Source organism: Hemicordylus capensis, chromosome 3, assembly GCF_027244095.1.
Source record: "Hemicordylus capensis ecotype Gifberg chromosome 3, rHemCap1.1.pri, whole genome shotgun sequence".
In the NCBI taxonomy this organism is placed as follows: domain Eukaryota; kingdom Metazoa; phylum Chordata; class Lepidosauria; order Squamata; family Cordylidae; genus Hemicordylus; species Hemicordylus capensis.
Window position 1 is genome coordinate 98,261,161 of NC_069659.1, and position 144,179 is coordinate 98,405,339.

Below are 144,179 nucleotides of genomic sequence, written 5' to 3' on the forward strand. Positions count from 1 at the left end.
CTGGTCAAAATACACTCCAGTGCTCAGGAAACAATGGAAGGTTGATCCCGATGGCGTAGTCCATCAGGTCTCTAAGGTCAGTATGCTGATATCTGTCCTGTGCCAGCAACCCCGGTGTTCTCGGTGTAGAAGGAGACTGGTTTGGGGTCCGTGCTGGAGACAGTAAGCGAATTAGCCTTCCCGATGTCGATGGAGCAACTTGTCTCACTTCCAACGTCAACATCGATGTTGAGGTCTGTATCGCCGTACTAGGCAGCGAATCAACATGTGACCTAGCATTTACAGTAGTAGACTCATCCAAGTCGCCCTCAAATCCTTGCACCACCGTCAGGGAAGGGGTATGATGCTTCTTCGCCTCAGAATCCCTGGATGTCATTTTTTCTTGGTGCCCACGTTCTTTAGGCTTGTGATGTCTCTTGGAAACATCCTTAGACTTTTTGAAGTCGCTGTCTCCCAATTTCGCCATGTCCTTCAACGCGGTTTTAGATTGCTGATGGGCAGTTCCACGGATCACTAGCTGTGTCTCCTTGGCAACCTTTGACGTCGAAGAGCTCGATGCCAACTTTGATGCTGACTTCGCTGTCGAAACAGATGCCGAGGTTGTTGAGGTATCAGGGTATGGCGTTGGCGGACAGAGCGCTTCGTCATACAGTGCCGCCCAAAGTCTAAGAGCCCTGTTTTGTTTTGTTTGTTTGGAGAAAGAGCAACAAACTTTACACGCTGCAGTGTTGTGCTCTTCTCCCAGGCACATTAGACAAGATTCGTGATAGTCTGTTGAGGGAAGTTTTGCGCGGCATTTTACACACCGCTTAAATGTCTTTTTAACTTCCATTATCGGAAACACAACGATCTCCTCAAGGCCAGTCCGTTAGCCTTTCCGAGGGTCAACTGCCAGACAAACAAACTATCTTTCGTCAGAACTTGTCCATTATTCAAATACTATCCGTATGCCGATCCATGTCAAGTCCATAAATATCCGTCAATACAAGGCCAAATCCGTAGTCAAATTACAAGTCAAAAATCCGTTTTATCAAATTCCGAGGAGCTTCAGCAACAAGGTTTGAATGCTAAGGCTGTCAAAGAGAAAGTGGGAAATGGACACTCCAACCGCCTCTTTTAACAACTCAGCACAGCACGTGCAGGCAGGAGGGAGCGTCACGAGGAGCTAATCAATCAGCCCGTGAGGTCACTGCACAGGTGCAGAACCCATTTCTTATGACCACAACGGATCACGATCCAGATCAATGAAATCTCAAGACTATCAAGACATTCTGGAGCGAAACTTACTGCCCAGTGTCAGAAAGCTCTGTCTCAGTCGCAGGTCATGGATCCTAGGATAATGGCCCAAAACACACAGCTAAAAGCACCCAAGAATGGCTAAGAACAAAACATTGGACTATTCTGAAATGGCCTTCTATGAGCCCCGATTTGAATCCTATCAAACATATATGTAAAGAACTGAACATGCATTCTGGAGAAGGTAACCTTCAAACCTGACACAGCTGGAGCAGTTTGCTCAGGAAGAGTGGGCCAAATTACTTGTTGACAGGTGCAGAAACCTCATTGAGAGCTACAGGAATCGCTTGTTTGCAGTGACTGCCACTAAAGGTTGTGCAACAAAATATTAGGTTAAGGGTCCCATCATTTTTGTCCATGCCATTTTCATTTGTGTTATTATTTGAAATATTCTGTTGCATCAAAACTCTAAAGTAAAGTCTGATTTTTGTTAAATGTGGAATAAACAATGATGGGTGCCAATTACTTTTGTCAGTTTCAAGTTATTTCAGAGACAATTGTGGGTTCTTTTTTCATGGAGGGGTACCAACACATTTGTCCACATGTGTATGTGGTTCTGCTCTGTCCCCTTCTGTTTTATCTGAATCCTTTGCACCCTCACACTTTAAAGGATGGCATTTGCCGAACCGGATACTATCCAGCTCCCATTGGATGGGAGGCGTCATTTTAGTAGCCGAACCGGATACTATCCAGCTCCCATTGGCCCCAGGCGTCATTTTAAAATCTGTTCTGCAACTTTTTTTTATTTTAAGCACCAGCAGTCTGGTTCCATCTTGGTTCAAGTGCAGGCCATCCCTTTTGTACACACCTTGCTTCCCCCAAAATGTACCCCAGTGCCTAACAAATCTAAACCCCAACTTCCGGCACCAATATCTCATCCACACATTGAAACCCCTCAGCTCTTCCTGTCTCAATGTACCTGCACGTGGAACAGGTAGCATTTCTGAGAATGCTGCCTTGGGGGTCCTGGACTTCAATATGCTACCTATCAGCCTAAATTTCGCTTCCACGACTTCCCGACTACATTTCCCCACATTGTTGGTGCCAACGTACACCATGACAGCTGTCTCCTCCCCAGCACTGCCTAAGAGCCTATCTAGACGCTATGTGATGTCTGCAACCTTTGCACCAGGCAGGCAAGTCTCCATGCGGTCAATACGCGGGTCGCAAACCCAGCTCCCTATACCTCTAACGATCAAAATCACCCACTACAAGGAGGCCCCCACTGCCAGAGGACTATCCCCTGTGCGAGATGATATGGGCTCATCTTCCACGGAAGGGGTCCCTTCTAAAGGAGCATTTCCCTCTTCCTCAGACTGATGTCCTCCTTCCCCAAGACCTTCATTCTCCTTGTCAGCAGAGAAACTATCAGCCCTGGAGATGGGTGCCTCTACCACATCCCTGAAGGTCACATTGGCATGCCTCTCTGAGCTTCTCCAGATCTGCCACCTTGGTCTCCAGGAAACGAACTTGTTCCCTGAGAGCCTTGAGCTCCTTGCACCGAGCATACACCCATGACTTCTGCCCATGGGGCAAATAGCCATACATGTGGCACTTTGTGCAATACAATGGGCAGTGCCCCCTCCCCTGCTGACTGTCTATCTTCATACTGGTTTTGTTGGCTGTTTACAGTATTTAGAGATAGTTTATTAGAAGGATAGGTCTCTACTGTAGTGGCCAGCTATTTAACTGTCCAAATAGCCTTTCTCAAGAATATGACGGAGGAATTTGTACTTGCCTTCTCTTCTCCACCGGGCTCCTTGTGATCACAGGGGCTTGTTCCAGGCTCCCCCGCACACTTCTCACTAAACTCCTGTAAAACTCCAACGTCCTGTTTGCTATCCCTGTTCACTATGTTCTGTTCACTATGCTCTCAGGCCTTCACCTCTTATGTAGAGAGTAGGCTTCCAACTGAGACACAGGATGTGCGTCAAAAGAATGTCAAAGGAATGTGGGGCCTCCCACAGCCCTAGCTGACTCCAGCCCCTCCAGGCAGAGACTAACAAAAACACTCGAGTTTTATAGCCCTGGCAAATAACACCCACCCACACACAGACTAGGACTTGTCCCTTACAGAGAAACCAGCCCCTCAAAATCTCCCCTCCTCCTGTTAGTTTGTTTGAAGGGGGGAAAGGCTAGGTGGTGTTCTGTTTAGAAAAGCTTGCTCACCTCCTCAGGCTGCTTCTGTTCTCCCAGAGTAGGCTTCAAACTCTCTCTCCCTTCCATTCCCCTCCTCCCTTCTGGGACACATCCCTCTTCAGTCTCACCATGATCTCTCCCCATCTAATTGCCCTTCCTCCATCAGTTATTCCATTTAGTGAGAGAATATGAGGTTCCGCATGGGTTAAAATGCTTTTACTGAACATTTACACACATGTACTGCATTTGCTCAGGTACAAGAGGCTTAACTTAGGCTAATGCAAGGTAGGGAGCTTTACATAGTAGCCAATCTTTTGAAACATACAGATGGGAAAAATGAGTATCATATTATACAAAGGATCTTGGACAAAAAACTTATCAATAGAGATGTGCGACACCTCCTTAGGGAAGCACCAAACTGGTTTGGGCACCCGCATCCAAACTGGTTCAGCGGAGCAGATAAGCAGGCCCTTACCTGCTGCTCTGCAACCCCACTGCTTTTCCAGGCACAGCACTCACTTTACAAAAGGTCATGTGTGGCTGCAGCGCTGCTCCCAGAAGCCTGCGCATGGTGTTAGCATACACAGGCTGTTTGGAGGGCTGTTTGGAGCAGTGCTGCAGCCACAAGGCCTTTTGTAAAGCAAGTGTTGTGCCAGGGAAAGCGGTGGGGTGGCAGAACAGTAGATAAGGACTTGATTATCTGGTTTTTTAAAGGAACTGATCCCTGACCCGCCCTCAGCTGCCCAAGCCAGTTCAGGCACATCTCTACTTATCAAACTCCTTCCTAAACTTTGTTAATTTTACCAACATTTTCATGGAAAATACAAGGGTAAAAATTAAGGCTCTTTATAGATTACAGCTGAATATGTTAATTATCTTAATTCTAAGTGGCACCTCCAAACTATGTAATTTTTAAGCTGGACAGTTTTACCGTTTTCTTACACAATAGAGTGTAAGACAGCTCCAACTTGTTATCAGTCAAAATTGAATTCACTATTTATCTCCATAACTGCACATATTAATTGTTTAAGCGGAGCTACTGTCCACAAGAGATATACAAGTATACAGACAAGAGATATACAAGTATACAGGCTTGACTATGAAATGCAAGTAGTCCGAGAAAGCATTTTCTGGGACTGAACAACAGAAAGGATTATGCTCCAATATTTGTGTTAAAGTTAAAGGTCATTTTCTTAGAAGCAATTTCAATTATAGTCAAGGTTTCAAGAGGGGAGGGGAAGGGACAGAACAGGAGGGATTTCAGCAACAAATTCAAGAAAGATGGGTTACTGTAGCTTGGCAATTGCTACACGAAGAGTTATGTATAGTTACAGCAAGATACTTCATATAAATCTTTAAAATTTTTGTAAGTTCAAACTCACTGAGGATTCCATTGCCCTGCCCCATTTTTGCCTAAGAGTGGTAATTACCACTCTTACCACTAGTCATGAGATCACCACTAGTCATGAGAGAGGGCTGGCTCAGACTGCTTAAACCACAGTATATAACAGCATGTTTGGAGCTTGAATTGGATGTTCCAATCATTGCATCACATGATTACGCAGAGTTAGAGACGGCATGCCAGGGCCAGAGTGGCATGCTCTTATCATACACATGTGCTGGACTGCTGTTTGGACAATTAATCTGAACCAGCCTGTAGTCTTATTCAAAGGGAATTTCTTGGGGGAGGGGAGGGAGATGGTGGTTGCTGGAGGTTGAGAAAGTCAGAATTTCTTGCCCCAGCTCTTAACCCAAGAAGAGATTGCACAAACTCTGTCCCCGTGTTCTCCACCTTAGAAAATAGGAAGGGAATTTTGTATTAGCTCAAATTAAAATCCTTGAAGAACACCTTGTTGACCTTCAGGACACATGCAAAACCATTTTTGTTTCAGAATGCCTTTAACCCCACGCACAGCTGTATAATACTTAAACTAATTGTATTTGGGGTTTGTATTAATGTTATTGTTTTATATTTGGCAATATTTAAATATAGTGTTGTGATTATTGTTTTGCAAATTTAGAATGTTTTATAGAAAAAACAGTAAATAAATTATGAAGCCCCTTAGGAGGTTAAGTCACCACAGGTTGCTTTCCATGCCCTAGCAAGTACTACCATTAAAAAGCATGTGCAAATGCTATTCAAAGAAGATCCCAGCATTAGGCTTACCAAACACTGCCACCTCAAGAGAACTGCAGTAGGCTCAAGCCAGAAGCTCATTAGAGCTGGAGAGGGGTTATGTGTGATGGAGTAAGCCAGTCTTATCAACTGCAGATGCAGTAGTGTACTCTTGTCCCACCCTTCTGAAAGCTCAGCCAAGCCTAGCTGTAACTTCCATGTGAACTATGCTCTGTTTCCAAGACTTATTGCAAGTTCTTAAAGACCAACTGCTTTCAACAGCTCTCATGCTCCACCTGCCTCGCAGGGTTGGGGTAATCTCAGACTTGGCTAATGAAGTTCTGTTTATCATACCCTCTGAATGGGTTATACTGAATAAAACAAAACATTGTAACAAATGAAGTAAAACAATCTATGGATTGGATCTTAAGCAGCGCATGTGCAAGCTCCCACAAGCAAGCTTCTGCCACTTACTCCCCACAGCAGCCCCTGAAGAGGCCAGGGAGACCATCAACAGCAGTGTTCACCAACAGACATCACCACAGAATGAATTTATGCTCAACTTGGGTGCTGCTGCAAACAAACTGTTGCATACATCCCACAGGCTAGTAAAATGATAGGACAGTATATATATATGAAACACACCACTCTTTCAAATACATACAATTAAGATTTCCAAGTAATCCCAAGCTTCCCCATACAATCAAGTCAAATAAAAGTGCCTTACTCCCATTTTTTCCATTCATCCACCATAACAATTATTCCATTACCATCCCACTAAAATGCTCCATAACTTATTCTCAATGAAGATTTACAGCAGACATGAAATTCTGAAGAAAAAATGAAATGTATATAAGCAATTAACATTTCATAAACTCATTAATAAAAGTATACACAAAAATTAAGTCCACTAAATTAGCTATTTAAAACCAACCTGAACCCTATACTGAGGACATGTATGTAAACGTGTCCCCGTAGACTATTCCCAACACTAACACAGAGCAACTTTGACAGCTGGTTATTAGAGTTCCAAGGAAAAACATTCACAACACTTCAATTCTACACACTCACTCTCCCTTATTTTTCAGCTGGCAATTTTTATTTATTTATTTATTTATCTAACTTCTATACCGCCCAAACTTTTGTCTCTGGGCAGTTAATATAAAAACTATTAAAACACATAAAAGTTAAAAATGCAACAATTTAAAAACAGCCATAAAATTAAAGACAGACAGTAGTTCCTACAACTACAATTATATTTAAGTATCAGTCTACCAAGCCCCTTTACACACATACAAGAGTTTTCACAATAGCAATAGCACTTACATTTATATACCGCTCTATAGCCGGAGCTCTCTAAGCGGTTTACAATGATGTAGCATATTGCCCCCAACATTCTGGGTACTCATTTTACCGACCTCGGAAGGATGGAAGGCTGAGCAACCTTGAGCACAAGGCTTTTGTATCCCATTGCACACAATCCTAGCAAAGACAAATACATAAGCTTGCAGCCATAGCTTGAGATACAGTGTGAGGGACAGTGCCATTTGAAGGAGAAAGGGCAAACCTGACCACAGACTTCTCTGAAGCACACTAATACATTCAATTTAATCTTGCCAAATGTCACCTTTCCCCACTCTATGCGCGCACACACACACACACACACATATACACACTCACACTCAAACAGGGAAAAGCAATATGCAATCAAAGTTGAATCCATTTTACCGACTTAAGGGTGAAAGTTACCAACAAATTGTAATTAAAACCACCATCTCCTGACTCCCTTCCCATATGATTATGATTATTTTAGCCTTGTAATTATACAGTTGCCTAGGGCAAGTAAAAGTTATTCTGAGGGTAACCAAACATAGCCCCTCCACCTAGACAAAGTACACAAATCCAGCAGCCATCGTGCTGTGCTGTCCCCACAACTAGGGAAATCTAGTATTGCCACAGCAGCTGCATTTTGCCTTTTCCTCTTTCACCTGACACAGAAGCCACACTCATGTTCTGTTCAACACTCATACAATCTGGATACAGTGTCCACAGGTACAGATCTGTACGTGGATATAGTTATTCACATGTTATGTTGAAGCACATTTCTTATCTGTACCATGCATTTGAGAAACCTGACAAGTGCAATCATTCATGCAAAAACATGTGTGTGCATGCATACAGACATCTGTATGTAAGAGCAACATAATGTCTGAATAGGGTTAGAGTACAGACAGACTAGAAGCAGCCGTGCTGGAGGAACACAGGCAGTGGCCACAGCACCCTGCTATGTAATCCCTGCTTCTGCTGTTTCCTGCTGTATGTGAGTTCTGTACTGGTTTTATAGCTTGAAGACCAAAAGGCAGGGAAGGAGTTGAAAGAGCTGCCACCTTAGCACTGTTCCATTTTTTATATTTCCACCATGAAATTGATAAGTATTCCTAGAACATCTAACAATTTCACACCTGTCAATTCTTCCCAAACACCTCATGTTATGGTCTAAAAGCCACAGCTGAGTGGCTTACAGGACCAAGTAAAATATCACAAAATAGTGAGTAAGCTTCCAGTTATTTTCTTCAGACTTAAGCAGGTTATTAAGCAGGGGAGTGAAATTGGGCATTATGGAAAACTCAAAAGGCAGAGATGTGGGTTTTCCAGAAAAATTACAAGTTGTTCTAGTAATAACTGATCAGTCTACTTTCATTTCACTGTCTCTACAAGTGGACTAAATTTAGTTCAAATAGAGGTCCACAAGTTATATCTCTTGCACCTCTAATGTTCATGCATCCACCATCTTGGATCAGAGTGGATGACATCATCACAAACTACGCTCTTGAGGAGTCCCTACCACTGTACCTGGTTTGGTTCATATTGGTTCAGGCGTTGCGAAGTTGATGTGGGGCAGGACACACAGACACAGACACAGACACAGACACAGACACAGACACAGACACAGACACAGACACAGACACAGACACAGACACAATGCCGGGCGATCTCACAAGCCTACTGGAAAGTAGGCTAAAAATGGGGAAACTTTCTGGGGAAATCTACCATTTTCTCATTTTTAAAAAGAAAATTTTAATATGCAAATTTTCCTGAAGCACTAAATAGATTGTGATCTGATCTGGCATATTATTTGACCTATATATTTAATTTTTAAAAACCCACCAGATTTATTTATCTGTACCACAACAATCTCAAAGTTTCTAAAGTAGCCAAGCAATTAACTGAAATATTTAATTGGGAGTGCAGGATCAATCAACACAATATTGTTTAAATGTTAAACTGAAACAAATTCAAAGCTGTATAGGGAAAGAAATTATTTTTATTGAAGTAATAAATCAATTAAACATTTATGTATTCTCTCACACACTTCTGAGGGATAAACACCTGAAAAATATTAATTACAGCTTTGAAATTGCCAGGCTTAATACTGCACTGGCATTCATTTATAGTTATTTATGAAACAATTTCCACACAAAAAAAGTATGGAAAAATCATCCAGAAAATTTCCCATTTTTGAAAATTTTTAACTCAAATTCTGCTGTTTGTAACAGACATAAGATGGAGTGCAGGTGATATGATGCAGACTAAATTCAATTAAACCATGCTAGATCCAAAACAGATTTCAGATTGTACCAAGGACAGAAGTGGAGGAACAACAATTATGGTTTCTTTGATCCAGGAGCAAAGAAAACCAAACAAGCACACTTTTCATTCTATATAATAGAGAGAAAGACATACTACTGCCTAGCTTTGCTTTGATGCTCACACATATACCCTTTAATATGCTTTACAGTAGCAGAGGTATGCAGAGCTGCCACATCCCAAAGCAGTAATGCTGTTTCTTATCCCTCAAAATGTATTGAATATTTTGCTTGAGGAGTTCTAAGTCCACTTCAAATTTCATTTTAGAAAAATTTTATAGCAAACTAATTCAGACTAAGCACACACTGTCTCTAATCTCTGGAGATTCCAAAAAGACATCATGACAACCACTGACAGACCTATAATCTGAATTTATCTAATTCCCCTTATCTAAGCTAATGGTCATCACTACATTTTATAGCACTGAATTCCATAAATTAGGAATGTGTTGTGTGAATAATTTTTTTAGTCTGTTCTCATTCTACTGCCCATCAACAAACCTATAAAGTTAGTAATTCTTAGGGCAGCAAAGCACTACAATACTTAAATATAAAGGCTGAAACATTCTCCTTACCCACTGAGATCAGCAAAGGCTCTCTTTCTCAATACCCCTCCATTTGCAGAGGTTAAGGTCAAGTAGGGAGCATTGCAGAGCTTACTGCAGAGTGGCTTCTACTCACTAGAGCTCCCTAAAAGGGAGATAACCTGCCTACACAGCTTGCAATGGAAGATGAAAAATATTTTATCATCCATTGAAGTCTTCTGTCCAATGACTCAATTTGTTCAAATCTGACTTGTCACATTGTTTCAACTGCTGTCTTATTCCATTTCACATATATTTTAATTTTTAAAAAATATTATACAAATTTATTAATATGGCAATTTCATTACCTAGATTTGCTGGTTCATAAAGAAATAAACTTATTTCTCATGCAATTAATACTTTTATTCATACAAGCAAACACAGAAGTCCCTAAAGAATGCCACATCAAGAAAACGATTTAGCAAAAAGCAATTACACTTCAGTATGAAGTAAAACTGTGACAAAGATTTCACACACATTAATTTTAAAAGGTCTACTTTAAGGGTTCCCTGATTTATTTATTAAAAAGGGAAGGTTTTCATAGCATATCATCCTTTTTAATTACAGAAAATATTTTCAAAACTGAACCACAAAGAATCCTATAGTGATATTTGCACTAGAAATGGGAAAATTAAAGCATAAGGCTTAAAGATGACCATGGAACACTAACATGCTATTTCCATACAGTATCTACAAACATTATGAGAGCACACATCCTACACCTTTCTAAAGATTCCATAACATATTAGTTGAATATATTAGTACACCACAGCATTCAAGAGGTATCACTTCAGATACATATAGCAATCTATTTAGCATTTTTACCCTGTCCCTTGAAAACACGTGTCAAAACAATGATTATTAGCCCTACAATCAATCAACAGTGTGTGCCCAGCACAAGTAATGTGGAATTTCTGGAAATATTTGAATGCGTCCTAATCAAAAGGGATTTGATTTAGTACAATTCAATTATGTGTAGCTTTGATTTTAATATATCCCTGTTTACAATCCAGCCACCATTAATAACAAATAAACTGACTGTGTGTCTGTGATGTATTTTGATAGACAGATAAGTGCAGCAAACTAGGGATAGTCACCCCAAAAAAGGTAATTACAACTTTAAAATTGTCTGATTTGGCTGCACCAATATCCATTAATGTTACTAGTTAATTTCATGAAACAATACATTTGTACATTTCTACAATTGTCTGCAACAACAAAAAAGTCTAGTAGAGGAAAATTATCTACCTCACCGCTATAAATATTTTTATCCAAAGATTCACAGTCATGACTTGTGGAAGAAATTATGTGATTCAGTGTTGCAAGTATTAGAAAAAGTTATCTTTAGATACAGAGAGATATCTCAAATGGTTCTACTCCTTTAAAATTCTGAAATATCCAACAGATATAAGTATATTTGACAGGTTCAAGTAAACCATGGTTTATTTAGTCATGAACACGATATGAGCCCAGACACATCCTTCTTCCTTTACCTCCTTGGCATGCAACCCAGGATAATTTTGGTTTATTAAACCATAGTTCCACAGCTCATCTGAATCCAGATGAGCTTTAACTGTGGTTTACAAACCATGATCAAACCAGCATTTGAAGCTAAGCCACAATGATGTGGTTTAACCAAGCCATACTGTCAACATTAGCAATTGAAATGAGAAAGAAAGGGTAGTAGGAAAGAGGGAGTATGCAGGCTCAGACCACATTCACAACCAAATAAACCTTGGTTTATCAGGTCACCTGAACCCAGCCACTGTGTTTTAGATGAAATTTAATTTTAACATTTATGTAACTTAAGCTACTGGCTTTAACAAAAATGATCATTCCAAGACATTAAATATACTTGCTATTTCTTTTACAAAGAATGCATGAGTACAAAAGCTAAAAACTGATTCACCTTTTAAGGTGACTAGCCAAACAGCTTTCCAAAATGTTTCCAAGAGGGGGGAAAGGCAGAAGAAATAAGTGCAAAAAAGAATTCTCTCTTTCATATACTTTCCCTCCCTCCTCTTCTCTTTCCTCAGCTATTTTCCTAAAGAAAAAAGTAGGCAAGAAGCAGAATTCTTGTTTGAGCTTGTGCATCTATCCATTCCCCACTACCACTTTTTGTTTTTCTGAGACTTTCCCAGATCAAAGAGAGAGCAAGCAAACAGCCTGAAGAGGGAAGATGGAGTGCGGATAACATGACTTGTGCTGGAGTTAACTTTTAAACAACTTGGGTCCAGGGTACTTTAAGGTCTACCTTACTCCAGATGAATCTGCCTACCTGTTAAGCAAATCTGAGGTCATCCTTCAAGTCCCATTACCAGCAGAGGCAAGGCTGCTGCAGATCGAGGACAGGGCCTTTTTAGAACTATGCCCAGGATTTTCAAATTCTTCCCCACACTTGGCCCCTAAAATTGCTGCCTTAAGTAAACCACCCAGAGATGCAAATTTTGGGCAGTATAGAAATATTTCAAATAAATAAAATTGAGGACTATTAAAAACACTCTTTCAGATGAGCCTATGCCAGGACTTAACAATTCCCAGGCACCAACTTGCTGTGGCCCTGAACCAGGCAAAAAGATCAGGCGAAGTGAGAAGCAAAGTGGAAGCAGGTTGCTCCCTCTTTGTACTAGTTGTGTTGGTCCATTGCCTGCCCGAGCCAGATGGACGCAGCCAGGAGTGAGCAAGCTAGATGTGGGCCAGTAAGCAGTGCTCTCTCTAAGTTTTTTAATCTGTGTGCAGTATGAGTTTTGTTCTGTGTGGGAGTATCAAGGCAGTGTGTGCATACATGCATTCAGAGTGGGGCCTTCCTGATTCAACCTGAGCGGGATCTAAAATTAACTGAGCAGACATCAAAAGACTTGTGAGAATAGACACGTGCACACGCCTTAGAGGGAACACTGCCAGTAAGGCACCCACCGCTTTTTCCGGGCCAAAACAGAAAACCACAAACAAATCCCCAAACAACACACACACTAACAAAAATCCAAGGGGGGGTGAGGGACCAGGACAGGATCATTTTCTCTTTCCTCCCTTGTCACTATCCTCATCCCCCACCTGGTCTTTTGGCACAGCCTACCTTGGGGCGCATCCTACCAGCCTCCACTTGCTCTTTTTATACTTTTGGTTTTGTTTGGGCCCAGATCCTGCTGGCTTGTCACATTCCTCACCACTGTTCCCTAAAATTAACCACTCTTCTCTCTAAGGCGTGTGCACATGCATGCACCCACACAAGTTTTCTGATGTCCACTCAGTCAATTTTAGATCCCGTTCAGACTGAATTAGGAAGGCCCCACTCTGAATGCATCTGTACACACAGTGCCTAGATACTGCCACCCAGAACAAAACTCATTCCGCACAGAGATGAAAAATATTAGAGGGACCACTGTTACTCATCCTTCTCCAGGGCCGGGTTTGATGCTAGGGCAGCAGAGAGGGTTTGGCAAGTTGGAGGACAGGCTAGTTACTCCAAAGCAACTGCTTCTACTCCTCTTGTCCTATTGCCTTGCCAGAAAGATGACGAGCCAGACATGGGCATTCATGACCCCGAGCAACATAAACACACACAGAGCATGCTTGAGCTGGAAGCATCGCTATCACTTTAAAAGCACAGCCTCCCTTCCCATGCAGCCAAGATCTGAGCAAATTTCAAGTTGCACTTGCTCCAAAAGCAGAAAAGAGAATGAAGCAACATGGAAAAGGGACCACACCATGCAAAGGCAGGCTGGGAAAGAAGAGAAAGGCAGGCAGGCAGGCAAAGTGGGGAGAGAAAGCCCACATGGAGCTGCCACACAGGAAGATCGCCTTACTAGGAGAGCTGAAGAAGTGGGGAGAAAGTGCACAACCCTGCCCTCCCCTTTTGTCACTTTTTCAACAGCTATTGGGGCTCGACACTGTTTGGCTGTGCTGCCTCTCAGGTCCTTCACAAGGGAGAGTGCCTGGAGTGAGCTAGGCAGAGGATTCTGAATATAAGATAACCTCCCAATTTCTAAAATCAAAGACTTTGGAGAAAACCTTGTTGTGGATTTTGGTAAATACAGTAGTTAGGATGCTAGGGAACAAGCAGAGATGTGGATTTCCAATAAAGTTTTCAACTGGGAAGTTTTCCCATACAACTCCCCACCCTAAAAAAAAAAAAAAAAATTACATTAATTTTTTTCAGCGCAACAGTTTGACTCCTAATACAATATAGATAATGGTATTGCTCAGAAAATATGGATTCATTTAACACAATCAGGAATCATTCTTAGGCCTGTGAGATAGAATCTATGACTCCAACAGAAATACACCATCCTCCCACAGCCATTCTCCTCCCCACCCTTCAAAAATGTTACTATACAAGTTCCCCTGATGCCCTAGACAAGGCTTCCCCAAACTGCGGCCCTCCAGATGTTGATGAACTACAACCCCCAGCATACCCAGCCACAATAAATTGTGGCTCGGGATGCTGGGAGTTGTAGTTCAGCAACATCTGGAGGGCCGCAGTTTGGGGACGCCTGCCCTAGACTGACTGTGATCTGATTTGGCATGTTATCTATCTGCCCTATCTATCTACGTATCTATCAACCTACCTCTACAATATTAATTTCATTTTATTTCAGGTTTTTCAGGTAGTCAAGTAGAAATTTTAGAAATGGAAGTACACTCAATTTTAATTGGTTCTGTAATTCTACCCAGCTTTCAGTTTGCCAAACAAAGTGAAAATATAGACATGAGGAATTTTGTTGTTAGTAATTAAGTAACATGAGCTCTTTAAATAGCTTAAGTGCAAATGTATTAAAGCCCTCCCAAATAATTGAGGCCTAGCTATCATATAAATTTTAACAAGGTATCTATAAAATTCAATCAACTACAAATTAAACAAATTATTATGTTTACTTCATATTTACAGAAAAATTGAAAATACTGATTTCAATGCAAAGTATTATGTTTTAAAACAGATGTAAAACTGTGATAATCTCAAGAATGTACTTAAAACAGAATTTAGAAAAAGGTCGATTCTGAAAATGCTATAATAAACTGACGAAAAAGTAGTAGTTATCAGGGAGATATGCCAAACATTTAAGCATCAAACCACTGTTTAAAAAAATAATCCAGCACTAGATTTATACTGTAATATAATGCACAAAAAATTGATCTAGAATAATATATTCCTCTAACAATATTTATTGGTATCTCAGTGACTGCTCTGAAAGTTTTGTTGGTTGCACTGCTAGTTTCCACAGTTAGCCAATTTAAATCCCAATCTAGAGGACGACGCAATGAGTTCTACATGAGTTGTGAAGTTTTTGAATCTATTTTTGCCAGAAGCAGTTCCTGTGTAATGCAATAAGACCTCCTCTCTCTCTCCCTCCCACCCAAAGCCACCAACTCAGGATTCAGATGGACTACTGGAAAAAGAAGTACAACATCTAGGTGCATGCAAACCTTCTAAAGGGAGCTCATGTTACAATGAAAATCTAATCTTAAAGTGCAATAAGATCACCAAGACAAGATTTACATATGCATTGGTAAAGCAGCAATTTACACAGAATCACTTAAGTTTTTTGCAGGAGTACTTAGGGCATCACTACCTAGATTCCTCTCTTCACAACACCACCAATACATTAAGTAAAATCCATTTTATAGCATTATTCTGTTTTCTGACCATAGCAAAAATTTAATCTAGAACCCCACTGCCACAAGTGGACACAAAACTTTCAACTAAAACTAACTACTTACTGCTTTAGAGCTCTGCTCAATTAGGAGGAAATATGCACAAAATTGATTCTTGGCACTCATTAGAAGAGGCCGTATTATGAAACTTCCATGCACCTGATACCATAATAAAGTAAAGATTACATTTTACTATGACTTGGCATTTTTGATAATGTGAGCCATTGCTTGATATTTATACCACCTCAAACTTATGTCTCTGGGTAGTTTACAACAAGATTTTAAAAAAGTAAAACATTAGTAAAAAACAAAAACAAGAAATTTAAAACACAACAATTTAAAAACTTTAAAACAATATTCTAAAAACAACATTAAAACAATCAAAACAATATCAGTTAAAAGCCTGGGTAAACAGATGCATCTTTAAAGACTTTTTAAAAGTTGTCAGAGATGGGGAGGCTCTTCTCTCACTAGGGTGCGCATTCTAAAGCCTCAGGGCAGCAATGGAAAAGGCCTGTGCTGAGTAGCCATCAGACGAACCAGTGGCAAATGCAGATGGACCGCTCCTGATTATCTCAATGGGCGTTGGGGTTCATGACGAAGACGTTCTCTTAAATACTCAGGGCCCAAGCTGTTTAGGGCTTTATAGGTTATAACCAGCACCTTGTATTTTGCCCAGAAACATATCAGCAGCCAGTGTAACTCCTTCAATACAGGAGTAATAGGATCTCTCCTAGATGACCCAGAGACCAGCCTGGCTGCCACATTCTGGACCAACTGTAGTTTCTGGACTACGTACAAGGGTAGCCCCACATAGAGTGCATTGCAGTAATCCAGTCTGGAGGTTACCAGCAGATGTACCACTGTTTTGAGGTCGTCTATTTCAAGAAACGAATGCAGCTCGCGTTATCAGCCAAAGATGATAGAAGGCACTTCTGGCCACTGCCTCAACCTGGGACATCAGGGAGAGACTTGGATTCAAAAGCACCCCTAGACTGCGTACCTGTTCTTTCTGGGGAAGTGTGACCCCATCCAGAACAGGCAGATCAAAATCGTCTCCCAAGTTTCAACCCCGCACAATGAGTACCTCCATCTTATTTGGATTCAGTCTGTTTGTTATCCCTCATCCAGCCCATTACTGCCTCCAAGCAGGCATTTAGGGAGGTTATGCCCTCTCCCAATGATGCTGACATGGAGAAATAGATTTGGGTTTCATCAGCATACTGATAGCACCCTGCACCAAATCTCCTGATGATCTCTCCTAGCGGTTTCATGTAGATGTTAAACAACATCGGAGACAATATGGAGGCCTGAGGGACACCATACAAAAGTTCAGATTTTGAAAAACAACAGTCTATTCAGTTAGACCTACAATCCACTGCATGCTTACTTTGAAGCAAGTTCCACTAAACATAAAACTTATTTCCAAGTCAACATGCATACAATCAGGTTCAACAGATGCAGTCCTTAGTGTTTACTTACACTGAAACAAAGGTGGTTGGGATTGGAGAGAAAGCTGCATATTCTCCAATAATTCCAGTAACGTGATTACAAGATCACACACCAATATAAAGACATAGGGGGAAAACTCAGAAGCATCAAGTTCAGCATGATGTTTACATAACCCATAGTAAACACACAAAATCACAACTTTAGCTATCGATTACAAAGAATTTTAGTCAACTTAATATTTTTGTACTAATTTCATTCAATATATTACCACCACTACACACACCCAATTATTTAACCAGCTGTTGCCTAAAAAAAAGCATACTAAACTACAACAAAGACATATAATGAGAACACCTTTACTCCATGTTATTATCTTCACAAATAAAGGAGATGCAACAGTAAGACTTCCAATGAAAAAGTATTTACAGTAGTCTGTCATGTATATTATATTATAATATAATTAAATTAAATTATATTATAATATAATATACATTACTAGAGTACTGTCAAAAAGAACCCTAGAACTGAGGATGGATTTAAGAGTACATCTATCATGTCCATCACAGGCAAATTCTACACAATCACACATACAGGAACACAGCTGTATAGCAATAAAACATCACTAAGGTATCAATGACAACTGTGACTGCATATATCTAGGTGTGATCAGGAAAGAAATCATCCGCTACCGCAAAGATGAAACTGCAACTGTAGATATGAATTTGGCAAGCATGTCCAATTCCATGCTAACATACACTAAATGCTAACTTTACATCTAAACTTTAGAAGAAATAGATCTCTATTCCACTTTTCCATCACACAATTTTCCAACATATCATTTAATTGGTAAATTAATAGACTGTATACCAAAACTTTATACTCAGCTCATACATGAGTACATTGATCCCACATAATGTGGTGTGCACTACTCTGCTTTGTCAACCAACCATTTAAGTTTGAATGGTTTTAGCACCCTGCTACTAGAGATATCCTGCCGAATAGCGTGTATAGCAAACAACAACATTGCTGTTGTACAAATAGTAACCAGCTGTTCCATGGGTGTACAGAACAGCTATAAGATCCAAGAACAAAACCAGAAAAAATTGTTTACTACCAGAAAGTTTTCACAGTACTCATCCACCAGTGCTTAAGTGTAAGCCAGAAAACAAGCCATCATCCTGCCCTGCCCCACCCCCATATTAAACACAGAAGCAGACTATGTATCCTTATTCAAAGCAGGATATCAGAAAACAATGTTTCTAGCACATCCAATTTCCTTATCAGCTCCGTGCTTCAAATGAATATGGGCTTGTAAACATTAAAGCAGACCCCCACAAAGAAGCATTAGACTAGTATTTCCTCCCAGCCAGCACAAAAAGTACAGAAAACAGGAGTCTGCTTTTTCCCTGCTCTGTCAGAGCACTAGTCAAACTGCATCCCGTACCAGAAAATCAGAGCAGAAGCAGGCATGTACATCATAGTTTATCTCTACTCCTCAATCCAAGCAGTATTCATTTCCCAATGCCAACAAGGATAATTCTGCTTTTCAAAATAGACCTAAAAATACCCTCATAAGGGCTTACCACCATATTGTCATTAGGCTACTATGTACCCAGGAATGCTAACTTTCCATCTAATGAAACAATACTAATAGCAACTTTGAAACATTACGTTTAACCAAAATGATATTTAGCAGCAGAGGGGAGAAACCAAATCCTCTCAGGAGTACAACCCACATCATGAGCTAGCTCCCATCTCCCACAGCAAGCTCACCTGATCCAGTATCTACAACAAGGATCTTAAGAATTCCAAGACAAATGAGACGTCTTGGGATTACCATGGATCGAGAAAGTACTCAACAGAAAAGTCCTACAGTTCCCCAGTTCTCATCCAGGCATGTTGCTCAGCATCCACATCTTCAGAAGCAGTAGCCAGTACCTTCCAACACAGAGATCAGGCCACTGCTATCTCTAAGCTGTGCACATGGTCACAAGTTTTCTGATGTCTGCTCAGTTAATTTTAGATCCCGCTCAGGTTGAATTAGGAAGGCCCCACTCTGAATGCATGTGCGCACACAGTGCCTTGATACGGCTATCCAGAACAAAACTCATTCCACACAGAGATGAAAAAAAATTATAGAGGGTCCTCTGGATCAGACCCCTCACGTATCTTCCAACACAGAAACCAGAGTATTTTCCCAATCTTTTCAAGCATCTTGCTAGTCCTTCCTGCCTTGCCCATCTGAAAAGACTTCATAGTCCTCACCAAAACCACCAATGAACAATGCAAACAACCAGTATCACAGGGATTAGAAGGCTCACAAGGATTCCAATTGTCCCAACTGGCTGCTTATATTTTGCCCTTTAAGAAGTCATAGTAGTTTAGGGAATATGCTGAGCACAAGTGGTATTCCCTGGCTGATTACTACTGTAGTAGAGGAGCTTTTCACCTTCAAAAGTTGTGCATTGTTCACTACTAATGACATCAGCTGTTGCACCAGTTATGGTCTGACACAAGATTTTCACTATCTCCAAACCATGACTGGCACTAACCAACTGTTTCTCTGTGGTCCTGCTACCCAAGCCATAACGTTTATTTCTCCGAGACAAACCCACACCAGTCTGGAACCAGCCCTTGTTTATCTCCCACCTCTCTCAATTATAACCCTTGTTTGCCAGTGACATGTTGGTAAGCCCCACTACATGAGGCCTGGGACATAACTCATTCAATGAAACAACCCAATTGCTCTAAGTCTATCTGTCCTGACTTGTCATTTCCGCACACCTATCATTTAACCTGTTAATCTGTTATTCAGAAGCAGTAAATCAAATCAGAAAAAGGTGAAAGGGATAAGATCACAACATGCTATTCTCGTTATACATACTCAAGCAACATTACTTCACAATTTCTGAAGTTCAATAAAAACCCACTAAAATAATTTACATACTGGCCCTTTCAAATTCACAAGGCATAGGTACACACAAGACATACCAAGGGTCAAGCTCATTAACACAAATATTTTAAGATTCCTCAAGATTGCAGTTATAGACAAATACGTATGTACACTAAACACCTATAAGGGATAAAGGCAGGCACACATGAAAGCAGGCACATGAGTTGTTAGTACAATTAAAAAGATAATTCCACATACATTCAGGCTGCTCATTTGCGGACTGATACCTAATTTTTTTTTAAAAGCATAAGCTCCTCTACGATATTACAATCTCAAATTCTGATAATCCTTAACACATCAGAAGTTATATAATAAATTTAGATTGTTACTAAAACATCTGGTACACAAGAGTTCCAACACTTAATTGCAACGAAGGTCAAGAACACAGAAGAGACTTTCATTACATAAAAACAAAACAACAAAAAAAAAGATTTGGGGGTGATGGTATTATTCACCGAACAACAAGTTCTAAAGGTCTAAAGTAGACTAACTCAAAGTAACTGCATAATTTTAAAATGAAATAGTTTTGTTTACATCCAACCTAAACAATAAGATGTCAATATACAAAAGCTAGCTATGAAAAAGGAACTAGAGATGCCAAATGATTAAGCACATTATAACCTTTCTTGATCTTCAATAATGGATAAAATTGCCCAGAAAATTAAAATTATCATGTCAAGGCTCTATAGTCTTTGTCAGTAGATTATGTATACATAGCTAAATGTGCCACAGGTTAATAAGGTTCATTCCCAGCTTCAGAACTACATTATCCTACTTTAGAAAATCAAGCAAAGAGAAAAACTCTTTTGACACATTTGTAGAGTGTGCCTATGTACCTGCTGAAAGCTGCACACTTCAGTTAATGCACATATTCATTTCTACTATTTATTTCCCTGTTTATCTCCTCCCACCCGTTTTCTCTCCTCCCTGTCCGGCCATCTTGGGCCGACAGGAGCAGCCATTACTTAACTAAATGACAGGACCAAGAACTTTTTACAGGGAAAAAAACCCATTTATCTTTATATACTCGGGTGTACAACACCAGCCTGGCCATATTCCCTGACAAAATGCAGGGTGAGGTGGGAAAAGTCTGGAGAAAGCGAATCACTCAAGGAAGTTGGTTTGAGAAAAGATGGAACGAGAGAGTAAACAAAACACTTTGCGACTGACTCCTAAAAGTGACATAGTATGGAAAGCAAGAGACCACATTTCTTCACGGCTTCTTCTACTTTGATAAATTCAGGAAGAACCATTCTGTTCAGTGCAGCTTTCTCTCCTTCGAGAAAAAGAGGCTAAAAACAGGAGAAAAAGGTGGTCTAGGCTGGTGAATGGCAACTAAGTAATGCCCGATCTGCCGATTCTTCACAAAGATTCTTCCCAGCTGGAGCGATTCGAGCCTGATGCACAGGCATACTCTGTCCTACTTTTTGGGCAAAGCCCAGGAAGTAGCTAAGAGGACTTTTCCACGCCACGCACCCATCTCTTTCCCCAGTACCGGGGGTGGTGCTGGCGATGGAGACAGGGAAGGAAGGCGGCACCTCTTAGGCACACACCGCGCGCCAGCGAAAAGAATAGCCATTCTGGCCAGAAAGAGGTGCTCGCAGTGCAGCTCGACCCAAGTCTCCTGGCGGGTCTTACGGGCGCAATGTAACGGTTTAATTCCTCTGCTCCCCGAGAGAGAGAGCGAGAGAGAGCGACACACACACGGGAGGAGAGGGTGGCTCCCTCGCTGGTTGCCTCCTCCCCCACCCGAGTCCCCTTACCTTTAACAGCAAGGCCTTCGTTCTGGCGCCATCTTCATGAAGCCTCAGAAATCCAAAGAGTCGGCTGCAGGAGGGGGGGGGAAGCGGGAGAGAGAGGTTGAGAAATACAGCCACCTTAGTGGAGTCCCCCCCGCCCCCCGCCCCACGCCCCGAACGGACAGCTTCACTCGCTCCCTCTCACTCGCTGGCAGCGGCCGAGCCCGCACTCCGGCCCAAGAGCCCCGCCACACTCCTGCTCGCTTTCCCTCCCCCGCTCTCCCTCGCACACGCACACACTCGCACACCGCGGGCAGACAGGCGGGCGAGAAAGAACACCGGGCGAGCCGGGACGCGGAGACTGCCGTTCGGGTACCTGTCGAGGCCAGAGAGGACTTCTTTTTCCTCCGCTGTCAGGCTGGCGAAGTCCTCCTCGCTCTGGCCGCTCGCTTTCCCCGCCGCCATTTTCTTTTCCTCATCACCGAAAGAAGCAGTAGAGGCGGCGGCGGCAGCAGCGGCGAGCGACACTCCACACGATTTCATGGAAACGCAACGTAATTAACTCACGATCGCAAGCCCCCCCTCCCCGCGCGCCCCCAACACCCCCCCAGTGCCGGGCGGGGCGGGGTGCCCGACACACACGCACACCACCACAACTTTTATTACAACAACAACAGCCGGCAGGGAGGGGGAGGGAGAGGGAGGCGGGGGGAAGCCCCGCTGCTCGGAGGAGGAGGAGGGAGAGGAGGAGGGAGGAAGCCCCAGCGCTGGAGACTGGGGGGAGAGGGAGGGGGAGGAGGAGGAGGAGGCGGCTGTTGCTGCTGTTGGCGGTGACGGCGGCGGAGCAGCAGTGTTTACATCGCTGCTGAGCCGCCAGCCACGGCGACCAGGAGTGAGTGGAGTCGGGGTGACAGGGGCCCACGCGCGCCCGCCTGGGGTGTATTTGTTGCCTGTACAAACTTCCCCAGCAGCTGCACAAAGTTGTTGTAATTGTGTCACACAGCGAACCCCACGCCGCCACCGTGACCCCCCCTCCCCACCCCGCTTGCCTGTGCCCACGCAGCCAATCGCCACGCACAAGCTTGCGCATGTGACCTTTGTTGACTTACGTCAGTTATAGCGCTCTTCTACCGCTACGCTCGAGCTTGGTAGCCGCGCCGCTTCTTCCAAGGGGCTATGGTCAAATGGAATGGAATCATAACTTCGGGTTCCCTGCTAAGTTCATAGAATGCTCCATGCGCGGCGGAGGGCAACAGCTGTAGAACAGGAAAAGGTTTCGTTGCGGGATTTTTAAGTAGTCAGGCCTTCTACCCTAGTAATAATAATAATTACGTAAATAGACATTTCTTACAATGGCCCACACCTTTTATATTTTTCATGACAGGCAGCATTCAACAGCTGGAAGTGCATCTATCGCAGACTTGATTTCCTGAATTTCTGCATATCTATATTTTAAATAAGACGATATAGTGGCGATGATATACGCATTCTCCCTTACTCCATTAAGTCCGCTTTAATGCGTGATTTAAAAGGCAGCACGACAGACATAAATTCAGTGCGTGCAGCTTTTTCCTGTGCATAAAGATCCATAGATGTGAGAGATTATACCTAATGGATTTCTCTCTATTGAACAATCTTTAAAGGTGCAGGAACTTTTCTCCCAAGCAAATATCAACTTTGTATCTATAATACTAAAATATAGTTTTGTTTTATTTATATACATATACATATATGTATAATATTTATGTTTCATTTGTGACAGGATACGGGTCTCAAACATAAAATGCGATCTCTTAAAGATCTGTCCAGCAGACACCTTTGTGAACAAATGCACATTTTCCTTTTTGCTCTTCCGTCTAATTGCTCAAAAACCATATCTATTTTCTAGCAAATCATATATTCTAAATAGGGAGTAACATGTTTTACATAGTTGTATAGCATTACTAGGATTGAGAAGTTCTGTTCCGATAGCCAATAGAAAAAACAGGCTCATCCAGCGAGCAAAAGAAATTTGGGCTAAAAGGTATTATTTATTCCAAAGCACTTAAAGGAAAAGGAGTCTCTAACCCTGTCCTGCTTGTGGGGTGTTTTTCTCCTACATACTGTGTACCTTCCCCACTCATGCCCCATGTGGAAAATTCTGTAATCGGAAACCGGAAATTAGGGCTCCGTGAGACTCGCTTCTTGCATCTCTTTGGCTCCGACCATCAGTACTGGTTACACTCCATTGGCCATGAGGGTGGGGTTTCTGTACACGAAGGGTTGTTATTCAGCCGTTAGCAAGTCAATCAAATGGCTTTGTCAGTTACTCACGGAGAGCAAGTTCGTATGTGCCCTTTAAATTAGGTGCAGGGAGACTTCAGCTGTAAGGAGAGCAGTTGTTCGCGGGGGGAGGGCATGAGGTGTCTGATGGTTGTTATGTTAGATAATTCTTTTTGTTGATGCTGGAAGAGATTACTGTGTGGATCTGCAAGTCTTATTGTCATCTTCCCGGAGAGGGTGGGGTCTCAGCTCCAGCGGCGGCGCACCCCACTCCCGCCTTTCCCTGGGCTGGGGCGTGGTTCTCCTGGCACCCAAGAATAATAATGGCTTCCTTCTCGCGGCGCCGTGTGTGTGCGCGCGGGCGCGCGCGCATAAAGGACAGTCGGTCCCGGCTTGGAGCCGAGTCCTCCGGGACGCCCTGGAGAGGCGGCTCGCGAAGGCGCGCCCTGGCCTTGCGAGGGGCTGCCTTGGGCTCAGCGGCATCGGCTCCGGTCCCATAAGCAGACTTTGGGGGAGGCGGTGTTTTGCTGCTCTGCTCCGAGCCCGATGAATTCTGCGCGGAAGGAGCAGTTCTGCTGCCGCGTCTGAAGCCAAGACTACCTGGCCGCCGAGCCCAGGGAGTCACTTGCAACACCAAAACGACCCGTTCCCTTTCCTAGGAACTGGGGACAGTAGCTAATTGCGGGTTGTTTCGGCATTCGCTTCAAAAAGTAATACCGTACTGAATAAAACTGCTCGAGTCGATTGACGTCTGTCACCCCAGACGTCTGTGACAGGGATCTCTTTCAGGCGCTCCTTCTATGTGGTTTACCTTTCCTGATAATTGTCTTGTTTGGGGTTTGTTATAGAGGGGGGAGCAAGCCACTTAGTTGGTGAAAAACGATATAATGCAAGTTCAAACGTTTCCTGGCTCTGGAACCTAGCGAAGACACGTGCATGAGGATTTTAACTGTGCTCAGTGAAGATGAGAGACGAAGATGCACCATGAATCCTTATCTGCACAGGCGATTCACTATTATTATCTTCTCATATGCATAATTTTGTGTCTATGTAAGGTAGTCTGTCAAAACAGAGCTGGGGAATGTGTTATTGCTGAAATAATAAAGCAAAGGTTTTGTCTTGTAATTATGTCTCAAAATTCTCTTTAAAATACTGTATACAGTGAGAGCAGAATTGTTACTGAATTAAGGTAGTACTTGTGAGAGGTGGGAAATCTGAACTGTAATTGCTTACACTTTTACCTTAAAACATTTTATATAAAGTAACTGCCTGAGTTACTAGTGCAATGCCATGTTTTTTAATGAAGAATTGGTAGAGTACCCTAAACATTTATAAGTGTGCTGCAGTTCTTAGACTTGAGTTGTTAAATCAGTCATGGGTTTCCACACTGACCACAGGTAGATACTTCTTCTACTTCAGGTCCTGATTTTTAGACTCCATATAATCAGGACTGGTTTCAGGGGGCCTTCAGCAAACTGGTCTTAGGCCCAGAGAACCACTCATCCACAAGATGGAGGCTATAGGCACAGGGTTAGTCTCTGAGTATACATCCTTCTGATGATTCTGGACAACTGTCCAGTGATGCTGTTCTTGCATAAAATACTGCTGTACCTCTCTGTAGTTTTGTAAAAAATAAACCATGGTTATGAATTGCCTAAGCTGAAAAATATATGAAATGTATTCTGTTTTTGTTATTTTACAATTAAGTATCTGAAGTCATCTTTTCCCCTAACTTGTTTGAATAGTTGTGCTTTAGAGAAAAGTGACTTGTGTCAAACCATATTCTCTGGTACTGCAAGATAGTCCCTTGTCACTCTGTGGAGGCAGTACACCTTATTTGAAGCAAAGATGTAAATGTGACCTTAATAAGTACTGATTTGAACAATTCTTAATTCCACATCTCAGCTATGTGAAAACATACATCTATTCTAGGGATGGGATGACTTAAGACTTATATCTGCTTCCTCAAGAATCCCAATTGTCTACAGTGTGGTCTAAATTTACAAAAAAAGTGCATACTTTGGATTTCCTAACAGTTAAGCCATTCAGGGCTGCTCAGCTGCAACTCTCCTGCAGATGTTGGCCTACAGCTCCCATAATACCTGGCTATTGGCCACTGTGGCTGGGGATTATGGGAGCTGTAGTCTAAAAAACAGCTGGAGGGAGCTAAATTGAGCAAGCTTGGTGCAGAGAGAGCAACCTGGCTATTGGCCACTGTGGCTGGGGATTGTGGGAGTTGTAGAGCCAAAGTTGAGCAGGCTGGCCAGCATAATTCAACCCAAGAATGTGGACAAGGTGGCTTATAGAATTTTACCAAGTTAAACCGACTGGTTGGAGATGGGTAGTTAATATCATATTCATTTGGAGGTGCTCCCCCACTCTTCTCTAGGAGGGAAAATTAAATCTTCACTTTTTAGGCAAGATACTTGCGAGGGTGGTGTCTGTTCAACCTGAGACTCTTCTCAATGACACTGATCATCCAGACCAATCATGCAAGCTCAGGCAGATACCTTTCTATATTTCTGCTAAAACTCTTTAACATTATACAACATTATACAAATGTATGCAGCCAATGTATACCCAGATACAACAAAATTATTATTACATATAAAAATGTACCAGTATTATTTTGGAACTCAAAACTTGCTGCTATAAAAACACTTTAATGAAAAAATTATAGAGGCCAAATTCTGCCGTCTGTTATTCCACAATAAATGCTCAAGTGGGATTAAATCATCTAAAATTTACAGGAAAGAAAATTACAGGAAAGAAAAGGGATTGTTTTGTCTAATTTCTCTTTGTAAAATCATTTTCTTTTTATTCTGCCTACTAATTAATAATATAGCTGCAGGTTGCCTACAGATTGCCTTACTGTATTCCAATGAGGTTTTTTCCTAAGTTCAATTGTTGAAGAGTTTTTAAAATTATAAACAACCATTCAACTCTGTCAAAAAGGTTTTTACATTGGCATATCAACCATTCTTGTAAACCCAGGTAGACCAGTCCTCCCAGGCAGGCAGACGTCCGAAGTCTGGAGCGGAGGGCTGGTCTACCTGCCAATCCCAATCCATATACCAGGTGTCCTGTTTTTCTGGGGAGAGCTGGTCTACCAATTCTGATTCTACTGCTAGAATTGATTTGCGTGATTTGTTACAGCCGGCCCTCCTCAGAAAAAAAAAAAGACCAGCTCTCCTTAGAAAAAAGTCCCATATTGAGGCCTGTTTTTCCAGCAAAACAGGCCTCAAAGTGGCATTCAAATAGATTTGGGACAAATTTGGGGGGGATTCACGTCAACCCCAAATCGGGCCCTCTATTTTGAGGGTGATTCGATTTGAGGTCAGATCTGTGGATTGCCCCAATTTGGATGAAATTTCACACCCCTCTTCTGTAGTTTTCTATTTCCTCCAAGATTTTATTGTTTAGGTTTGTATGTTGTTGCTCTGTCATTTGTGTTAATTTCTATATGATGAGGTGGTGATAAACCACTTAATATTTTCCCACTTACATAAATGGGGATATGAAACAAAATAATTTTCTAAATACGTATTTATTTTCTGCACTATTTCTCTGTCATAGAATAATAATGACATTTCAGGTCAGTGAAACCTGAAAATAATCACAACTTGAATTCCTGTTTCTACTGCTGGTTAAAAAAAAAAAAGTGGCAGTACACCCTGGTGTAGAGGGTAATCACACTTTCTGTACACCCTGTGGGTAATCTTACTTTCTTGCCTTGTATTAACTCAGAAGTGATTCAAATCTCCCCCACTCCACATATATTTGAATGACAAACTTAGGTTATTTTCTGAGCCAATGCAAGGCTTGGCAAATGACTCCCTCAATCCTGACAGTCCAAAGTGATAGTCTTCCACAACATATTCTCCCTCCTATCCTTAACTTATTGGTCTGGCCCTGACAGGCAACGCATATGGCATGATACGGAAAGGTTCCCCCCATCCGGCCATCACTTTCAGCAGACCTGAGGAGGGAAAAGCAGCAGTGGTAGTATGCGGGGAGTTAGAAGGGTTTTCTCTTTCCTCCTTCAATTGCCCTCAGTGCAGCCAGAGGTAACATACTGTGGTCCTTCAGAAGCCCACCTCCAGGGGCGTAGCAAGTTTGGAGTGGGCCCAGAGACAAGATTTTAAAATGGGACCGCCCCTCACTGAAGCTCAGCTCATGAAGTAAATAAATCTTAAATGAGGCTGAATAATGGCAAAATTTAGATATATATAACCTATGTGCCACAATAGAACAGCATCCTAAATTATTATTTTTAAGGTTTTGTAAATTGTGGACGATGCAAGTCATTTAATGGTACTAGAGAAAGACATGCTGTTCTGGTAGCTCCAGGTCTTAATACTCACGTCAGTTTCAGAGGATGAATACAACTGAAGGAAGCCTGGGCGGATGCATGGCTGGGGGAGTCAGTCATGTGACTTGCTTGGGGGGGGGCCAAGGCAGTCGGTCCCCAGACAACTGTCTCCCCTTGCCCTATTATAGTTACACCCCTGCCCACCTTGACCTCAAGTCCCAAGAATCATTGGGACCTATATATGTCTAGGTTTATTTGGATTTGGGGAGATGGGGCACGTCTATTGATTATGGGGTGGCTATTCTGGTGGTGGGATAGAAGAAGTAATGTTGGCAAGTCACAGGCCGTTACAGCGCCTCAGAAACTGAATAGCATCTGAATGTCCTGCCAGCTCCTTGACCTTAGAGAGCCATGCCAACTACCCACAGGGTCTCACCTTGCTCCTCTGTAATGCCAGTCCAGTCCAGAATCAGAAATCATCCATGATCTGATTATGGATGAAGAGGCTGACCTAGTATATATCACTGAGCCATGGCTGGGGAAGGCTAGTGGCCCAGTCTGTCCCAGCTTCTCCCTCCAGAGGATACTCTGTTGAGGAGCAGGGGAGACAGGGGGGTTGTGGTCTATAAGAATAACATATCCTTTACCGGGATCCCTGTTGAAGTGACCATATTGAATGTCTGTACTTAAGTTTTGTGACCAGGGATAAACTGGGACTTTTGTTGGTGTACCAATCACCCTGCTGCTCAACCAAGCCCCTAACTGAGCTGACAAACATGGTCTCAGGCTTGGCATTGGAGTCTCCTAGGCTTGTGGTGGTGGGGGACTTCAATGTTCACTTTGGGACCAATTTGTCCAGGGTGCCGCAGTTCGTAGCAGCCTTGACAACTATGGGCCTATCCCAAGTGGTCTCAGGATTGACACACATTGCTGGTCACAAGCTTAATCTGGCATTAAGCAATACATACATATTTTGTTGTTCATGTATTTAATCACATTTAAAATAATCTGAAAATGCTGCATCTATAGCTGAAAAATTTCATCTGTAATTCAAGGGTCTTTTTGCCAGGTTTGATAAGAAAAAGAATAGAACCACAGTGAACAGCTCATAATAGATGGTGGGAGAATTGCATATGTATAAAATAGGTAATAAACAAGATGTCCTCAAGGGAGTCTGGACATTTTAAAGTGAATTACCTATAGGCTTAATTCTATAACTGGTCTATAACCAGTTATAGACATAACTGGTACCCTTCTCTGTTTTATTTAAGGTTCTGCAGTTATACAATTAGAGTTTTATTTTGTCTTATTTATGGTCAATATTGGCTTGTCCTTCAAAGTGGTGAGAAGGGATTTAGAAAACTGCAGGAGTTATCAGAACAAATCAGCACATACCTTTATGATACTGTGCACATTGTACCTTCCTAGGTAAGCTATATTTTTTAGCTCTGTCAATGAAATCCTGTTTTTAAATTTTATTTTTATATGGATTTCTATTCTGCTATATCCTAAGATAGTTAAGAAATATAGCAAACGTTTCAAAAAATATAGCAATCAAAATATTAAATGTTACAGTAAACTCATACCAACGGAACTCAAACCCAGCAATACAAGTCCAAGTCCTCTTACCTAATCTTCTCACCAGTTTTCCCCATAGGCAAAACACATCTCTCTCTCTCTCTCTCTCTCTCTCTCTCTCTCTCTCTCTCTCTCTCTCCCCACCAGCAGGACTGCAGTTTCAATGAACACTGCATTGTTTCCCAATTTCGAGACAACCCCTGCAATGTCACCTGCACTGTTTTTCTGAACAGTTGCCCACTGAATGGCCTTAAGTGTAAAATTTGCATTGTAAATTGTGTGATTGCTAATTTGATCTTTGTGTGACAATTTGAGCTGCACCAGAAGCAGTATAGCAGCATGTCCAAAGATCAGGTTTCCCTATAGTTGATATTGTACTATAGTGCTAAGTTAAACCAGAAGTTGAAATGAAACAGCAAGAAAGAAACTACCAGTACAATAGGATTTGTGCAACAGGGCTAGGCCAGAGATGAGAGGAGCATAGCTAAACTTAGATCTGGAGAATATGTTCTCCTCAGAGTCCCTGAAGTTACTGGATGGAGCTGGGAGAGTAGGGAGGTGCACAAAACTGGTTTGCCTGGTTCGGTTCGAATTCAAACCAGGTTTGAACCAGGAGGGAGAGGTTCGATTTTGGTTTTGGTCTAACTCCTCTTGGTTCAGTTTGAATTTAAACTGGTTCTAACTGGTTCAAACCTCCAAAAGTGGGTGGGGTAGTAGCTGGTACCCATGGGTACCTACCACCCAAACCCCAAAGCAATCGGACACTCATACGATTTTTAATGAATTTTTGAAATTTATTTTTATTTTTTTCTCATAGGGTATAATGGGACCCTAACCAGCCCATTATCCCCTATTATGGAGCACCTAGATATGATATGAGATTTTCAGTGACAAAACATGAATCCACTCTCATTTGCTACCAAAGAATCTACACTCAGAACACCTCAGAAACAACCAAACCCAGTACCCCATGAGTTAGCGACCCATGGGGGTGGTTGGCACCCTCTGTGCACTACACCACCACTCGCTCTGGGACACCCCAGCACCTGCCAAGTGCAGTTATGGGGCTGCTGACATCTCCATGCTTCTTTATGGAGAAAAACCTTAAAAACTCGTAAACTTCAAAAATCACTTAAAAATCAGCCCTTTGCCCAATTCCTTTCAAATAATTCTGATAGCTTCCTTGCCCTCCTTTGGAACTACCACCCACCACACTCTGCTCTAGGCCACCCCTTTCCCCCCCAACATGAAGCTATACATTTGCTGCAATCCTCATTATTCCCTATGAGGAATTCAAAAATACTTTAAAAATTCACCAATAATTGGAGGAGTGTCCAATTGCCTTGGGGTTTTGTGGGTGGTAGGAAACCCTGGGTTCATACCACCCACCCCACTTTTGTGCCCCTAGGTGCTCCACAATAGGGGATAATGGGCTGGTTTGGGTCCCATTATACCCTATGAGAAAAATAGTTAAAAATATTTCAAATATTCATTAAAAAATCATAGGAGTGTTCGATCGCTTCGGGGTTTGAGTGGTTGTTGGCACCCATGGGTGCTCCATAATAGGGAATAATGGGCTGGTTCAAGTCCCATTATACCCTCTGAGAAAAAAATAAAAAATTTCAAAAATTCATTTAAAAATCGTATGAGTGTCCGATTGCTTTGGGGTTTGGGTGCTAGGTACCCATGGGTGCCAGCTACCACCCCACCTGCTTTTGGAGGTCCGAGCCAGTTCAAACTGGTTCAAAATGAACCACTCCCCAGTTTGGTTGGAATTCAAACCTGCAACTCGAACCTGATGACTGGTTCGGTTCGAATTCGAACCATCAAACCGAGCTGGTTTGAATTTGAACTGGTTTGCACATCGCTATGGGAGAGTGAGTTAGGGAAGCTGTGACATGAGGTGAAATATGCTGACATGTTACGCAGGCTTACAAGGGTGTTTCTGATTAGCCTGCACTGCTGCAAATATCCAAGGAAATAGCAGTCTTGTGCAACAGTACTCTTGCCCAACAACTTAAACCAGCACACATGCACTTCAGGAGTGCAACTTACATGGTTTCCAATGTAACATGACAGCCACTGGCCAAGACAGGGTAGAGGCAGGGTTCCTGGTATCCATAGCAGACCTGGATATATCATTGCTTGTCATTGCAGGGGCCACTGTTATATAATTCCTTTCCCTTCCACTTGAAGTTCTGAGGCTTGTGTTCATACAGTGCATGGTAACAAACTAGCTGAAGCTCCACCCTCAAGTCATGATGTTCTTAGTTCAAGCTCTGACAGTCACCCACAGACTTTCCCAATCCCTGCTCTGTTGTATGGAATAGCACGCATCGACACAGGAATTGACACACTTCCCACATGGCTTGAAGGAATGAGGCACATTGAATCAAACACATCCAAAAAACTCTCCTGAAAGTAGAAGATTGTTTTCTGGCTTGTTTCATTCTTCAAAGAGGTATACTAAATTAGCATGCTTAATCCCACTATATCACTGTGGTGCAGCACTGATGCAGATGTAACTTTAGTTTCTGAACAAAGCTTGTATCAAGCAGCTGACGTGGAATGCTGGAGTGCAGATAATCCTGTAACCATAGAGAGTACTGGGGAGGGATTTCAGATCATGTCTGCACAGGGGTGGGGCTTATTTATGGACACACGGATGCTATACACAACTACAGTATCACCAGATTTTATAATGACTGAGCAGGGCTAGTGAGCTGCCCATGTGATCCCAAAATAATTCTTTACATCCAAAGCCGACATTCTAGCTGCTGCATCACTTGCCTGGCGGTGGCTGTGATGGAGCTGGGGGAAGAAGAATTCAGGAATTTGAATTGTGTTTTCCTTGTGATTCCTCATAGGTGATTGCCTGGCTTTTCTTTCTACCACCACCAGCCATCCACAAGTACTTTGATTAGCAGTTTTCTGTATACAGTGGTCTATCAATGGACTCCAAAGGGCATCCTGGCAGTTTGGTGGTTGTAGAAGAATGCATCTGCTCACATCTTTAGAATTCTGGGTAATTTTTATAAAGTATATTCCCCAAATAGCCACCTTATTAGAGTGTACTCTTTAAAGGTCACTTCTTAGTTGTGCATCTATGCATTTGAATGTTAAACACAGTGTTTAAGAATAAGCAATTTTAAGATATTTTAAGTTGATATATATTTTCAAATTTGCTCTAGGGTTTCCACTGCCTATTTATATAAAGACATTACACACTTGATGAATTAATTTCATTCTGACGAGATGACCAACTCCCTGCCCCCACCCCTGCAAACAACAACTAGGAATTAAGACAATGGGAGAGCAAGAATGTTTTCCTTTTGGGCAAAAGTTGAGGCCACTTCTTTTTTAAAACTACCTGCAAAGGTCTATCGCTAGAGAACAAGCAAAGGAGTATTAAGTTCAAACTGAGGATGAGGACAATTGTTCTGTTGATGACCCTTTCTCAATTCAGTTTGAATCCTCTTTTTGAAACAGAGGCTATTCACACGATGGGAGAAAATTGGGCTAGCGGAGGCTAGCCCAATTTTCTCCCATCGTGAGAACCACCGGGCTCGGCTGCAAGCCCGGTGGTTCCTAAGCGGGTCACCCGCTTAAGTAGCCTGGTGCTAACACCGGGTTTGCAGAGCGAGTGCTCCGCAAACCCAGTTTTTCTGATCATGAGTTGCTGCGGCGTGGCTCTGCACCACAGCAACTCATGAGGAGACCCCTGAAGGAGAGGTGAAAAGCCACCTCCCAGCTTGGGGGTCTCTCCAGCATGCCCTGCGCATTGCTGACTACACTTTTGCTCTTATTGCCCTGCGCACCGGCTCTGTAACAGAGCCAGCAGTCATGTGGGCAGCCAGTTCGGCTTCCCGGAGCAGACTACTGGGTCATCTGTGGGGAGATCGGGCTCCAGGCAGCTCCCACTGATCGTGGGAACCACCTTATTGTCTCAAGCAGACATTGCAAACCATTATGCTCCAGTGTCTATCCTATTTATTGTGGGATTTGTTAGGTAACCCAAGAATTTCCCCAGTTTTTCCTGTAGCACCCAAGTCTCTAGCTTTAGTATTTACCTTAGTGCTTACCTTCAGATTTGTATGTCCCCAAAAGGGTTTAATTTAAAGCCTTCTTGATCAAGTTAATCAGGCTTCTGCCAAATACATTTTCCCCAGTCCTCGTGAGGTGGAGTCCATCACCTACCTGTAGTCTTTCATTAAGGAATCGTAGGTTGTTGTCCCAGAAACAAAGTTTCCCCCCGCAGTCAATACTGTCTACATTATCAGTCATTAACCTGAAGTGGTGTTCTCTCTCATGGTAGTCCTCTTCCTTTCACAGAAGAATTAATGAGCAAACCACCTGAGCCCTAAGGTCTTTCACCTTACATAGCTCAGCCTGGCAGTGTTATTAATTTCCACATGGCTGAGTAAAAAGGAATCATAATAAGTGGGCTTGTTGAGGCTTAGAAACCTGTCCATCACATACATCCTGCATCTGCACACCAAGGAGATAGCAAACTTCAGGAGTCAACAGATCCAGACAGTGCACAGCAATCGGCATAGCAGGGAGTCACCAGTCCTACTACTCTCCCCGTCCTCTTCCTGCAGGTGATGGATAAATGATTGAGACTCTTCCGTCCTAACATTGCCTGCTATAGCTGTCCTTCATCAGCACACTCAGAACTACACTTAAAATCAGAACTGTTTAAATTATGTGAGTAAAAATGTTTGTTTTTCAAACATGACTTAAGATAGATGGCCATCTTTCAAAACAGGCCCTTACTCAGAGAATTTGATATGATTTATGTTCAAGGAGAAATATTAGGAACAGATGAGGTAATTACTACAGAGGTCCCTGACAAAAGAGGAACTGATCCTGAGACTAATAAACAGTACCACTTACACAAGCACACACAATTAAATGATATTCCTGCGATGGAAGCATAACTGAACTATGAATGCGAGGGTCAACATTTAGATAAGAGTTCTTTATTCAATTGACATTATAATCAGATCAGTGAGAGGGGAAATCTCAATAATATGCATAAGTGTTTGGTAAGGATCTGAAATAATAAGCTGACACTGGAAAGGTTTTCACTAATTCAGAATACAGGTAAAAAGCAAAAGCAATATCAAGTACAAGCCCCAAAGTATGAGACACCAAAGAAAATGGGCCTTCTACTTTTTCACTATCTATCACTGAGAGAGGCCAATTGGGTCTTAACCCTGCACAGTATCCTGTTTCCAAAAAGAGTGAATCATTTGGCAGTGGAAGGTATAGTGGTAGTTTAGACTTCACAATGAATTTGCTTAAGGATACTGAATGCCATTTTTAAAAAAAACTGAAAAAGGCTCAGTGGGGCTTACTTTCACTGAAAAGCCATTGGCTACGCAATTCTGGAAAAGGAAGTATAAAGTACAGCTATTTCAGATTATTAAGAAGCCAGCGTGGTGTAGTGGTTAGAGTGCTGGACTAGAACTGGGGAAACCCAAGTTCAAATCTCCATTCAGCCATGATATTTGCTGGGTGACTTTGGGCCAGTCTCTTCTCTCTCAGCCTAACCTACATCACAGGGTTGTTGTGAGGAGAAACTTAAGTATGTAGTACACCGTTCTGGGATTCTTCGAGGAAGAGTGGGATATAAAATATAATAATAATTATTGTTGTTGTTTACACAGTCAGACAGGTGATATTGACTGGTTTGTTTTATCCAGACATCGAGTCCTTCCCAAGGACCTGGGATGGCTGAATTTTATTATCAATGTTGTTGCTGTTATTATAGATATTGTTGCAGAATATAGGCTGTTTCCAGTAAAGTTGCTTTTTGTAATTGGCTGATGGTGATTTCTGTGGCCCCTATGGTGTTGAGCTGCTCTTCAAGTTGTTTTGGAATTACACCTAGGGCACCAATTACCACTGGGATTATTTTGGTCTTCTTCTGCCACAGCCTTTCAATTTCGATTTGTAGATCTTTGTATTTTGTTATTCTTTCTATTTCTTTTTCTTCTGTTCTGCTATCCCCCGGTATTGCTATGTCGATTATTTTAACTTGTTTTTCTTTCTTCTTGACTACAGTTATATCTGGTGTATTGTGTGGCAGATGTTTGTCTGTTTTGTAGTTGGAAGTCCCATAATATTTTGGCATCTTCATTTTCTACAACTATTTCAATTTTATGGTCCCACCAATTTTTGGATACATAAGAACAGCCCTGCTGGATCAGGCCCAAAGCCCATCTGGTCCAGCATCCTGTTTCTCGCAGTGGCCCACCAGATGCTGCTGGAAGCCACAGGCAGGAGTTGAGGGCGTGCCCTCTCTCCTGCCATTACTCCCCTGCAACTGGTTCTCAGAGCCATCCTGCCTTTTGAGACTGGAGGTCGCCCACAGCCCTTCGACTAGTAGCCATTGATGGACCTCTTCTCCATGAAGTTATCCAAACCCCTCTTAAAGCCATCCAGGTTGTTGGCTGTCACTACGTCCTGTGGCAGCGAGTTCCACAAGTGGATCACGCGTTGTGTGAAAAAGTACTTCCGTTAGTTGGTCCTACACCTCCTGGCAATCAATTTCATGGAGTGATCCCTGGTTCTAGTGTTGTGTGAGAGGGGAAAGAATTTCTCTCTCTCCAAATTCTCCAAACCATGCATGATTTTATAGATCTCTATCAGGTCTCCCCGCAGTCGTCTTTTTTCTAAGCTAAAAAGCCCCAGGTATTGTAGTCTTGCCTCATAAGAAAGGTGCTCAAGGCCCCTGATCATCTTGGTTGCCCTCTTCTGCACCTTTTCCAGTTCTACAATGTCCTTTTTAAGATGTGGTGACCAGAATTGTATGCAGTACTCCAAGTGTGGTCGCACCATAGTTTTGTATAAGGGCATTGTAATATTAGCCATTTTATTTTGAATCCCCTTTCTAATGATCCCTAGCATTGAATTGGCCTTTTTCACAGCTGCCGCACATTGAGTCGATACTTTCAACGAGCTGTCCACCACGACCCCAAGATCCCTCTCCTGGTCAGTCACCGACAGCTCAGATCCCATCAGTGTATACTTGAAGTTGGGCTTTTTTGTCCCAATTTGCATCACTTTACACTTGCCAACATTGAACTGCATTTGCCATTTTGTCTCCCACTCCCCCAGTTTGGAGAGATCCTTTTGGTGCTCCTCACAATCCGTTTTGGATTTCGCTACCCGGAAGAGTTTGGTATCATCTGCGAATCTGGCCACCTCACTACTTACCCTTCTAGATCATTTATGACTAAATTAAAAAGCACTGGTCCCAGTACAGATCCCTGGGGGACCCCACTTCTTACTTCCCTCCATTGTGAAAACTCTAGATTTATACCTACCCTCTGTTTCCTGTCTTTCAGCCAGTTGGCAATCCACACATGTACCTGTCCCCTTAACCCATGACTGCTAAGTTTCCTCAGGAGTCTTTGATGAGGAACTTTGTCAAAAGCTTTTTGGAAGTCCAGGTATACTATGTCAATTGGATCACCTTGATCCACACACTCGTTGACACCCTCAAAGAAGTCCAAAAGGTTGGTGAGGCAAGATTTACCTTTGCGGAAGCCATGCTGGCTCACTCCCAGCAGGGCCTGTTCTTCTATTTGCTTTACAATTTTATCCTTGAGGATGCTTTCCATCAATTTGCCTGGAACGGACATTAGGCTAACTGGCCTGTAATTTCCTGGATCGCCCCTGGGTCCCTTTTTGAAAATCGATGTTACATTTGCTACTCTCCCGTCCTCTGGTACAGAGCCTGATTTCAGGGATAAGTTGAAAATTTTAGCAAGTAGGTCAGCAATTTCATGTTTGAGTTCTTTGAGGACTCTTGGATGGATGCCATCCGGCCTTGGTGATTTGTTAGCTTTCAGTTTATCCAGACAGTTTAGTACATCATCTCTTGTCACTACTATCTGACTCAGATCTCTAGCCTCCATCCCTAAAAAGCCATCCCTAAAAAGGCTACAGGTAGCTTATATTTTTTGCAGATGTTCCAGTGTATCATCCCTGCTACTTTGTCATGCCTTTGTTTGTAGTCAGTCTGTGCAATCTTTTTACAACAGCTGATTAGGTGGTCCACTGTTTCATCTGCTTCTTTACAAAGGTGGCACTTGCTGTTTGTTGTTGATTTTTCTACTTTTGCTCTTATTGCATTTGTTCTTAGTGCTTGTTCTTGTGCAGGCAATATTAAAACCTTCTGTTTCTTTCTTCAAGTTGCCATTCTTAAGCAATTGCCAAGTCTTGGTGATGTTTGATTTTCCACTTATATTGTGCAAATATTGACCATGCAGTGGCTTATTTTTCCATTTTTCCGCTCGGTTCTTGACTTGTTCTTTCTTGTAGGCCTGCTTTCTTTCATTGGTGTTGAATAGTTTCTCGTTATTGACCATTTTAAGTGCATCTTCTTCGCTGTCCTTGATATATTCTTCAAGGCCTCTTTTCTCCTCCTCTACTGTTTGATGGACTTGCAGCATTCCTCTTCCACCTGAGCTGCGAGGGAGGTATAGCCTATCTACATCACTGCGGAGGTGCAGAGCATGATTGATGGTCATGATTTTCCTGGGCTTACGATCCAGCGTCTCTAGCTCTGCCTGGGTCCAGTCTATTATTCCTGCAGTGTATCTGATAACAGGTATAGCCCAGGTGTTTATGGCTTGTATGGTGTTCCCGCCATTGAGTTTGGACTTGAGGATTTTTCTAACTCTCCTGATGTATTCACTTTCCATTTTTCTTTTAACTTCAGTGTGTGCGATGTTATCAGCCTGGAGAATGCCCAAGTATTTGTAAAGTTCTTTCTCTTCCAGGTTCTTGATCTTGCTTCCATTGGGCAGTTCTATTCCTTCTGTTTTTCTTATTTTTCCTCTTTTCATTATTAATGCAGCACACTTGTCTAGTCCAAACTCCACTGCTATATCGCTACTGAATATACAGACAGTGTTTAGCAGAGATTCGATTTCTGACTGGGACTTTCCATACAACTTCAGATTGTCCATGTACAGCAGATGGTTTATTTTACTTGATGTTTTAGATGTTTGGTATCCGAGGCCTGTTTTGTTTAGTATTTGTGAAAGTGGGGTCATGGCGATTACATACAACAGAGGGAATAGTGAGTCCCCTTGAAAAATGCCTAATTTTAATGCTAACCTGTCCAAGTGTCTCGCCATTGATTGTTAACTGTGTATTCCACATGCACATTGCTTTTTAAATAAATATCTGAATGTTTTTGCTGACACCAGTTGTTTCTAAACATTTTAGTATCCATGTGTGAGGCAATGAGTTGGAGGCTTTCTTGTAGTCAATCCATGCAACACTTAGATTTGTTTTTCTTCTCTTGCAATTTTCTAAAATCATTTTGTTTGTTGTTGTTGTTGTTGTTGTTATACAATGCGGAATCTATCAGGCCTCCCCCTCTTCTGATAAACCAGAAGACTTTAAAGGAAATCAAATAAAATAAGAAACTTACATAATCTGACTTTTCCAAAGAATTTGAATAATATTTGGAAGAGTCAACCATATGAACTTCCCATTTTAACTCAAATAGTAGACTGTAGAAACTCCTGTGTGAACATACCTGAGCACAGTCACTTGACTTTTACATCGAAATCAGTCTTGAGCACTGTATGACATCAGAAATGGAGGGATATATCCAATGGTAGTATGACATACAGTTTAATACACAATGGTTTTAGAATACTGAGAGATCACAGAATAAAAGGTATAGAATATTTTGCATAGATATTTGTGCTTTGTAGGAGAAACTGAGGCAGCTGCAAATGATTGAAAAAAAGAAAAGTGCTAAATGTTGCATATTAAGTACCCATTTGGAATGGTAGAAGTTGTTCTTGTGTAGATATTTTTATTTTTATTTTAACCAGGAAGCCATCAGTTAGTGCAAATCTTGGAGACTAATGAAAACCCCTTTTTGGCCCTGGGTACTGACCTATTTTAAATAGATTTCTGGGCCTTGGAGAAAGGTCTCCAAATATTATCTCAAACTTTTGGAATCTAAGTCAAATAACCCCCTCCCCCTACTGTTATGTGTCCTCCTCTTCTTAAACTTAACTAGGGCACAGAAGAAAGACCCAGAAATATTATTCTCTGTAACAGCAAGTAATATTTTGAATCTTTGCTTTATGGGATCACTTGACAGCTTCAGGGACTTCATTTCCCAACTGCTATTCTTAGAGTGCCAAAATTCAGAATGATAGAAGTCTCAGTTTTTATACTTTCCCTCAGCTGGTCAGCCTGTGACAACCTGGTTCAAATGAATACACTATAACAGTGTAGAATATACAACCAATAATCATTTTCCCCACATCAAAATAAGCAAGTTTGTTACAACCTCAGAATCCTGACTGACTACCAGCTCTAGCGTTTGCATGTACACATTGAAGGGAAATGTTTTGACATTATACTGTCATTATCATCTGTGAATAACAGTTATGGCATTCAATGAAAGAAATGAACACCTCGATATTAGTTTCTCACAAAAGGAATTTACTGAGTGCCACAAAAAGGCATTTTTGGAAAAGTTGGCTCCACTAATATCAGTAAAGGGTAAGTTTGATTATTAGTGTTAGAAATGATGACATGCAGGAAAAAAGCCTGATAAAAGTAAACATACTGATGGTGTGGGGTGTGGTCAGGCCCAGAGAGTTTTCTGCAACAGAGATTCCCAGATGTTGACTATAACTTCCATCATCCCCAGCGACAATGGCCTTTGGCTGGGGATGACAGGAGTTATAGTCAACAACATCTGGGAATCCCTGTTACAGGGGACACTGGTCAGGCCCTATCCCTACTAATTCCTTGGAAGACTACTCCCTCATGAGATAATTATGTGGAAAGCTCCAATCACATTTCCTGGAGCTTTCTCTGACAGCAAGCCACAGGTTTACTGAGAGATAGGGATGTGCACAAACCAGCGCTATGCCAGTTTGGTGGTGGGAGGGGATTACCATTAAGGGACTGAGAGAATGCTCTTACCCACCCACCCCAGCGCTGGCGCGGGGCGTACATGTTGGGCACTTCCGATTTGACCCTGACCAGGGCAGCAAGGAGGTACTCTGATGCCCCACACCAGCAGTTTTGGAGACAATGCCGGCGGGGGACTGCGGGGGGTGAGGTAAGAGCACCCTTCCAGTCCCTTAAAGGTAACCCCCTGCTGCCGTACTGGCTCAAATGTCAGACCAGTCCGGAGGTACAGAAAAGAACCTCCAAACCGGTTTGTGCACATCCTTACTGAGAGGCTTTACTCCAAGTTTGAAGTTGCCCCCCCAAACCAATTAAAAAGTGGCTACACTTTTCTCTCCTTATACTTTGTGCACACAATAAAAAACCCAAATTGTGTGTGAAGTGCTCCCTGATAGCTCGCGGAGAATTCGGGGTAAATATGCCCAATATGTGAACACACAACTCCATCCCAGAGGAGATGCAAGATAAAAGCCAGGTGTGAAAAACTTCCTGGTGAAGGATTTGACCACACTTAGAGAGGGCAGGGCTTACGGCCCCTATATTCTTCATTACAGGACAGCATGAAGATGGGGGCTGTAAGCTTGATCACTACGTTTGCCTTCCCACTATAAAGCCTCCCAATCTGCTGCACACACCATGTTTTGGAAATCCCAGTGCGGACAAACACCTTTATTTTTTAAAGGAAGTTGTCGAATCCACCCACCCTATCTCAGCTTTGTAGTGGAAGGACTAAATAGCAGCCAACACAGTCTGAAGCTTTAATGGATCAGTGCTCTTGGGACTGTGGCACACAGTTATGAGTTCAAGCACACTGTGGGCAATTTCTGATACTAAGAGTGACTCATGTTTTTTTCTGTACGATATGAAGTTCACACCTGCACATATCCTCCAGGGCAAAACGACATTTCAGATTTTGTAAAGCTCACACATCTTATCATAGTGGAAACACTCAAGTTCTCACTCCACAAGTTATACAAGCAGGGACAGTCCTTTCATGAGGCAAGGTGATGCAGTTGCCTCAGGCTGCAGATCACAGGGGCACCAGCACAATAGCAAGATGGCTTCTGTTGCTATCATCAGAGGAGCTTTTTGGGACAAATGTGACCTTTGAAAGCTTTGCAAGGAGTGTTTCTCCACACAGGCCTTGCAGAGGTGCACTTAGGTAATTTTGGAGCCTGTACCTAAAGACCTTTGGAGCGCCCCACTCGCACAGCAAGCTAAGCATCATTTTTAACGCAGGTTCTTGAGGGCACAAACCACACCACACAGGACAGGCTAAAGATGATTTGGGGGCCCTCAGGGGATGTAGAGGCCCTGGACTTTGGCCCCAAAGTCCAGGGGTAAGAGCACTTCTGATGCCTTGTAAAGCTTGCACAAAGTATAAGGAGAGAAGAGCAGGCTGCTGGCAACCTTCCTTCCTCCTTGTTCCTTACATCACTTTCAACGCTTGCAAGCATCAGTTCTGAAAGAGGACTCGCCCCCCACCATGGGCATAGGACAAGACAGCATTTGATGCTTTGCCTCAGGAACCACAATACCTTAGGCTGCCCCTGCATACAAGAAGCAAAAAAGAAAACCCAAACATGTAAGTCATTCATACTTTTTGTATCAGCCTCTCTGTTGAACAGCCAAAGCTGCTCTCTGAGGTTCTTCACACTGAGAAAAGTTGTGAAGTAGAGATGCTCTGAATAGAAGCTTACCCAATACCAAAAGAAAAGCTGAAGTGATGGCACCAGTGAAACATGCCAGCAAAGCTGGAAGAAAATAAAATGATCAAAAAGGGGTGGAAGTGATTTTTTTTTTAATTATTGCAGATGGAATCTTGTTTCATTTTGGTCTGTGGCTTTTCCACCCTCAATCATTCCAAGAGTAATGAGATTAAGGTGAAAAGCCCCATTCCATGTGAGGCAGCCCACACTGCAGCTCCTCCCCACATCAGCATTACACCACCAACCAACGTTACCAAAGCAGCTTACATAGAGAAATAACAAACAAACAAACAAATAAATAAGATGGATCCCTGTCCCCAAAGGGCTCACAATCTAAAAAGAAACATAACACCAGCAATAGTCACTGGAGGTACTGTGCTGGGGTTGGATAGGACCATTTCCTAGCGGATTCTAGGAGCATTAGACCAGTTCCTAGGTGGTGTGAGGAAGAAGCACAACATGGGTTCTCCCAGAGTTTCCCACTTTACCTGGGCAGTACAGGAAGGATCAGCACTGCACCAGTTCCCATGCCACTAGACTAGGGCAATGTAAGAACCCAGTGACCATCTCTCCCAAGCTCCCCATTTTACAGAAGAGCGAGGTGCAGATGAAATGCAAGTATGGAAATGGGATCAGAGGAAGCCTTAGTCACATGGTTTGGTGGTCAGGAGCTATGTACTCTGAGCTCAAACACCACCAGGAATTTTTTTCCCCAGCCATAGGCACACATACCACGATGTGGTGTGCGATGTGCACATTGTGACATTGTAAGCACACAGTTGTGTAACTGCAAGAATTGCACAAGCCACATTCACACAAGTGTGATCTCATTATTTCAAAAGGGATTACTCTTGCATAAATGCAGTTTGTGCAATTCTTGAAATTGCTCAAGGGCTCCGTTGTGTAACTTGTGCTCGTAATGTGCATGTTGCATTGTGGGGTGTGTGGGCCACTATTACGAAGAAATTCTGCATCATAATTGTCATTTCTAAGACTGAAATTCTGGTTTCTTTGAATGGCAGTGGCAACACTACAACTGGCTTTAAAACAGCTTGATTTTCACTTTTTATTATCTCCTACTTGATTCTACACTTGCTGGTGGAGTACGGGTATGCACAGACGGCAGTTCAAGTACTGGTCTGAATTCAGACAAGTCCGCAGTCCAGTGAACTGGTTTGGTTTGCTGAACTGAGAACTGGTCTGGTGGTTCAAGGTGGCACCCCGGGGTGGGCAGCAGGGGGAGGTGTGCTGCACCTTTAAAAGTAGTGGTGGGGAATCTACAAAGATATGGCCCTTATAGGGTCCAGGATATTTAAGAGAGCACCTCCTTTGTCATGAACCCTGCCAGCTATTACGATCTTCAGAAGAGGTCCAGTTATGGTTGCCACCGGCCTGTTCTCACTGGCTTTTAATTAGAATTAATTTTAATAATTTGTTTTAATAACTGTTTTATGCTACTGTTTTTATTGATTCGTGTATTTTAATCTGTGTTGATTTTTAAATATTGTTTTACATGCCAACCATCCACAGAACCTCACCTAATTGCTCTGTAATGCCAGGTCAGTAAAAAATAAATCTGAGGCAGCTGGTTTTGGATGAAGGAGCCAACTTGGTATGTATTACAGATACCTGGTTGAGAGAGGCTAGTGGTCCAGATTGGTCCCAGCTTCTCCCAGAGGATTATTCCATGGTGAAGCAGGTGAGAAGTTGTAGGCAGAGAGGTGGGGTAGCTGTGGTCTATAAGAATACATTCTCCCTTACCAGGTTCCCTGAAAGGGATTTGGCCCATTTGGTTAAGGCAGAACTTATACCCATAACCCACCTCTGCAGGGGTGATGATGGACCTATTAGATTGGTCCACCCGAGGAGGTGGACTCCTTCTCAGATCCAATAGGATTCCAAGAAGCCTTGGAAGGGTTTAGGGCTGGTTCTGCTAGTGATTTTGTCAACACTCTGGTGCAAACATGGAATAATGAACTCATTAGAGCAGTAGACACAATTACTCCTAAGCATCCTCTCTGACCTGCTTTAAAGATAGCCCTGTGGTATTCTGATGAACTACGTGAGCTGAAGCGGCAAGGACTAGAGAACAAGTGGAGGAAGACACGGCGCGAGTCTGATCGGGCACAACACAGAGCACATTTGAAGAGCTAAGCTCTGGCAGTACAGGCAGCGAAGAAGCGGTTCTTTTCTGGCCGCATTGCTTCCACAAATTCACGTCCAGCTGAGTTATCTAGGGTTGCGAGAGGGCTACTATGTACCCCCTCCCCCTTGAATTTAAATTTGGAACCATCAGTTACTCACTGTGAAGTTTTAAATGACTTCTTTGTGGATAAAATCTCTCATATTCGAGGCGAGCTGGATTCCACAGTTAATGCAGAGTCTACTGGGGAGGTGTCCAGCAACTCCTCTTATGGAATTAGATTGAATCATTTTCAGTTTGTGACACCTGAGGAAGTGAAAAAACTGCTTCAGACTGTGCACGCTACAACCTGTTCTCTTGATCCTTGCCCAACTTGGCTTATCTCATCTAGTAATCATATTATCAGAGAGGGTCTGGTAAATATTATAAATGCTTCTCTGAGGGAGGGCAGAATGCCTCTTGTCTTAAGGAGGCTATTATTAGACCACTTTTGAAGAAACCTGCATTGGATCCCTCGGAGTTAGCTAATGAAAGACTGGTTTCTAATCTTCCATGGTCGGTCAAGGTGATTGAGCGAGTGGTGGCCTCTCAGCTCCAGGCAGTTTGGGATGATGCAGATTATCTAGACCCATTTCAAATGGGCTTTTGTGTGGGCTATGGGGTTGAGATTGCCTTGGTCGGCCTGATGGATGGTCTCCCAACTGGCTATCAACAGAGGGCGTGTGACTCTGTTGATCCTTTTGGATCTCCCTGTGGTTTTTGATACCATTGACCATGGCATCCTTCTGGACCTCCTGAGAGAGCTGGGATTGGATGGCACTGTTTTACAGTGGTTCTGTTCCTACCTCTCTGGTAGATTCCAGATGGTGTCATTTGGACACTGTTCTGCAAAATGAGAGCTAAAGTGTGGAGTTCCACAAGGCTCCATACTGTCTCCAATGCTCTTTAACATCTACATGAAACCACTGGGAGAGATCATCAGGGTTTGGCGCAGGATGATATCAATAAGCTCATTTTTAAAATTTATTTTTATTTGTTTGTTTTTGCATTTCTATCCCACTCTTCCTCCGAGCCCTAAGTGTACATGGTTATGTTTATCTTCACAACAACCCTGTGAGGTAGGTTAGGCTGAGAGAGAAGTGACTGGTCCAGAGTCACCCAGTGAGTTTCATGGCTGCATGGGGTTTTGAGACCCCTAAATGGGGTGTCTCTGGTCCTAGTCCAAAACTCTAACCACTACACCACACTGACACCCAGATCTATTTCTCCATGTCAACAACATGAGGAAATGGCATATCTTCCCTTAATGCCTGCCTGGAGGCAGTAATGGGCTGGATGAGGGATAAAAAACTGAGGTTGAATCCAAATAAGACGGAGATACTCACTGTCGGGGGTCAGGACCCAAGAGATGGTTTAGATCTGCCTGCTCTGGATGGGTTTTCACTCCCCCTGAAAGATCAGGTATGTAACTTGGGAGTGCACCTGAACCCAAAGCTTTCCCTGGTTTCTCAGGTTGAGGCAGTGGCCAGGAGTGCTTTTTATGAACTTTGGCTGACACATCAGCTACACCCATTTCTGGAGGTAAATGACCTTACCTCCAGTGGTACATATGTTGGTACATATGCTGGTAACCTCCAGGCTTGACTACTATAATGTGCTCTACGTAGGGCTGCCTTTGTACGTAGTCCAGAAACTACAATTGGTACAGAATGCAGCAGCCTGACTGGTCTCCAGAACAACACGAAGGGACCACATCATAACACTGATTTTAAATAATTGCACTGGCAGCTGATATGTTTCCGAGTTAAATACAAAATGTTGGTTATCACCTATAAATCCCTTAATGGCTTGGGCCCTGGGTTTTTAAGAGAGTGCCTTCTTTGTCATGAACCCTGCCACCTGTTACGATCTTCTAGAGAGATCCAGTTACGGTTGCTGCTGACTCATCTGGTGGTGCCCCCGGACTGGGCTTTCTCTGTGGTTGCCCTGGGGCTTTGGAATAAGCTCCCCGCTGAAATAAGAGCATCTACTTCTCTGTTTATTTTCAGGAAGATCCTCCAGACTCACCTGTTCTCACAGGCTTTTAATTAGAATTAATTTTAATAATTTGTTTTAATAACTGTTTTATACTATTGTTTTTATTGCATTTTGTGGTTTTTAATCTGTGATATATATATCTGCCACCACCTCGCTTCTATGGCCGGGGACGACGACGACGCCTCCTCGCCTCTACGGCCAGGCCTGCCACTGACCAATTCTCCTGGGTGCGCCTCAGCATATCTGGTGCCTCCGCCGCCCATCCAATCAGCTGGGCACCGGCACACATTCCAAGGCGCACCCTGGAGAATTACATATATAGATTTAAATTTTGTACACCACCTAGAGATGTATATATCAGGCAGTATAGAAATATTATTATTTAAAAATAAATAATATGATAAATAAATATGATAAATAAATAATAAATAAATAAAGACATAGGTCTTTACCAGCATGATGGCTGCTCCAGCCAGCTTCCTGCTGTGGTGGTACTCCCCCCGGGAACCTGCTCACAGCGGCAGCGTGGCTGCACTCCCCTGGACTCCGGACATGCGCGAAGGCCAGGTGAGTGATGGAGCTGTGCCACCACACCACCGCACAAAGGCTGCTGTCTGGAGCAGCAGTCACGCTGGTAAGGCTACATTTATTTTATATTTATTTATTTATTACATTTCTATACTGCCCTATCCTTCCAAAGGCACTGGTGCCACTCACCACCCACTCACCCCAGCGCCACCTCAAGCAGCTAGACCAGTTCGCAGTTCAGCCAAATTGGACCGAACTGGTTCGCCAGACCACATACCAGTCCGTATTTGGACCAGTACTCGAACTGCCATCTGGGCACATCCCTATAGTGGAGTGCCTTGTGAAAAACAACTCATCAACAAAGCTTGGAAATGCTCAGGGTATGGGAAGTTTCTTTTGTATTATTAGAAAACACATTGTTTTTCCTAGATTGTTTTCATGATAACCCATAGCAGTCATACACATTTATTAATGTTATCTGCCGAACTTGCTTTCTTGAGTTTCCAAAAATATTTCTAGCCAAGTGAGACATCGTCGATCCAGATACATATATCTTGTTTAATTACTATGCCTATGAGTCTGTTCTGTTATCTTCAGTTAAATGATAGAAAACAGACAACTTTTAAGGCTGAAGGCTACTTCTTTAGTTGGAACATGTTTTAATAAATAGCATCCTATTTCCCCTTTTACAAAATCCTTGGGGCATACACTAAGAATAACAAGTTTTTCACTGAAATATGTAATAGTTTGCGTTTTTAATCTTGATGTCTCAGTGGTGTCTTTTTTCGTAGCAGGGACTGATTTATGTTATAATCATTGCCTTTGTAGCTATGTATCTCCTGAATAACTCTTAGGCTCATAATTTTTTCAGACAAATCATAAAAATAAATTTGGAATAATACGATTGCTTTGATGATAGACTCACAAAATTAGCAGTAAATGGCACAATCAGATATACTAAAATCCCTTTTAACTGGGCAAAGAGGCACCTTCCAAAGTGGTTATTTCTTATATTTAGCAACTGTCCCTATTAGACCCCTGCACAGCATCCCTCCAACAGCTGTTGCCTTGTGTTTCCTTTTAGACTGTGAGCCTTTTGGGGATAGGGAAACATCTTCTCATACTCTTTTGCTATATAAGTTTTTTAGCTGGGCAGGGAGGGCTGGAGTGGGGGTGGCAGGAGATTCCTGCCTTCCTTCCCAGATGATGTTTTTTTCTTCATGGGCTGCACAGTTCACACACCAGCATGATCCACACTGCTCCTAGCAGTTTGGGCTTCCTGTAGGCCAGGAAAATTTAGCCCAGCTCCAGATATCATTAAATGCACCGCATGAGGAGCGCAGGGTATTGAGGGATTCCCACTCAGCCAGGTGCTCTAGGCTCTCCCTGCAGCTTGAGCAGACACATGACTGGGGAATCCATGGGGAGGAAGGGCATGCTCACTCCTTCTACCCAGGTAAAAGCTCAGGTTAAAAGCCTAGGCTACCTGGCCAGCAGCTTTGGGCCGGCAGCCCGTGATCTGGTGCTTCAAATGAGCAGCCCTACCCACAGCCTTAATGTCTGAATAGGGCTATAGATTGTTTTAAATTGGCTAATTTTCATAGAGGAGCATCAAAATAATCTACACAAAGACACAGACTGACTAAACCATTTGTTCTCACTGAAATATAGTTCTACAGCTCTCCATGCCCGATTTGAGTCTCATTTATCATGAAGGTTTTTCTTATTTGGATGTTAGCTCTAAGGACTTGAGTCCCCTGAAACTCATGTCTGCAAGAAAGAAAACAACATTATCTCCAGGGAACAAATGCTTATGCCTACCTCAAGCAATGGTAACAGTATTAATTAGGAATTCCCGGGCGCATGAATGTATATTATTATATGATGAGCCATGGGACATCATCTGCATTTTGGAAAAATAAACTTTGGCAAGTTCATCATTCCCCAGACCTTTGCATTAACTTTTTCAGAACCAGGGCTGATGAAGATGTCAATTTGTTGGAGAGCATACAGTCCATTAAGGACTTACCTTAGAGCAGCTCATTTAAATTCAATGGGCTGTAAATAGCTTTGTTCAGGAGCAGGTGATAAAGGACCTTAGCATGTGTATTCAGTGTGGCACTTGTTCCCCAATATTCTTGGCATGTTCACACTTAATAAAAGCATACATTTAGATGTCTATCATATTACGAAAGAACAGAATTACATATGTGACCATGATATGTTCAAGTCCCATGAAAGGCTTACAGACACTGGCTGACATTCCGCACAGAGTAGCATGGGTGATCGTTAAGCAGCCGCACTGCTGCAGGTGTCTAAAACAATGTCCATGGTGTTGTACAAGAGAGCACTGGTGCTAATATATAACTTCATGCAATCACACTTCCATGATGCAGCAGCAATTATTTTCAGTGTGCATGGCAGTGTGTACAATTTTATGTAATTGCATAGGAGTGCTCTTGTGCAACTCCATGGGCATAAGAACAGCCCTGCTGGATCAGGCCCAAGGCCTATCTAGTCCAGCATTCTATTTCCTACAGTGGCCCACCAGATGCCCCTGAGAAGCCCACAGGCAAGAGTTGAGAGCATGCCCTCTCTCTTGCTGTTGCTCCCCTGCAACTGGTATTTAAAAGCATCTTGCCTCTGAGCTGGAGGTGGCTTATAGCCACTAGACTAATAGCCATTAATAGAATTGTCCTCCATGAATTTGTCTAAACCCCTTTTAGAGCCATCCTAGCTAGTAGCCATCACCTCATCCTGTGGCACAAAATTAACTATGTGCTGTGTGAAAAAGTACTTCCTTTTGTTGGTCCTAAATTTCCCAGGCATTGTTTTAGACACCTGCAGCAGTGTGGGCAGATGAGAACTGCCTGTGTTACTCTGTGTAGAATGTCAGCCATATCTCTAGGCTTCAGAGCAGCAAGACAGGTGGCAGAGTAGTCCCTCGCACTCCAAAGCTCAGCCTGTTTGTCTGCACTTCTCTCTTGCCCGCTGTAAGGTATAATGGCTAACATGATAAGACTTCACACGTGCAAGCAAAAGAAGCATGCATGCAGCATCTGCAGTCCTGCTTAAGTAGCATGGATGATTACATGCAGGAAGGGTGATTTTTGCTAGTCCCCTGCTAACTTGTCAAAGAGGCACCTTTTACCATGGTGATTCTCTTTATTTAGAAGGGGGAGAGTAACTGGCTCTATCGACCCCCAGCACAGTACTTCCAGTGACTGTTGCTGGTGTCTATCTTATGTTTCTTTTTAGAATGTGAGCCCTTTGGGGACAGGGATCCATCTTATTTATTTATTATTTCTCTATGTAAACCGCCCTGAGCCATTTTTGGAAGGGCGGTATAGAAATTTAATAATAATAATAATAATAATAATAATTATTATTATTATTATTATTATTATTATTAGTCATTCTTTCTCCCAGAAGCACTTGGTGTAACCTGAAAGTACATCCTAGTGGGTTGTGCAACTCTCAGGGACATAATTTTGCATGACACAGACCTTTAATGACCTAGTAAGCTTTTCCAATCAATTATTAGACAGATGCAGACAGGACCCAGAGGACTGGGAAAGGTCTAGGTTATCATTCCACTGCTCATGCACTTGAATTCTTTCCTGTAGCAGAGACACAGCGTCATTGTGGGAGTCTTTTACCCCTTTTCAGGGCATTTTCAACAATAACATTATTTCCCTGTTCAACGCCAAGAGGCCAGTTATTCTTCTGTTGATTGAACTGTCTGTGGTTACAGCAAATGTTATAACATTGCTTCAGCACAAGGGAATGAGTAGACGGATGGGTTCTTATTAGTATATGGCTAATATCTACTGTTATTTCCATGTAGATCCAATGGCTGCTGGACGAGTGAGGATACCAGGACAGATGGACTTTGGTCAGATCTACTTGGGGACAAAGTAGGCTACACGAAGATGTGTGTGACAAAGCCCTGGTTTTTTTTGTAATGTAAAGCAACCTCATGAGTATGTGATCTTGAGTGTAGGAACAGTGGACTGGGGATGGGAAAGAGATGCTTAAACATTTCCCTGCAGCAGTTTTTCAGCTCAGAATTGCACCCTGAAGTCATCTCTCTCATCACGGAGGACACATACCTTCTTCCCTCTGGTGAAAGAGAAACTAGGAGCAATTCTGAATAGCAAAATAATTGATGGAGTACAGGTTAAGCACGCCCTTCCCCTGCTGGTTGTCAGCTCACCATCACAGCCTCCTGAAGCTGCTTTTTATGTTAAAAGAAGCTGGGGCTTTGTTACACTTATTTGAATGTAACATGTAGTTTGCCCCTAAGGTAGATCCTGAGTTGTTGCATATTACATTTGCTTCTGAAATGCCATAATTTATTTCAAAAATTAAGTAATTATTAAGATATATTTAAATACAAAACAAAACTAGAGCCCCTAGGTTTCATGTACCCATTTAGAATCCTTGGTCTTTTTCTCCTGTTCACATAAAGCCCACATAATGTACCAGGCAACCTTTCAACACACACCTTTCTCGAGTGCCTTGCTGGAACCTCGAATGCACCTGCCTCCATAGATTATATCACTCTGCAGCTTTGTTCCTATTCTTCTTTTACTACCGCACTTTGCTGCCTACTTTAATTTTTTTCACCTATGGAGCAGAAAGAATTTTGCTTTTTAATTTTACCACTTTTTAAAGGATTTGTCATGTTTCCACTTCTGCTTGGATAGCTCTGAATGTCAATTTGGAATCTGGCCTGAAGGACTTTCCTCCTTTAGGTTTTCTGAAGCAGGATCTTGGCTCTGGTTTTAGCACACTACTAACTAGTACAGATAACCAAGGTCATGCTAAAAATGCGGGGGGGGGGGCATATGTTTCTGCTTTCTTTCAGAAAGAAGATGTTCTAAGCAATACACAATTAAACATACAAAGTTTGAAGCATGAAAAGTTTTGCTGAAACCATGCACATACCTTTTTTAAGTTTTTGAGTTTTTAGCTGTTCAGAACAGGCAAAAAATGTAATGCAGCATTTCCTTCAAGATTATAGTAGAAATAATGTCAGGAAGATTGGCAAAATCAGAGAAAGAAAAGTTGAGAGACAGGTGCTGGCAGGTAAAACACAATATCAACAGTCTTGTTCTAGCCATATTTAATTTAATTTAATTTAATTTAATTTAATTTTATTTTATTTTATTTATTTATTTATTTGATTTATATACCGCCCTTCCGAAATGGCTCAGGGCGGTTTTTTGCTTGTAGTCCCATTGATCTCAATGGTAGATGCTTCTGGATATACACAAGAGCAAATATTTTCTTCTAGAAGCAGGCTCTCCTGCCTTATGAGATAAACCCCAAACCTGAGAGTGGGACTTTATGAGGCATACCCATTGCCACTGGAAAGGGGGATCTGAAAAACTCTCATGCACAGGAGAACCACCACCGGCTCTAATTCAGATCCCAGCTATCATCACTTAAGTTTATGAAGAGATACCATAGATACTTTGGCAATATGTCTCCATTTAATGTGCTATCAAATCTTTGTTACCTGTTTTCACTGGTATTTTACACAGAGCTATGATACCCCCCAAAAAGTGCAATATCAGTTCCCATGAATGCAGCTTTCTCTACACGGGGGGAGCATCACTCAGATAGTTCAAGTTCTTTATTGCTTTACTGAAGCCATCACAATGTAGACACAGGTAGAGGGGGAGAAAGCTGCAAACTGCACATTTGAAGCTGCCTAGAAAGACATAGAATCTGTTCCTTAAAGACCTGTGCTGGTTCAGGCTCTTTAGTAATTTGACAGAGTGCTTTGAGAATTAAACTGTCTGCTTATCAACCAATTCTAAAATAACGTGTGTATCTACAGGCTGGCTCTTGGAAGGCTTCCCATAGAAGCAAATCATGAAAAAAATGTAATTGGAGTAAGTCATCCATGGAATTAGCTCAAAGACAATTGCATGAGTGGAAGCTGGATAAAAATACAAGATCCAGTTCATAGGATAATCTTGAGAAGTTGGGCAGATGACCCATTCCAATGGAACTTTTTCATATGAATGAATGAATTGGAATTATTTTTTAAAAAACCCAGGGTATTAATACAGTTTGCATTAAAAATGATCCTATAAATATCTAAAATGAATAGTTTGAAGATTAAAGGATTGCCTATATTTACTACCGGACCAGGGTAGGGGCAGGGAAGAGAGAGAAAAGAAAACTCTGTGTTTCCCAGAATCTGGGAAACTCCTATATCAGGCAGCAGTGATATAGGAAGGTGCTGAAAGGCATCATCTCATACTGCATGAGAGATGGCAATGGTAAACCCTTCCAGTATTCTACCAAGAAAACCACATGGTCACCAGGAGTTGACACCAACTCGACGGCACAACCTTTCCTATGCTACATATAGACAGTAAACTTTATTACTTCTGACAAAGTTTCCTTCTTTTTTGTACAAGTGAATCATTTTCACATTTTAAAGTTTCCACAAATATCATAATACAAATAATTCCTTAGAGTAAGAAAATATGCTAATTAATTAATTAATTAGGTTGGGACAGAGAGTTATGAATGACAGTGGAGAATGTTAGAAATACAGGTGTGTGTTACCAGTCCACCAAATTCTGCATTGCTTTATTTGTTGGTGATATTGCAAGTCTGTCCACTTTAACTGGATCTGAATTTCCTAAGCTTGAATCTGCCGAGATTCTGAAGTTATATATAACAGACTGTCAATTGTTGTTCTGGGACCAGTGATGTTAGATGGAGGAAGATCCAGCTAATAAAGGTTTAACAATGCAAAAGTAACATACAACCACAAACCAACTCTACAAGCCCCAACAGCTTCTTCCCTGTTATATAGTAAGATTGTTCACACAACCAAAGTGGGGAGGGCCAGGTGATCCAAGCCTCTTCTGGGCTCTGCTGCTTGCACGCCTACATGAATGGTGCTGCAGCAAGCCGGGCAGTGATTGTGAGTTGTAGGGAAAGGAAGCCGGGCTGCCAGGTTTCCCACAATGCACCATGCAAGCAGCATAGTGTATTGGGAAAGTTCCATGCTGCTGGGACACTCCTTCCCCCTGGTTCTATGGCTAAGATGGCTGCCAGCAACACAAGGACCCATACAACCAGAAGGTGAGATAGGAAGCACGCATTTGTTCTTTTACCTCACTTTCAGCCTGGGTTCCAAACCAGGACTACCCAGGGGAGGAGCAGCAGGACCAGGAGTGCTCTTGGTGCTTCACAGAACCAGTTCTACCCGAGGCAACCCTGTCCTGTCTCCATAGGGCTGGTCATGTGAACAACCTTAGTAAGCCTGGATGCCCTCCAAGATCCTATGTAATTGTATCAATGTTGTGATACAATTAACTCTAAAAAAAGAGTTAATTATATCACCCTAGGGTGCAAGGGATTTGCATTCTTTAGGGATTTGATGTGAGGTGCTGGGACTGCTGCTCTGTAGGAGCACACAGGGCACCTGCTTCCACGCATGCTCTACTTGTATATTTGTAAACAAACCAAATACTACACAAATGTTGTCAATGGCTGACATCCCAACAAAGAGTGCATGCTTTGAGGAACAATATGATGAGAGCTCTTGCACAACTCCCCCAGTGACCCTGTGGGCATGCTGCTGCACAAGAACCCTTAGAGTCCACAGCTCTCCCTGAGCTATGGAAGGACTCTGAAAGACCAGAAACATTGTACTGACCCTCAGTTATGTACTGTATTTCCAACCTTGCAGGGCCCTCCCAGAATGTGGGGAGTGCTAGAGAGACTCCAAGGGCTCTTGCTCAAGAGCACACTCACAGGAGGACTGGGATGTCATGAAATCCGAGGCTGACCCTGTATCTGACTCAGAGGACTCTCAGGATGAGGTGATCAGGAGCACTGAGACTGGCCCCATCATGCCTGTCAGCAGACTCCCAGGATGAGGCAGGAGATGAGGGACCTCTGCCTCCGACACCAGGGACCCATGTACCTGCTGACCAACCCTTGTCCTCAGATGAAACAGAGGCACCACAATCCCCACCAGCCGCTACAGTACAGCCCCACAGTAGCCAGCACCTGGGAAACAGGACACAGGCCCTTTAAGGCCTGGGACATTCCAGGCCTGGGCAGGGCTGTATCTCTGGCTGCTACTTAAGGCTTCAGTTTGCCTTTGCTCTTTGTTGGAGTAATTTTGTTTGTGGATACATTCTGGCTCCTGGTTTCTTGTTTGAGATTTCCTGGCTTCTGACCTGATGCATGTATTTGACTTCAGCTTGGCTCATCCTTGTTAGGTTGATTCCCTGGATCCTGACTTCCTGCCTGTTTGACTCTGCCTGGCTTAGCTCACCACTGTTGGAGGGATTACCTGGCTTTCAACCTCTGGCTTGTATTTGACTCTGGACTAGCTCGGCCCCAGGCAGGTGCTCCTTGCTTCTGACTTGCCTGGTGGACTGACTTGCCTGGTGGACACACCTGCCCTGGCCAGACATGACAAGCGAGAGTTCCAAGATTGCTCCCATTGCATGCACCCCTGAAATTTTTTGGCACGTTTACACTGCCCTGCCCTCGTGTGCTGAACCTGTGCCTGCCTCAGACTCCTTCTCGGACCTAGTAACAGAAGTATGTGATTTCCTTTTTGTGGTTCTTCCCCTCCCCACTTCGCATATTTATGGAGTGGCTTGCCATGGGGCTTTGATATCTGGCACAGATGTAGGGCAGGTTCGGAGGGCTCTGAATATTGAATTTGAAACAGATTGAGCAATCTGTTGGTTTTTAAATATTTCTTTTGAATTTTTGAAAAACTCAAAATCCTAGAAGTGGCTTGTTTCGTGGCAGAAACTTACTAAAATGAATTGAACTGAAGCCATCCCCCACCCCTTAGGCCATCGTTTCACCCCCATATGGAGAAATCTGCCCTTTCATTTAAAAAAAGGGCAAAGCACCCCCACTTTTTGCCCCACCCTTTCGATCTCCTGGAATGACTCATTGGGTTTTGATATTGGGCACAGATGTAGGACAGGGTGGGAGGGCTCTGAATATTTATTATTATTATTATTATTATTATTATTATTATTATTTCTGGTTTACACAGTCAGACAGGTGTTATTGACTGGTTTGTTTTATCCAGACACCGAGTCCTTCCCAAGGACCTGGGATGCCAGAATTTTATTGTCAATTGGGGAAGAAGGGAACAGCTTGGGTGGGGCACTGACTGCTTTGCTGTCTTTTGCTTCTGCCCCACCTCTCCTCCAGGTGTGTAACATCTCCTGGGCTGTTGCTGTGCTGGGGCTCTGCTGCTATATAGGGCAGGCTGGCCCAAGGGCTTTCGTCCTTGTGGCTCTCAGCCGTGGGGAGAGCTGCCCAGGGCCTTGAAGATCTCTCCCCTTCTGCGCTGAGGATCCTTCTCTCTGCAATTAAGAAGCTAGCAGATGTACAAGTCTGGTTTTGGTTTTATTAAGCCAAGAAGCTGTGGTGGGTTAGTCTGGGGAGATGTGTCTGGGAGAGCAAAAAAGTGGGTCTGGAGTGGGGGCGGCAATATCACAGGTAGCGGGCAGAGGGAGGTATGGCGGTGGGAGTTGGGCAGGCCGTAACAGGGGGAAACGGTCCAGACAATTGAGGCCTGTTCCTTTTTCCGACCCTTCTCCCAACCCTCTGACCCTAGGGAGCTCTGAGAACACTCCCTCGAGGATTAGGGTGCTGCTGCTGAATGCCAGGTCAGTTAACGCAAAAACATCTCTCATCCACGATTTGATTGTGGATGAGCGTGCTGACCTGGTATGTGTGACGGAGACCTGGTTGGATGCGCTGGGCGGGGTTGGTCTCTCTCAGCTCTGCCCTCCAGGTTTCCAGATCATGCAACAGCCCCGCCTTGAGGGTCGGGGAGGAGGCGTTGCAGTCATCTTTCGAGAGACTCTTCCCATTTCCAGGTGCCTGGTCAGGCAATCTCAGAATTTCAAGTGTTTGTCCTTGAGGGTGGGCCTCCGAGATAGGCTGGGGATTCTGCTGGTGTACCGACCACCCCGCTGCACTTCAGTCTCCCTACCTGAGCTGGCGGGGGTGGTCTCGGAGGTGGCTTTGGGTTCCCCCAGGCTTATTGTTTTGGGGGATTTCAATGTCCACGCCGAGGCCCCCCTAGTGGGTGCGGCTCAGGATTTCATGGCCTCCATGGCAACCATGGGCCTGTCTCAATTGGTATCGGGCCCTACCCACGTGGTGGGACACACTCTGGATCTGGTTTTTGCCGACCGGGAAATAAATGATCTGGAGGTGGGGGAATCTGAGACCACTCCCTTGTCATGGACAGATCATCATCTGGTGGGGTTTAGTTTGACTGCTCCGTCTGCCCTCTGCAGGGGTGGTGGGCCGATTAGGATGGTCCGCCCCCGGAGGCTTATGGATCCGCTTGGATTCCAGACGGCCCTCGGGGAGTTTCCAGTGTCCAGAGCTGGTGACCCTGTCGAGGCCCTGGTTGACCTCTGGAATGGAGAGATGGCCCGGGCTGTTGACACGGTTGCTCCTAAACGCCCTCTCCGGCTTGGTGGAGCCCGATCTGCTCCTTGGTTTTCCTCGGAGCTTAGGGCAATGAAGCAACTCGAACGACGGCTAGAATGACGCTGGAGGAAGAGTCGTCACGAATCTGACCGAACACGGGCTAGAGCCCATTTTAGGGACTATGCCGTGGCGGTGGGGGCGGCGAAGAAATGCTTTTTCTCCGCCTCCATTGCGTCTGCTCAGTGCAGACAAACTGAGCTGTTTTGTGTGGTAAAAACCTTGCTCCACACATCCCCCCAGATAATGGGGGAGGAGTCATCTACAGCTCTTTGTGATCAGTTTGCCTGTCGCTTTGCAGATAAAGTCACTTGCATCCGTGCTGACCTGGACTCCAGAGTTTTGGCAGTTCCGGCAGACGTGCCTCTTGTACCATCTGGTCCCGTTGTGTTGGATTCTTTTCGGTTGGTGCAGCCTGAGGATGTGGACAAGATCCTGGGCAGTGTGCGGGCGACTTCGTGCGCTCTTGACCCTTGCCCTTCATGGCTAATAAAAGCTGCCAGGGAGGGGACAGGCAGATGGCTGGAGGTGATCGTTAATGCTTCATTAAGGGAGGGCAGGATGCCATCGTGCCTCAAGGAGGGGGTGGTAAGACCACTATTAAAAAAGCCCTCCCTTGATCCCTCCAACCTGGATAACTATAGACCTGTGTCTAACCTTCCCTTTTTGGGCAAGGTGATGGAGCGTGTGGTGGCGTCCCAGCTGCAGAGGGTCTTGGTTGATACGGATTATCTGGACCCTTTTCAGTCTGGCTTCCGCCCTGGGTATGGGACTGAGACTGCTTGGTCGCTCTAGTGGATGACCTATGCCGGGAACTAGACAGGGGGAGTGCGTCCCTGTTGGTTCTGCTGGACCACTCGGCGGCGTTCGATACCATCAACCATGGTATCCTTCTGGGCCGCCTCTCGAGTATGGGAATCGGAGGCACTGCTTTGCAGTGGTTCCGGTCCTTTCTTGGGGGGAGGGTCCAGAAGGTGGTGCTGGGGGACTACTGCTTGGCCCCGTGGCCGTTGGCCTGTGGGGTCCCGCAGGGATCGGTCTTGTCCCCCATGCTGTTTAACATGTGTATGAAGCCGCTGGGAGAGGTCATCCGGGGACTTGGACTGAGTTGTCAGCAATATGCGGATGACACTCAGCTCTATCTCTCCTTGTCATCTGATCCTAGGGAGGCGGTGGATGTCCTGAATCGGGGGCTGGAGGCCGTGATGGGTTGGATGTGGGCTAACAAACTGAAATTGAATCTGGATAAGACGGAGGTACTGTTGGTCAGTAGGAGAGCCAATCGGGATGAGGAGATTCTACCGCTTCTGGATGGGGTTGCACTCCCCTTGAAGGAGCAAGTACGCAGCTTGGGGGTACTACTGGACCTGGCGCTGCTTTTGGAAGCTCAGGTGGAGGCAGTGGCCAGGGGTGCCTTTGCACGGCTTCGGCTGGTGCGCCAGCTGCGTCCCTTTCTCGAGAAGGCAGTTGTGGCCACAGTTACCCATGCCTTAGTCATGTCGTGGCTGGATTACTGCAACGCACTCTACGTGGGGCTGCCCTTGAAGAATATCCGGAAACTGCAGCTAGTGCAAAACGTGGCAGTGAGGGTTTTATCCGGAGCTTCCCGTTGGGACCATATCACCCCCATTTTGAAAGAGCTGCACTGGCTGCCGGTTCGTTTCCGGGTCCAATTCAGGGTGCTGGTTTTGACCTTTAAAGCCCTAAACGGTTTGGGCCCGGAGTATTTGAGGGACCGCCTGCTCCCAAGGGTTGTTGCCCGCTTGACGAGGGGGCATTTGAGGGGGCCCTGCTCCGGGTGCCAACAATGAGGGAGGCCCGGCTGTCGTGCACTCGGGACAGGGCCTTCTCTGTTGCTGCTCCTAGACTCTGAAATGCTCTCCCAGTGGCCATTCGTTCCTCAGACTCCATCATGGCTTTTAGAAAGCTTTTAAAGACTTGGCTTTTTACCCAGGCTTTTACATAATCATTTTTACTGCTGATTCTGTGTGTTTTTATCTGTTGTATTGTTTTTATCCCTGTTTTATATGTTTTTAGCTTGATGTTTTTATTGCTTGATGTTATTATTGCTTTTTATTGTATGTTTTAATTTTTGTAAACCGCCTTGGGGTTTTCTTTTAATGAAAGGTGGTATAGAAATGTAAAAATAAAATAAATAAATAAATAAATTGTTATAGATATTGTCGCAGAATATAGGCTGTTCCCAGTAAAGCTGCTTTTTGTAATTGGCTGATGGTGATTTCTGTGACCCCTGTCGTGTTGAGGTGCTCTTCAAGGTCTTTTGGAACTGCACCCAGGGCGCCAATTACCACTGGGATTATTTTGGTCTTTTTCTGCCACAGCCTTTCAATTTCAATTTGTAGATCTTTGTATTTGGTGATTTTTTTCTATTTCTTTTTCTTCTATTCTGCTATCCCCTGGTATTGCTATGTCGGTTATTTTGACTTGTTTTTCTTTCTTCACGACTACAGTGATATCTGGTGTATTGTGTGGCAGATGTTTGTCTGTTTGTAGTCGGAAGTCCCATAATATTTTTACATCTTCATTTTCTTCAACTTTTTCAGTTTTAGGGTCCCACCAATTTTTGGCTACAGGTAGCTTGTATTTTTTGCAGATGTTCCAGTGTATCATCCCTGCTACCTTGTCATGCCTTTGTTTGTAGTCAGTCTGTGCGATCTTTTTACAACAGCTGATTAGGTGGTCCACGGTTTCATCTGCTTCTTTACAAAGGCAGCACTTGCTGATTGTGGTGGATTTTTTGACTTTTGCTCTTATTGCATTTGTTCTTAGTGCCTGTTCTTGCGCAGCCAGTATTAAACCCTCTGTTTCTTTCTTCAAGTTGCCATTATTATTATTATTATTATTACTATTATTATTATTATTATTATTATTATTTTAATTAAAACATTTTTATACCGCCCAAAACTTACATCTCTGGGCATTTTACAACAGAATAAATACAAAGTAAAACATTCATTAAGAGAAAAATGGGGAGGGGGGGGGACACATTACAACAATTTAAAATTTTTAAAATCATATTTTAAAACAACATTAATTAAAAGCCTGGGTGATGAAATGTGTTTTTAAAGACTTTTTAAAAGCTGTCAGAGATGGGGAGGCTCTCATTTCACTAGGGAGTGCATTCCAAAACCTTGGGGCAGCAGCAGAGAAGGCCTGTCCCTGAGTGGCCACCAGACGAGCCGGTGGCAGCTGCTATTTAATTTGAAGTGGATAGGTCAATTCATTTGTTTTTAATAATTTTTTCCCTACTGCAGTAAAGCTGGAAGAAAGTTATCTCTATCCACAGAGTACACCTAGTGAAAGTGGAGCTAACTGTTAATATCCAAATAAACAAACAATATTTGTTTTTATAAATGCCCTATGCTCAAGTTGACTTGCAGTCTAGAAGGTCTGAGTGAGAGCTGTGAAACGAGGGGCATATGTTGTGTCCTATTTGGTTTGTGATTGGTCAAGAATCCATTGGGGGTTGTGTAGTTTTTTACAAATGCTCTCTGGCCCACACTTGTGGATTTGTGATGAATGAGCAAGAAGGTGTATAATCAGCCAGGATTTAAGTGCCAGGACTCTCAGTGCAAAATATGGTATGTTGTGCAGGTCATTGGGAAGTAACTTCTCAGAATTTTTTTTAAAAAACAAAAGTTTCCAGCTATCCCTAACATGTTCTAGTGTAAGAAATAGTGCATTGCAGCTTATTTTGTGGTTGGTGGGGGGAGGCGCTGGCTGGCTCCAAAGGGGGTGTGGTGGGGGGGTGGCTCCAAAGGCCTTTCCATGTAGGCTCCAAAATTGCCATGGTGCACCTCTACTTCCATGATCACTCCTGCAAAGGAAACCAAAACTCTGGAACTTTTCACCATACAGGGAAGTAGGGAGCATTTAACACAATCTTTGCATCCCAAGGCTGAGAATAGGAACTATTAAGAAATTCGTTATTACTCAGATCAATGGACAGTGGTATACAAATGTCTGAAGAAAAGGCAATGTGTTTCTTGCACCAATGGATCAAATGTGCCAGTCCTGCACAAATTCCTTTGCCATTGAGAAGCATAAAAAGGTAACAAATATATGTGTGGGGAGTAACCCCAACCTCTGCTTCAAACACTCTCTTCACAAAAGCCATTCAGGCTTGGGTACCTATCCAACATCTTCACACTGAAGTCCAATGAAAAAACATTCGTTCAGCCTCCCTACTGTCTCCCAATCCTTGTTTAGCAATCCTTTCTCTCCTTTGCCATCTAAAGATATGATTGTCTCCCTGGCTGGTCTTCTGCGTCTGCTGTATTTAAAGACATTTTTATTGTTTTTCATTATATTTTTAGCAATATGTTCTTCAAATTGTCAGATGTGTTTTGCCAGAGTTCATGTTCCTTTTCATTTTGCTCATGTTTTCATTTTGGCAGACAACTTTTTTTTTTTTAAGGAAGCCTGCTTGCCTTCAGACCTTCCTTTAATGCACTCATACTGGCAGAGAGTTCTGAGAACAAAGAGATGCAACTTTTGCATTTAGAAGGTACTCCAGAAACCAGACTATATTTGTCCAGTGTCATTTTGGATTTCTCTGAAAAACTGCTCTAACATCCATGGTTAAAAACAGGACAGTTCTATCTACATCAGCCACTGCTCTAACAGACAACTATTTTGATATCTAATGAATAGCTGGAATTGAAATGACTTCGTATTATACTGGCATTGTAGTGGGGTGAAGGACCAGCCAGTATACAAAGCAATAAAGAATTGGGACGTGTGTGTGTGTGTGTGTGTGTGTGTGTGTGTGTGTGTGTACAAAGCCTACCACCGATCCCATTTCCCCTACTTCTAACTTCCCTCTGGCTGGCATGCAGACCATCAGAGCACCAGCACTTTATGATAAGCACTGGTGCCGCTGCTCTGCAGATGAACAGCTCCAGTGTTCATGGGGACAAACGGACAGTTTTTGCTGATCTCCCTTTTCCTTGGAAGCTCTCTGTGTGACTCAGAAATAAGTCCCTGATCACAGCACAACCCTCAGGGATTTTCTTCCAGGTCTCATGGAATCCTTCTGGGAGAAGAGAGAAATTCAATATGTATCTGCACAATATGTTGTAAGCACAAGCATTTCCTTGTTTCAGATAGGTATTCCTGAGGCAACACCCAAACAGCTTTGGAGACAGTATGTGAGTGCTGCTTTTTCTAAGAAAATTCACTCCCATTATATATTTACACGTAATTAAATATTTGATACCAAGCATGTAATTATACACCTGCCAAATCTGTATATTGTAGAATGTGATGATTAATTTTTATGTTTTTATCCTACCTTTCTTCCAGGGAGTTCAGGCTGCATCATGAACCTGGATCCAGGAACACCCCTCCCCCTCCCCAACTGGGGGATGAGGCAGATACTTCAGGGGATGAGACAAAGTGGAAAGACCCTAAGGTCCAGACCTCAGGCAACCCTGTGCTTCTGGAACTCTCCACACCCAAACAAGGGATACTTGAGCCACCACCTCCACCCGAAGGCAGATCCTTGCCTTCATCCTCTGGCTTGGAGGCAGAAAAATAGAAATACAGTTCAAAAGTTATATTAAGGATATATGGGATACAGAATGCAAAAGTTCAATTAGGCAAGGCAATAAATCTTGGTTGATGTTCTGGGCAAGAGTAAAGCTGGCAATAATTTAGTGTGAAGTCCTAAGTGGTTGAACATTTGGAAATGCAAACCAGTTACTTCCTCCTCGGCCCAAATTAAGGAGAACTTTCTCAGAGTTTTTCATCGATGATACCTGACCCCAGTAAAATTAGCATACATTCATAAAGACTATTCCCCACTTTGGTGGAATGGTTGTGGGATGAAGAGAACCTATTTTCATCTTTGGTGGACCTGCCCCAGGGTCTTACACTTTTGGTCAGAGGTATTCATGGAGATGAGTAAGATCACAAATCAGAAAATAGGATTATGCCCCCTGCTGGCATTAGTAAATATATTTTCTGGGGTCAATACAGATGTGTCATTAAAAAAAAAAGTGGTATTTATGGTAACTGCTGCCAGGTTAGCTATAGCCAAGCACTGAAAAAACCATGTTGATGGATATCTGGCATAAGCCTCTATGGAATATCATAATCTCAGAAAAGTTAACCCATATTATTCGGTTCCGTGCAAACCAGACCACAAATAACTCTTTTTATTCTTTATACCAATTGGAAGAATTATGGTTGTCTTCTTACCCCAGATGATATTAGAATGTGGATGGATTGATGAATCTGGTTTTGTCGTATGATATTTTGCTGTTTGTGTTTGGATTAATTTTGTTCTGCACTGTAAATTTTATTCTAATAAAGTTGGCGGAGGGAGTCCTAATTATAGATCAATCGGCATGGTTGCAGACATCACACAGGTCATCAACACGCAGGTCAAAAACCCATCTCTGTATACCTCTAATGATCAAATCACCCACTACAAGGAGGCCCCTATCCCTCAGAGGAGTATCCTCTGTGCGAAAGGAACACACACACGCACACACACCCCTGTTCTCCTCATTATCCATGACATTCTTTGAGCCACAGCTCCTGCAACCACCACTTTTATGTCATGTGTGCTGCGAAGTCGGTGTCAATTCCTGGCGACAGCAGAGCCCTGTGGTTGTCTTTGGTAGAATACAGGAGGGGTTCACCACTGCCATCTCCCACGCAGTATGAGATGATGCCTTTCAGCACCTTCCTATATCGCTGCTGCCCGATATAGGTGTTTCCCATAGTCCGGAAAACATACCAGCAGGGATTCGAACTGGCAACCTCTGGCTGGTGTACATATGCATAATTACCAGACTAGCAACTTTAGATAAAGAAACATGGCAGTAGTACCTGATTACTGTTTATACATAATAGCTACAGTTACAGAAGCCGCAGAAAAGCACTCCATAGTGAAAAATCAAGGGTAGCAATGTGGTAGTATTTATATCTTATAACCTGAACCTGTTTTGGAGGAGATTTAAATGATTGGATCTAAACCAGTTCTCACAATTTACACTCAAATTAGGTTTGGCTTTTCTAGTGAAATTAAGCTGGAATACCAGCATAGGCTAGAATGTAGATTTGTTTTCTTCTGTTTTAGCTTAACATTTGCAACCCAGGTAGTTCAATGGCATGTTGTGTATCACATGTGGACACACCCTAAGATTTGGAGTGGCTTGTTTTCAGACCACTTTGGACTTTATTCAAAGCCAAAGCACAACCTAGCTGGTAATGTCATACTGAGTCTTTAAGTGATAGAATAGCAAGTATTAGATTTAGGTGGTAATTAATTTTGCAAATAAATAAATAAAGCTGATTTCTTATCTGATCTATGAAGAAAGATTAAATCTGTGCTTTAGATAATTTGGTTTTTAATAATATTAAATATTATGCAAGTATGTGATCATTAAAGCAATATTACTCCATAGATGTTTGCTAAAAATAGACCTTTGATCTTCCCCAGCTGGAGCAGACCTTAATCTCTTCAAGAAAACTGACATCTAAGAACAGATCCAATTCCACTAATCCAAGGAATGTTTCTGTATCTTAGCATTCTGGACAGAAAATGTTATTCTGAAATCGGCATATCTGACAAAGAGAAAAAACTACAGAGAAGAAATTGAGCCTTTGGCAAAAGGCTTCCACCCTGACAACCTCAAGGTTAACAACGTTGGAAGTGTATCTGCTTTCACATCCTAAGAGGAAGTGTCTTGATATTCAAGGAAATATGTTAAAGAGAAAGCTTTTCAGAGAACCTTCTCACAAGCCTGGACTGAGCCAAGAACAGCCACCTGAAGTTTTTCTTGTTGCTGGTTCCAAGTCACAAGAAAAGCTTTCATTATCCTTTATTTGTTAAATTACTGGTAGCAGTGTGCTTACTGATTTGAACTTGTGAATAGAAATGCTTTTATTAGGAAGTTCGGCAGCAGTCTTCTCTACAGTTGCTGAAGAGTAAGTCCCACTGATGTCTAAAAGACATTCTAAAGCAAAGTGTGAAGAGATACGATCTGCTGTTTAGAACTTTTGCACAGCGATCTCTCCTCCCACCCCCCACCCAGGGAAGCCTTTCACACACCCAAAGAAGATTTTGAGGCTCCATGTGTTCAAATGCAGCTGGGTGGGCAGACAGGGGAAACACCAGAACTGGGGACAGATCTTTACTCTCATTCAAATTACCTAGGTTTGGACCACTGTTGCACCATATGCAGATCTGCTGCCATGGGGAATTGTGAGAGATTGGAGCCCCAATTTCCAGCAACCCAAGGAGAGTGGGGTCACCATTCTGGGCAAAAACAAAGATGGACATGTTCTAATGGGTGGATGGAATGGCATAGGGTACACTCTGACAGCTTCTTCATGACAGTTGCCAAGACAGGGAGAGCTGTTGCTGGGGTACCCATCCCCTTGGTTTGCTTGTATAGAGCAACCTGGCTGGGCAGCATCTGCCATCCAGCCCCCATGCATGTCTCCATGGCCTGACGCTCCCATGAGAGAGCAACCCATGGGAGAAGGGATGTCACCACACATTACTAGTTCTTCTGCCTGACACCACTGTCCCCTCAGATGGTTCTTCTCATGAGTTGTGAAGGGGTATCCCCATGGCCTTACATTCTCAGGAACAACATTCATCGTCATCATAATATGTTGAATAGCTCCTTTAACTGGAGCAATGCTGATCCTGCAGCCTGGCCCTTCTCATGAGTAAACCTAGGGACCACACACATTCCCTCAAGGGGAAGAGACTCGGGCCCCCTTCCCTAATATTAATGTACAAAAAAATAGACCTTAGCCATTCAAGAATTCCTGGTTGTGGCTGCCCTTTAAACCCGACTCTGGGTATCGCTGCCCAGCCATATGTTCCTGTTCCAGAGCTCTAAAAGAGTTGCCCTGCTTATGTTGCCACCTCAAGTGCATCTGCTTATGAACATACATTTTTGTTGCCAGGGGTGGAGCCACCACTGGGTGAACAGGTTCAAAGAATCCGGGCTTCCACCAATCAGGGGCCGCGAGTGCGGCCCCAGACACACCTCCCGTGCCTAACGTCAGATGTGGGGGCGGGTTTTTTTCAGTCGCAAACAGGGCCGCACGGCCCCATTTGGAGCCAAAATCGGCCCACGCTGCATTGGCAGTGCAGTCAGAGTGACTCTCCCTGCCTTAAAGTCAGGGAGAGCCACTCTGGGTCTCGCTGACAACGCAGCAGGACCGATTGATCTTCCATCCAAACGGGGCCACACAGCCCTGTTTAGGAGAGAGATCGGCCCATGCTGCATTGGCAGCATGGCTGGAATGGCTCTCCCTACATTTAAGGCAGAAAGAGTTGCTCTGGCCCGTGCTGCCCAATGCAGCGTGGGCTGATTTCCCTTCCAAACGGGGCTGTGCAGCCCCATTTGGGAAGGCAACCACGTTCCCTGCATCTGATGTCAGACACAGGGGCATGACTAGCCGGTCCCCTGCATCTGACGTCAGACACAGGGGACCACGGCAGCAGCCGTACATGGGCTGCCGCCAGCCTCCCTACGCTCCTGTTTGTTACTTCATTTTTGGAGAGCAAAGCACGTTGTGCCAGTCTTGCCATCCTGTCCCCATTCTCTCCTGATTGCCAGAAGAGGGGGGAAAGGGACAGAATGGGAAGAGGGCATGCCCCTGTGTGCTTCTGCTGTTTGACAAGCTGACAAGCTTGGGATGGGAAGTGGCAGTGTCCTGTTGCCGGGCAACTGTTTTGTTGGATTGAAGACAGGCGGTGGGGCAAGTGCTCAAAGAGGCGACCAGTGAAAAGTGTTGCAGACATGGTGAAGGAATGATCCAGGTGGGTATGCACTACCAGCTCTATAATTATGGAGAATCATATGATTATCATATGATTATGTCAGCTTTATGATTATCCAGAAAATGAACGAAACCACGGTTATGGCACTGTCCATGTTTGGACATAATGCTGCTGCTGAAAAACCTCAGGTTGCAATGGTGAAACTCACTACAAATAGGTTTAAACTGGAGTTTGGCAAAGCAAACCACAACTTGCTTTTGCTGTGAAACCATGGTTGCACACATTCAGACACAATCAAGTTCCAACCTCTGCCCTGTTTAACTATGGTTTCACATTATGTGCGAACGTGGCCCATATCTAAGTTTCTGCTCCGTTCATGCATAAGTCCTTTTGCTTTCATCAAACCAAGTCTTAACAGTTCCTCTGTAACTTTCAGGGAGGGAGGGAGAAAGAAAGAAGTCTCCACCACCACAAAAACTGTTCTAGGCAAGTTTTCTTTGGTGACCTCTCTACACAGTCATTACAGGGCAGGCTGCTCCTTTCCTTAAATCATCAGAGGTTCCACACTCATGGCAGAGACTGCCTTCCTCTTTCTTAAAAAGCACTTAGTATAGTGTGGGTGAACCCACAATCTAAATAATAAATGAGAATAATAAAGCAGATACAAGATGATGGGCAAAGATAAAACAAGTTTTCTTTTAAAATTTAACAGAAAGTGCAGACTCAGAATAGAGCATGATTCACAAAGCATTACAAAATACATTATTAAAACAGAGGGGAAAATCACTTTGAACATGCTGCGAAAATAACTTATTAACTAAAAACAATAGTAAGTGCTTCTCTAAGCCTATAGCTCTTTTATACCACACTGAATAGACCATCTCATTGAAGCTATTCAGACGAGCAGAAAATAGGGTTACATTCTGAAAGCAGATAGAACCCTATTTTTACCTCATAGCAAACAGAAGGGTACATGCTGCAAACCCAGCAGGGAGTGTGAGCGACACACAATTAACATTTTAAGATTCTCTCCAGCAATTGCTAGCATTGTTGGTCCTCCAGCCCCACCCATGGCAACAGCAGTCCGTGAATGGACAGAGCAAGCACGTGACCCAAGGAGACCACTCAGAGGGCTCCAAGCTGCAGTCCCTCTTTGCTGCTCCCTGATTGGTCCCTGAGAGTGAGCAAGAGCGTTGTGGGGGGTGGCGAGAGACTTGCGAGGGGAGAGCGGGGGTGGCGAGAGCGTTGCGGGAGTGGTGAGAGACTTGTAGGGGGAGAGCGGGGGTGGCGAGAGCAAGCAAGAGCATTGCGGGGGCGGCGAGAGCAAGCAAGAACGTTGTGGGGGTGCAATGCCAAAGTCTCAGTGCAAGACCACACAGATGCTCTGTGCAGGGTCAGCTAGTAAAATGTAAAATGAATGAATAGTATGACATGTGTCTGTGCAACTATTCCCCTTAGGGCAGGGTTTCTCAATGTGTGGGTCCTCAGATGTTATTGGACTTCACCTCCCATAATCCTCAGCCCCAGTGGCCTTTGGTTGGGAATTATGGGAGTTGAAGTCCAATTACATCTGGGGACCCACATGTTGAGAATCCCTGCCTTAGGGGATAGGGCTGCTATAGGAAGAAGGATTTGAGCTCCCTGCCTGGTATCTCCAGGTCGGGCTGAGCGGGAATCCTGCCTGAGAGCCTCAGGAAGCCACTGCCAGTCTGTGTCGACAGTACTAAGACAGTACTAAGCTGGATGGACTAATGGTCTGACTCAATGCAAGGCAGCTTCCTATGTTCATATTTTCCCTTGGGCTCATTTGCAAGGTGCCTGCCACTTTAAGGAAGCTCAGTGCTGTTTGCTGGACAAGCTTTCCCCAAGCAAACTTCTGCTTGCTTTGCAGCCCACTCTGTTATCCAGTCTCTATGGTATCCCCAGGGAGGGAGCCTCAAGCAGGGTTTCACAGCGTTCCGTGGCTCCACACGGGCACTGGGAGGGGGCTGCTTGCTGAACATGGTTTTAGAGGAGGGGCTGGGAACTGGGTGACCCTCTTTTGACAGAGCCCAGTTTGAGAGCTTGCTGAGGTTCCACACGGTAGTGCTAACCCCGCCTTCAGACCTCAAGCCCTGTTTTTGCTGGTCGTGAGAATAGCTACATTATCTGCTTCAGTATTATCTAGACTGGAATGCCTTGTTCTTTACTTTGAGGTCAGGTAGTTAAGATCCAATTTTATTTCAGCAACCCATCCTTTACTGGGTTTTGGATTGTCCAGAATTAACATAGAGAGGTCATTCACACAATCAAAAGCTGTGTTCTGCCCAGGTTTGGGAGGTGTGTGTGCTCCCAATTTTCAGTTGTGTGGAAGCAAGTTACGAGGAAAAGCTAAGTAGAAGTGATTGTGTGGAAGCAAGGTAGGAGGAAAACCTAGGTAGCTTTTCCTCCTACCTTGCTTCCACACAATCATTTCTACCCGGGTTGCTTCAACACAACCTTGCTTCCACACAACTGGAAATTGGTAGTAAACACAGCTCCCTAACCCTCATAGAACACAGTTTTTGGTTGTGTAAATGTCCCACAGCAGCCAAACAACTTGCCAGTTTCTACAAAGTAAAGCATGATAGTGAGGTCATACACACTTTCAAAAACTGGGGCTGTTCTCAAGGCTGCACATGCATGGTTGGGCAGGCAGGGGGAAGGCAAGGTTTAACCTACTTTTCCCCCAGACGACCACTCACTGCCCTGAAGGTGCGCAAGGCACACACCCAGATGACCAGCACTGCCAGGAGCAGCACGGATGCATCTCCACACTAATCTTGGCAGTGCGAGTCAGTGGAGGCCGGGAATCATTATCCCAGCCTCCAGAGATCCCACAATGCACCGCACAACATGCAGTGTGGGGATTCCAAGAGATGGGTGTTCTAGGTGCTTGTCTCTGTGTGCAGCCGGGCTGGAAGCAGCATGGCTCACACATGAGCAAGTAGCCCGGGTTAAGGGAGCGCTCATTCCCTTAACCTTGACTAGCAGCTGGGCTGAAAAGCTGAGCTATGTGGTACTGGTCTGCCAGGATGGATCCTGATCCCAGTGGTTCTCACACACAGCCTAACTCAGGCTGGGCATCCCTATCCTGGGTTACTCTGTGTGTGAAAACAGCCTCATAGCATTCTACCCGGGTTTGGAAGCTGTGTGTGCTCCCAGTTATTGGTTGTGTGGAAGCAAGGTAGAGGAAATCTTGGGCAGAAGTGATTGTGTGACTAAAAACATAACAGCCCTGCTGGAACAGGCCCAAGGCCCATCTACTCCAGCATCCTGTTTCACACAGTGGCCCACCAGATGTCACTGGAAGCCACAGGCAGTTGCTGAGAGCCATTGATAGACCTCTCCTCCATGAAGTTATCCAAACCCCTCTTAAAGATGTCCAGGTTGTTGGCTGTCACCACATCTTGTGACAGAGAATTCCACAAGTTGATTGTGTGTTGTGTGAAAAAATACTCTGTTTGTTGGTCCTAAATTTCCTGACAATCAATTTCATGGGATGGCCCCTAGTTCTAGTGTTATGTGAGAGGGAGAAGAATTTCTCTCTATCCACTTTCTCCAAACCATGCATGATTTTATAGACCTCTATCATGTCTCCCCACAGTCATCTTTCTTCTAAACTAAGAAGCCCCAGGTGTTGTAGTCTTGCCTCATAAGGAAGGTGATCTAGGCCCCAATCATCTTGGTTTCCCTCTTCTATACCTTTTCCATTTCTACAATGTCCTTCTATAGATGTGGTGACCAGAATTGTACGCAGTACTCCAAATGTGGTCACACCATAGATTTTTATAAGGGCATTATAATATTAGCAGTTATATTATCAATCCCCTTCCTAATGATCCCTAGCATGGAATTGGCCTTTTTCACAGCTACCACACATTGAGTCGACACTTTCAATGACCTGACCACCATGACCCCAAGATCCCTCTTCTGGTCAGTCACAGACAGCTCAGATCCCATCAGCGTATACTTGAAGTTGGGCTTTTTTGTCCCAATTTGCATTACTTTACACTTGCCAACATTGAACCGCATTTGCCACTTTGTCACCCACTCACCCATTTTGGAGAGATCCTTTTGGAGCTGCTCACAATCTGTTTTGGATTTCACTACCCTACAAGTTTGGTATCACCGCAAATTTGGCCATCTCGCTGCTTACACCAACTTCTAGATCATTTATGAATAAATTAAAAAGCACCGGTCCCAGTACAGATCCCTGGGGAACCCCACTTCTTACTTTCCTCCATTGTGAAAACTCTCCATTTATACCTACCCTCTGTTTCCTGTCTTTCAGCCAGTTGGCAATCCACACATGTACCTGTCCCCTTATCCCATGACTGCTAAGTTTCCTCAGGAGTCTTTGATGAGGAACTTGGTCGAAAGCTTTTTGGAAGTCCAGGTATACTATGTCAACTGGATCACCTTGATCCACACACTTGTTGACACTCTCAAAGAACTCCAAAAGGTTTGTGAGGCAAGATTTACCTTTGCAGAAGCCATGTTGGTTCTCCGCCAGCAGGGACTGTTTTTCTATGTGCTTTACAATTTTATCCTTGAGAATGTTTTCCATCAATTTGCCTGAAACAGATGTTAAGCTAACCGGCCTGTAATTTCCTGGATCGCCCCTGGATCCCCTTTTGAAATCCAGTGTTACATTTGCTACTTACCAGTCCTTCGGTACAGAGCCTGATTGTAGGGATCAGTTATATATTTTTGCAAAAAGGTCGGCAATTTCACATTTGAGTTCTTTAAGGACTCTTGGATGGATGCCGTCTAGCCCTGGAGATGTGCTAGTCTTCAATTTTTCCAGACAGTTTAAAGCATCAACTCTTGTCACTTCTATCTGACTCAGTTCTTTAGCTTCTATCCCCAAAAAGCCTAGTTCAAGAACAGGTATATGCTCAGTATCCTCTGCCATGAAGAAAGATGCAAAGAACTCATTTAGCTTCTCTGCAACCTCCAAATCCTCTTTAATAATCCCTTTCACTACCCCAACCACCTCCCAACTGCCTCCCTAGCAGGTTTCTTGCTTCTGATATATTTAAAGAAGTTTTTGTTATTCCCCTTTATGCTTTCCAAGGTACTTGGAAAACCTGGGTAGCTTTTCCTCTTATCTTGCTTCTACACAATCACTTCTACCCAGGATTTCCTCTTACTCTTACTTTGCTTCCACAGAACCAGAAACTGAGAACATACACTCTCCCCAAACCCAGGTAGAACACAGTTTTTGATTGTATAAATCATCTCAGTAATTCCTCTGTCATTACAGTGCTGCCAGCCTTCATTCATATGCCAATAATAATGCACACTTGGAGAATGTCCACTTCTTCATACTTAATGCTATATTTGCTGAATGTAAAGCTTAACATTGGGTTATTATAAAAAGGAACACTTGAGTACACAGGGCTTTAACATATTTTAATTACTTTCAATCTATATGCAGTGTTCTGTTATAAAAAATATTTTATCTGAAGGGCTTCAAAGCTAATGTGTAACTTGGGGCCAGGCATTTCTCTCAGACTAATCTACATCACAGGGTTGTTGTGAGGATAAAAATGGAATAATCTACTGCTACGAGTGTGTGTGTGTGTGTGTGTGTGTGTGTGTGTGTGTGTGCACGCGCACACACAGGGGGAATAATCTCCATGCATACTGCCCTAAGTTCCTCCAAGGAGGAAAGGTCTGTAGAAATAAAATAAATATATATTAAGTCAAAGTATTATATAAAACTAATTATTGTAGTGGAAAAGTAAAGGAGCAGTAAGGATTGCTATCTACTGTATGTGACAATTTGAATAATATAACTATCTGTAAATATTGTTTAGGCAGAAAAGCAACTTTTTTAAAAAGCAAGTTACCATGTAAGAAAAGAATATTAGAAGCGGGACTCAATAGAAATATCTAAAAAAATTGTGAAGCTTTGTGAAGCTCCCTCATGCTTAGTTAGACGATTGTTCCATCAGTATATTATCTACACTGACCCTCCAGAGTTTCAAACAGCTCTATCTGGGAGCATTTACACAGCACAAAACATAGTTCAAGGTAAAAATAACTACATTATGAGCCCTTTCTCATGACCAGTGAGAAAGGGCAAGAGGGTTAGTGGGGAGGAAGCCTTAAAAAGCTTAGCTCCCTGCAGATGAGCAGGTCCTTCCCTCTGGGCAGATGAATCACCCACCCAGACAATTATAGCTACTGTCAATTGCTCCGAGGGTTCGGGTGCCAGACGCTTTGCCCCGCCTCCCCAGAGCCCCCATAATGCACTGTGCAAGTGTCGGGTGCATTATGGGGATCCCACTCCCCAGCCGTGGCTGGGCTCGCTTTTGTAACCTTTTGTAAGGTTTTGTAAGGGAGACTCTGTAGGCAGGTTTGTCGCCACGGTGCTGCCAGGATTTGGCCCAATCCCGGTAGTACACACGCACATACAAAACCGGGCTGGACTTCTTTCGCCTGGTTTTGCACACGTGTGTGATTAGCTTCAATCTGTTTCCCCATGGGAATCACTTTTTAAAGGTTTTCTACATCTTAAACGAAATAACGTCAGGGAAACATTCTCTGTATAAAGGCAATGCAGGGACGTAACTATAATAGGGCAAGGGGAGACAGTTGTCTGGGGGCCCACTGCCTTGGGGAGCCCCTCAGAGGCCTGTCACATGATTGACTCCCCCAGCTGCTCACCCACCCGGGCTTTCTTCAGTTGTATTCATCCTCCGAAATTGACGTGAGTGTTAAGACCTGGAGCTACCAGAACAGCATGTCTTTCTCTAGTACCATTAAATGACTTGCATCGTCCACAATTTACAAAACCTTGTAAAAAATAATTCAGGATGATGTTTTATTGTGGCATATGCGGGGGGGGGGGGGCATTTTGAAATCTTGTCTCTGGGCCCACTACAACCTTGCTACGCCCCTGGGGCAATGTAATTGTTCATGTTTTAAATTTAAAAATTCTTATGAAAAGTAGAAGTATGCTGTTTATCACTAGCCAAGTCACTGCTGCTGCTATTGATTTGGTGGTTTTATTGTGGTTTTAAATGGATTCTAGAAGTTTTATTATTATTTTTAGTTTTATACTAAAGAACACTTGCACACAAAAGAAGGGCACAGGGCATTAATGTTTCTATATAGGTATATGGGTTTCTGCAGTGAGAGAACCTACATGTGCATTGCCGGAAAAGGGAAGTGCAACAATGTCGGCTATCTGAACTCAGAATGATTTTAGAGCTGCTAGGTTGGTAACAGCAAAAACCTGGAAAAATTCTGAATGCCTTTCCTGTAACGAATGGATAAATAAAGCCTGGCATATTTAACAGCTGAGTACATGAACTGAAATAGTGAAATTAAGGGATGGTGGACAAGTATGGAGGAATAGCTGTCTATCCCACCATTTGCCACCATATGTGGAGGATCTGCCCTGCTGCTAACACAAGACACAGATCTCCCTGACAATGACTAGTTTAACCAAGTCATTGGTCTGGTATATGATAGTGGCTTTATAAATGAGGCTCCATGCACCCATGCTTTGCATTGGACTTTCAGCTGGACATTGGTCTGGGGAGGGATGTGTCCAGCTGCATTTAACAGGTGCAGCTTCCCCAATCACTTCCTAGGCATGCCCCTGTTGAATTTCTGCCTGATGCATATCTGATAAAGGCAAAGTGTGGGTGCATGGAGCCTCATTTCTAAAGCCATCATCAGCAGAATTTACAGCTTATAGCACAGAAGTTAAGATGGGCACCTTAACTTGCAATTTCCATTCTTTTTACAGCATGAGTGAAAATGTAAAGCATCTTAATCCTAATCTCAGACTGAAGGTTTTTGGATTACTGAATCAATAGATATAAGATCTGTCTGGGCCACATTGTCTCCTAAGAAGTAGCAGTAATTTGAAGTAGTTACATTTCTGCCCCACTTTTCATCCAAGGAGCTCAGGAAGTACACAAGATTCTTCCCTCTCCATTTTATCCTCACAAAAGATCTGTGAGGCTGAGAGATGATGAAGAGCTCGAGCTCACCCTTAGCTGTAGGATAACTTGAACCTGGACCTCCCCAGGAACTAGAAGAAGTCACAATACCAAGAAAAAGATTCAATTCGTAGGGCATTTCAATTTAATTACACAGAAGCTGCTCCTAGGAAATTGTTTTCTCTCTCCAGAAATCAAATAAGAAAACATATGACAAAGTTTTTGTTTTTGTTTTAAATGCAAAATTAGCAATTGTTCCCCAGAAAGAAAAATGACACTTTCATTTTAGGAGAAAGGTTTCCGCTCCCTGCCACTACAGCAATAGCAAGAAATAATGTTCAGCTCTCTCAAATATATGGTTCTGTACAACTAGATGGATTAAATATTATCAGGGCTTAATTTACACCAGAGCTCATAGCAGAATTTGTTTTCAGTACCAGGCTTGAGCCAGGGAATATGTGAAAATATGAAGCTGCCTTAAACTAATATTCCATTGTTCCATCTAGCTCAGGATTTGAACTACCTGGCAGTAGCTCTCTGGGATTTTAAATCAGGGTCTTTCCCAAGCCTAACTGGAGATACCAGGGATTTAACCTAGGATCTTCTGCATGCAAAGCATGTGCTCTTCAACTGAACCACGGTTTTTGCTTTGATTGTTAAACATAACAATAAAGAAAAGTGCCTCTGAGCGTGTGCAAAGGGCATTGCTATAGTGGATTAAAGCCTTTGTCTCAGAGCAAGCTCACGTGCAGGAAAGAAATGCTGAATCATCCCTGCTGAGCTTCCTGGCTACTCCTAAAACTATTCTGCAATTATCATTAGGTTCTGTTAGAGGTTGTTGATTTTTACCCACAATAGATAAAACAGCAGAGCACTAAGGAATGAGCACACACTCCAATAACAGAGTGGGTAGCAGAGGATGGTTCAGATATTGCAGCTATTTAAAGAAAACACATGGAGATCCTTGTATGACTAAACACTAAATATTTATTGGTTAAATACACTTAGATAGGAAAGACCTATCTCTAATCTAAAGGACTACATAGTGGATAGGTAAGGAGAGAGAGAGATGTTTCCATCTGCTCTCTAGGAGGAAAGGAAGGATTGGGACTCAGCACAGGAAGTGCTGCAGAGTCAGTTCAGGGGTCATAGAGTAGGGACAGATAGGGAGACCCTTACTCACTGTCTCTACTCCCAATGCCCCTAGTGGTCATTAGGACAGTTGGTGCAAAAGTTTGATGCACTGGAAGTTCATCTCCAACACCCCTTCTCATCGCCTGTCGCACCTGGTCACGACTCCTATCTTCTCACGAAGCATCTGGAATCTGTCTTTGGATAATGGCTTGGTTAATCCATGTGCCAGCATCTCTTCTGTGGGGCAGTACCTCAGCTGGACCACCCCTTTTTCTTGCAAGTCCTAACATAGTGGTACTTTATGGGAATATGCTTAGTTCGAGATTTCATCTTCTCCATTTGGGAGATCTGGATACAACTTTGGTTGTCCTCAAACATCACTGTGGGCTTTGGTTCCTCGATGCTAAAGTCCAAAAGTAGTTGGTGTATCCATACTGCTTCCCTGCATGCTTCACTTGCTGAAACGTACTCCGCTTCTGTGGATGATTGCCCAATGAGTGACTGCTTGCGGCTACTCCAAGTTATGGCTCCACCTCCATACAGGAACAGGTGTCCACTTGTGGACTTGCGGTCTGTTCTGTCCTCGCCCCAGTCTGCATCCACATATCCCACGAGTTTGGGATTACTGTTTGCTGGAATCTCCAATACATAATGTGCAGTGCCTTTCATGTACCTTCCCAGTCTTTTGACCGCTATCCAGTCCTTGTTCGTTGGCACACTAACTTTTCTGCTCAGGATTCCTACTGCTGAGGCAATGTCTGGCCTTGTGTCTGTGGCTATGTACAAAAGTTTTCCAATTGCCTTTCTGTATTGATTGTTGGCTGGTAGAGGCTGGCTGTCCTCATCTTGCTTCCAGAAATCAGCATCCATTGGCGTGCTGACTTCATTGGCATCTGTCAGTCCCAGGCATTCTAGAAGATCTTTGAATTATATGCTGATGAGTCACTGAGGCTACTTCGCTTGCTTATGCTGGAATTACTTTGCCTGCTGAAATGTGCCAGAGTGTCATCGCTTTCAAATTTCTCCTGCTGCAACTTTATATTAAAATTTCTCAGACTTGACATGACATAATCAACCTTCAGTTCACAGTGAGACAGTTCAAGAGCGACAATTAGGGGTTCAAAACTTTTAGGCAGGGATTGTAGGATTGCCCCAATTAGAATAATTTCATTCAATTCACATTGGTTACTCTTCAAAAGCCTGTTAATTTCTAAGATATTTGCTATGTGGGCTTCAAAGTCTCCCCCTTCCTGCAGTTTGCTTTCACATAGCCTTTTATACAGGAGAAGAGCTGCGTTTGCAGAGACTTGGCCACATTGCTTTTTCAGTCTATCTTCCGAGGCTAAATCAGTATCCCGCACATATATCAATAAATCATCGCTTATACTCAAAATTAAAAGGCCATACGCGTGTTGGTTTTACTTGTCAACACAAGGCTTGAGCAGCTTCATCTTGGGCTGGCCATTCCTCCATGAGCACTTCAAAGATTCCCTTTGTCATGAAGATTGCTTTCATCTTGAGGGCCCAGGTTTCGTAGTTATTGCCATCCAGTTTGGGAAAAGAAGGAGCCATTCCTGAGTGGGCTGTAGTCACAGGATCCATGCTGCATTTCCTAAATAACTCAGCTGCACTTTCAAAATGAAAAATGAAATAAACTCTGCTTGTGCTTAGAAGCCTGTTGCTCCTGCTGGGCCCATAACCCTGTTAGAGGTTATTGATTTTTACCCACAATAGGTAAAACAGCACCTGTAATCTAAAGGACTACATAGTGGATAGGTAAGGAGAGAGAGAGATGTTTCCATCTGCTCTCTAGGAGGAAAGGAAGGATTGGGACTCAGCACAGGAAGTGCTGCAGAGTCAGTTCAGGGGTCATAGGGTAGGGACAGATAGGGAGACCCTGACTCACTGTCTCTACTCCCAGTGCCCCTAGTGGTCATTAGGACAGTTGGTGCAAAAGTTCGATGCACTGGAAGTTCATCTCCAACAGGTTCAAAGGCTGCCGCCACCACTCTGCTTATCCACAGAGCTTGAAATTCCCTGGCCTTGGGGTGGAATCCCAGGGAAAACTCTCTTTATTTTGCTACTGAATAAGTACAAAAATCTTCCACGTGCAAGCCTGCACGTGGTGAGAAAACTGACAGCAGCTGAACATCTGAGGATGTGCTGGCACCAGATAACTCGCCCTTCGTCCCCCCTTTTTCCTGAGTTAAAAAACAACTCAGAGAGGCTTGTAAAAAGAAAAGAACTTAAAAACAGTTTTATTCAATTACTACGGACTGCTTCCATCTGAGGCTTCTAGCTTTCTTAGCTACACTAAAAAATACTTAGTAGGTTACAAAAATAGGTTGTCTTAGGAACGTTTAAATGTTTATACAGTATTTTGCAACACCCTAATTAGTATGGGTGTAGGCTAGTGTGTCTTATTTCAATTGCATTACAGGTAAACTATAATAAAACAGTATCAGGAATATGCAAAAGCACCCCCCCCCCAAAGAAATAGAAATTCTAACACAAAGTCTGACTAAACAAACTTTTCCCTAGACTAAACATCCCTTTCCCTTGAACTCATCAAACACTGGTTGAGAATCAAGCCCCTGAAGTTCTGTCTTCCAAGAGCCTGGCCTGCCTGCCAAATCCCGTTGCTGTGCCTCTGAGCCCTCACTAGCAGGTGAATCCTCCTGCTCTGACTCTTCTGAGTCAGACGTCTGAGTCATGACACCACAAAAAACCCCCTAAGCTCTGTAGAAGCAGAGTTATGGAGCAAAACGTGCAGTCACTATTCTGCTCAAAAATTATGCGCAAACCAATTTACATGATATGCAAATTAGGCACCCAGATTTGGAAAGCCAGAATATGGCAACCCTATGAGCAACTTTCCACACACGTAAGGTTAGAGAGCAGAGAAGAGGGAATGACTTATGCTCCAGAAATTAGTTTCCGATTAGAAGAACCCTCAACAATGTCTCCCAAGAATCTTTTTTAGAGAGCAGTGCCTTGAGGCCTCACACATGAAGAAGGGTTCATAAATAGTGGACCTAGACTGAACTTTGGCTTTGTGAGCCATCAGTCAGCCTCAAGATCACATGCTCCTCCCTCCTCTACTTATGTGGAAATATTCTACTTCTGGAATATGTTGGAAACAAGCCATGATCAGTCATGACATCTGAACTGACCACCCCTGCCTTATTCTATCCAAAGTTGTTGGGGGGACCAAACCAAAAAACCAACCAAACAACAAACCATGACCTGAATCCAATTCCATATTTTGAGTTCAGATCATGGTTTATTTCAAACATTTTGGCTGGAATAAGCTAGGATCAGGCAGTTTAGATATCACAACCAATACTAGCTTGTTTCTGACCACATTTGTATGTAGAATTCTTCCAACAAGGGCAGGGCGGGAGGAGGCGGTCAAGTTTCTGAGGCTGAGACAGGGCATGTGAAGACAAGGTTTAATCTTAGCTCCACATGGCATATGAACTGGTTCATTGTAAACAGTATAATCCTACTGACGAAGGAAAAAAATGACATTTACAAAGAGTGCATGAGAAGGAATGGTGGCCCTAATGGGTCTTAATCTAAAAAGGGGCCTGCCTTTGTTGCTTTACCCACACTAATTCCCCCTCTTTTTGAGAGCCCAGTCCTTTTCTCCCCACAACCTTTTAGTCAATGAACTAGTACTCCCCCATTCCCAGATCAAACAACTAATTCTATAAGAGTACGGTAACACATTCCAATCATTCAGGAAGTCGAGGCACTGCTTCTACACAATAGTCTAACACATCCTGCAGAAATAGTGCTTTACATTATTTGCTTTATAAATATTAAATGCCCTCACTTTTCCAGTGTTGTGTTGCACTCTACCCATCCCACTACATTTGTCTCACCACGGACCTGCCCCTTACACCACAGTTCTTCCACTTTTGATGATCCCCAGAGTAAGCTCATTCAAGGTATTTCCATTGTGCCATAGTCACTGTCTCCCAAGCCTTCATCTCCTCCTCCTAAGCCTTCATCACAAACTTCATTTCAAATCATGGGCAAAACATAGTCTTGGCTCTGTCCTCCTACAGCCCCCAAATGTTGTCAATATGAGCTAATACTTTGAGTGTCCTTACCCTTGTGGGCTTCTAGAGCAGTCTGTGCTCTTTGCTCTCTCCCCAGCACACCTGCACATTACCCCTTGCACCCCTTGTCTCACTACCACAATTTATTCAAGTTATTTGCACTCCCCATTCCCATTCAGAATCTTTAGATTTTCTACATGGCTTGGGACCAGGATACCATTTGGACTGCATGGCCCATATCAATCTGCCCGGTCAGATCATCTAATCAAGCCCTTCTCTCGGCCCTGCCATTGACACTAATCCAGTTGGCGGGGACCGGGGATAGGGCTTTGAAATGCCCACCCAGAAGGGCTTCGTCAGGCTCCCTCTTTGCTTAGTTTTGAAAAGAATGTTTAAAATCTCATTTTAAAAGAAGCCTTTAACGACTGGCTGTGATTATCATCTTGTTTTAATCTTGGCTACTGTTCTGCTTTTATCTGCTCTTTTATTATGTTTTAGGATTATTCACTGTCCTTTATGTGTTTTATTCTTTTATATTTTAATCTTGAATTTATGCTTTCATGCTTTTATTGTAAGACTTCCCAAGCAGCAGTGTGCTGGAGGAGTGGGATAGAAATATTTCAAACAAACAACATTATTTGTTAGCTGCCCCATAACAAATTGGTTTTTGGGTGGGTCAAAGCACAGCATTAACACATGAAATAAAGACACATAACACACAAATAAATAAATAAATAATATATATATTTAATTTTCTTCACAGTCTAGCACAAAATTACATAGAAAGACCCATTCCATTTTTAAAAAAACCCAACTGAAACTGCAATGCAGGTGTTGGTGGTGAGTTAACTGCACCAACCGAACACAGACTAGCAAAGAGGATCCCTGGGACACCCAGGGGATTGTGAGTGTGTGTGTGTTTATATTTGAGTGGAACATAGGAACATAGGAAACTGCCATACACTGAGTCAGACCATTGGTCTATCTAGCTCAGTATTGTCTTCACAGACTGGCAGCAGCTTCTCCAAGGTTGCAGGCAGGAATCTTTCTCAGCCTATCTTAAAAGAGTGTGTGGTAGCCAAAAGAGTGTGGCAGGGAGTAAGCAAGCTGTTAGAGTGGCCTGATTTGGAAAAACAGACTTGGGAAGAACTAACCTCGGGTTTGAGCGATAGAACCTCCTTTCGAGGTCCCAGAAAGAAACCTTCAAGGAAACGGGATGGAACAGGTGCCCTCATACTAGGGAATTGGAATGTTCCCCTTCTCGTAATCAGGTTAGTAAACCTGTATGTCATTTATGCAATGCTCCTGCATAGGAATAGGGAGGGAAGAACCAAGAGGTTCATGCAGATGAGACAGTAAATCTCTTCTGGAAAAGTTTGTATGGTTATGTGCAAAGACACAAGTGTATCTCTTCTAAACAGCAATGAGACAAATTGTGGAAATGGACGTCGGACGTAACCCCCCCCCCCCCGATTACCTGATGTGCCTTGAAATCCCCCAACCCCGAGTTACAGTACTACCTGAATTTACTTCATAACCTTGTGGGTTTCCAAATCCTTGTGTGTAAATCTTTGTAGATATATCATGTACAAACAACCACTTTGTATATAATTGTGCTTTGGCAACGTACTGTATGCTTTGGTAGTTTGTTGGTTCAATAAAAAAATTCCTGTCCTATCTTGGAGAAGCCAGGGAGGGAACTTGAAACCTTCTGCTCTTCCCAAAGCGGCTTCGTCCCCTGAGGGGAATATCTTTCAGTGCTCACACATCAAGTCTCCCATTCATATGCAACCAGGGCAGACCTTGCTTAGCTATGGGGACAAGTCATGCTTGCTACCACTAGACCAGCTCTCCTCTCCTAAGCTGATGAGTGTTTAAACCACATACCAACATTCCTCAAGTGTGGCTCTCTGTCTTCATTCACCTCTGCAACAATGTACATGTCTTCACTGAGCTGTCATTTCTGTGTAATATCTGTTCTGTGTAATATCTGTGTGTTCAATTATTATTTAAATTTATTTTCTTTAATTGTATGTACTCAATTCTTATTTTAAATTGAATAGAATAATTGCCATAATGTATTTTTAATATGATTAGATCGATGTAGCAAGTCATATTAATAACAATTATGCCTCACTGGGCTTAGAAGGAAGGTATATGCAGTTATTGAAATTAATTAACTTGACCATCAACTGGCATGAATGATTGCTTTAATCAGAGCGTAGTAAAAGATTGCAGGGTGTTTTTTTTAACAGTGTAAGACATGGACACTGATGTGAGCTATGATTTGCTGGTAGATTTGACAGGGGCGTTGCTACAATTGAATGGGGGGTGGGGAGGTAAATGTTCCAGGGCCCCTGGGGTAGGGGTCCCTGTTGACTGGGGGAAAGCTTGCTTTTTGCTCTCCCTTTCCACTTCTCTAAAGAAGGAGGCAGGGGAAGCAGAGGCCCATTGGGCCCATCTTCACTTTAGTCCCAGCTCGAGGATCATCTCCAACCTTTCTATGCCCCTGATTTGGAGGTTGTCAGTGTGAAAATCATGAGCATCTGTCTGGATCCGTGTAGAGAAAGCATGAGAATGTCTACAAATACAATTTTCTGTACTTTATGTATGTAGAACCCCTCCAATAAAATTGTTGATAGCAAAACACACAGAGATAAACCCCAGTCCTCATAATTCTGAAGCTAATGGATGCTGTGAAGAATGGTGATGTGTCGACATACAGTATTTCAGGAGGCCAGAGTAAATTAACAGAGCAAACATGGCAGAGACTGGAGGGCGTGTACCTAAGCGGGGTGGAAGTCTAGCGGGGTCCCTCCCAAGGGAGATGAAATGATGGAATGCACGCATATTCTTGGGCTGTCGTATATGCTGTAAATTTTGTATTGTGGATGGATAATGAATTTGTCCCGTTTAAGGATGTTTAGAAATAGCGGAACATATGTTATTTTCTACAATACTTTGTGAGGTCTTGCAAGAACTCGAAATAACTTCTCAACAATATACAGCACCATCTAGCCAAAAATCTCAGTAGAAGACTTCATTTATAATCAATCAATCAACCAATCAATCAATCAGAGCACCAAATCTAGACCTCTGGTGGAAATGTATTCGTCCACCAGACCGATGAGCTGAGACGACAATCCCCATAGCCCCGATTACGCTCTGATGACGTCAGCCCGTGACAGGCGGGTGTGAAGACGGAAGCCGCAAGAGGGTCTATAGAGCGCCTTGCCGTTTCTTCCTTTTGCGCATGCGCCCTTCCGGCAGACCTTAGAGTTCCGAATCTGTAGGGTACAGAGCGGCAGATGGGCGGAGCAGTGTAGCAGCCTCTCTGCCCCTCCCACCCAGTTGTTATCATGGCGTCTCGGAGATCTCGCTCCGCCTCAGGTCAGTGAGAGTCCCATTTCCTCCAGGGCTGACTGGTTTAGTTGCAGTGAGTGGTGCTCTTGCCTCCCAGAGCGGAGCTGGCCTGCGTGTCAGATAGAAATTAGAGCCTTAGATGGGGTGGAGAAACTGGCTAGTCGTTCTGACTTAGCCACACTCGCCCTCTTCCTGGGGCTCTCTTTAACTCCTGTCCGTAGATATGGGCTCGCCTGTTCATCCCCCCCCGCCCCGCGGCCCATTGGGGTTGCGACAGAGCCCTGGCTGGTTGCGCACGGCTCCGGGGTAGGCGGAGCAGCATCCTCAGCTCCATCTCCTGGCGCTTTGTGGCGGTGGGGAGAGTATTTTTCTCTTGGGCTTGCATGTTTTTCTGCCTGACCCTTTTGCATCTGTTTGCTCCCTTGTTGCTGTAATTTCACTGGTTGTTAAAGCTGAGCGTAAAGGATTTTTTTGGTTATTGTTAATACGTTCCAAACATTTCGGGCAGTTTTATCAAAGAAATGTCGAGTATAAAAAGGCGACTATGTATAAACAATAGGTTATAAGGCCCGTATCTAATTTCATGACACTTCTGTTTGAGGGGGATTTTAAGGTCTAACAGGAGGCCCCAAGTAGCATCCATCCACTTAATGTTTCACAGAGAATAAGTACATGAGAGTTAGGTTCTGCAGGCAGTATTCAGGAAGGGGAAAGCTAGAGCTTTAGAAAAACAAAAGGGGTGCGGGGTGGGGGACTGGCATTATATTAAAGAAAACTTCCATGGTAGTTTATTGCTTCTCAGCTTTGAATTGCATTTTAAGATTATCTCCTCATAGAATACAAAACATAGGCAATTATTCCAGAAATTGGAAGCTCCTTGACATCCCTTAGCAGAATTCTTTGATCTTCCTTTAATATTGTGGGATCTCAGCTTTCATTTTCTTGTAAATTACATTTTTGATACACTGCTGAAAGTACTGTATTGTGAAAATCTGACTGCAATTGATGCAGTATTTGCTCTGTCTTGGGTGTCACCTTAGTGACATTGTTCCTTAACTAATGGTAGGACACTGTTCCTTTTACTAATGTCCAGTGATTGTATGTTATTGAAATGCATATAACGCAGAGGAGAAAATGAATGATGCTCTTTTATGTATTTATGCATTTCCTTATCTTAGGAACATAGGAAGCTGCAATATACTGAGTCAGACCATTGGTCCATCTAGCTCAATATTGTCTACACAATATTGTAGCAGCTTCTCCAAGGTTACAGGCAGCAGCTTCTCCAAGGTTACAGGCAGGAAGTTCTCTCAGCCCTGTCTTAGAGAAGCCAGGGTGGGAACTTGGAACCTTCTGCTCTTCCCAGAGCATCTCTATCCCCTAAGGGAAATATCTTACAGTGCTCACACATCAAGTCTCCCATTCATATGCAACTAGGATGGACCCTGCTTAGCTAAGGGGACAAGTCATGCTTGCTACCACAAGACCAGCTCTCCTCATGGTCATCTTCTTAGATGGGTTTTGGTCCATGGATCCCAGAGAAAGTATTCTCACATTAGGGCCATATAGTCAAACAGTTTGGAGCCATACAAAGTTTAACTCAATGGAACGTAGGTGACTTTTTAACACTATTAGAAAAGTAACATGTTTTGTTTTTCTATCATTTCTCAAAAAGCACATTTAATAAAATGCATTCTCTTTGTTTCTTTATAGTTGCTCTTTTAGATGGCTTTCCTATACAGCTGAATTTAAAAAGTATGCTCTGCTAAATTAATTTTCATGAGGCAGTATCCAAGTAAATACTTAGGTGACCATCAAACTCAGTATTGTCTACACTGTCTGGCAGTGGCTCTCCAAGGTTTCAGGCAGGAGTCTCTTCCAGGAGTTATTTCCGCTGAACTCCTCAGATCTATATTGTAAGGGGCTGCCCAGGAAGGAAGGATCAGCAAAAATTGCCCCTTCCTCTCTTGAAATAGTAGAGTATATTCTGTTCACGCAATACTAGTTCTGCTTCTGCATGATGCATGCCTTTTAAAATTAGCATTGTTGGGTGCTAAGCTAAGGATTGCAGTTTACTTGATTTAAAATGCAGAGGGAGACTGACTTTCTATTTGTATTTTAAAGACCATGACAGTGATGATGATTCATATGAAGTACTGGATTTAACAGAATATGCAAGGCGTCATCATTGGTGGAACCGTGTGTTTGGCAGAAATTCTGGACCTATTGTAGAAAAGTATTCTGTAGCTACTCAGATTGTAATGGGTGGCGTAACAGGCTGGTGAGAAAAGCATATTTTAAATACTGTAATGTGTGTCTATTCTTTTTAGGTATAATGAATTCTCTTCTAACAATATCTTTAAAATGACATCCAACAACTGTACATTTCAGAGAAGAGCCAAAATTAGTGTAGAAAATGTTTGTAAAAGAGGAGAAAGGGTTTAGATTACAAAAGTTTACTATATCAGTTATCAAAACTGTAATTAAGATTTTTTTCCTTAATGTAAGTAAGGATCAAGAAGCACAAAGAATTATCTCATTCAAAGTAACCTCCAAAGGAGTCCCTCATTCAGTTTGAGCTGCCTCAAACAGAGTGAGACCATAAGTCCATCTAGCACAGGATTGTCTATGCTAATTAACTATGCTAACTTTCCCATTTCCACCTGGAGAATGAATTTGGAAGCTTCTGCATACAGGCATGTTCTTTGTCACTGAGCAACAACTCCTCCCCTATTTTACTTCTGTCACAGGCCTCTTGGAAACAAGCAGCCTGTGTGTTTTTATGAAGTGAAAGTGGGCTTGTAGCTTAAAGCAAGTTGTTCAGCTTATGGTCTACTAAATGTTTTCCTGAAAGTAGAACAGTATTCCTATTCACATGTTACGTTCAGCACTTGTATGACTGTACAGTCTACACAGGTACAAATCTGTACATAGGTACAGTTATTCACATGTTATGTAGAATGCAGGTACAGCAGTACACTCCCTATCTGTACTATGCATTTGAAGGTAGGGATGTGCATGGCCATCTTGGGCAGAACAGTTCCCTTAAAAAGCAGGTAAGGAGCATCTTACCTTCTCGTTCGCCACCCCACTACTCTTCTGGCGGGGTGCCCACACTCCAAAAGGACATATGCAGCTACAGCGCTGTTCCCTGCATCCATCCTCTGTGTGTGCTGGCGCTGGGTGGAATCTGCAGCGAACAGCACAGCAGCTGTGTACAGTCTTTTGGAGAGCGGGTGCCACTGCCGGAAAAGCAGTGAGGTGGCGGATGAGCAGATAAGGAGCTCCTTACAGCTTCTTACCTTTTTTTTTAAGGGAACTGCTTCCTGCCTCGTAGAGCCAGTTGGAATGCCAGCACTTGAGCCAGTGCGGTGCTTCCCAGAAGAGGTCCCGAATTAGCTTGTGCACATCCCTATTTGAAGGACCTGTACCCAGGTTCACGTTTGAAATGCACACAGATATAGTCATTTACCAAAAAACATGTATGAGTGTAAAGATATCTGTACACTCATGTAGCATAATGTCTCAATGATGCTTACTCCAGTAAAGAGTCTTTATATTGTAGTCATGATTTGTGTGTTTTATCTTCCCCCACTTTTTTTTTTTTTTTTTTACCATAAGGTGTGCAGGATTTTTATTTCAGAAGGTTGGGAAACTTGCAGCAACTGCAGTAGGTGGTGGCTTTCTTTTGCTACAAGTATGTATACTTTAATTTTAACTATTTATTCAGATAGCAGCATTTTCTATAGATGAATTCTATAGAATTCTCTTTTCTCTATAATTCTGTAGAATTAATCTTCTCAGCAAGGAGAAGTGGAGAGGAGCATATAGCAATTCTCAGCATTAACTTTGTAGCTGAAGACTTCTGTATACAATTTTAAAAATAAATAAATTTGCAGACGTGGTACAGTGACCCTTGAAAGGTTATTCACAGAGCTCCTCTTACTGGTGTTGCTTTGCTAAAGTCCATGTGAGGAGATTTATGAATTTGCCAGTAATTAGATGGTAAAGTTTTGGCTGAAGGAATCATGGAATGTGAGTAAGGTTTTGTACCTTTAAAAAAAATTAAATATTCAGTGATAATCCCCATGTGCTTATTTTTCTAAATGCAGCCTTTGGTAAAGAAAAAGAAAAGCAGTATGTAAACATTCATAATAGTAGTAGTTGCACATCTTGAATTGAATATCACAGAAAGATAACTTCTAGCATTAAGAGTTTAATGTTGTATTACAGGTAAAATTATTTTAGGGTATATGCAAACGTATAATGAAGGCATTAGGAACGCTAGCCAAATATGGATTCAGTAAACAAAAACTGATTGATGTAAAATGGCAAAAATAAGACTTGAATGTCTAAGTTTAATTGAAAGAAATTGGGGCTTAAAGCTTTAAAGGATAACTTTCACTTTAAAATAGTCCTTCCCTTCTCTCTGCTATCTCAATTTAAAATTAAGTGTAAATGTTTAAAAAGCTTGATTTATACAGTTGTTTGCCTAGACAGGGGGATACGTGGTTCAAAATGCTGAAAGAAATTTCCCATATTGGATCAACTTCTATTGTAAATTTATCATCTCTTAAATAACACAGAATACTTCTTCCCTGCAGCTGAAAGAGGATGCCTCGTGGGTTATACTTCCCTGCTGATCCAGAGTCAGGACCATGCAAATTAACAGAAAGCTTTAATAGGCCTGGGAAGAATAACCCCGCCCAGTTCTGATAGATGTGCATCTGCTCCAGGGACAGCTTTTTATCCTCTCTCCCCAAAAGCTTTCTTTATTCTCCAGTTTTTTCTTCCTTTAGTGATATTTGACTTAAGCATTAGTACCTTTTTTTCTAACTGCTTTTTCTATTGCAATTGTTTTTTAAAAAGCTGTTTCCTTTCTCTTCTACCTTATCTGCTGCTACTCCTTATGTTCCCTTGGAGCCAGCAGCAGTTCAAGATGCAGAGTTGTCCCAAATTAAGGAATGTCCTCCTCCCTATGTGGAGACAGAAAGATTCAAGTTTTCCTTCTTGGAGGCCCCCAGCAGTGTGCCAAGCACCACAAGACCCTCATTGTTACCTGCCACCCCAGCCACCTCAACCTCTGGGGATCCAGGGGCATGGCTGTCGAGCATCGCACCAAAAGGTTGCGAGTCCTGTCGAGCCCTGGGAGGTAGGACCCCCAACCCCCTCCCCAGCAGTACCGGGACCAAAGCAAATTGAGCATGTCGCTTGGAGAGCATTGTGGGAGTGGGAATCACCAATCAGACCACACCTCCAAGACCAGGCCCCTCCAGGCCTGCAAAGCCAATCACACTGTAATTGGGCCCGGCTGCAGCATCCTTACTATCATTGGGCCCAGCTGGAGGCCCAGATCATGCCCTTGGGCGCCAATAGAGCTGCAACAAATCTCCCAGCACCATGAGGGAGACAAGGGCCATGGCGGCACGCTGAAGGGAGGATGGGCGAGCCCAATCACCTGAATCAGGCTGAGGTGGCCACAACACCCAAGTACCAAAAAGTCAAGAAAATGCAGTCTAGCTGATGGTGTGCGGGTGGGGCCCCAATCACCCTCCTCAGGCAGTGAGACCTGGCAAGGAGGTTCTGTTAGGCCAGAACCTAGTGCCCCTTCACTGCCAGTTGATTTATTGAGGGAAGCCCCTCCCAACATTCCTTCAGATTTTTCCAGCGCAGTATCCCCAGCATGCCAAACTTGGTTCTAGGATATACTGGTTACATCACTTCCACAATCCAGACCATCTAAGGGGGCGAAACGTAAGCGGAAAAGGAGAGAGAGATCATCTTCCTCTTTTTCTGAAGGCCAGGTACCTAAGAAATCATGCAAGAAAAGTAAGGGCAAAGGCAAATCAGCAAGAAATAGGCATCATTCTACACATTCCTCAGATTTCAGGCTATGGGTTTCCCAATCCCCACGTCCCTCTCAGACCTCCTGGTAATGTGAGGATGCTCCCTAATATAGAGGAACCCTCCACCCTGCTGAGGACCCCACCGTTCCTGTGGAACAGAATCCTGATAATGACACTAGATGGTCTGATGACCAACTTAGTGACTATTTTTCTACATCTCAGAGAGTGTTTATCCCAGATTACTTTTCCTCTCCTGAAGAAGGCAATTTACCTCCTGGTAAATTGGATACCCCTCACGAGAAGCAACCCAATTCAAATGGGGCTCTCATGTTTCCGAAGGAAAATAATTTCCCTTTCCCTGAATTTTTCAGTGACACATTGAAACAAGAATGGGCATCACCTGCCACCTCCAGGAAGCCTAGTACAGTGCCCAATAGGTGGTGGTGGTAAGAATAATAATAATAATACATCAGGAGAGTTAGAAAAATCCTCAAGTCCAAACTCAATGTTGGGAACACCATACAATCCATAAACACTTGGGTGATACCTGTTATCAGATACACTGCAGGAATAATAGACTGGACCCAGGCAGAGCTAGAGACACTAGATCGTAAGACCAGGAAAATAATGACCATCAATCATGCTCTGCACCCCCGCAGTGATGTAGATAGGCTCTACCTCCCTCGCAGCTCAGGTGGAAGAGGAATGCTGCAAGTCCATCAAACAGAGGAGGAGAAAAGAGGCCTTGAAGAATATATCAAGGACAGTGAAGAAGATGCACTTCAAATGGTCAGTAAAGTGAAACTATTCAACACCAATGAAACAAAGCAGGCCTACAAGAAAGAACCAGTCAAGAACCGAGCAGAAAAATGGAAAAATAAACCACTGCATGGTCAATATTTGCACAATATAAGTGGAAAATCAGGCATCACCAAGACCTGGCAATGGCTTAAGAATGGCAACGAAGAAAGAAACAGAGGGTTTAATACTGGCTGTGCAAGAACAGGCACTAAGAACAAATGCAATAAGAGCAAAAGTCAAAAAATCCACCACAATCAGCAAGTGCTGCCTTTGTAAAGAAGCAGATGAAACCGTGGACCACCTAATCAGCTGTTGTAAAAAGATCACACAGACTGACTACAAACAAAGGCGTGACAAGGTAGCAGGGATGATACACTGGAACATCTGCAAAAAATACAAGCTACCTGTAGCCAAAAATTGGTGGGACCATAAAATTGAAAAAGTGGTAGAAAATGAAGATGTAAAAATATTATGGGACTTCCGACTACAAACAGACAAACATCTGCCACACAATACACCAGATATGACTGTAGTTGAGAAGAAAGAAAAACAAGTTAAAATAATCGACATAGCAATACCAGGGGATAGCAGAATAGAAGAAAAAGAAATAGAAAAAAATCACCAAATACAAAGATCTACAAATTGAAATTGAAAGGCTGTGGCAGAAAAAGACCAAAATAATCCCAGTGGTAATTGGCGCCCTGGGTGCAGTTCCAAAAGACCTTGAAGAGCACCTCAACACCATAGGGGCCACAGATATCACCATCAGCCAATTACAAAAAGCAGCTTTACTGGGAACAGCCTATATTCTGTGACGATATCTATAACAATTGACAATAAAATTCAGCCATCCTAGGTCCTTGGGAAGGACTCGATGTCTGGATAAAACAAACCAGTCAATAACACCTGTCTGACTGTGTAAACAAGAAATAATAATAATAATTTGATTTCTATACCGCCCTTCCAGAAATGTCTCAGGCTGGTTTACACAGAGAAATAATACATAAATAAGATGGATCCCTGTCCCCAAAGGGCTCACAATCTAAAGAAAAACACAAGATAGACATCAGCAACAGTCACTGGAGGTACTGTGATGGGGGTGGATAGGGCCAGTTGCTCTCCCCCTGCTAAATAAAGAGAATCACCATGTTAAAAGGTGCCTCCTTGCCAAGTTTTACAGTTTCCCTGATGAAAACCTGGAGTTCCTCAAGGTGCCTATCACTGATGCTCCAGTAGTGGCCCTCCTTCGGGCTCAGTGCACCTAAAAGATGGAGAGACACATCCCTCGGGGACCCTTCTGATTAAAAAATAAAAATAAATTGAGGCCTTTCTTAGAAGAGCACACAAAGCCTTTTCACTGGCCAACCACTCATCTATGGCAGCATCTATCATTTCCAGGGCTTGACTATTATGGGTGAATGTTTTAATTCAAAACCCACCTGAGGACCCCATATGCTTAAAAAAAAGTGTTCTTAAGGATTCAAAAGGCACAGGCTTTCACAGCTGACAACACTATGGATTCTGTCTGCTTTTCAGCCAGGACCGCCAATTCCACTGTGGTGGCCAGACAAACTCTATGACTGACATTGGCAGGTAGACACCACTTCTTGTTTCAATCTGGCACCTGTCCTTTATGTAGGTGCCAAGCTGTTTGGTGATAAGGCATTAAAGGACTTGCTCATTGAAACCAAGGATAAGAGAAAAGCCTTTCCTGCAACACATAGAGACTCCCATAGGCTGAATAAACAGCCTTTTCAATTCCTTTGTCCCTTCAGGGCCCCATTCAGAAAAAGGGAAAAGGACAACAGGACACAACGGCCCTAGTGGAACACATTTAGATACAACAAAAAGCCCACCAGACGACGTCAGCTCTTCACGGGCCAGACTAAAACAGCTAGACAGCAATCGGAACTCACTGACACATTTGGGTGGGGTGGTGTTGCTTAGCACATCCATACTTTGGAACTCTCCACTAGCGACAGATGGGTACATCAGACCATTCTTCACTATTACAGAATAGGATATACCACTCTACCGCCAAACAGGTTTTAGCCAGTATGTGTTCACGCTCTCATACTAAGCACTCAGGCCTTCTAGGAGCCGTTCACCATCTAGAAAACATAGGTGCAGTAGAGTCTGTTCTCTTCATCAGTAGAGCAAAGGGGTTCACTCCATTCTGTTCACCGTGTAAAAAAAGGATGGCTCCCTCAGAGCAGTCTTGGATCTCAAGTACTTTGACAAATTTATCAAACACAAACAATTCAAGATGGAGACTCTGAGGTCTATTGCAGAATCCCTCCACCACTTAGATCACCTCCATAGACCTGACAGAGGCTTATTTGCACATTCCAGTTAATCTAGACAGTCAGCCATTTCTCCGTTTCAAATATGCAGGCAGGCATAACCGAGCCTTTCCTTTTGGTCTATCCTCGGCATCCAGGGTTTTCACTAAGCTCATGGCTCTGCTCATAGCACATCTCAGGCTTCAGGACATCAGGATCTTTACCTATCCAGACGATATGCTACTCAGAGCACCAGATCTAGCCTCAGCCCCTAGCAGAACTAAGGCTTTCACTTCGGGCCTTGTCCAATCATGGGTTCCTAGTCAATCAGTCAAAGAGCCAACTCTCTCCCTCTCAGAGGTTACATCATATGGGGGTAATAATAGATGCTATCCAGGACAGATTAATCCTACCTCGGGAATGCATTGAAAAGAGCCTGGCCACAATTGCATTGATCCCTCCAGTCAACTGGGTACCAATTCTAACTCTAGCTCACCTATTGGGGCCAATGGTGGTATCCCTGGATGCAGTATACTGGGCTAGGTTCAGTTTACGATCACTCCAGTGGTTTTTACTCCCTCATCAGAATATTAAAGTCCCAAATGAGAGTCTTATTACCCCATGATATCCATCAGTCCCTAAATTGGTGGATGGCTCTGAACCATCTTTCCCCAGGGAAACAATTTCTAGAACCACCTAGGATTATCATAACGACTGATGCCAGCCTCCAGGAATGGGGGCCCCATTGTCTCTACCATTCAGCCCAGGGACAGTGGTCCCCACAGGAATGAGACCACAGTATCAGTTGGTTGGAGCTAAGGGCCAACCATCTGGATTGATAGCCTTTCAACATCTGTTGAGAGGCAAACATGTCCTGGTGCACATGGTCAACATCATTGTGCAAGCCCACATCAGTCACCAAGGCAGGACCAGGTTGCTCTCTCTACACCAGGCCTGCTCAACTTGCCCCACCCCTCCCAACACGCTGAAAAGACAAGCAGCGGCACTCTTGGGGCTTTGGCCTCTAACACCTGACCTCAGTGCCTTATACAATCTCATATCAAACATTTGCTCAGGGGAGCTACACACATTTCTCGGCCTACTCTGCCTCCCAGCTCCAGACACTCTTGGATGAAACTGATTATCTTGATCTATTTCAAACTGGCTTTCGGGCTGGCTATGAGGTGGAGACTGCCTTGGTCAGTCTGATGGATGATCTCCAACTGGGAATTGACAGAGGAAGTGTGACTCTGTTGATCTTTCTGGACCTCTCGGTGGCTTTCGATACTATTGACCATAGTATCCTTCTGGAGCGTCTGAGGGGGTTGGGAGTTGGAGGCACTGCTTTGCAGTGGTTCCGCTCCTACCTCTTGGGCAGGTTCCAGATGGTGTCCATTTGAGCCCATCTGCTTGATCTCGCTCCGTGTTCTGTCTTATAAACTGGCCTTCCTAGTAGCTGTTACCTCGGCCAGAAGGGGGTTTAGCTTCAGGCTCCATCAGTAAATAAGCATTTCTGCATAATTTCCCCGACTCGGTCAGACTGATCCCTGGTCCATTATTTGTCCCCAAGGTGACATCTGTATTTCCCAGATCACATGATATTATCTTACACTCTTTTTGCCCCAAACCTTCACATCTATCAGAGCAGGCATGGGACAAGCTTGATGTCTGGCGATATTAACAATTTGCATCTGTCTTGCTGAGCCATGCTAGACTTGTTTGTGTCATATCTCCCTACTTCCATGGGCCAAAAGGTCTCAAAATCCACTATACTCAGGTGGATCAAGGCCTGCATTTGTGCAGTTTACTTTAAAGCTGCCAACGCCCTTACATCTTTCGGCTCATTTGACTAGTGCAGCAGCAGCAATGGCAGTCTTTTCTACTAACGTTCCTCTGTCAGAACTCTAAAGTGGCAACATGATCATCCCTATCTACCTAAAAAGTGCTACAAGATGGACACACAGCGTTCCTCTGAAGCTGCATTCAGGAGAAGAGTGCTACAGCATGTACTCCCTCAATAGTAGTCCCAGACACTTGCCACCCGGGCTCATCAGCTGTGGCATGCCCCGTGAGATGTCCTCTTTCAGTAGCAGGGAAAGGAACATTGGTTACCATGAAGGCTTCTTGCTGCTGGATATGAGGACATCTCGACCCACCTGCCTGGGCTGTCTGGGTCTATTGCGAGGATTTCCGTATTTCTCTATGCTGTTTTTTAAAGTTATTCTCCTTGTTAGTGTTCTCTGTTATCTCTACTTGGATGTTCAGAACTGGACGGGGTTATCCTTCCGAGGCCTATTAATGTTTTCTAAGTTAACTTGCTTAGTCCTGCCTCTGGAGGCAGTGGGGAAGTATAACCCACAAGATGTCCTCATATCCAGCAGCAGGAAGAAGCCTTCACAGTAAGTAACCAATGCTCATACCTGATGATAGCCTCCCAACTAGACTGGTGTTGTTAAGTGCTATAGACATGTATTTTGTGTTCTAACTTCTAAGATCTGTCTTCTTTTTTCCAGATTGCTAGTCATAGTGGCTATGTACAGGTTGACTGGAAGAGGGTGGAAAAAGATGTAAATAAAGCAAAAAAGCAACTCAAAAAACGAGCAAATAAGGCAGCTCCTGAAATCAGTACACTGATTGAAGAGGTACCACATGTATTATTTATTTTGAATATTGAATTTATGATGTTCTTGATGTAACGCTTATCAAGAATCCATCATCCTAGCTCTGTTCTTGCAACATATTCATGGAGAGTTAATGTGCTTAGAGGGGCAGCCTGTGCATGTTAACCAGAATGTCTGCACACTGTGTGTCTGTGTACAACTGTACACATGTAGGGCTCTCTCCCTGCAATTGGGAATTCTGTTTTTCCAGGATTCTAGATCACATGAGGAGAGCCATGTCATGGGACAGTCTGCATGTTGCCATGCAGGCATTGAACTGATCGTGTGTAGATTAGGGGTGAGGCCTACCATATGATCCTTATCATATGTTAGTCCATATTATAAGGATCATGCATTCACTCGCCCTGGATAGGGGATAAGAACAGAGATCCTAACATGTCAGGCAAGGTAGTGAGTAAGGTGGCGCTCATACCCAGGATACTGGACGTGGTGACAAAAATGCCCTTTTCCAGATGGCATTAGCTTTACTTTCACCTCCAAGAAGGAAGGAAGAGTAGTAGTCTCCGCCCACCCTCTTAATTCAGTCTGCTGCCTGCTTTGGATATTTCACAGCATCCAACTGCCTCCCCACAAATCCTTCTCTGACCTTGAATTACCCCGAATTTTACCCACATCCTGTTGAATATCTGCATGTTGCACATGCACAAACAACTGTATGGGCACAGGGTTCTCTCCATACAGTCTAGAATAATGGGAAAACAAAGGTCCCCATTTTCTGGGAGAGAGTCCTGCATATGTGCAGCTGTACACACATATCCACTCTACTGTTCATGCCTACTCTCTGTCATTGCTCCTGATGAGTCAAGTGACTGTCTTTAGTAAATAGTTTATATATCATTATGTGATTCTCAGATTAGAACTAACTTCTTATTTGAGACAGTGTTGTTCTGCGACACTTTAAAAACTAACAAGTTTATTGTCACATAAATTTTTGTAGGCCAAAGCTTACTTAATCTATGAAATATGAGCTATGGCCCATGAAAGCTTATACCTTGATATGTTTGTTAGTTTGTTGCAGCAAAATGTTTTGTGGTATCTTTTGTGGTATCTTAAAAGACTAATAGCTATCTGTGGATACTTTAGCCTACTTTCCAGTAGGCTTATGAGATTACCTGGCATTTTTTGTGTCTCTGTGTGTGTGTCCCCCGCCCATTAACTTTTAGATGCCTGGACCAATATGAACCAAATTGGGTACAGTTGTAGGGACACTTCAGTGGCTTAGTTTGTGATGATGTCATCTATCCCAGTTCAAGATGGTGGATGCATTAACTTTTGAGGCACAAGTGGGCTAACTTGTGAACTGCCTAACTGATTTGAACCAAATTTGCTATAGCTGTAGGGGCACATGGGTAAACCTCAATGGCATAATTTGTGATGATGTCATCTGCCCCAATCCAAGATGGCGGGTGCATGCATGTTTGAGGTGCAAGTGGGCTAACTTGTCGACTCTCTAACCCATTTGAACCAAATTAGATAGAGTGACACACAGGGATACCTCAGTGTTGTAGTTTGTAATAATGTCATCCACCCTGATCCGAGATGGCGGACACACAAACATTTGAGGTCTCACTTGCGGACCTTGAATTGAACCTAATTTTGTCCAATTGTAGAGATAGTGAAAGGAAAGTAGGCAGATTAGTTCTTACAATGTGTTATGTTAAAACATTTTGGAACATTTGAAATGTCACAGTTGATACTGTGTATCAGTTGATACAGTTCACCAGATATTCTCTGTATAAGCCATACTGAAATGCATAAGTTATAGTTCAGGATTAAGGTAAACTTGCTTTAAAAAAAAGGCAGGGGAGTAGTACCATCTTTCTACAACTGATATAGTGTATTATATAATATAGTTCTAATTGAAGCTATATTACTGATATATAATCACTAATTGATTAGCAATTATCTGACTGTAAAAAGTATTTTATTGTTTTAACAAAATTTCTAACTTATCAGCAGACTTTTTGCATTTATGGAATTTATAGTAAACTTTCTTTCCTTTTCAGTCAACAGATTTTATTAAACAGAACATAGTGGTATCTGGTGGATTTGTTGGAGGCTTCTTGTTGGGCCTTGCATCTTAAGGATGTGACTCTTCCTGCTGACTTAACCATTATGAAGAACAGTAGCGATGTGCGGTCCTTGAACAAGACAGTCGGATTCGCTCACTAATCACTCCTGAGCAAGATAGAGGCATTTGTCAGACAAATAGGAATATCTTATATTTTAGATTCTTGCCTCCTTAAGCTTGCTCAAGCAGGTTTGCCGAAATTTCTGCAGTATGTTCAGTAGTGTTCTTGGACAAAAACAAAAAACTGGCTAACTTTTGTGATGATCTTTATTATATCTCCATTCGGAATTCAGCATATTTAATATGTTACTTTTTGGGCTTTATACTTCTTTCCAATGTAAGTTTTTTATTATTATTTATTTCATGCTGTGGTAAATAATGCCTATAACTAAATGTGTAGGATATTGTGCTTCAAGCGCAGGACTAGCCATCTTCTATAGAAATCATTGCAATAAAAGAAATCTATATATCTGTCATACTTTTTTGCAAGGATAAAATAAGCAATTGAACATCTATTAAAGAGTGAAGATCAATCCTTGACTAATCTTTGCTTTTCTGCACTTTGATACTGTAAATTAAGAACATAAGAACAGCCCTGCTGGATCAGGCCCAAGGCCCATCTAGTCCAGCATCCTGTTTCACACAGTAGCCCAGCAGATGCCACTGGAAGCCACAGGCAGGAGTTGAGGGCATGCCCTCTCTTCTGCCATTACTCCCCTGCAACTGGCACTCAGAGGCATCCTGCCTTTGAGGCTGGAGGTGGCATATACCCCTCTGACGAGTAGCCATTGATAGACCTCTCCTCCATGAAGTTATCCAAACCCATCTTAAAGCCATCCAGGTTGTTGGCTGTCACCACATCCTGTGGCAGAGAATTCCAGAAGTGGATTATGTGTTGTGTGAAAAAATACTTCACACAATGGGATGGGATGACTCCTGGTTCTAGTGTTATGTGAGAGGGAGAATAATTTCTCTCTATCCACTTTCTCCACACCATGTGTGATTTTATAGACCTCTATCATGTCTCCCCGCAGCCGTCTTTTTTCTAAACTAAATAGCCCCAGGTGTTGTAGCCGTGCCTCATAAGAAAGGTGCTCTAGGCCCCTGATCATCTTGGTTGCCCTCTTTTCTGCACCTTTTCCAGCTCTACAATGTCCTTTTTTAGATGTGATTACCAGAATTGTACACAGTACTCAAGGTGTGGCCGCACCATGGTTTTGTAAAAGGGCATTAGAATATTAGCAGTTATATTATCAATCCCCTTCCTAATGATCCGTAGCATGGAATTGGCCTTTTTCACAGCTGCCGCACATTGAGTCGACACTTTCAACGAGCTGTACACCACGACCCCAAGATCCCTCTCCTGGTCAGTCACAGACAGCTCAGATCCCATCAACGTATACTTAAAGTTGGGGTTTTTTGTCCCAGTGTGCATCACTTTACACTTGCCAACATGGAAACTCATTTGCCATTTTGTCGCCCACTCCCCCAGTTTGGAGAGATCCTTCTGGAGCTCCTTACAATTTTTTTCGGATTTCACTACCCGAAAGAGTTTGGTATCATCTGCAAATTTGGCCACCTTGCTGCTTACCTCTGCTTCTAGATCATTTATGAATAAATTAAAAAGCACCAGTCCCAGTACAGATCCCTGGGGGACCCCACTTCTTACTTCCCTCCATTGTGAAAATTCTCTTTTTATCCCTACCCTCTGTTTCGTGTCCTTCAACCAGTTCACAATCCACACATGTACTTTCCCCCTTATCCCTAAGTTTTCTCAGGTGATGAGGAACTTTGTCGAATGCTTTTTGGAAGTCCAGGTATGCTATGTCAACTGGGTCACCTTGATCCACACACTTGTTGGCACTCACAAAGAACTCCAAAAGGTTTGTGAGGCAAGATTTACTTTTGCAAAAGCCATGCTGGTTCTCTCCCAGCAGGGCCTGTTCTTCTATGTGCTTTACAATTTTATCCTTGAGGATGCTTTCCATCAATTTGCCTGGAGCGGACGTTAAGCTAACCGGCCTGTAATTTCCTGGATTGCCCCTGGATCCCTTTTTGAAAATCCGTGTTACATTTGCTACTTTCCAGTCCTCTGGTACAGAGCCTGATTGCAAGGATAAGTTATATATTTTATCAAGGAGGTTGGCAATTTCACATTTGAGTTCTTTGAGGACTCTTGAATGGATGCCATCCGGCTCTGGTGATTTGCTAGTTTTCAGTTTTTCCAGACAATTTAGAACATCATCTCTTGTCACTACTATCTGACTCAGTTCTTTAGCCTCCATCCCCGAAAAGCCTGTTTCAGGAACAGGTATATGCTCAGTATCCTCTGTTGCGAAGACAGATGCAAAGAACTCCTTTATCTTCTCTGCAATCTCCATATCCTCCTCAATAATCCCTTTCACTTTCTCATTAACCAACGGTCCAACTGCCTCCCTGGCAGGTTTTCTGCTTTTGATGTATTTAAAGAATTTTTTGTTATTCCCCTTGATGCTTTTAGCTCAATGTTCCTCAAACTCTTTTTACCTCCCTTATTGTCACCTTGCATTTCTTTTGTCAGAGTTTGTGTTCCTTTCTGTTCTCATTTGAACAGGCCTTCCAATTTCTGAAGGAAGTCTTCTTCCCCTTCATAGCTTCCTTGACTTTACTGTTATCCATGCTGGCATCCTCCTGGACTTAGTGGTACCTTTCCTCCTTTTGGGTATACAGTCTTAACTGGGCTTCTGGTATTGTGGTTCTGAGTAAACTCCATGCATTCTGGAGCGAAGTGACTCTCCTGATTTTCCCTTTCAGCTTTCTTTTCACCATACTCCCCACTTTGGAGAAGTTGCCTCTTCTGAAATTCAAAGTGTCTGTGTTAGACTTCTTTGGTGATTCTCTCCCCACGTATGCTGAATTTGATCACACTATGGTCACTGTTCCCTAAAAGGTCAATGACACTGACATCACGCACCTGGAATTCCTTGTGATTCCATCATTAATTATGCAGCCAAAATATAGGCAATAAACAGAAGAAAATATGCAAACAAGGCAGGTATGTATTACAGGTACCCACCCTCGGCTCAAAGGATCATCTATAAGCAAGTCACATGAATGACTCATTCCAAAGAAGCATTTTTGTACATATCAGCATATAGAAGTACTCGATGAGTCATCTTGGGAATGCAAAAGAGTGTCTGATCTGGCCCAACATTCAGTATTCTCTTGATACTTTTATATATAATTGTGTCCTGCTAGAACGTAATTTGGGAAAGGGGATTAGTGTTAATTCAGTTAGTGGGTCTAGTGTGTAGTGGCCGAACTGTGATACAAATCTTATGGTGGAGATTCATGAATTCACTTGGTGGCCTTAGACAAACTGCCATCTCTCAACCTCAGCTTCCCCATTTGCAATATGAGGATAATACTGACCCCCCCCCCACACACACATACAGAGTTGTAGGGACTCCTGAGATATTATATGTTAAGTGCTTTGAACACTAAAGTATTATAATGTTTTTATGATTTTGATTCCTCAGCTTTGTTATAATTCTAATAGGAACATTTTGTTAATAGAAGCTGTTAACTGCAATGTTTAGATACAATAGTTTCTGATAATAGTTACTACATTCTAGAATGCACTAAAGAGAAACAAATATCGGTGATGGCTTTGAATGCATGAGATCAAGAGAACAAAATAATAGCTCTAGAGCACTTGGCAAGTAATAAACTTAATGGGAAATAACCTGAGCAGCTTTAAAACACAAACTGGTCTCTAATGCAGAGATGCAGCAGATTACAATATGCATCTTGCAAGATCTCCAAGTGCAGCAAGACTTTCCTAAACAATATCTCCCTGCTGTGCTGCAATGATAGGTGCTTGATAGGTGCTTCAGAAGGGTAGCTTGGGCAGGATATTGGAAGCTGATTCTGACATACAGTGAGGGAACTGCTGCTCAAAATAGAATCCATGCATGCATATAATGTGTTTGCAGGCTATGGGCAAAAATCGTATGAATAGACATGTGAAGAAGGACGTGGCTAGAACAGTGTGGTTTGTATAGTAAGAAATTTGGCTTCATTCATGCATTTCATAGCTTGAACAGAGAAAGCTGGGAGTACTGAATCCTATGCTTCCACCTCAAATCTGTGTGTGTGCACATACGTGTTTGTTCTCTCTCTCTCTCTCTCTCTCTCTCTCACACACACACACACACACACACACACACACACACACACACACACACATTGTTCAATTGGTGAAGTAGTATTGAGGTGCTGCTGTCTCCTTTCAGAAAATAACTCTATGGAGACTTGAACCAAAATTTCTAACATACTAGAACCAAAGTTTAGGAAACACATGGCTGGCATTCAGAGCAACCTACCAGTGAAGACATGCCTGCACAATGAAGAGTCTTCTTAGCTGTGCAGAGTGGTGGTGGGGGCAATTTTTCACAGTTTGTGCTGCCTCTGGAAGTGCCCTGTGTCACCTAAAAGTAGGTCCCTGAAGATAGTTCAGACCCAAGGGACATATTTACAGGTGGCATCTATATCGGGCAGCAGCTGAAAGGCATAATCTCATACTGTGTGGGAGATGGCAGTGGTAAACCTCTCCTGTATTCTACCAAAGAAAACCGCATGGCTCTGGTTACCAGGAGTCTACACCGACTAACCTCACAACTTTATAGGGTACTTCCAGTTACTTCCATTAACTAAGATTAAGTAGTGGCTCTGGTGTTACGTGAAAAGCACTTCAACAAAAAAGGAAAATTAAAAAACAGGACACTTGAGGGCATTCCATTTTTCAGGGTAGGGCATGCAAACCAAGAGTTTATGCCAGGTGACCTATGTAAGCAAACCAAGCCAGGTGCCATTTTGTCTGTTTCCCAATTCGCAGAGACATGTTCCCCATTCTTCATTCTAGTGCTGCTCTTATCATACATAGTGCTGATTAAGACTTAAGGAAAGTCAGCACTTTGTGATGCCTTTGTTCAAAGGGTTTGTCCTGTAGGCAGTGTTCTGATGGAGTTCAGTCCTACCTTTCTGTACCCTCCTCATCCTTTGTTTATCCTAATACTTTCAAAAGTCTTTGTTATCCTGCATGGATGTTGAATCATTATCTCAAAATACACAGAAGCCAGAGTTTATTGTATCCCCCCACTAAACTTTCATTTTCATCTTTTTCTCTGTCCGCAACGTCTTTTTTCAGTCATTTCAGTAAATTAAGAAATTGGGCATTGTTTGATCTCTCTCTCTCTCTCTCTCTCTCTCTCTCTCTCTCTCTCTCCCCTAATATTAGTGTTCTAAAGTCTGTCAGTTGTCCTGCTAATGACTTGCATCCTAACATGGTGTGGAAGTTTGCACTTCCCCACAACAATCCCCCAAGCTCCCATAAAAGGTACTCCTGGGGGTTGGGAAAATCCTGGACATTTGGAGGGGCAGGGAGAGTTGGAAGAAGAAGGGAGAATTCCTCAAAACCAAGTGAAAACACCTGTGAGCAGAGCTCTTAGGAACTTGCTGAGGGGAGGAGGGGGCGAGGAAGTTCACTTGCACAAATTTATTTCCATAAGCAATTGTTAGGATATAACCTATTATTTCTGTAATTAATCTTTTCTTACCTTTTTGATTCTACAAAACACTTATCCGTACTCTATTGATTAATGTAATGTTTTGCTTACTAGTCTTCCTGATTTCTATTCTCTGCTCACTTCCCACTCGCCCCTATCTGCCCATCTTAATCATGCTGAACCTCTGTGCTTCTTTTCATTGGCTCTCATCATTGCCATCTATCTAGGGGTGTGCAATTCGGCTTTTGGGTGATTCGGTTCGGGACCCGAACCGAATCACCCCTGTTCTTTTTTGTGCCCGAACATGGGCCACCCGAATCACCCTTGATTCGGTTCGGATTCGGATTTAATCCGAATCTGAATCAGTTCGGGGGGGGAAGGGCCCAGGGGAAAAATTTTGGGGTGGGGTGGTAGTGCCCAATGGGTGGAAGCTACCACCCCAATTTCAGGGGGATTGGGCAAAGGGCTGATATTTGGGGAATTTTTGAAGTTTTAGTGACTTTGGGGCAGTTTGGGGGCATAGCATGGGATCTGGGCAAAAAGAGTGGGGTGGGGTGGTAGTGCCTAATGGGTGCAGGCTACCACCCCAATTTCAGGGGGATTGGGCAAAGGGCTGATTTTGGGGGAATTTCTGAAGTTTTCATGTCTTTGGGGCAGATTGGGGCAGAAATTGGGGCCTAGGGCAGAATAGTGGGGTGGGGTGGTAGTACCTAATGGGTGGAGGCTACCACCCCAATTTAAGGGGGATTGGACAAAGGGCTGATTTTTTGGGAATTTTTGAAGTTTTTGTGTCTTTGGGGCAGTTTGGGGGCAGAAAGTGGATCTGCCCCAAAAGGGTGGGGTGGAGTGGTAGTGCCTAATGGGTGGAGGCTACCACCCCAATTTCAGGGGGATTGGGCAGAGGGCTGATTTTGGGGGGAATTTTTGAAGTTTTTGTGTCTTTGGGGCAGATTGGGGGCAGAAAGTGGATCTGCCCCAAAAGAGTGGGGTGGGCTGGTAGATAGTGCCTAATGGGTGGAGGCTACCACCCGTCCCCAATTTCAGAGTGATTGGGCAGAGGGCTGGATTTTGGTGAATTTCTGAGGTTTTTCTTCATAAGGTGCAGTGTGCTAGATTGATATTCATAGTAAATGAGAGTGTGAAAAAGTGAAAGTGGGGTCATGAGAGTTCTTTAATTGAAAAAAATCTCATTTGCTATCATTGAATGAGAATTCACACCTCAGAAGTTTTTCTGAAGGGATGTTTTCCCTTATTTTCTGAGGTGTGAATTCTCATTCAATGATAGCAGATGAGATTTTTTTCAATTAAAGAACTCTCATGACCCCACTTTCACTTTTTCACACTATTGAATGTGTAGATTCATTTTTATTTTTTTTTATAGGTAGCCTGGATTTTTCTTGTAATTCACATTTGCTAATGAAAATTGTAAAAATTTCAGGTGTTCTCAGTTTGCTCAACTCCCTCTGAAGATGAACAGAAATTCAATTAGAATGTACCAGAGACAGACTGGGGTCACTGAGAGGGCGGTGGAATGTATGTGAGGAGGGTGCCAGGTTTTGAGCAGAATGGGTACTTCAGGGTAGGAGTATTTCACTGCTGCTGAGTGAGGCAGGGTGCAGGGGCGCCCTGCGGGTGGGGCGCACCAGGAATATGCCCTGTTGCCCTGTGGACCAGTCCGAGCCTGGAATGCACAAATACTGTTTAAATAACTCAATCCTCTCTAATAAAACGCTTGGTGTCCGTCCGTGGACGGACACCAAGCGTGCGTTCGTGCCTGGCCTGTTCTGGGCATGCCCAGAACAGGGCAAGGGAGGCACGAACGGCAGGACCCGGCGGCCATGTTGGGGCCGGGAGAAGGAGAAGTGGCAGCCGCCTACGCCAGGAGGAGAGTGTGGGAGAGGCGGCGGCGCAGCCGTGGCCACGGCCAGAGGTGGCGGTGGCCGCGACGGGGCAACTGGTGGCGGGAGTGCGGGTGAGGCGGTGGCGGGGCCAGAAGCGGCTGCCGCAAATAAAGGAGAGAGGCGCCGGGGGAAGAGGCGGCGGGGAAGCTGGCCGAGGTGGCGGCGGAGCCGCCGCCGAGGCCTGGCGCCGCCAGTAAAGCCGGGTGGGGGGGGGGAACCTTGGGGCCCGATCCCACCATTCCCGTCCCCCCGCCAAATTACTAAGGGCCAAATTGGCCCTGAAAAATGCCGCCGCCGAACCGCCCTCCCAGCTGCCCGATCCCACCATTTGTACAGGAAAGAGGAGCTCGCCAGCAGAGCTCCTCTTTCTGCAAAGGCTCTTCTCAAACTGGCGCTTTGAGCGGAAAGGGCGTCCTTTCCACTCAAAGCGCCAGTTTGAGAAGAGCCTTCGCAGAAAGAGGAGCTCTGCTGGCGAACTCCTCTTTCCTGTACAAATGGTGGGATCGGGCAGCTGGGAGGTTCGGCGGCGGGGGCCGAAAGCATTACTAGCGCCCGTTTTTCAACGGGCTAAAATTCACTTGTATTGTTATAAAACATGACACCAAACATCATTTCCTGTTCACTACATTTATAAAATATCAAGTCTGAAGAGACATTTTAAGTCAATTAATTTAATTACTCCTAGATACTTTAGGCCTCAAGATAAATTGTAGTACATTCAAATTTAATATTTGAGTTTTTTATGGCAAGCTTTGACTTTCAACTTTGATGAAAGATAGTTTTGTTGGTGTCTAACCAATGTAGTATTAAATTGATCTGGTGACGTTAAAATAGATGCTTTGAAACAGTACTTCAGCTAATGTTATCACCTTTTTCTTGCCAAGGTTGATTTATGGAACATACAATGATTTGGAATGAACATACAGTGATTTAACAGTGGTTAAATTATGTTCGTTGTCAAGTCATGATAAGCACTGATGACTTTCTAACAGAATCAGTTCAAAATGTGCATAAGACTTTGATCTGACACTGAGAATTTTACAAGTGTCCCTTTTCCCCCTAACAAGGTGTTTTAATCTGCTCTCAGCAGATAATATTGATGATGTTAGTGGTGAATCAATTCAAAATACATATTGGACTTTGGTTTGACACAAACATTTTATAAGGCCCAACAAGGCTCTTTAATCATAAGAAAACTCAACAGATAATATTGATGTTGATTTTTATCTCTGGTCAGATATCTTTTTTGTGAACACTTTGTAACATAATGAGGATGCTAAATTGTGCTTTCGTTATTGCCCTGTTGCAAATTCATTCTTCTGCTTAGATTCAGAATGAATCGTTGATACAACCTTTAATCCAGAGGTTGGAAAGGCCAAATGTCTGCAAAACAAATTGATGGTGACAAATAGTGACTTGTCCAGGTCACTAGGAGAGGGGATTGCAACAAACATGATTTGAAGCCAGAGCTCCAATCAGTACATCTGTATACTCTTGGTCTCTCCTATTTTCTAAAATAAAATTTAACAATATATTCCTAAAGTTGTTCTGATCATAGGGTACAAGAGTCATTAGATCTCTATATGGTACTACATGTATTAATAGGTCAACACAGTTCCAGGCTCACCAAGTCAAACACACCCCAGCAGTCATGTGCTGTGGCCTGCCACGTACTTGCTGCTGCCGCCGCCACTGCCGCTCCTTAGCAGTCCCTGCCTGGGCAAGCAGCAAAAAACAAGTGTAGGTTGTGTTTGGCTTGATGGGTCTCGTCATGCCGGCATGCAGTAGGTTGATACGTGCAGGAGACTACAAAGATTCTGTTTTATTGCTGTACATTTTTGCTCTATTGTTCCTTGCATACAACCTAAATATTTTCTATATCTTAATAGATCTAGACATAAAGTTTGTTTTCTTACCAATACTACATATGAAGCAAATGTTATCAGTCAATAGTCAAAAATTATTCAAAGATCTTCTTCTTCTTCTTTTTTGCAATGTTTGTGTCATTTGGTGTCCAGTCAATTAAGTTTCTTTCCTGGAGTGTGCATATTAATATTTGCTGCCCTTTGTTGTGGGAAGATGCCAAATCCCATTCCTGTTTAAGGTGAAGAGATAATGAGAGAAACTGGAATTTAACTTGGTGGATGTTTTATTTTACACTAGGCTGCCCAATGTCAGGCCTTCCTGCCAATTTCAGCCTGTTTGCATCCTTGGCGGGGGTGTGTGTGTGATTCTAAATATGTGTGTTTAATGCCAGCCCTTCAGAAGCGGAAGTAGAGATGAGAGAATAGGGATGTGCATAAAACCGGTTCTCCCGGTTCGGTTCGGATCCGAACCGGGTCCGAACCGGACCAGGGTGGTTCGGTTTTGGTTTTGCCGAACCACCCCCCCGGTTCGGTTCGGATCCGAACCGGTTCGGATCCGAACCGAACCGGTTCGGATCTCAAAAAATAGCTGGTTTGAAAGGGGACCTTGTGTTCTACCTGCCACCCAAATTTAAAGTCGATTGGACCTTCCTCTGATTTTTGGTGATTTTTTAAAGTTTTAGTGACTTTGGGGCAGTTCGGGGGCATAGCATGGGATCTGGGCAAAAGGAGTGGTGTGGGGTGGTAGTGCCTAATGGGTGCAGGCTACCACCCCAATTTCAGGGGGATTGGGCAAAGGGCTGATTTTTGGTAAATTTCTGAAAATTTCATGTCATTGGGGCATATTGGGGCAGAAAGTGGGGGCTGGGGCAGAATAGTGGGGTGTGGTGGTAGTGCCTAATGGGTGGAGGCTACCACCCCAATTTCAGACAAAGGGCTGATTTTTTGAGAATTTTTGTAGTGACTTTGGGGCAGTTTGGGGGCAGAAAGTGGATCTGCCCCAAAATAGTGGGGTGGGGTGGTAGTGCCTAATGGGTGGAGGCTACCACCCCAATTTCAGGGGGATTGGGCAGAGGGCTGATTTTTTGAGAATTTTTGAAGTTTGGGTGTCTTTGGGGCAGATTGGATCTGCCCCAAAGGAGTGGGGTGGGCTGGTAGATAGTGCCTAATGGGTGGAGGCTACCACCCATCCCCAATTTAAGAGTGATTGGGCAGAGGGGTGAATTATGGTGAATAGAAAAGGTGTGAATTCTCATTCTATCATAGCAAATGAGATATTTTTCAATTAAACAACTCTCATGACCCCACTTTCACTTTTTCACACTTTCCTTTACTATGAATAATATGAGGAAGTAATCAATTTAGCACACTTCACCTTATGAAGACAAACCTCATACAAATAAATTCACCATAATTCACCCCTCTGCCCAATCACTCTTAAATTGGGGATGGGTGGTAGCCTCCACCCATTAGGCACTATCTACCAGCCCACCCCACTCCTTTGGGGCAGATCCACTTTCTGCCCCCAATCTGCCCCAAAGACACCCAAACTTCAAAAATTCTCAAAAAATCAGCCCTCTGCCCAATCCCCCTGAAATTGGGGTGGTAGCCTCCACCCATTAGGCACTACCACCCCACCCCACTATTTTGGGGCAGATCCACTTTCTGCCCCCAAACTGCCCCAAAGTCACTAAAACTTCAAAAATTCTCAAAAAATCACCCCTTTGTCCAAACCCCCTGAAATTGGGGTGGTAGCCTCCACCCATTAGGCACTACCATCACACCCCACTATTCTGCCCCAGCCCCCACTTTCTGCCCCAATATGCCCCAAAGATATGAAATTTTCAGAAATTTACCAAAAATCAGCCCTTTGCCCAATCCCCCTGAAATTGGGGTGGTAGCCTGCACCCATTAGGCACTACCACCCCACCCCACTCCTTTTGCCCAGATCCCATGCTATGCCCCCGAACTGCCCCAAAGTCACTAAAACTTTAAAAATTAACCAAAAATCAGCCCTTTGCCCAATCCCCCTGAAATTGGGGTGGTAGACTCTACCCATTGGGCACTACCACCCCACCCCAAAATTTTGCCCCTGGGCCCCTTTTTACCCCCCGAATCTATTCGGATTCGGATTTGGATTAAATCCGAATCCGAACCAAATCAAGGGTGATTCGGGTGACCCAGATTCGGGCACAAAACAGAACAGGGGTGATTCGGTTCGGGTCTGAGCCAAATCACCCGAAATCCCAAATTGCACACCCCTACTAAGCACACACACAGAGAAGAAGCAGGAGGCGGAGTGTGGATTCTATGATAGCATATTAGAGTGGATTGATGGTGTCTCATTGAAAATCTCATTTGCTATCATAGAATCCACACTCAATACCTCAGAAACAAGAGAACCCTGTACCCATGGGGGTGCCCCTACCAGAGATCCCTGTACCCCATGGGTTAGAAACCCATGGGGGTGGTTGGCACCCTATGTGCACTACACCACCACTTGCTCTGGGCCACCCCAGCACCCCCATGTGCACTTATAGGGCTGCTGAAAGCTCCATTATAACTTATTATGAGGAAAAACCTTAAAGACGCGTAAACTTCAAAAATCACTTAAAAATCACCTCTTTGCCCAATTCCTTTCAAATAATTCTGATAGCTTCCTTGCCCACCCTAGGAACTACCACCCACCACACTGCACTCTACGACACCCCTTTCCCCCCGACGTGAAGCTATACATTTGCTGCAATCCTAATTATTCTCTATGAGGAATTCAAAAACACTTAACAATTCACCAATAATCAGAGGAGTGTCCAATTGCCTTGAGATTTTTTGGGTGGTAGGCACCCATGCCTGTCTACCACCCACCCTGCTTTTGTGCTCCTAGGTCCTCCACAACAGGGGATATGGACTGGTTCGGGTCCCATTATACACAATGAGAAAAATAATTAAAAATATTTCAAATATTCATAAAAAATCATAGGGGTGTCTGATTGCTTCAGGGTTTGCATGGTTGTTGGCACCCATGAGTGCTCCACAATAAGAAATAATGGCCTGGTTCGGGTCCCATTATATCCTATGAGAGAAAAATAAAAATATTTTTCAAAAATTCATAAAAAATCGTACGAGTGTCCGATTGCTTTGGGGTTTGGGTGACAGGTACCCCTGGGTGCCAGCTACCATCTGACCAATTTTCAGCTTTCTGAACCGATCCAAACCGGTCCGAACCGGTTCGAAACGAACCACCCCCAGTTCGGTTCGGATTCGAACCGAACCAGGGGTGGTTCGGTTCGATCCGAACCTCCGAACCGGAACCGGTTCGGACCCGAACCGGTTCGGATCCGAACCGGTTCGCACATCCCTATGAGAGAATGCCCACAATGATATATCTGCATTAGTCATGTCTCTGTATTCAGAGGTGTAAGATGGAGTTAGTGCCAGTTTTTGCAGCCTGTTGCTGGTCAGTCATCCTGCATGTCCCACTCTTGTCTGAAACTCCTTTGCTGATGTGAATTGCTGGGAGAATGAAAGTCTTGTGTGCTATTGCTACAATGAGGCGGAGGAGTGGTAACCAGGATAGGGGGAGGGAGTGAAAAAAGACTGAAGGAATTAAAAAAGGGTAACAGATGCAGAGACCTTTAGAATGGGGAAAGGAAAACAATGGATTAATGAAGATGGGTGTGTATAAATTACTATGGTAACGTAGAGTGTGTACTATGGAATGCAGATAGGAAAAGGAGATATAGGTTTCAGAGAGCTCACTGGAAAGAGCAAAGGGGGTAGCAGATATGCAGAGACAGAGAGACTATAGATCTAGTTTTCACGGAGCTGGTATACCTATGTCTGGACTGTACCACGAAATCGCAAGTGAGAGCTCATGTGACTGAATGCTCCTCCATAAAAAATAATATTAATAAATCCATCCACACAGAACACTAAATGTCTGCTAGAAGACTAGAATAGAACCCTTCTTGATATCTAGTTTTCTAGATATCTAGGGATAACTAGGGATTACAAATGTGGGATGTAGAGTCCAATGGTTTTGCAAGGAGGGGAAGCACTTAAAAAATGAGGGACTAAATTAAAAATGGGGATTAAAAGAGATGTGTAGGTACAAAAGTGATGGCAGAGGGGACAGGTATGGTGCAGAACTGCAGTGGTACAGAAAGAGATAGTAGAGAGCATATGCTTTAGGGTGTGCATCACTGAGACTTGGTTGGGGGAGGCTAGTGGCCCAGCCTGGTCCCAGCTTCTTCCTCCAGGGTATTCTGTAGAGGAGCAGGTGAGGGGAAATGGGCGGGGAGGTGGCGTGGCTGTGGTCTATAAGGATAACATCTCCCTTACCAGGGTCCCTGTTAGGATATCGGACCACATTGAATGTGTGTACTTAAGTTTGGGGACCAGGGATAGACTGGGACTTCTTTTAGTGTACCGATCGCCCCGCTGCCCAATGGAATCCCTTACTGAGCTCGTGGACTTGGTCGCGGAACTTGCGTTGGAGTCGCTGAGACTTTTGTTACTGGGAGACTTCAATGTTCATTTCGGGACCAATTTGTCCAGGGCAGCTCAGGAATTCATAGCGGCCATGACAACCATGGGCCTATCCCAAGCGGTCTCTGGATCGACGCATATTGCAGGTCACACACTTGATTTGGTCTTTTACTCTGATCAGGGTGGTGTTCCATGGGTGGGGACTCATGTGATATCCCCCTTGTCATGGACGGACCACCATCTGGTTAAGGTTGGACTCACAACCACTTTTCACCTCCACAGGGGCGAGGGCCTATTAGAATGGTCCGCCTAAAGAGGTTACTGGATCCGGTAGGATTCCAAGAAGCCTTAGAGGGATTCAATGTTGGCTCTGCAGGTGATCCTGTTGATGCCCTGGTTGAGAATTTTAACAACTTGCTCACCAGGGCAGTAGACACAATTGCTCCTAAGCATCCCCTCCAACCTGCTTCAAAATTGGCCCCTTGGTATACAGAAGATCTATGGGGGCTGAAGCGGCAAGGTAGGTGACCGGAGCGCAAGTGGAGAAAGACTCGACTCGAATCCGAAATATTACGACATGGAGCACATTTAAAGATCTATGGGCAGGCGATACGTGCGGCAAAGAAGCAGTTCTTTTCTGCCTGTATTGCCTCTGCGAGTTCACGTCCAGCGGAGTTGTTCAGGGTTGTGAAGGGACTAGTTTCTGTCCCCTCTCCCTTGAACCAGAATTTGGAAGCATCAGTCACCCGCTGTGATGTGTTTAATTAATTTTTCGCAGACAAAATCTCTCGGATTCGGGCCGACTTAGATGGAGATTTCACAATTAATTTGATGTCTGAACTGGAGGTTTCCAACAACTCCTACGATTTGACTGGATCAATTTCAGTTTGTGACTCCTGAGGATGTGGACAAGCTGCTTGGAGCGGTGAGGCCTACCACTTGTTCTCTTGACTCTTGTCCAACATGGCCTGTTCAATCTAGCAGGGAGGCTGTTGTAGGTGGCCTGGTAGAAATCATAAATGCTTCTCTGAGGGAGGGCAGGATGCCTCCTTGTCTCAAGGAGGCAATTATTAGACCTCTTCTAAAGAAGCCTGCGTTAGATCCCTCAGAGTTGAGCAATTATAGGCCAGTTTTCAATCTCCCATGGCTGGGCAAGGTAATTGAGAGGGTGGTGGCCTCTCAGCTCCAGGCGGTCTTTGAGGAAACTGATTATCTAGACCCTTTTCAAACTGGTTTTCGGGCGGGCTATGGGGTGGAGACTGTCTTGGTCGGCCTGATAGATGATCTCCAATTGGCAATTGATGGAGGAAGTGTGACTCTGTTGGTCCTCTTGAATCTCTCAGTGGCTTTCGATACAATTGACCATAGTATCCTTCTGGAACGTCTGAGGGTGTTGGGGGTTGAAGGCACTCTTTTACAGTGGCTCCGCTCCTACCTCTCAGACAGATTCCAGATGGTGTCGATTGGAGATTGTTGCTCTTCAAAATCTGAGCTTAAGTATGGTGTCCCTCAAGGCTCCATACTTTCTCCAATGCTTTTTAACATCTACATGAAACCACTGGGAGAGATCATCAGGGGATTTGGAGCTGGGTGTTACCAGTAGGCTGATGACACCCAGATCTACTTCTCCATGTCAACTTCTTCAGGCGTTGGCATATCCTCCCTAAATGCCTGCCTGGAAGCAATAATGGGCTGGATGAGGGAGAATAAACTGAAGCTGAATCCAGATAAGACGGAGGTACTTATTGTGAGGGATCAGAACTCTAGAGACGATTTTGATCTCCCTGTTTTAGATGGGGTCACACTTCCCCAAAAGGAACAGGTTCGCAGTCTGGGAGTACTTCTGGATCCACACCTCTCCCTGGTTTCTCAGGTTGAGGTGGTAGCCAGGAGTGCTTTCTATTAGCTTCAGCTGATATGCCAGCTGCGCCCATTTTTCGAGATCAATGACCTCAAAACAGTGGTACATTTGTTGGTAACCTCCAGACTGGACTTCTGTATTGCGCTCTACGTGGGGCTGCCTTTGTATGTAGTCTGGAAACTTCAATTGGTTCAGAATGTGGCAGCCAGGTTGGTCTCTGGGTCATCTCGGAGAGACCACATTACTCCTCTGTTGATGGAGCTACACTGACTGCCAATAGGTTTCCGGGCAAAATACAAAGTGCAAGTTATAACTTAGAAAGCCCTAAACGGCTTAGGCCCTGGGTATTTAAGAGAGCGCCTTCTTCGTTATGAGCCCCTCTGCCCATTGAGGTCATCTGAGGAGATCCGTCTCCAGTTGCCGCCAACTCGTTTGGTGGCTACACAGAGACAAGCCTTCTCGGTTGCTGCCCCGAGATTGTGGAATGCGCTCCCAGCTGGGATACGAGCTGCCCCACCTCTGGCAACTTTTTAAAAATTTCTGAAAACACATCTCTTCAACCAAGCTTTCTCAGCTTTTTAAAACTTGTTTTTAAATTGTTCTGATTATTTAATTGTTGCTTTATGATGTTTTTAATTGTTAATTATTGTTTTATGCTGTTCTATAATTTTTGTTCTAATTAATTGATTTTAATGTTTTAATGTAAACCGCCCTGAGCCTTTTGGAAGGGCGGTATAAAAGTTTAAATAATAAATAAATAAAATAAATAAAAGAGATGTTACCAGACAGCTTTCCCTTCCATACTGGATTTTAGCTTTGAACCTGAGTAAGACTTGCAAAGACAATTTTTTTATGCCTAGAGAGGAAGTAAGCAGGGACGTAGCTAGGGGAGAGGGGGCCCATGTTCGCTCCTCTTCCCGGCAGCCCTTCGGAATCAGGGAGATAATGAAGAAAAATAGGGAGGAGTGGGGGGGGGGCTCAGGAGCTGGGGGCCTGGGTTCTTTGAACCCATCAGCTTAATTATAGCTACACCCATGGAAGCAGGTCTTCATCTGGACCAAAACCACAGATTCATGGAGCCTGAGCCTGTGCAAACCACCTGGAGAGACAAAGCACCACCTTGAATCCTTAATGCTAAAATGGAATAACAGGTGTCTTAGCAGGGCCACAGCTATAATTGAACAAGCAAGGACAAATGTCCCTGAGCTTCTGAGGGAGGGGCCCCTGCAGGCTGGTGACAACTTGGCTGTTTACCACCCACACCATGCCCCTCTGAAGAAGTTGGAGCAGGGGCCCATCTTCACTTTTTGTCCAAAGGCCATGTTCTGAAACAGCATCACGGGTTTACTATGTACGCAGTATTACTCAAACAAGATAATATCCTCCAAGTCTGATGGTAAGATCATTCAGAATGATGATGCTTGGACATTTACATCCATTAGGTAAAAATACCATTGTTTCAGCCAGGTTCAGGTGAGGATTAAAGGTCTCTTTCCCAGAGAGGGCATTTCCCCCACTGCTGGTAGGATCAGCAAGGAGAAGGAGAAAGACAAAGGCAAAAGATGGGCCAGTGCTTTCACTGGCTCTCAGACTGAGACAGCCCTACTAAGCTATTCCCTATTCATTGATTCTACATAGGCTGTACTAGCTGTTCTCTGCTTATATGATCAACATGGCTTCTAGTTCATCTAATAACATAGACAAAGTCATTCTTCTAGAGTTACATACACCAAAAGGAAATCTAACCATATTAACCTGGCTTGCTACTTGCATGCATAGTAAACCTGTGATGCTGTTGAGGCAGCACAGGCCAACTTTGCTACGACCCTGGGTATTGAATAAAGACAAAGCCTGAGAAACTGCAGCTTGAAATGTAATCAAGAAGAGTTTAGTTTTAGTTTTACATAGTTAGATCAAGTTTCCTAGTGCCCTTTTGCTAGACAATCCATCTCAATAGCAACCTCCTCCTGCCCTCCATTTCCTACTGCCTGAATTGCTGTCCCTAGTATTCCAGGTAGTCCCTACTCATTGTCCCCTCACATGAACTAACATGGTTGAGCTCTGTGTTAACCACCCCCAGGAAGTTAGTAAGTGCATTGCTGTCTGATTGTTCATTTGTTGCACTTGAATCTAAGGTGCCCACCTGGGCGCTTTCCAGATTAGACCCTGCAACAGGGTCATGTCGGATCTCGGAAGTGTGCTTCCACACTTCCTGCATTGTGACACCACCGTCCCTATGTGGACAGCAAGGTGCCATTCACATTGCCAGTGCCTTATCTAAAATTTAATCACTGCGATATAGAGCTAGGACGTTGTATACCCAGCTTAAGGAAGTTGCTGCTTTTTCAGGTTGTTAGTTGCTGCGTGACTGCTCCCTCTGTTGCTTACGTTTTCAGTGCAACTTGCCTGAACAAAGGCATTTTGCTGCTGTTGAGCAGCTAGTCTGGAAAGCGCCCTGGTGCCTCTCAATCCACAGTAAAGGAAATAGCTGTGGACTCTTCCTTGCCTACCACTTTGGCAGTACTTTTGTAGATAGACTACTTGGATCTCCCCAATAGGATCCACTCCCTTGACTTTGCTCATGAGACAGCAGACTAAAGGATAGGTATAAAACTGCTCTTTACTCTTTCTCTGCCTCTCCACCCACACTTCATCACCAGGAGGCTTTACACACAGGGCTTCTACCTGGAATCTACTTCAGAGGAGAGTGTGTGCGTTTGCATACCAGCAAAACTTACCCCAAAGTCCCTTCAAGATTCTTGGACCCACTCCACACACAAATCGGGCTTTGTGATGTGATTTCTAGCTTATCTCGGCATATTTCCAGATTTTTAAAATGCTGGTTTTAAGCTAATTTTTCTGAAAACGCCGAAGCCAATAGGGAGAGGCACTGACATAGAATCATTAGCATGATATAAGGTATATTCTCTTTAGAAATGCAGATATTGCTTCTTAGGAGGCTCTCTCCCACCCCCCCACCCCCATTGGCTAGAAGGAAAACACAGAGCATGCCATGTGAACTTGTTTCAAAACAAGATCCGAGAGCAGAGGGGAGGGGCTGCTTCCCTCAATGCTGCGAGTATAGTTCAAAGTGGCTTCGCTCAATATTTACTCTGAAGCATGAAGCCATGTGCGAATAACTCCCAGCAGGCTTTACACTGGGTTTTCTGCGAGGCTTTACTGCGAGTTAGAAGTTGCCCAAAAAAACTGATGCTAAAAGTGGGTTCTTTAATCCCGGATATAAACTGGGCTACACTCTAACATGTAATGAAAAACCTGAATTGTGTGTAAAGTGCTCCTTGATAGCTCACAGGGACTTCAGGGTAAATTTGGCCGATATGTGAACACACATCTCAAATACCAGAGGAGATGCAAACAAAAAGCTAGGTGTGAAAAACCTTGTGCCAATGACTAGACAATCTGAGCCTCTGCTTTCCCTCCTGTCTCTCCCTCCCTCTAGGAGCTGCCTACATTCCTGCCATTATCAAGGTTGCCAAATACAATATTTTTGTATTGTGCCCTTAGGTGGATTTTAGGCATAGGCAGAGGAGGTGTCTGCCTATGGCAGCAAAATTTGAGGAGTGGCAAGTTGCTGAGTGGCAAGGGGGCTGAGGTAGCTGTGGGGAGTGGGGGGCGCGAGGGGAAAGCCCCCCTTTTTGTCTCTTAAAAACTGCAGCTCTCGCAGCAGGATGTGGTGCACAGTCGGCTAACTGCAGGGAGGGTGAAGGAGAGTGAGGAGGGAAGAGTACCACCCGTTACCTCCTAAAGTTCCACCCATAATTTTTCCCAGTGGTACGGCGGCCCCTCACCACCCCTCCAGTAACATCCGACCGTCCCATCCCAAGGGGGTGTGAGCAAGCTGCCGGTGAGTGAGCTCTCCCCTTCATTTCAGGCAGCCATTTGCTGCCTGAACGTCGTTTATTTCACTTTCTCATCCTCGAGAAAGCGAAATAAACAGCATTCAGGCAGCAAATGGCTGTCTGATATGAGGGGAAGAGCTCAGGTTCTCTGGAGCCCTGGCCGCGCCTACTTTGCATCATCACGTTGCACCTTCACTAGGGTGATCATTACCCTTTGCATCATCATGTTGTGTCATCACGCAAAAGGAGCGTGGCCAGGGCTCCAGAGAGCCCAAGGTGGTCTTCAATGCAACTCGACTAGTGCACCCCTGTTTTATGTAATCTATGTCTCTGTTTCAGAAAGACAATTTATGTTTCCATTTTATATAATCTAAATAATATATAATTTAAACAATAGTCTAAAATATATAATCATGTATGTATGTAACATATTTTTATACCACCCAAAACTTACGTCTCTTAAGGGTCTTAGGAAATAGGGTAATATTCAGAGGGAATATTTCCTCTGCTAACTGAGCCAAGAGTCACCTTTTAAAGCGGCGATTCTCTTATATTTAGCAGGGGCAGAGCAACTGGCCCTGTCCAACCCCAGCACAGCATCCCTCCAATGGCTGTTACTGGCATCTGCCTTATGTTTCTTTTTAGATTGTTGTAAGCCCTTTGGGGACAGGAGACCATCTTATTTACATATTATTTGTTTTTCTATGTAAATCGCTTTGAGAACTTTGGTTGAAAAGCAGTATATAAATATCTGTAGTAGTAGTAGTATTCAGAATGTTTAAGGAAATATTTGCTTGTGCATCAGCTTTAATCCCACTGTTATTATTATCATCATATAATTATCATCATTATAATCCCATCAGTTGTTGTTGTTGTTGTTGTTGTTGTTGTTATTATTATTATTATTATTATTATTATTATTAATTCGATTTCTATACCGCCCTTCCAAAAATGGCTCAGGGCAGTTTACAAAGAGAAATAAAACAAATAAGATGGCTCCCTGTCCCCAAAGGGCTCACATTCTAAAAAGAAACATAAGACACACACCAGCAACAGTCACTGGAAGTACTGTGCTGGGGGTGGATAGGGCCAGTTACTCTCCCCCTGCTAAATAAAGAGAATCACCACGGTAAAAGGTGCCTCTTTGCCCAGTTAGCAGGGGTTGATGATGATGATGATGATTTATTTATTTACACAGTCAGACAGGTGTTATTGAGTGGTTTGTTTTATCCAGACATCGAGTCCTTCCCAAGGACCTGGGATGGCTGAATTTTATTATCGTTGTTGATGTTATAGATATCGTCACAGAATATAGGCTGTTCCCAGTAAAGCTGCTTTTTGTAATTGGCTAATGGTGATTTCTGTGGCTCCTATGGTGTTGAGGTGCTCTTCAAGGTCTTTTGGAACTGCACCCAGGGCGCCAGTTACCACTGGGATTATTTTGGTCTTTTTCTGCCACAGCCACAGTTTTCTGCCACAGTTTTTAAAACTTCATTTTCTTCAACTTTTTCAATTTTATGGTCCCACTAGTTTTTGGCTACAGGTAGCTTGTATTTTTGGCAGATGTTCCAGTGTATCATCCCTGCTACCTTGTCATGCCTTGGGGGAGCGGGGGGAGGAAATCCCACCGTGACAACGGAAAACAAATATACAAATAATATAAAGCAGCCAAACAATGAAAATGTATAGTAACAAACAATAAACCAATAATTAAATAATCAGTAACACTGAGCAAAAATCATTAATCCAAGCTAAACAATTCAACAAGAATAATACTATATACAGTAATACTCAAGCCATCTCATGATACAAAATGCAAAGATTTTAGCATGTGCAATGACAGAGATAGCAATGCTGGCAATGTAAAAGGACTTTCAAGTCTTAATGAACTTTTAAGTATACATGATTCAAATTAATGTAAAATATAGGTCAGTGGAACAGAACTCTTGCAAGAGTATTTTAACCCTTGTTGTAGCTTCATTCAGTTTGATACCTGACCCCAGACCATATTGGGCTGTCTGCCATGGGATCCTTGATTTTGCAGCCTGTTTCTCCTTTAAGCAATTAAGGAATACAAAACAGTAAAGTTCCTTTACTGGACCTACATCAAGAGACGCTTTTCGAATAACAGATACTAGTCTTCCTAGTTATTGAAAATTTATGAAAGTGTAGATAAATTAAAATGGAATAAAAAATTGCTAATAACACCCCCCCCCACCCATGCAACATTCTAGGGGTTTGAAGTTGTGGGAAAAGGAACCTAGTACCTATTAACCTTATTTCCTCCCTTCTCTTACTTTGTAGTCACAGTAACATCTCAAGACCCGAGATATTTTCCCCTAGGCATGGAAGTGGCATTTGAAAATACTTTTGATTAGAGTAAATAGTGAGACAGAGAATTACTACTAGCTGATAAAGCAGCAGGGCTAGGGTGATCATTATCATAGACTTCCAAATGAAATATCTAGAAAGATCAGAAAGCTTCTTAATTTGTTTTGTTCAGTTTCTCCAAGGAGCTCAAGGCAGTGGATTAACAGAATTACTCTGAGCCAAAGATAGGGGTGAGTCCAAGACAGCAGACTATATAGTGGGCAATGTTTGCATTTGAACCTTGGTTTCCCCCCGTCCAAACTCAGACTGGCTAATGAGAACATGCACACACTTATCTATATTTCATACATCAGAAATATAGGTGCCTTTCATCATTCCTCTGGGCTCTTTGTGCTAATGTTCCATACTACTACTAAAGGTAAAGTGTGCCATCAAGTCAGTGTCGACTCCTGGCAACCTCAGAGCCCTGTGGTTGTCTTTGGTAGAATTCAGGAGGGGTTTACCATTGCCATCTCCCACACAGTATGAGATAATGCCTTTCAGCATCTTCCTATATCGCTGCTGCCCAATATATGTGTTTCCCATAGTCTGAGAAACATACCAGCGGGGATTCGAACCAGCAACTTCTGGCTTGCTAGTCAAGTCGTTTCCCCGCTGTGCCATTAGATGGCTGTACTGCTACTACAAATATTTATATACTGTTTTTCAACAAAAGTTCCCAAAGCGATTTACATAGAGAAATATAAATTAAATTAAATTAAATTAAATTAAATTAAAACACTTACATACAATCATACAATAAAATTAAAGAAATGAAAGAAATGGTTACATTTCAGCTTTAAATTGCTATGTGGGGAGCTGTTGCATATGTAGCTGCTGTGACAAAGTGAATATCCATGTTAAAATGTAAGAATGCATCTGTTGTGCTACATTCTAAATTTTTAGGGGCCAGAAGGGAAGAGAAGAGTCATCTTCTGTAACATTTAGCAGATTTACCCAATTCCAAGACTAGGGTTTGTTTGTTTTTTAAGTTCTTTGATGTTAAAATTGGAGGATTGTCTTATATTCTCTGCCTTTGGGGGTAAATACAGGTTATAGCAATAGCAATAGCAATAGCACTTACATTTATATATCGCTCTATAGCCGGAGCTCTCTAAGCGGTTTACAATGATTTAGCATATTGCCCCCCAACATTCTGGGTACTCATTTTACCGACTTCGGAAGGATGGAAGGCTGAGTCAACCCTGAGCCCCTGGTCAGGATCGAACTTGTAACCTTCTGGTTACAGGGCGGCAGTTTTACTGCTGCGCCACCAGGGGCTCTAAATAGAGGTTATACCTCTATTTAACTTGTACTTTTTTTAAAAGGTGATTATCTTCTATTCAGGTAAATATGGTACATTTTAAAGAAATTAAATGTTAATGTTGTGCCAAGTTAATGTTTAGTTTTAGCAAATGAGATAGAATTCATTTTTCTGAAAAGCTTGCTTGGATTTTTGGAAAGAGAAACAGGACTGCTATTCTAAGCAGCATCTCAATTTTAGTAATGAGCATATTGCTTTGAGAAAGAAACATTCAAATAAATCACAAATGCTCTTGTATCTGGATGAGTAAAGCAGATCTAGTTTCTTTTGATGACCATTTTTAAATTCACTAATCTTGGATCTTCCATATTACCACATTTACAGACCAATTCACAATGCAAGTAATGTAAATATTTGGATTTAAATTGATTTAGTTCAGTTGAAGTCAATGGGATTAAATGGGCATAGGTCCAAAGACTTTCAATTAATGGAGCTGTGGACTGTATAGGAATAGCTCCTCCTGACTACAGATAGAAAATCTATTGTATTAATAGCCATGATTTACTTACTTTCTTCAGCAACAAGACAGATAAGCTATTGCAAGTTCAATCAAGGATTTCTATTACAGCAAAGTGTGCGGACCTTTGGTTCACTGGATATGATTCATGAGTTATATGTGACACTGATGAATGAAGTAAAAATTAATGTCTGACACATGCTTTCTTGGGGGACAAAATGTTGTGCTTCCAGAGGGATGAGAGCAGCAATTAAATCAATCTTTTATGGGCTCAATCAGTCAAACTTAACTCATACAGTTTCCATTCATTTTGCAAGTCATGCTCACAATTAGTGCAGAAGCCCCAGTGAAATGAATGGAGATTACAGCAACAATGTTTGATGGGTTGTGCCCTCTGAGTGTATCTTTTACAAAAATAAGCAACAAAGCAAGGACTGTAAAAAGTGTCAAAGGCACTAAGGGAACTGCAGTCTTTCTGTAGATTGTAAAACATAAATGACTGACTGATCTTTCACCCCGAATGATATTCACAAAGATGCTTTAATTCATTTGCTGAACTGAGATCCTAAATAAGTATAGTGAGTATGATTCTGGTTATTAGCACTGTTTAGAAAGCTTGGAGGGAAGATTTCTTTATCTACCTCAGCTGCAGCCAAAGTACAGGGGTAAGGAGAGCACTGCTAATTAATATTGTCTGGAGTTAAAGTTAAAAATAAAGTAGTTTACAGTGGTCCCTCGACTTACGTAATTAATCCATTCCGAACGCACGTTCGGAGGTCGAAATTTTCGTAAGTCGAAGAGCGCACCACGGAAGTCTGGAAACATTTGTAAGTCGAGGAAACCACATCTAAAAATTCGTAGGTCGAGTAAGCTGAATCTAAACCGGCAACTACTTCCGGTCTTTTTTGTCGCTCGTAACTCGAAAACATCGGATGTCGAGTAGTTCGTAGGTCGAGGGATTACTGTATTTAGGAAATCCATCAGGGAGATGTGGCCTACATGCCTTACTGTTAGCTACATACAGGAAGAGGGGAGGGAGAAGGATGAAGTCTCTCTTTCCAGTGAGAGAATGAAACCTGAGACTATTAGTTTAACAAAGGGGAACCAAAGTAGAGAAAGCATGGTCAGTGGGAAATGTGCTTACTGGCTATCTCTATACCTAGTGCTCCTAGTGGTCAATAGAGTTGCTGGTGCTAAGAGTTGTTGCCAATAGGGATGTGTACAAATCATTTTTTAAATTTGATTTGTGCCCAAAACAAATCACCCTTGATTTGTTTTGTGTCCAAATCTAGCCCCCTCCCTTAATCTCCCCCAGATTTGATTTGTATTTGATTCAATCCGATTTGGATTGAGGTCAATTTGGACCACTTAACAAGGTCCTAGGGGCACCAAATTTGGATGGTGGGTAGGATCCAATGGGTGCCACCTACCATCCACATTTCAAGGTGGAGAGGTGCTTGGTTGATTTTTAATGAATTTTTTAGTTTTTACTGATTTTGTCTGTTTCTGCCATAGGAAATAATGGGGATTTGAAGTCACCCTAACCTAAACCCTAACATGGAGCCCCAGTTTTCATTAAAAAACAAAACAAAACCCTAAGCTCTAGCCCTTGTAGAAGTGGAGTTATGGAGCAAAATGTGCGTTCATTATTTTTCAAGTGTTTGGATTCTTTGGTGTATAATAACTTTTCTTCATAATGAATCCCTATGAGGATTCATTGCACACCTTCATTTCTTCTGTTCATTTGGACTGTCATTGGACAGTGCCAACTGTCAACTGCCATGTGCCAACTACACAGACACACCCCACCTCCAAGGCAGTGGGGTACTCATTTTATTTTTTAGGAATATTGAAGTGTTTAGATTATTTGGTGTCTAATAACCCTTCCTCATAATGGATCCCTATGAGGATTCATTACACGCCTTCATTTCTTTTGTTCATTTTGACTGTCATAGGACAGTGTCAACTGCCATGTATCAATTACAAGCCCCCCCCCCCCACACACACACTGAGGTACTCAGTTTATTTTTTTAAATGAATTTTTGAAGTGTTTAGATTCGTTGCTGTCTTCATTACACACCTTCATTTCTTCTGTTCATTTTGACCCCACTGCTTTACAGGTGGGGGTGGGGAATTAGTGGCATCCCATGTTCCAACTACACCCCCAAACCACAAGCCACTGGGTACTCAGTTTATATTTTAGGAATTTTTGAGGTATGTAGACTCTTTGATGTGTAATGAATCCTCATAGGGATTCATTATTAGGGAAGGTTATTAGACACCAAAGAGCCTAAACACTTGAAAAAATTCCTAGCACATAAACTGAGTAGTACCCCACTGCCTTGTGGGTGGGCAGGGGGTGTATTTGGCACATGGCAGTTGACATTTGCCACTGTCTAAAAGACAGTCAAAATGAATAGAAGAAATGAAGGTGTGTAATGAATCCTCATGGGGATTCATTGAGGAAAAGTTATTATATATTTATTTTTATTTATTTAACATATTTTTATAACGCCCAAAACTTACGTCTCTGGGTGGTTTACAACAAGATAAAAACAACATTAAAATATTAGTTAAAAACAAAAAACCCAAGAAATTAAAAACACACCACTTTAAAATTTTTAAAAGCATATTCTTAAACAGCATTAAAAACAATTAAAACAGTATCAGTTAAAAGCCTGGGTGAACAGATGCGTCTTTAAAGACTTTTTAAAAATTGTCAGAGATGGGGAGGCTATTTCACTAGAGAGTGCATTCCAAAGCCTCGGGGCAGCAACGGAGAAGGCCCGTACCTGAGTAGCCACCAGATGAGCCGGTGGCAAATGCAGACGGACCTCTCCTGATGATTTCAGTGGGTGGTGGGGTTCATAACGAAGAAGACGTTCTCTTAAATACCCAGGGCCCAAGCTGTAGGAGAGGCGAGCTGGTCTTGTGGTAGCAAGCATGACTTGCCCCCATAGCTAAGCAGGGTCTGCCCTGGTTGCATATGAATGGGAGACTTGATGTGTGAGCACTGCAAGATATTCCCCTCAGGGGATGAAGCCGCTCTGGGAAGAGCAGAAGGTTTCAAGTTCCCTCCCTGGCTTCTCCAAGATAGGGCTGAGAGAGATTCCTGCCTGTAACCTTGGAGAAGCCGTTGCCAGTCTGTGAAGACAATACTGAGCTAGATAGACCAATGGTCTGACTCAGTATATGGCAGTTTCCTATGTTCCTATGTTTAGGGCTTTATAGGTTGTAACTAACACCTTGTATTTCTCCCGGAAACATATCAGCAGCCATATCCTGGAAACATATCCCGTATGCTTCAATACAGGAGTAATATGGTCTCTCCTAGATGACCCAGAGAACAGCCTGGCTGCCGCATTCTGGACCAACTGTAATTTCCAGGCTACATACAAGGGCAGCCCCACATAGACCGCATTGGAGTAATCCAGTCTGGAGGTTACCAGCAGATGTACCACTGTTCTGAGGTCATCTATCTCAAGAAACAGACACAGCTGGCGTATCAGCCGAAGCTGATAGAAGGCACCTCTGGCCACTGCCTCAACCTGGGACACCAGGGAGAGACTTGGATCTAGAAGCACCCCCAGACTGCGTACCTGTTCCTTCTGGGGAAGTGTGACCCCACCCAGAACAGGCAGATCAAAATCGTCTCCCGAGTTTCAACCCCACACAATGAGTACCTCCATCTTATCTGGATTCAGTCTCAGTTTGTTATCCCTCATCCAGCCCATTACTAACTCCAGGCAGGCATTTAGGGAGGTTATGCCCTCTCCTGATGATGCTGACGTGGAGAAATAGTTTTGGGTGTCATCAGCATACTGATGGCACCCTGAACCAAATCTCCTGATGATCTCTCCCAGCAGTTTCATGTAGATGTTAAACACATCGGAGACAATAAGGAGCTCTGAGGGACACCATACAAAAGTTCAGATTTTGAAGAACAACAGTCTCCAAGGGACACCATCTGGAACCTGCCCTAGAGTTAGGAGTGGGACCACTGCAGAGCAATGCCTCTCACTCCCAACCCCATCAGATACTCCAGAAGGATACTATGGTCGATAGAATCGAAAGCCGCCGAGAGGTCCAAAAGGACCAACAGAGTCACACTTCCTCTGTCAATTCCCAATTGGAGATCATCCATCAGGCTGACCAAGGCAGGCTCCACCCCATAGGCAGTGCGGAAGCCAGTTTGAAATGGGTCTAGATAATCAGTTTTCTCCAAGACTGTTTGGATCTGGGAGGCCACCACCCTCTCAATTACCTTGCCCAGCCATGGAAGGTTGGAGACAGGCCTGTAGTTACTCAGCTCTGAGGGATCCAAGGTTGGCTTCTTCAGAAGAAGCCTACCTTGAAACCAAAGAATCCAAACACTTGGAAAATAGTGACCACACATTTTGCTCCATAACTCTTCTACAAGGGCTAAGCTACTAGCTTAGCTTTTCTTTTTTTTTTAAATGAAATCTGGAGATCTAGGGGAATTAATGGGAGGGATCTGACTCTTGAATAGAATCGGGAGTGATTTGGACCCAAATCTAGCCAATGGACCAAAGGGATGATTTGTTTTGTCTCCAAATCTCCCTAATTAGCAAGATTCGGGTACAAATCAATGTGTACCCGAATCAATTCACACATCCCTAGTTGCCAACAAGAGCTGAATCTCCAACAAGCACTAGGTATGTTTTATTACAAGACAGAGAAGAAAAACCTAGGAAGAGCCTTGCTGGAATAGACTGAGGGTCCACCTAGTCCAGCATCCTGTTTCTAACATGTTTGGCCAGCCAGGTGCTTTTAAGAAGCCTACAAGCAAGGTATGAAGGTAATGGCCTTCACCTATTTTTCACTGGCCCAGCAATTAGGATTCAGAGGTATTCTGCTTCAAAAGACTGAGTAAGTCACATTGAACAATTTCCCTTTATTCATCAGTAATAGATGAATAATGGGAAATTGTTCGATGTGACTTACTTTCCATATATGCACACAGCCTCAGCCTAAAAGTAAATAATCTTGCTCAGTATTCTTGTATGAGTTCAGAAAAAACCAAACAGAATTCTGTCTCTTGACTCTAAGAAAATATAATCCCATGATACAAGAAGTTGTTCAAGTAAGAACTAATCTTGTGGTTCTCGCGGCCCAGGGATGATGATTGGCCATAAAACTGGCTTCAGGACTTCGCAAATCCTAGGGCTCAGTGGTGCGGGAGATGCGAAGCCCTGGAAGTGTCCAGACCCCTCCGGGGTTGACTATGAAGGGATAGAAGTGGGTTCTTACCTGCTTCTTTCCGGAGTCAGGGTGTGTTGCCCATTTAGGACTTGGGCTAGGACTGTGAAGTCTGAACCCGGTCTTTGTTAAGCTCTCACTATCAGCAGGGTGGAGTGTCTCCCTCTCAATGTCCGCTACTCAATTTTCAATTGGATTAATAAAGTTGTGGCCTATTATCCCAATATTTGGTGTCTGTGTCTTCTTGGGCTAGGGTCTGGTGACAATGCCTAGGGCAGGCTGCAACAGAGGCGTAACTAGGGAAAACGGCGCCCGGGGCAAGCACTGAAATTGCGCCCCCCCGTCACGCCCCCCAGCATACATCTGACTGACACACATGTGTTTTTTCCTCACAACAACCCTGTGAAGTTGGCTTGTATCTCAAACATCAGAATTATGATTCAATGATGATACATACTACATTATACTTAGGTTTTTCCTCACAACAACCCTGTGGAGTTGGCTTGTATCTCAAACATCAGAATTATGATGCAATGATGATACATACTACATAATACTTAGTTTTTTCCTCACAACAATCCTGTGAAGTTGGCTTGTATCATACAGTATCAGACACCAGCAACAGCCCTGGAGGGATGCTGTGTTGTGGTTGGATATGGCCAGATGCTCTCCCTCTGCTCAATAAAGAGAATCGCCACTTCTAAAGGGTGGCTATTGCTTTCACTCTGATTTGAATAGAAGGCAACAGTGGAGATCTAGGTTCGGATCTCAAGCAGTTTCAAATCCCTGGGTTCAAATTGAGGCTGAAAATGGGGCAGAGTTCTTTTAAACACACACACACGGTGTAACTGGACTGCTGTTCCTGATGTGCGCACACTCACCCCGTTTTCACTTACAGTAATAAGAGATTGAGGTTGCCCTGAAGGTCATCTAGTCAAATTCCCTGCTTGATGAAGGATGTCCAGCAAATGCTTGTCCACCTCCCTTCCGGTAAAGTTTTTAAAAGATCCCCTCCGCCCACCACCACCAAAAAACAAAAAAGCAAAAGCCAGACAGGAGTTGAATGGAGTGTAAGAAGTGTGCTTGTATGGAGGTATTGTCTGTCTCCAGCCTTATCAGTTTCGAAGAACGAAGCAGCCACAGAAGGCGTGCGGTGCATATTTACTATTGACGGCAAGCACATGTATCCCAACCCAGATAGGACAGTTTGGTGGGCGGCATCGCTTTCCTCCGCCCCCTCTCTTTCTCTCTCTCCTTTGCTCTGAGAGGGCTTTCAAGGAACGGGAATGTTTAGCAGGCGGGATGGGGGGCGGGGGCTGGAGCGGCACTTTATAAGAAAGAAGCTCCATTATGGGCTGGAAATGGAAAAGAGCTTTGCCATACAGACTGTCTTTCTTTGATGTCAGCTCCTCCAGAGCCTTCTTGCCCCTTCATCATTCTATGGAAAGTGCCGTTTTGTGGGAGAGTTCCTAACCCATAATCATTTTTAGGAGTTTTGCTTTGAACTGCCACGGGATGTGGACCACATTTTTCCTCAGATAATCGGGGGTGGGGTGAAGGGGGAAGACATGTGGAGACACGAAGCAATGGGGTACCCATGAAGGGAACACAACCTCTTGAAAGGAAGGCGTCGGTGATTTGGGGCGCTATGAGGAGGATCGCAGCAGCCTCTAGCTTGAAAGTTTCCCACTCCGGGCAAGTTGCTGCTTAACAAAGGGAGGGGTTTTCAGCAGAAGTACCGTCGCCACTCTTGGTATCTCGACGTTTTGGCAATGAACAGCCGTAGACCCGAGTTCTTTAGAACCGTGTAAATAAAGTTCTATTACAATCCGTGGGGAAGCACTCCTAGGGGGAGGGGGCTTGTACACTCTCTCTAAGGTATATTATCTTGGAAGTAGGTCCCATTGGTTATCAACTCTCTGGTCTGTGAAACTTGGGAATAATAAGGGCACAAACAACTCACTGAAATCACTTCGAATTAGATGTGTTTCAAGTGCCATCTCTTTCGAAGTGATTTCCTTTTTTGAGAGTAAGCTCAGCTGAAGACAATGAGACCGACTTCCACATAAACGTGCGCAAGATTGCCCTGCAAAACTGAAATCTGAAATATGCGGAGAGACTGACCCTGACTTCGTTTATCAGAAGGACTTTTCTCCAAGTTCAGTGGGGCTATCTCCAAGTAAGTGTACTGAAGATTACAGTCATCGTAAGGAAGCGAAGGCAGCAGCACAGCTATGCAATTTCTGCTGGCTACAAAATCAAACAGTGATTGTGCATGTTCGTTCGCTGTGAGAGCCAAGCACCACAGAGCTGTATTTCTCCCTCCGTGGAATAAGGGTGATGGCAAAGGGAAAGACCGAGTAAGCGAAAACGCAAGCGGGTGCACGCGCCCCATTATACTAATTGCTGAGCGGCACACAGCCAAGGGAATGCGCAAGGCCGCCTTGGAAAAAAAGGAGCGGGGGGGGCAGGAAGGATACGGCAGTGGTTGGGGTGGCAGGGAGAGACGTTGGATTCCGGCTTGATCTGACTGTGAAGCCAGGGGGATTGAAAAACACACACCTTGTTGTTGTGACCACCGCCACGCTTCAGCGCGCGACTCTCGTCCACCCGCCTCCCACCCACCGAATCCTGGCTGTCCTCCGTGCCGGCCGCCTGGCCCGGGTCAGTGTTGTGTGTCCTGCAGCAGCCCCAGCAACAACGCTTGGCTCGCCTCTCCGTACTCTCCTCCGCGCGACCGCCACGTGCAGGCAAACCGAGCTCAGCTGGGACTGGGAGGACAGAGACGCACGGCACGCATGCGCAGCGTGGCTTGGCACGCCGGCCAAGTCGCACGTGCGCAGTGACTAGCAGAGCTCTGACCATTAAAGGCGCCCGCCGCGGCGCCCGCCGCCAAGCCAGCCAGCCAGCACAGCAGCAATGCCAAATTGGGGGGGGGAGGACCGCTCGTGGGGGGAGGGAGGGGGCGCCGACGCGCTCCCCTTGACTGCTGCTGCGGTTGAGCCGCAGAAATTTGTATTTATAAAAAAAAAATTTACAATTTTAAAAAAAAAAAAAACTTTTTTTGGATCGGCGGGGGTCATGGCGGCGCCCCCCACGTGACCCGCAACGATGGCGCCTGGGGCACGTGCCCCCCCTGCTCCCTATCATTACACCTCTGGGCTGCAAGCATCCAGAACTTTCCTTAAGCAAGAAATGGTACTTACTGGAGAAAACAGTGTTTCTTTATGGGATGGAAAGTAACAGGCTATGCTGTTTGGTTGCTAGAATCATAAATATAATTTGAAAATTAAGACAGTGTAGAGCTCTGGCAACTGGAGTGCAGAAATAGGAATACAAGATCCATCTATGTGAGCTCAGTGGGTGATCTTAGAATGATACTGGCTAACATCTTTGTACCTCTGATGAATTGCTAGTCCTTGGTCTAGTAGATAGCCCATAGTAATAAATGCAATTTATGGCATTGTGCAATAGCTCTGTTTTATTAAAATGTGAACTTTAGCTCAATGTGCTTGATAGATGGTCATGATTCAGTTTTAAAAGATTATGGCTTGGTTCAGAGCATGGGTTGGCCATCAGGGGTGTGCTCCAGGCCGTCAGATGTTCCCTTCCCCTTAAACGCTCCAGTTCATTCCCTTACTTTGTGGTTTGTAGCCATCATTTGCCTTCACATCCAAAACCAGCAAACCATAGCTATCACGACTGTGCACTCCAAACAAGAATTGCAACCATGGTTTCTGATAATTCAGACTAAGAGGTAGTGACTTGCCCAAGGCCACTCAGTGATCAGGGGCGTAGCAAGGTTGGAGTGGGCCCAGAGACAAGATTTTAAAATGGGCCCCTCACTGATATACACAAACACACTTCACAATATATAATGCACTCACACTCACATCCCCATTATGAATACGGTGAATATCTAGTTCACATTGAATCTAGTTTTTTTACTCTCTGCTACTGCCGATCTCCAAGAGACTCAACATAACTGATAGGGGGTGCAACACGGGCGGGTGGGGAGTCATGTGATGTGCCTCTGGGGGCCCCTCAAGGCAGTGGGGCCCCAAGATGACTGTCTCCCCTTGCCTAATGGTAGTTACGCCCCCGTCAGTGATCTTCATAGTTCAGTGGTGAAGGGATGCATGTTGGGTTATGCAGGAGCAACTAGTTGTATTTTGGATCCATGACCATGAAGATACATGTTGGTCACTATCCTAGATTATGTAATCTTCTGATAACTGTGGTCCTTTTTTACTTCCTGCTCTCTGGCCTGCTTCTGAGATTTGTTTGGCTTGTTCCAGAGACAGTATCTTTTCGGTGGCAGCACCATAACCCTAGGGAGATCTGAGAGACTTCCCACCTTTAGGTGTCTTTTAAAGAAATTTTCTGCAAGGTTTTAAAAATTCTGTTGCTTTATTCAGTCAACGATTGATTTGGTCTGCTGGTTCACATTGTCTTTTAAAAAGATTGTACGTTATTGTATGGTTTTGTAATACTGGTTTAACAGGAGAACTTTATTATGGGCCTGCAATTCATCAGGCTGTCCACACAAACCTCACTTTGGAGGAAAACTCTCTCAGAGTAAATATAGAACAGAGCAGCTAAGGCAAGATACAGAACTTTATTCAATAGTAAGGCATGGAACAGCACCACTATTGGTCGGTGGTAGGGATGTGCGGTTCGGTCCGGATCCGGACCGGTTCGTCCCGAACCGGTCCGGATCCAGCGGCTCGATCCCGGACCGAATCGGGCCCTTCCGGGACCGAGCCGGACCGAATTCGAACCGGTTCGGGAATGAAATTGAGTCTCTGAGTGTCTCTTTAAAGTTCCAAGTGTGTCCTCCATTTTGTGTCTCCTTCCCGAAACTTTTGCTCCTCCTTGCATCCATTTTGTGATGCTATTTCCAGGCATTGTATTGGCTGCGCTATTGATCCTTGATTGGCCAGAATGAGTCCTTTGGTCTGGTAGGCTGCTTGGCTGTTGCACTGTTGAGAGCTGGCACCCTGTTGGCCGTGGGGGGAGTGCAAAGGTGGGGGCTCCCAAAGGAGGGAATTTCAAACCTATATAAACCCAAGCCTCTTCTCTGGAAACTTCTCTTGGCTGCAGTTGTGGGATCATCTCTGAGACCTGCTTGCCCTTTGCTGGCTGCTCTGGTGTCTCTGTGAGTCCTGACTGTGTCCTGTGTCTCTCTGTGTGTGCTCTAATCCTTTGTCCACCTGCCCTTTGTGACTCTCTGTGTGTCTCCTCTCTCTGTCTGTCTCTTGTCTGTATACTGTGTGTTACTTCACTTTACTTTCTTCTTAATTTCCCCCAATTTTCCCTGTTCCTTGTCTGTCTGCTTTTCTCCCCCCCTCCCCCCCTTTCCCTTCTCATCCTTTGGGCCTACCCTCCCCCTCCCCCACTCCCACCCACTGCATCCTCATTGCTTTAAAACTTCTTCCATTAATTATTGCTCTTTGTCCTGCCTTGTTTTTGTCCAACTTTTTGATTTTCACATTGCATTGCATTGGTTTCATTTATATATTGCTTGCTGGTTTTGCTTAAATTGTACCATTTTGTTTGTTTCTGCTGACTGCTGCTGCCCTGCGAGTTGGTTCCCTGAATCCCTCCCCCCCACCCCCAGAGGATTCTGTTGTTGTTTCTTGTTGTCCCATATAATCAGTTTTGGTTCCCTGCTCCCAACTTGCCCCTCCAAGTCCAACCACACCCCACCCCAACCCCACCCCATCCAGCCTTCTCCCAAGTTTGCTGCTGCCAAACAGAGTCCAGTTTTCTTTGCTTGCAGTTCCACTTATTCATTTGCTATTATTAATTTGCAGCAATTGTGGTTTCATTGTCTCTGTTCACTTAGTGGCCCCCCTCAGAGTCTGTGTTTGGTTCCCCCTCCCCACCCCCCCACCCCCAAGTTTTTTCTGCTGGTTAGAGTCTTTCTTTTCATTTTTTTTTAAACTTCTGGCTTGTGTTCTCTTGATATATATTGCTTTATATATTTTGCTACCCTCCTCCTCCTCCTCCCCCCCTGCCTGCCCCCCCTCCCTCCTCCCAGACCCTAGCCCAGGCCCAGCTCCTCCCCCAACCACCCCATCCAGCCTAATCGCTGCTGCTGCCCGAGTTGTTCCAGTTTCTCCTTTGCTGTTTGTTGTTGCCCCCTCCCCTTCCCCCCAACACCCCTCTGCCACACACTAGCCCCCAACCACACACACCCTCTCTGCTCCCCCCACCCCACCTCTTTTTCTCCTTGCCCCTGACTCTCTCCACTTACCCCAGGCCCCCTGCCACACACTAGCCCCCAACCACACACACCCTCTCTGCTCCCCCCACCCCACCTCTTTTTTCTCCTTGCCCCTGACTCTCTCCACTTACCCCAGGCCCCCTGCCACACACTAGCCCCCAACCACACACACCCTCTCTGCTCCCCCCACCCCACCTCTTTTTTCTCCTTGCCCCTGACTCTCTCCACTTACCCCAGGCCCCCTGCCACACACTAGCCCCCAACCACACACACCCTCTCTGCTCCCCCCACCCCACCTCTTTTTCTCCTTGCCCCTGACTCTCTCCACTTACCCCAGGCCCCCTGCCACACACTAGCCCCCAACCACACACACCCTCTCTGCTCCCCCCACCCCACCTCTTTTTTCTCCTTGCCCCTGACTCTCTCCACTTACCCCAGGCCCCCTGCCACACACTAGCCCCCAACCACACACACCCTCTCTGCTCCCCCCACCCCACCTCTTTTTCTCCTTGCCCCTGACTCTCTCCACTTACCCCAGGCCCCCTGCCACACACTAGCCCCCAACCACACACACCCTCTCTGCTCCCCCCACCCCACCTCTTTTTCTCCTTGCCCCTGACTCTCTCCACTTACCCCAGGCCCCCTGCCACACACTAGCCCCCAACCACACACACCCTCTCTGCTCCCCCCACCTCTTTGGACCGCTGCTACTGCTGTGTCCTCCCCCCACACCTGAATCCCCCCTCCCTGCTGCGCTGCGCTTCTCCTCTCTCCTCTTTCTCTCTATCATCTCTCTTTCTCCTCTCTCTCTCTTTCTTTTCTCTCTCTCTCCTCTCTTTCTCTTTTTCCCTGCCCCCCCTCTCTTTTCTCTCTCTCTTAGTCTTTTCTCTCTCTGCTCCCCTTCACTTTCCACCTCCTCTCCCACAGCTGCAGCCGCACACAGTAGCCTACCCACCTGGCGGCTGCCATCGGTTTTTTTTTTCTTTTTATAGTTTTTGGTTGATTTTGTCTCTGCTTGGGGGTGAGTTGAGCGACACAAATAGTGTTGTCTCCTCACTTCTGCCCCTCCATCGTTGTTGAACTACCCCGGTTGCCTGTGTGCCTCGTGCGGCCGCCCTGCTGTGTCTCAGCCCAGGGTGGCTGGCTGGCGGCGGCGAATCCGTGACCAGCAGTGAGCGGCAGGAGAAGGACCGGAAGAAGAGGGGTTAGTGCGTGTGCGATTGTGCACCTTTTGTTGCCCCTTTCTCTCCCTAGCTGGCGGTTTTAAATAGGGACACCCCTATTCTGAAATGCATTTGGGTGTGGGGAGGAGGGAGGGAACCTTGGAGAGGAGATGTACTGTTGTAACTTGTGTCTTCATGCCCATGCCCAATAAAGAAATTGCTGCTGTGTGTTGTGTTGCATTGCATGCGTCTTGCAGGTGGTTTTTGAACAGGTGCCTTCCAGAGTGCTTCCTTGCCTCTGGGGCAGTCTGAGTGGGGTCCAGGGTTCTGATGCGATGCTGCCACTACATGCTGGGCCCATGCCATGCCAGAGTGCTTCCTTGCCTCTGGGGCAGTCTGAGTGGGGTCCTGTCTGGGCTCTGATGCTGCCACTACATGCTGGGCCAATACACACGTGTGATGATGATCATGATGTTCACTCCATGAGGCTGCCATCAAGTGTTTGCTGCTGCTTGCTTGCCATGGCATTGGGCAGGCAGAGTCACAGAGTGGGTGGGTTCAACCTCTGTGTTGGTGTGACTGGGTTCTGGTTTTGGTTGTGTGCAATTTAGAGTCACTAAATAGGCTGCATTGAGTTTGATGCTCCCCCCACAGGAGCATTACTTGAGAACCACCCCCCAGAACCCACACTTTGTGTTCCAGTTCACTAAATAAGGGTTTCCTCCTTTGATCTGCAGGTTCCCAAGCGTTGACTGCATCCCTCCCCCACCCCCGGTAGGTGCTGTGCCCTCCCCCCATCCACTCTCCCCCCCCAAAAAAGTTAAAAACTTGCCACCCACACCACAACTACTCCACCCAACTGCCCGTGCCACCCTCCCACACCGGGGTTCCACCCTTTAACCCCCTATTTTTGGAAAAAAAACCCTCCCAGGCCCATCTCCCCAATTGGCTTGGTGGTTGACTCCCAAATTCAAAAAGGACACCCTCCCCCTCACTTCGATTGGCTTCCCCCCCCCCATATCAAAAATTCTTCCTTTTCCCCCAATTGGCTTCCTTTTTTGAAAACAAACTTCCCCCCCGCCGCCTCCAAATCAGCTGCCTTTTTTTTGGCCCCTAAGCCCCTCCAAATTATTTTTTTGACCCTGTCTGGCCTTCCTCCTAAAGTCTCCCTCCTTCTGACCTAGCAGCATGTCTGAGCGCCGTGTGGCGGGCAGGGCTCGCTCAAGGCTGGCAGGCAGAGGTGGGAGAGGCCAGGTGCGGGGTGCGCCTGCGGCACGGGGAGGGAGAGGACGCGGGGAGCCTGAGGACACCCCAGTTCTCCCCATTGGAGAATTCTTTGCTCCGGCCCCATCTTTGGTGCGCAGGATTCAGTTCCCCACGCCTGCTGCCGCCAATCGCGGCAGAGGCAGAGGCACCGTTGGGGCTGTGGCGGGTCCCTCCTCGCCGGCGGCACCAGGTGCTGCTGAGCTACCGCCAGTTGTTGAGGTGGAGGAGACTGTGGAGTTGGAAGAGCAGGTAGAGGGCAGTGAGGACCGTGCGGCTGGCAGCGATGCAGCCAGGTTCTCCCTCCCTCTGGGGCCCCTTCCCCCTATCCTTTCGCCGCTCAGTGGGGCCCCCCCTCGTGAAGCCCGACACTCTGGTGGGGAGCGGTCTGGCGAGGTGGTGGAGGAGAGGCCTGCCTCTCCGATGCCAGTTGAGCCGGGCCCTTCCTCCGCTGTGGAGGGCGGAAGGGGCGGGTTGGGTGGCAGCAGTGGGCAGGCAGCGGCGGCCGCCCCCCCCTAGGACTGCAGCCACCCTGCGAGAAATGGCCTAGGACGGCGCCCAGGGCGCAGGAGGCCAAGGGCAGTGGTGCATGGGTGCATTTTGAGGTCCCTCAAGATGACCCATTCCACTCCCGCTGTGTCCACTGCAGGATGCTTGTCAGCCGTGGAAGGGACCCTGCGCACCTGGGTACGACGCCTATGTGGAGACACCTAGAGCGTCACCACCCAGGTCTCAGGGGACAGGCTGGCAGCGCTAGTGCGCCTTGTGCATCTGCCACTAGGGCGGGCAGCGGCAGTGTGCCAGCCAGCAGGCAGGCTACACTGCCCGTCCAGCGGTGGACGCAGTCCTCGGGCAGCCAGCGTATTGTTCGCGTGGACCATCATCACCTCACCCGCCTCATAGGGGAGATGATTTCCACCGATGACCAGCCGTTTCAGGTGGTCGAGAACAACAGCTTCCGCCGGATTCTCCAATACCTGGCTCCTGAATACGTCATCCCCTCAAGGACCACGTTCAGCCGGAACGTGGTCCCCTCCCTGTACTGCCGGTGCAGGGAGCTCGTGTTGGCCGAGCTGCGTGCAGCTCCGGCCGGGACAAGCGTGCATTTCACGACTGACCTCTGGACCAGTGTCAGTGGGATGCACGCTTCTTTCCTGGCCCTCACTGCCCACTGGTGGGGACCGGAGAGTGAGGGGACCTCCGCGGGCGATGCTTCCGGGTCCGGCGTGGCTCCCGCTGCACTACGGCACAGGTGGGCCGTCCTGCACGTGGAGACAATGGACACGAGGCACACCGCGGAGGAGGTGGTGGCCGTACTCGACCGCCAGATAGAGGAGTGGATTGGCGGGTGTCCACACCTCTCCCGCGGCTTCATTGTCACCGACAATGGAGCCAACGTTACCGCCGCTGTCGAGACAGTCATGGACTGTGTGAACATACGGTGTATGGCACACACGCTCCATCTGACCGTCAGGGACGCCCTTGGCCTTAAGGAGCTGAAGGCGTCCCAGGAGAAGGGGGCCCGCCCCATCCCAGCTGCTGTTGCTGCCACGGCCACGCTTGTGGATAAGTCCCGCAAGCTGGCCACCCACTTCCACCGCAGCGAGAAGTCCAGGAGACTGCTTCGCCAGAAGCAGGATGACCTTGGCCTTCCTCGCCATCTCATCCCTACGGATGTGGAGACGCGGTGGAACTCCACCTTCCTCCTGTTCCAGCACCTGTTGGAGCAGGAGAGAGCCCTTGTCGCCCTGGCGAGGGACGAGTCCTTGGATGTCTGCGACTTCTCGAACGCAGAGTGGAAGCAGATGTCCGAGGCGGTGTCGGCACTCGAGCCCTTCCAGCTTGCCACGAAGGGCTTGTGTGGCGACACCACTCCCTTGAGCCAGGCGCTGCCCACAGCTGTTGGTCTCGAGAAGCTGATGGGTGGACTCCATATCTCTCTGACCACGCCAGAGGGTCGTGCTCTGGCTGGGAGGCTGAGGTCTGGGGTTGACAAGCGGCTCGTTGATGTGCTGGGAGACAGGGAGGAGTATGTCCTCGCTTGTCTCTGTCACCCAGCCCTCAAGGGCAATGCCGTGAGTGCCGACGACTTGCCCAGGTGGAAGGGCATCCTGGTCGAGAAGGTTAGGGAGGAGGAGGCCGCTAGGGCCCGCAGAGACCAGGGTGTTGGTGGTGGTGCGGGGGCAGCCCTCACGGCCCAACCCGCACCCAGCAGCAGCATGGGCGGCCAGCCGGCGTCAGCTTCCCCTTCCCCTCCCTCTTCCCAGTCTAGCAGCGCGGCATCCCAGGCGGCGCCATCGCAGCAGCCATTTGCTACAGACTCGAGATCCGCCCAGTGGTTTCAGCGGTTCTGCTATGGCGCCATGCCTGGTATGCGGGAGGCTCGACCTGCCAGGCCCCCCTCCAGTGCTGAGCAATGCGTTGCGCAGTACTTGGAGGAGCCTGTGGAGGGAGACGGCGTGGACTGCGCACAGTTCTGGGCGAGCCGCCGCCAAGTCTGGCCGGACCTGGCGGTGGTGGCTGTGCGCCTCCTCTCCTGCCCCCCAACCAGTGTCCAGAGCGAGCGGGTGTTTTCACGTGCCGGGGACGTGGTGACACCCTCTCGCTCCCGCTTGGACCCTGGTCTGGTGGAGCAGCTGGTCTTCCTTAAGGTGAACCTCCCCCTGTTGGGCTACCCCAAGCTGGAGTTTGAGCCGGGCGAGTGATTACCGTGGGTTGCCCCATGGTTGGTCACCTGCCTGGCTCGACCTCTGTGCCTATCCCTACCCTCCCCCCTTCCACCTCTAGCTGAGCTGACGTGACAGATGCTGAGCCGTGCCAGCCAGTCGCAGCGTGTAGTGTGCCCACACAGAGATGCAGTTGTAGTAGTAGTTGTAGTGCTGCGACTGGCCAGATGTTTACAATGCCCACGCCCACCTAAAAAGAAACCCAATGCTGACCAGCACAGGCCCTTTATCTATCCACCTGTCAGCATTTGGGGACCTGGCGTGGGCACGGCACACACCCCCAAAGTAGCACAGCCCACGGAGTACTAGACTTAGTGGCAGCGGCGGGTATACGTTCTAAAATGCAGTGTAGATATGTAAATACTGTATGTAAATAAACATGTAAATAATTTTTTCTTTAAAAACCCCATGTCAAAATCAAGCCTCAAAATTATGCAAAAGAAAGAAAAAAAGGTGACAAAGGGAGAACAAAATGATGAATGCCAAATGAATTGATTTTATTGAAAATGTTACCAGAAATCATGTGTGGGGGGCTTGGTTTACATGGAGAAAATGATTGGGTGATTTTTTCAAATGAAACGAATGAATTATTATCATCTTATGTTCATCTTGATTGTGGTCACTGTTGATGTTGGCTGATGGCAAAAAACCCAAAACCATCAGAATAGCAATGAACTGGCTGCCAACACAACATATTGATTGATAACTGTGCAGGGGGGGAATTGGGTCTGTGTGTGTGTGTGTGTGGTGCAGGCTCAGTCTGTCTCTTCCTGTTGTGTGTCTGTCTGTCTGTCTGTCTGTGTGAATGGATGCCTAGCACTGTCTCTGTGTGTGGATGCTTTCTGTGTGTAGTGTGGTGTGTGTCTGTCTACATGTTTTTTTTCCTCCCCCCCATGCCTCCCTCCATCCTTCCCCTCTCATCCTCTCCCCTTCCTCTTCACCACCTTCCATCCTCCCTCCCTTCCAGCCCACCACCGCCTCACCTGCCCCCAACCCCGGTCTGGCAGATGATGAGAGTCTGGTCTCTCCCACCGAAGCACACACGTGAGCACGTGTGTGCACAAATATGTGGCTGACCAACTCTGAGCCGGACCCTCCCCCCTTCAATCCCCTCTACATCCCTCTCCCCCTCCCCTTTCCTCCCCCCTGCCTCCCTGCCTCCCTCCCTGCCTCCCTCCCCCCTCCTAGCTAGCAGCGCACACATACACACACAAAACACCTGTGGTGGCAAACACCACCAGCACACATGCACTCACACTGGTGCCACCACCTCTGCCTTGGGCCTCTGTGTCCTTGAGCAGATATGTGGTGGTGGACCAGAGAAGCATTTCTTTCCAGCAAGGCAAAAGGCATGCACTCACTGCACACACACACACACACACGAAGAGGTGAAAAGACGAGAAGAGGCAACTTCTAGAACCAGCAGCAGCAGGTGAGTGTCGTGTAATTGTGTTGCTTCCCAAGGCCACTGCCCATGCTCAATGCTCAGTCTGCTGAAACTAAAGAACTAGCTACAATCACCCTTCCTCACATGCAGCTCAGCTCAGCTCAGCTGCACAGCACACTGACTAACTAGACACTACAGCTGGTGGTAGAAAAAACAGAAGTCTAGATTCTAGAAGATGTCCTGGTGGATTTTAAACTTTCAAATCTGTGCTAGGATTGCCTCGCCCGCCTCCTCCTCCTGCCTGTAATTGTGCCCTCTCCCCTTGCAGTTGCGCCATCGTGATGGGTTGGTGATGTGCGTGCGCCGTCTACTTGTTAGCTCTCTCCTCCTCATGTTGGCTGGGCTTGCCAGGCACTGGCTGGCAGCAGCTGTTGGCTGTGTGCTAGGCTCAGGCTGTGGCACGCGTGACTGGACTGGGAATGTTATTGTAGCGGCAACACTGGTTGTGGTGGTAGCAGTAGTAGCTGTTGTTGTTGCTGGGCTGGTGGCTGCTGGCCTGTGCTGACTCTGCGCACTTGGTCTGGTCTGGTAATTTAGATGCAGATGTAGGGTGTGTGTGCATCATCCATGGGGAGCAGCAGAGCAGAGCAGAGCAGGTTGGCTGGCTTCTGTCTGTCGGGCCTAGTCAGTGGCAGGCACTGAGTGAGGCGGTGGTTTCTTTGGGCGTCACATCACCCATCATGCAGAGCGGCAGGTCTGCTGCTCTGCTGCTCCGCCTCCTGCTTCTTCTCTGTGTGTGCTGCTCTTGTGCTTAGTGTGCTGCTCCGCTGCTGCTGCTGTGCTGGCAGGCAGCACAGCAGTGGCCTTTTTGTTAGATCAGAGAGTGGGTGTTGTTTCTCTGAGTGTCCTCCTCTTACTTGCTTGGATAGGAGTGGTGGTAGTAGGTAGGCATTAAGATGGACTGACTAGGTGTTACGTGTTAGGGCGCCCAGAGAGAGGGGCCAAAAAGATGGGGTGGCAATTGTTGGGTTGCTCCTAGTATTATTGGTGAATTTTTGAAGAAAAATTTTTTTCCATTGGCTAGAATGGGGGTTTGGGGCTGCCCCAGACCCGCCTCTGTGGGGTGGCAGCACCGCCAAAGTGGGTCCGGGGCCATGGCAAAAATGCCTTCAGTCCCTCCCAGCAATCCCCGTAGAGATAGGAGTGATGGTTCTGTTGTTTTTCTGAGGTGTTCTGAGTGAGTGTGGATTCTGTGATAGCAAATGAGAGTGGATTCATGGTGTCTCATTGGAAATCTCATTAGCTATCATAGAATCTACACTCAGAACACCTCAGAAAAACAACAGAACCATCACTCCTATCTCTACGGGGATTGCAGGGGGGGACTGAGGGCATTTTTGCCATGGCCCCGGACCCACTTTGGGGGTGCTGCCACCCCACAGAGGCGGGTCTGGGGCAGCCCCAAACCCCCATTCTAGCCAATGGAAAAAAAATTTTCTTCAAAAATTCACCAATAATACTAGGAGCAACCAATTGCCTTGGGATTTTTGGGGTGGAGGACACCCATGGGTGGCTACCACCCACCCCAGCTTTTTTGCCCCTAAGGGCTCCACATTGTGAGTTATGGGCAAGAATTAATTTTTTTAAAAAAAATTTGTAAAAAATCAGAGGAAGGTCCAATCGACTTGAAATTTGGGTGGCAGGTAGAACACAATGTCCCCTTCAAAACCAGCCACTTTTTGTGATCTGAACCAGTTTGGTTCGGATCCGAACCGGTTTGAAACCGAACCGGACCGGGGGGGTGGTCCGGCAAAACCAAAACCGAACCTCCCCGGTCCGGTCCGGACCCGGTCCGGACCCGAACCGAACCGGGAGAACCGGTTTTATGCACATCCCTAGTCGGTGGTGATACTTATACAAATATTACAACTTCCCTCCCCTACAGTAAGCACCTCACCAATTAAGAATGTTCATAGTCAGCCAAAAGGGCTTTTGCATTTTTATGCCCACCTGAGTTCTATATTATGGGGATGGGCATGTATCACTGGTAGCTGATTCAGAGTGATTTGGGCAGAGTAGTTGACCGCTCTCTGCTACAGACATGTTGACATGTTCTAGTGGCCTTGGTTCAGGGTTACTAAAAGTTCCTGGCAATTCCTCCTCAAAGGTGGTGCTCCTTCAAGAAGGCTTAGGTGTCTCCCCCACTTCTGTTTTTGCCTCATTTGTTGTTTGACATGAGCAGAAGCATCCCACAGGTCATGAACATAAAGATGTGCGTAAACATCAACCTGTGTCGGAAGAAGAAGCTTAGACTGATTCTGTCACTGGAACACCAAGTCGCATGGGAGCATGGGTTTGGAGGCAAAAAATAATCTCATGGGGTGAGAACTGACTAGTATTGTATGAAAAAAACCAAACACATAGGGAGCTTTTAAATCCCAACCGTGTCTGGTCCTCACTGACCAGACAACTCTAGCTGCATCCACTGTCGTTCCCTTCAGAGAGGGGTGTTCACTATGAGTGAGGCTTATTTCAGAACCAGAGTCCAACAACACGGAGGTTTTCCAATTCACAATCTTTCTTTTCATATAATAGCAGAAGCCTGGACATCCCTTCCTTAGAGCTGTTCTTATTGATGCTGAAGGTGGCCCTTCTACAGCAGCAGCTTTTCATTTTCCTGTGGCAACTTGCCAGGGCTGGGGCAATGCCTCTCCGAGTGCCCCTTTCCCCTGCACTTTCAACAAATATCTGTAGGTTGGAGATTCCCAGGGGGAACTGCTCTCGGTTTCCTCTGGATGACTGCTTATGGATTGCTTGCACCTGGGCCTTCTCTAACTGCTGAGCCTGCCACCATGTCAAGTTGTTCCTGGAAGGCTGTGGAAGATTGCATGTAAGAGTCATACTGGAGCTGGGACTGCACACTGGAGCAGCCATCTTAGAGGAAGCACCCATCTCCACTTCTACAGTCTGTACTCTATGCACAATAGGATCAATAGATTTGTCTAGAATGGCATCTTTCTTAGCAAGCCATGCAGCTCACCTGAGAGGCCACACAAGAATCTGTCATGGCTTGCCACTGAGCATAGGCCCTTCTCTGTTGAGCAAGTTCCACATCTGGTTGAGCCAGAATGGCCTCAGTGGCCTCCTCCCTGGGCACAGAGGAGCAGGGAAAGCTCTGTCAAAGAGCTTTTGCAGAGCACATAGATACACATTCAAAGGTTCCCCTTCCAGCCTCCTCTTAACTTGCCATTCCCTCCAATATCACAAAAGGCTAAGGCTCATTCAGAATGGCCCTTCAAGTGCTCACAGACAGGGGCGTAACTATAATAGGGCAAGCGGAGACAGTTGTCTGGGGGCCCACTGCCTTGGCCCCCCCTGAGGCAAATCACATGACTGACTCCCCTAGCTGCACACCTGCCCAGGCTTCCTTCAGTTGTATTCATCCTCTGAAATTAATGTGAGTGTTAAGACCTGGAGCTACCAGAACAGCGTGTATTTCTCTAGTACCATTAAATGACTTACATTTTAAAATCTTGTCTCCGGGCCCACTCCAAACTTGCTACACCCCTACTCACAGAGTTGCCGATAGGAGCCACAATCCATACTTGGCAGCTGTAGGTAGTATGCTTTGACGTCACCCTCAAGAAAAATGGCAAGGTACTGTGAGGCTTCTGGTCAGTCCACTCATTTATAGACATAAGGAGGTCAAAATCCATCAAGTACTCACTGATCGTAGGCCCATCTGCAGGACTAGTAAATTTCCTCAGGGTTTTGCCATCTCAAAGCTGCTGCCACCAGTTGAAATAGCAGTTTAACTTTATTATGGGCCTGCAAGTCTTCAGGCTGTTCACAGAGACCTCACTTTGGAGGGATCACTCTCTCAGGGTAACAACAATAGAACAGAGCAGCTAAGACAAGATACACAAACTTACTAAATAGTAAGGCATGGGACAGCACCACTAATGGTTGGCAGTGTTAATTATACAAACATTACAACTTCCCTTCCCTACAGTAAGCACCTCACCAATTAAGAATGTCCATGGTGAACCAACAGGGCTGTTGCATTTTTGTGCCCACCTGAGATTTACAACTGGGAATCTGAATGAAGTGAGTGGGCTATGCTGTTTGCATGAAGGGTATGGGGTCTCCCATTTGTCCATTTGCAATAATGATAATTTCCAGACACTTACTAAACTTTGCTACTTAACAGTAGAACTTACATATCCTTGTCTTTGTCCCGCTTATGCAAGGTCCCATCAAGCAGTAAGAAGAGTTCAACCACACATTGTGTGCAGGTGTGGTGGAATGTGTGGCACAATGGATGTCTTGTTATGGTTCCATGATTTTCTTCTAATTCACAACCACAGAGCTATGATTGACTACTATGTTAGTTAACATTATTCTCAATGGTGCTTTCATGCATAAACTACCGTCCTGATTGCGATAATTTTTTCCCTTTCAGTGAAGCAGGAGAGAAAGAAACATTTAATTAAAAATGTGATTGAAAAGCTACAGACCTTGGCAGAGGCAAAAGAGCCTAGATTTCAGGTTGATGGTATCACATTAAAAACAAAACAGGTCATGCGTATCACAGCTGAATTCAAGCCACAGTGAGTCCTCGGCACAAACCGCTGTGGGTCATGTTTGTACTGACAGTGAACAGTGTCATGAGTTAATTGAATCTCTTTCACCAATTTAATATTGAATTGACAAGCAAAGGAGTCTGTTGGGATAAAATTATGTAATGCAAATGGGGGGAAAACAACAACCTTGTCTAATATTTCAGAGAGAGTCTGTAATCCCCACCCCACCAGAAACTGCAAGTGATGTGGCGGTGGGGGGTGGAATCTCTAGCATTCCTTTTCAGTGAATCTTGCCCTATTTTGG

General features: G+C 44.5%; 2 protein-coding genes and 2 long non-coding RNA genes across 10 annotated transcripts in view; 3 read left to right on the top strand and 1 right to left on the bottom strand.

Annotated features, from left to right (window-relative positions):
- KDM6A (lysine demethylase 6A) overlaps positions 1 to 24,236 on the bottom strand; it is a 255,888-nt gene extending 231,652 nt beyond the window's left edge. For 3 of the 7 annotated variants that reach the window (XM_053304862.1, XM_053304861.1, XM_053304864.1), the window contains exons 1-3: positions 23,892 to 24,235; positions 21,955 to 22,834; positions 21,603 to 21,666 (exon numbers count right to left, since the gene is read on the bottom strand). In XM_053304862.1, coding sequence (XP_053160837.1) covers positions 21,603 to 21,666; positions 21,955 to 22,121 — 231 coding nt within the window. In that variant the 5' untranslated portion in view covers positions 22,122 to 22,834; positions 23,892 to 24,235. Of the gene's footprint in view, positions 1 to 21,602; positions 21,667 to 21,954; positions 22,835 to 23,891 lie in introns of all 7 variants that reach the window. The other 4 variants (XM_053304859.1, XM_053304860.1, XM_053304865.1 and 1 more) reach the window with 4 other exon arrangements.
- On the top strand, positions 22,014 to 25,509 carry LOC128349013 (uncharacterized). The gene is made up of 2 exons (XR_008318491.1): positions 22,014 to 22,132; positions 24,689 to 25,509. It is a non-coding gene; the product is annotated as an uncharacterized LOC128349013 (long non-coding RNA).
- Positions 25,510 to 55,295: 29,786 nt separating this feature from the next.
- Positions 55,296 to 63,985, top strand: LOC128351905 (uncharacterized). The gene is made up of 2 exons (XR_008320110.1): positions 55,296 to 55,701; positions 62,956 to 63,985. It is a non-coding gene; the product is annotated as an uncharacterized LOC128351905 (long non-coding RNA).
- Positions 63,986 to 83,824: 19,839 nt separating this feature from the next.
- FUNDC1 (FUN14 domain containing 1) lies at positions 83,825 to 98,165 on the top strand. The gene is made up of 5 exons (XM_053313077.1): positions 83,825 to 83,978; positions 86,076 to 86,232; positions 87,573 to 87,648; positions 95,394 to 95,522; positions 97,568 to 98,165. Exons 1-5 carry the CDS (start codon positions 83,948 to 83,950, stop codon positions 97,643 to 97,645), a joined length of 471 nt encoding a protein of 156 aa, XP_053169052.1. The 5' UTR covers positions 83,825 to 83,947; the 3' UTR covers positions 97,646 to 98,165.
- Positions 98,166 to 144,179: the final 46,014 nt, after the last annotated feature.

Excerpts from the sequence above, each read along its gene's own strand:
- FUNDC1 (XM_053313077.1), top strand. The coding sequence starts at position 83,948 with ATGGCGTCTCGGAGATCTCGCTCCGCCTCAG. Across the intron at positions 86,233-87,572 it reads ATGGGTGGCGTAACAGGCTG|GTGTGCAGGATTTTTATTTC; the intron begins GTGAGAAAAGCA and ends TTTTACCATAAG. Across the intron at positions 87,649-95,393 it reads GTGGCTTTCTTTTGCTACAA|ATTGCTAGTCATAGTGGCTA; the intron begins GTATGTATACTT and ends TCTTTTTTCCAG.